This window comes from Bombus flavifrons, chromosome 14 (genome assembly GCF_040668555.2).
Source record: "Bombus flavifrons isolate JBK064 chromosome 14, iyBomFlav1_principal, whole genome shotgun sequence".
Lineage (NCBI taxonomy): Eukaryota > Metazoa > Arthropoda > Insecta > Hymenoptera > Apidae > Bombus > Bombus flavifrons.
Genome location: NC_138455.1, coordinates 381,635 through 503,530, shown reverse-complemented (window position 1 = coordinate 503,530; position 121,896 = coordinate 381,635). Strand labels below are relative to the sequence as shown.

Below are 121,896 nucleotides of genomic sequence, written 5' to 3'. Positions count from 1 at the left end.
ATCAGAATGTGATTTGAGAGATTATTTCGAGGAATATGTATTTGAGTACGAAGTATCAAATAAGATAGCTTAACAATGAAGTAATTTTAAGAATAACAGTTTGCTTATTAAAATAATGTAACATGTAATAACATTTACCGTTATTATTACTACATTTACTATTATTATTTAATAACTTCCAAACAATTTTACTGATATAATGACCCATGATTTTGCTATATTGGGCTTTCGCGAGCGTATTTCAAACGTGGTCCAACGCCTTCTCGAAGTGGTCTGCCTTTCCTACCTTTTACACCCTCCGTTTCATTCTCGCCAACGTGACGGTCCTCCCTCTCTTGTGACCGCGTGTTACTCTTCGTCACTCCTGCGCTCCAGCGCTCCAGCGAGCTTGCGCGCCTCATCCTGTACAGAAGAGGCCTCCTCGACGAAGGAGGACCACCGTCAGGATTCCGATCAGTTTACCGGCATCCCTCAGTCCGTACGTACGCGTCTGGTACCAGAGATCCGTGTGCCGTCGATCACGTGCATCCACACAAGACGCCGACTCTCGCCGACTCTCACCGAGGCGACCGTGCAACCGTGAAAGCAAATAGGAAGTGAGAGAGAGAGAGGGAAAGTCCTTGGTTAGTTTTCACACAGGATTCAGAATGTTGGAGAAGTTTCCACATCCGAGGAATATCGACTCGCGATCCTCTGGGAGACCTTGAGAAGCTTCTTCGAGGATAACGGTGCAGGTTTGAGATAAATTCATTTAGTCGGATCAGTCTGGTCCCCTTTATTTCACGCGTGAAATCTAGAAAGGGGCCGTCATTTTCGCATATTGAAAGAAGATCTCCGCGTGTTCATCGTATGTACATACGTGCAAACGCAGTTCACTTTGTGACGAGTTGTTGACAACGAGGACGGGACAAATTTTCTAGGTTCGTTCAGGGGAATGTTTTTATATTGGAGGTAACTCTAAGATTCTGTGAATCGATGCATAACGATGGAGATCGATGGAGCTGAAGATTTACGTAAGTTTCATCGAACCTCACACGGAACTCCGTCTCCATGTTGATAACTCGATTGCGGTGGTGTTAATGGAAGGCTGATCGGGAATGAGGAAACCATCCAACGTTTCACCGTAAGTAAATTAACGCGTACAGGGAAAGGAAGAGATAGATAGATACATAGAAATAGAGAGAGAGAGAGAGAGAGAGAGACAGATAGACAGACAGACAGGCAGACAGAGAGGGAGGGGGAGAGAGACAAGCAGACAGAGAAATGCCCTTTCCGATCCGGTTTAAACATGAAGAAAAGAATTTCTTATTTCTTTATTTCGAAATAAAAATTAGTTTGTGGTAGTCATTGGTCATTCATGTTCTAGCTGGAAACACGTGATCTTCGTTTCCATATTCACGGTTATTCCTCGATCATTCCGTTTAACCTTTCAATGTAGTCAGCTTCTCGTGTCATTCGTTCCATCATGCGGTTCAAACGATTTAAGTCGGATACACTAAACACGAGTCATGTGTTCGTGAATCGTAAATGATAATTCAAAGTATCTTCGAACAACTGATGTTTATGAAATCCCGTATTCTTCAAAGCATCTCTAGTTTTCTTGCACTGTTGCGTAAGGAAGACGTCCTTGTTCCAAAACAACTCGGATACGGATAGATTTTAAACAGACTTTTGTCAAAAATTGTCAAGTAATATTAGACGGTGGATTCCAATGGATTCCTGTGGACGGTGTGTTTTGAATAGATATAGAATATAGAATATACTCGGTGTATTTTGAATATAGAATTTTATCTCGGAGTAGATCTATTAACCCGAGGAAAAATGTAAATAGGTTTTACTAACATTATTTACAAGCTATTTATTTTGGTTTAAAATATTTTGCAATATCTCACAAAAATAATTAAAACTACATATGTATATGTATAAGAAGATAGTAAATACCGGTTGTAGCCACTAATTTGCTGTTTTTATTAGTTTTTGCAAATCGATTCGAGTATTCAGATACGTAAGAGTAATAGGATACGTAAAATTAATTGTACTCGCCGAAGTTACTTTACTTTTTACGAAGCAAGAAAAATGAAAAAGGAGAAAAGGAAAGAAAAAAAGTTTCACTAGACGACACTAATGACTACACGGATGATATCCATGTTTTAAACGGATCTAACAGCATTGATGTATCTAGATGCATTTTACGACAATTTATAATTGGAAAAACACAGGAACAAGTCAATGAATTACAGTGCAACGAAACTCGAATTTCCATCAAGAGGCCTCTCTTCCTGATTTCTCTCTACAGACTAGTTGTTTCTATCCCCACACTACCTGGAAACTTTTAAACAAACCCATTCTTTTCGGCCAACAAAACGCGCCTGCTCGCAAGACCCTGGAAATCCGTGGGGTCGTTTCGTTAATCTATAAAGGAGCGATCGCGTTAACGTTAATGAAAGCTGGGCCGCGCGTCCGTGTGAAATTCATTTAATTAAAATCGCCGATTCGACGCGATACTCGACGGCTGGTGTAACGAAGTAGACTCGTGTTTCGGCTAAGAGAAGTTCTCTGGATTCTCTAAATTTTCCAAGCGGACTCGACAGATTTTCTCATTCTGTTGGATACCGGGCACGCATCTGTCGTCCCTGTTAGTTTCAACTGAAACGAAAAAAAGAAACGAGAAGCCAAAATCGCTTCCTCCTCCAAAAAAGAGAATCGTAAAAAACAAAAAAAGAAAGAGGAAGAAAAAAGGTTGTGGAAAAATTATTGACCTCTTGTCTCTTTCTTTTAGAAGTGTGTATCGAAATGCGAGGAAACACTGGTCGTTGAGTCCTTAGTCCTTAGGCACAGAAATAAATGGCGAAAATGCCGCGAGGAATAATTGGATTGGTGCTTCTGCTCGGTATCTTCGTTATCTTTTTTAATTGAGACACATTGTACACGGAGGCACGCGCTCGCCAGACGGGTCTGTATTTGCATGCTTGCCCAGGAAATATACGTACTAGACAGTAGACTACACAACGAAGCAAAGAGGATGGTTGGTATTGTTGTATCGGGGCCGGTTGTCGGTTCTTTGCGAAAATTAAAATTCCACGGGTAACGTAGCTGCCGCATCTTTCGAGGCCTCTCGATCGTCTCTGTAATTTACGATAATTGAGCAATTAGTAGGAGCCCTCTAATCACGGGGGATCGCGTGAAACAATACGGGAATTGATTTACACTGTACACGCCTCCATCAGATTTTCATGCGCTCATTTTCCTTCAAATTTTCTTGCCCTCGAGTCCATATGTGCGTTTATTCGTGTAATCCATGTGTGCAAGAGAGAAGATACGCCAGACACAAAGACATAGAGTAAAATTTTGCAGTTCCTCGTTCCCCGCATTTCGTATTTATGCTTCGACGATTCTGAAATGTAATTCACGACACGGTGCTGTGGGTTTGTGGCTCTATGTTAACGATGGGTTCTGAATGCATTACTTTCGCAAGTTTATTCGCTTTTCGGATGCGTTTCTTCGTGTTTTCGACAGTTTCGTTGTTGAGAACGTACTTGACAGCACAGACAAATTTGTAAATATCAACGATCCAATCGTTTGTTTTTTATGGACCTAATTAACCATGCATCGATAAAGTTATAATGTGTAGTAAATATACAGTGAAATGTGGTAAATACAATATAACAATGCGTTTATAACGTTACGTTGCTGTATATACAACTTACAAGGTACCCCGTCTTTAATGCATATGTATAATTGGCGATACGTAATAACTGTCATTCCTACTTAAATGAAGCAGAATAGGATTATGTTTGTTCCTAAATTCAGTTCCTTTCAGTTTTCTTTCACGAGAAAAGCGAGATTTCTTTAACGCGAGTTACGTTATATTCGAAACAGAAGAGAAAGGAATGCATTTTAATATCGAAATCAAGTTTACTGTTATATAACAATTTGTGGTTTTGCTAAAAAGGGTGATTAAAAGTTCGAATATATCCATTTGGAATTGAATAACTCTATTCTCCCATCGCCAAATTATTTTTAAATATGTACAGAATCGAGGTATTTATTATAGGTGTTGTATAGTACGTATAATTAGCAAATTGAAGCTAATTAGAAAATCGATATATGTATTTGTTATATGTTCAACAGATGGCGTATTTACGTTATTGTCATTCTAATATGAATGTAAACGATTAAATAATCTAGCACTCACTAGAATTACTGTCCGTTGTACGTAACACTTCCTACCTGCTTCTTACAATTAGTATCCATACTTGGTTATTTATTGCTCGATACTTTACTTGACTCAATTAATTCTTTCCTTTCTTATCGTCTTAACAAAATTGAATAAACTATAACAAAATTGAATAAATATAATGGTTGTCCTTAACCGTATCTACGTTTCTAATCGTTCGACTAATCTTTAATTACATTAACGAAATCGCAAGATTGAGAACAATGCATCCACTTCGTTTTAATGAAACGATGACAGGTAATTCGTACAATCTATTATACAATTACCTATACTATACCAAAGACCGATCAAATTAAACAATCAAATTACACAAGCTATGTTTCAATACTCTCAATGGAAAATTTTATTTGTTTATATTTGTTCGATGCAAACTGTAATAAAAACAATTCTTGTTCCCAGAGAAATGGATCGCAAATGCTCGATCATTTCCCCTCGAACCGTTAATTCCGTTATTTGTTAAGAACGTCGCGTTGCACCGTTTCTTTTTTTTTATCCATTCGTTCATCCATTCGTTCATCCATTCGTTCATCCATTCGTTCATCCACTTGTTCATTCATTCGTTCATCCATTCGTCCATCCATTCGTTCATCTATTCCTTCATCCATCCGACTGCTCTGCAAGAAACAACAACCACCGCAAAAGGCCGAGAGCGCCATATTCGCGAGGAAAGGAATTATGTTGCTTCTCCTGTTTCTACGTTCTTTGTGAATCGCTAGATCCGTTGTTCATCGATGTACAAATTCGCCTTATAAATTTTACGGCTGTTTCGTGCTCTCGGATCCCGTCCAGGCGTATTCGCGAATTTCAAATACGGTTCACAAGTTTTTCCGACGTATCCAGCATAAATCAAACACGATTCACTTCTTCCCAAGTGTTTTTTTCGCGACTGAGAATAATTGCCGAGGCTGTACGTTCAAACGTTTAGCAGAATTTGGAACTCTTTCGTTTATGGCCGATATCGTAGCAAGGAATTTATTTATAACATATAACAACAGGACGCGTAGAACATTGTGGGCCGGGGTCGTTGAAAAGTTTCGTTAAAGTTCCTCGAATACGAAAGCTTTCTTTCACCGGGATAAAGTTATAATAGGAGAAAAGGAAGAAACAGCGATCTTTGGCCGAAATTACTCGTCCTTGTAGGCTCGTTTAATTTTAATAGAACGAAATATAAAGATTCTAATATGAAATTGTCATTTCAAAGGATTACGACCAATAAATTGGGAAACTTGAATGTAGGAGAAGCAGCAAGAAACAAAGACGAATCATTATTACATCAGAAGCATAGAAAGCCGAAAAGTAACTCAACTTGAAAACTTCCTTATCCCAAGACTAGTGGAACACATGAATCCCTCTAACCAACGCATTGCAACGTCCAGAGGAACACCATCGAAACAGGGGGATCGAAAGAAAAGCAGCAACTAGCTACGATTTCACGTTTCTGCACACGTTCACCAAGTTTTCTCGACAAATTTCTGAAGCGAAACCGGTCGATTATTCGCAAGGACAACGTGCTTACTAGAACCCACTATACTAGGCAACGAAGAAAGAAAGAAAGACCAGCAAGACGGGATAGCAAATAAAAAACTTTCTCCGCAGCAAAATTTCGCGATTCGTTGAACTCTCAGGAAATTCACGCCCGGTTGCAATACAAACTGTGAAAAAAAGACTTTCCTTCTACATCTATTCGGTTCACTTGTAATGAGCAGTTAATTCTTTTTTCTCTAGGCTACGTGCATGACCCACTGTTTCGAACTAACAAGTTAAATTGCGTTGTGGTTTATGGTTTTTCCGCTCGTGGAACGAGTACCGATAATACCAGTCAAAGACCAATATGTATTCTTCCTTTAGATTTAAATAGTCCATCTTAATTTGTACGTGTGTAATACCAATTATAACAATGAAAGTTGTATTAGAATATTAATTTTACGTTCTTCCGTGTAGGGGACTATTTACTTTCCACCTAATTTAGTCCATTACATTTAGCGTTGCACCAATTGCAAATAATAATTTTGTAAGAATAATATATTCCATTTTGTTGTTTTGTAACGCGCTCGTACTTTCACTGGTCTACAGGTATACGCGTTGCTGTTCTTTCTATTTCTGATCATGGATGGGAAAAATCGTGACGATGTTTTGCCTTTGATGTTCTCGTCGATCCTTTATTCGATTCGATAGTTATTTGCATAAATATCTCGAGTCTGGATGAAGCAGCGCAGCATGGCGGATGCTTGAATATCATTGTCAAGTTTTGATGATATGGAAATAATATTTTATTATTGTATAAAGAAGAACGTGAAAAAAAGTTTTCCTCGCTTCTCATCTTAATTGATTTAATGATAAGTTGTGAATCAGCGATTAAATCGCGAAACCGAGTAGTTTGTTAAATTTTAACGAACAGCAGGTGTTGCTGGATATTTAATTTGATGTTACAGCAATTGTCAAGAGTGTCGGGGATACCAAGATCATTATTTTGCAAGTGTTTTCAATTTTTTAAACTACACGAAATTTCTTATTGCTGTTACAATTAATCTTTGATCGGTATGGGTGGTTCGTATATCACTTTTCGTGATAATTTGGCTTGAACCGAGTTGCTTAATTCCAGAACATTTGTTATTACTTTCAATTTTTATTCCGTGCTTTATGTGACAAAGAGTACCACCGTTCAGAGAAATCACCTACGTTTATTCATACAGGTATGTCTACTTTTAATACAAAAATCTAAATTGATTTATACTTTTTATTGATATTATACTTTTTATTTGATAATTTTATTGATCGAAATACTTATAAGCTATTAGCGTCTTTATTTTCCCACACACGAATCATTCACAACTGGTATTATAATAATGTAAAAAATCTCGATTTTCCAAACTTTCCTCTTAATTCAGCGTATATTTTGCACAACAAATATAATCTGATGCAGTATCTCGCTGCATCCGATATGTTGGCAAAAGCCAGCACTTAATTGTACTGTTCTGAAAATTAGCTGTTCTTGGTCACTACTACACACTTATGGAGCGTACAAAGAGAACGGGAGGGAGGGAGAAGAAAAAAGTTCTATCATGTTTCAAATAAATAGCTGAAACAGATTATCGAGTTGACGTACTCCCAAAGAGGACCGGGATGAAACCGCGTGTTCACGTCCAAGAAACTCGATTCCTTTAAGCTCGTTATTCGTGCCCGTTGCTATTCTCATTGCAGGGCTACGATTTATCTCAGCGCCCGTTTACCCACTATTTTGCGGACACACGAGAAGCAACGTTCAGAAAGAATAACAGAAACAAGAAGGAGCATTTACCTTTCTTTTTGTAATTCCCCAAAATGCCCTCCCGTGTAATAATTATTTAGCAACCTTGTTTTTCGGGGCCGTGGGTAAGAAACATCATTTCGTTACTGTTAAGTCCGTTGGACAAATATATGGGCCGAATCATCACTATGTAATACCGTAAACGATTTCTTTATTACTAAAATTGTCTGGAGAGATTTGCCGGAAATACGATATGTATATATCTGTGAAACACAGATTTCTCCCAATTCTTCAAACTTTTTACTTCATCTTTTAATATTTTAGAAATAATTATATATACGAATTATATATGAATTACATATATAATAATTTATATTAATAACAAGATAATAGACATAAACAGAATATTAAGATAAAGATAAATATAAATATATACATATATATATGTATATATATATATATATATATATATATATATATATACATATATATATATGTATATATATATCGGGTTCACGTCAAGCATTGGGTTAGGGGCGTGAAACGAATCTTCATTTGGATTAGACATTATTATTATGCAATAGAGGAGATATTTACTAGTGCAAATATGATTATTACAGAATTTGACAAGTAGTTGTGATAATTAGATACTCGAGAAGCTAATGACAATGATCCTAAGTTCAATAACGAATCCGCGGTCAACGGGATAGCGAATTTACTTTCTATCAAAGTCTAAGTTCGACTCTACGTTACAACGTGGAGTAATCACTGCTCGCAAAAACGTTACTTGAATCGTTGATGAACTCCTACGAGAGAGTGTCTCTCCGTCACGGTGACGCTGTAGAGGAAAACTATGATGGGTGTGTCCAAGCGCATGAGATCATCGGATTCGTCGAGGATAGCCTTCGCTCGGAAAGTGAGGGAAATTGACGTTGCTGTTAATTGGACAATTTCCATATTGGTGGTTAGAAAAGGATGCTAGCCGCCCTTGAGGGAAAGTTGCTAGCGGGAAGCGTCGTTCGTGTAAAAATTAAGTTTCCCCTATCTTCCCGTAGTTGGGACAAACACTGTTTGTCTGTTTAAAGGACCTTAGTTAACTAAATCTTAAGATTTATAACGGGCCCTCAGGCTAACTGCACATGTACTGTGGAGATGCATCGATATCTGGTAATCATTTTACCCGGAGAATAGGGTCTGCGTATGGTCAGCCACGGGACAGAAACCGTTGGAATGTTTACTGTCAAGTGCCGCTACAACTATTTCTTTTTATGAAGAGCTATACTATTATCCCATATCTTTGTTAGACAAAGCGTTCATCCCTTGACCGCAGCTACGTTCGGCGACTGGTTATCGCCTCGAGCCCAAGCTCATTATCACAAATCTCGAACAATTATAATCGAGTTAAGTTATACAGGCTAAAATATTGGGGAGTTGTCTGAAGAATTTCAAAGGACACCAGAGCCTCCCCTTTGGAGCTTTGGAAAAAACCCTTAAAATTATAATCTAGATTCTTTAGTCAATCCGATTGCATTTGTTCAATATTTGTAATAGTGAGCTTAAGCTCAAGGCGACAACCAGTTGCCGAACGTAGCCGCGGTCAAGGGGATAAACGTTTTATCTAACAAAGATATGGGGTAATAGTATAGCACTCCTTTAAAAGAAATAGTTGTAGCGGCACTTGACAGTAAACATTCCAACGGCTTCTGACCCGTGGCTCGCCACACGCAGACCCTATTTTTCGGGCAAGACGATCACCATGTGAACGCATCTCCACGGTACATGTTCAGCTAGCCCGAGGACCCGTTATAAATCTTAAGATTCAGCTAACTAAAGTCCTTCAAACAGACAAACAGTCTTTGTTCCAACTACGGGAAGATAGGGGAACTTTATTTTTTTCTCACGAACGACTCTTCCCGCTAGCAACTTTCCCTCAAGGGCGGCTAGTATCCTTCTCTAACCACCAACATGGAAATTGACCAATTAACAGCAACGTCAATTTCCCTCACTTTCCGAACGAAGGCTTCTCTCTACGAATCTGGTGATCTCATGCCCTTAGACACACCCCATTATAGTTTTCCTCTGCACCATCACCGTGCCGGAGAGACACTCTCTTTCTCGTGCACTTTCAGCAACTAGTTACGTAGCGTTTTGATCAATGAATTTCTCACGCTCTAACATCGAGTCCAACTTATTCTTTGACGAAATAATAAATTCGTTATCCCGTTGACCGCGGAATCGTTATCGAATCCATCCTTGTAGCATCCATACTTGTGTTAATAAACTGTACCTTTGTTATACCACAATGATGACTAATTTCAATGAAGATTCATCAAACACCCACAACCCTACCCACAGCGCCAACCCGACATATATATAATAATAAAAAAAAGATTAAGATGTAATTGATATGCTTAGTTAAAATTAAATGCCCCCCTCCCTCAAAACAAGAAGGCAAGAAATTCTAAATTGTTCAAACATACAAACGAGAATCTCTTTGTTTCTTTTTTTTCCAAAGCCCTACATAACGTAAATCCTTTAGCTAAACTACACTGAAATATCGTGTATAGGGACATTGGCTGTTAAGAAACGAAAAAATTTCGAGATTCATTCATTACACTTCGGTTGTTACCATCACACTTGTGCCACATATATTTCTGTGAGATATGAAGCGTGGAGACCAGTCGTAACCGTTTCGGACAGTGAAAACATTTTTCTAGCGTATTAAAGGCCAGGAATGCAGTGAACACTAAGGAATTCCAACTTCGTTTCCGAGTTTACTGTTTATCGACGAAAAAACAAAAAATAAAATAGAGGAAGGTAGGGGGAAGGAGGGAGGGGAACAGAAGGGGACGAAGGTAGCAAGAGAAAGTTCCACGAGCGCAATTTTGATTCATGTTTATTATATACATAAAAACGTTAATAACGTTGGAACCGCGAGAATGGAATAACGGGAAATGAATAACGATAGCGAATCGGTATCTTTCGATATTCATTTATCAGGAAAAAACGCTTTCCGGAGTTGCGGCACTTTCAGCTTTTGCAAAAGCTTCTTGCCTCTTTTCCACCTTTCTTTTTCTTTTTCCTACTTTTCCACCGGCCGAAAAGAAGAAAGACGAAATGTTTTATGAACGGGATTCGTTTAATCGTGTGCACACTAATTTCTTCGGCGAATTATGCCTGCGGCATGCGAGAAACTCGATTACCTTATCGTGAGTCATAATTATACTGCTTAGAAAGTTCATTGAAACATAGTTAAGGTTCTGATTGCAAAACAGGAAATTACGTAAATAAAAGAGAACGATACAAGATCGGGGCGAATCGTAATTCAAAACAAGTCATTACGAAATTATTTGTTATAGATAAATAAGTAAATTCAGAAATAAATTTTTAGTTATAATAAAATAACATTCGTTTCCATTTTTGCTTCCCTTCCCTTCCCATCTCTTGTTATTCTTTTTTTTTCGTCACGACTTTTTGTACATTTTTATTCTTTTTAGGAAATTAAACTAAACTTGAAAAATTATTTTTTTCTTAAATGTATACTTCTGATAGACAAATTTATCTTTCAATGCAAGGTGTTCTGTTACCTTCAAAAAATTAGTTCCGAGAACTCGGGGAAGAATTTTTGTAATTATGCAGAGCGCAAGTTCTCTCCTGGGAAAGTTCAGAATAATTTTTCAGCTTGCCAACGTTCAAGGAAACCAAGTGATTTTCAATGTGAAGTTTATTCAATTACAAAACGTTCTTTAAAATTTAAGGGGTTTGGTACATTGCATTACTTTTTAACTATACAAAAAATCTTCCTAAATCTTGGTAAACCATTAAAAATTGTATTTTCTTCGCTACTATTCCTATATTAAAAATGCGAAAGAAATCTTCCGTTTGTTTGACAGAGTAATTAATATCATTTAACAAAATACCTAAATTCATATTTTAGAATCATATTTACAGAGACTTCGACATAAACATAATCCTTCAAATCGGACTACATATTTCAATAATATTATTACCCATTTATTATGTATTTATTTTGAGATACGTTCAACGACACGATATACATGCGTATGAAGTGTACGTTTGAATAATAATTCATTAAATGTCATGTGTCAAGTTTGGTTGATATAAAAATTCGCACGTGATGTTAAAAGTTAAATCGAAATTGAAGCAATGTTAATCACACTGAAGAATCACAGAAAGCATTTCTAAGATGTCATCGAAAACGAAATTAGATTGATGTCAGAAACCGACACTACTTTTACCAGAATTGATACTATAAATATTGCGTTGGACAGTGGCCAGGATTTATGGCTATTGCAATGACCCTTAATACTTATAAGTAGTTTGGCTGCACAGTCCTCATAACTCTTACCAGAAGCAAACGTTGCTAATTTTCTTGCTCGTCTACCGCTGCTTAGATTGTCTTATGCCACCAACCTACTCTCATTTCCGTAAAAACGTAAATTATACCGACGGAAGGTGAGATCATCGTTTTCATTCTTATCTGCCGTGCCACTCGCCCTCGACTTTAGGGGTTGATTCATGCGTGTTAGTAGCAATTGCGCTTAAGCGATCCTTCGTCTGTTCGCTTTAACGTGGTTCATCCTTAACCGTTTCGGTAACTCAACCACCAAATACAAATTTAAATTATCACTAGTCTCTATGACAGCTACATTCGTTCACTTCCGAAATCGATCGTGCCAAACTTCTTTAAACCAACAGACAACTTAAAAAATTTAGATGAAGCATTGCGCAGAGAGAACAACTGTTGAATTCTATCTGTTCGATTTCCGTCATTGGCAGTTTAACCTTTCCAAATTTATCCGAATTTGTAGATTCATTATCGAATAGATTAAAATATATCGATACTGACAATTTTAAAACTTCCTTTCCACAACTTCGCATTTTTAACATTTCACAAAACAAATCGTTCAGTGACTTTTGAAATATGTACGAAATTTAAACGATGGAAAGAAGTTCAAATTAAAAAGGAGTTCAAATTACAAATGTACCTTCTGAATTAAAATTAGAGCTATTATATAATCTACAAGAACTTTTCAAAAAAGATAATTGTCTAATTTATTTCGCGTAATGAGCCGTTAATAAGGCGTGTCTTCTAAGTTAATAGTGAATATAACCACTTAGCAAGGAATATGCGTTGTTTGCAGAAGGTGTGTTAGAATTTCGTGATGTCGAGTTTGGAGTATTAATTCTCGACCGTGTGCGTTACACTTGGAAATAAATGTTACGGGCAACCAAATTGTTTAGAACCAAGTTAAAAATATTTAAAATTCAGCAAAAAAGAAGGGTGGACGGTGGAGATTTTGATGAAAGCGAGAAGAGAAGAAAATTGCAAACACTCGGTCGTACACAAGAAAAACTGAATTTTTTATGTTATATTAAAAGAAAGAAATAAGTAATGACTTTATCGATTATTAAAAACTTACTAATAATTTGATACTTAGAGAAAATGTGATATTATTTGTATGTAACATTTTTACGATAAAAGTTGCAGATATAGACGAAAATAAAATGTCGATCAACAATAAGGTTTTCATTCAATTTTCATTCCAAATTTTCAGCGCAACCAACATCCCAAAAAATGCAATAGCAAGGCGCTATTTGAGTTTTTAGTTTCCATATCAGTGGCCACAAAATCGACATTCGTTTACCACGATTTCTGCGGTTATATATTGTAATTTCGGACGCATTTTAATCTCGTTAATTGCACCGATAATGTCGTAATCAGAGGATCGTAATTAATAACGACTATAAAACGAGACTTATCAAACGCGATCAATTTTTCTCCCTTTCCTAACAGTGAAATAATATAGATTCGATACACGAGCAAATACCCGATATTAGTTGTTAATTTTCCAACGATACTGCTACAAAAGACGGTACGTAACAGCATTTGATATCGATATATTGCTATGATCGACGTCATTCGTGATATAATTTGTGGTATTTCCGTTATTCGCTTGAACACGTGTACCACCGAGTAAATTATATATAATGCACGGATTCGTGAAATTATTTCCATGATTTTCCTATTCGTTAGACATACTTGCCTTCCTTTTTCCCATTTTTCTAAATAACATTTTTGGCGGCACGTCGCGTTTTAGTATCTAAACATTTGAATTTTTATACGTATATTTAGACCAACCGTTTGAATAACAAAATTTTCGTGGAGAATTTTCTGTATGCGATTTGTAATCACGATGTAAACTGAGCGTCGTCTCAACTATAACTAACATCAAAAAATGGGAAATCAAGTTTATAACTGAAATTTTTTGTGTTTTATAAATCGTTAGAAAATTTAGTGAAAATTTTCCTTGTAATCGTGGGTGGTCTCGAGCGATTAGATATGTACTCTCGTTGAAATTTCGACACAATTGTACAAAACGTAATATTTCGTCGCTGATAAATTTGCCAGGTGGAGATAACAAAGACAGTATGAAGGTTGAACCACTTATGTTTACATTTATGGCCGTTCTGTGAGACACATTGGCAAGCTACAGTTCATTTTCCTCACCGTATTTTTCTTAGGCGATGCTTTCGTTCCTTTTACCGAATTTTCCATCAACCTTTATTCTTACCTTTATTTTCAATCTTTTGCTATTGATTTTTGCGAATGTAATAAGTAACTTCAACTTTTCTTGTATTTCACGTTCAATTTTTGATAATAATAAAACTCAAATGTAAAAAGTAGACGACAACGAATAACCGAAACAAATACTTTTATCAATTTGCTAACTATACCATTATAAATATGGAATACTATGGAAGAGATACAAATTAATTTTTCATATGCAATTTCAATCGAGGCGATTGAAGCCGTTTTCTATTCGCATAAGTGATTATTGTAACTTTATTCTTAATTAAAGTCACGAGAAATGATAAATAATAGGAATAATTTATAAAAATAAAATATTCTTAATCGAATGCCGATTGAAGAATAGATTTGCATGAATTTGCTTAATCCAGAATCGGATTCATTTTGACCCAAGTCTCTTTCATTAAATCGCGATTGATGAAGATACAACATAAATAAATAATTTTGCTTGCATTAATCGAATATTTGGAAAACTTTTATGACTTTTAATGGAAGATATCGATATAATCTGATTTCCAAACTAAATTTATTAAAGCGTTGCATACGTAATGCGATTTGAGCAATGCAGAGCAAAGTAATAAATGTAAGATAATTGATTGCCATATTTCTGCTAAGTTCATAATATGTAATATGTATTCATAATATGTAAGTTCTCCTCGTCAAAGTAAACACATAACTTGTGGGATGATTTAACAGATCATTCTAAAGAACCACTGTATTTTCGATCAGTCGCGGAGAGACGCGATCGCGAGGAAGCGCGTCAACGGGAGTCGTAAATTCCCGTTACGATTATAATAATCGACGCCACGAACAGATCAATCCCCTTATTTCTTTTGGGATAATAGGGGTGGTTGGTGTGGTATAACATTGTGTTGCGACACACAAATTACTAACGACCAGTCAGGCACAACTGATCGGTTGTGCCAATGTTATTAGCGCCCAAGGTGGAGGATTATAATAAATGTAAAGAGCGAGGTTTATTTCACCTTATTTATTCCACTCAATACTCTGATTACAACTGATTTTAAGTTACTGAGTTCCACTTAATACTCTGACTATAACTGCTTTTAAGTTACTGAGTTATCCTGTTAAATATAATGTTACTGACTGAATACTGTTGGGTGTTGACTCTTAGAATACTGGTGCAAGAGTCAGTTTTGGGGCTGTTGCTGTCGTAGAGGAAGGTTCGTAGTGGGTGTGTCTCAAGTCTGTTCCTAACTGATCATTGGGTAAAGACGTATGTTTGAGAATGGGCTGACTGCCTTCATAATGGTTCGCGCGCGGGTGACCTTACATTTGGGGAAAACCTGCGTGTCCGGTCTTCCTGAGATGTAAAAACTCATATAAAAATAAAGATAATAAAGATGATAAAAATAAAGAACTTTCGTATTTTATGGGTCTTTTCCGTGGGGTCCTAAAGTACCTTGACTGTACAATAGGCCCATTGTTTATGATGGGTCCGCACTAAGGTAGCGTAGACCCTTGACGGTCGTCCTGCCCGAGGATCGCATCTGGTTCACATAAACCGTCGCGGCAATTATCAGGCGGCCACTACAAATCTCGAACACATTGCGATTAACAAGTTATAATATTTATATTTCCAATAACTTAGTACAAAAAAGAGTTACGCCGTTGCGTAAGGTGTGTAAGTGTCGTAGACGAATGTTTGACGGGTGAAGACCCGATAGAGAGACGCTGACTGTTCTCAGGTTAGAGAATCAGTGTAGATATGCTGACTGATCTATAGGCGCAATCGAGTCCGAGGAGGTATGTTGACTGTCCTGTCATTGTAGAACAAGTCCTGAGCAGTTGAATGTAGTAATGTAGTAGAAGCAGTCCGAGATGTTGACTGATCAGTAGGTGACTTGGCAGTGAATTCCGGTGACAATGTTGTTGCTAAATAAAACTCTTGTTCGGTGATGATCGCCCCACCACTGGTCGCTTGCGGAAGGAATCCTGGGAAACATGAGAAAACCCAGATTTCCCCTATTTTTACCTGATCGAGCAATAACCATAAGGAACTTCTTGGGTCGAAGCTGTTTTATGCCAATTGATGGACTTTACGGCAATTCAGGAAGCCTCGTTTTATGGCCGTTCCTTAGGCTTATTGTGACCCGCTTAATTATATATATACAGCTTATGGACGCCTCGATCGTAGAGAGTCACCGGACGTAACAATCATTTTTCCCTTCATTATCATGTTTCTAGTTTACATTAACAAATTTTAAGAGTCTCCACTGTTCCACCAAAAGAAATTCCACTAATGGGTATAAATTACATGTTTGCATACAGTGTGCAGCGTGGTGAAACGATAAGGAATTTTTCCAAGATTTATGGGAAACGGTACATACACATATGTATAAAAGCTGCGATTTATACCTCTGAACTTAGACGCAAAGAAAACGCGTAGAAAACCACGTGCTTGCGAAGGAATAGTCGACACTGACCTGTCGTCATGGTAAATAAGACCCTTAACGTTGAAAGCCATTTTGTCAATATGCATTTATCCAATTTAAATGCTACACGGATACGTTCGTTCTGCAGGAATTATTCTTTTTTTTATTTTTTATTTTTATTTTATTGTAATATCGGAAATAAAATATTATTATTGATGATGATTTATTTACAATAAATGGATTGTACAGATGTTGATTAAACAGAAGAACGATGGTTGTTTAACGTGAACCAATCACAGTAACGTACTAGAATCTAGACAACTCAATAGTTAATTTGCAACTCTCGTCACAACTGATCCAAGGCTCCCTCTCTCACGCGGACCACATTCTCACGACAACGCTAGAAACACTCTATCTCGACAACGCAACTCGCACTCTCTGACTTCTCGATTCACACTCTCTGGCTTCTCCACTGACACTGCCTGTTCTAGTATCCCTTTGTCTTTTCTTAGGCCCACCCACGCACGTGTTCCGCAAACACTCGTGGCCAGGGTCACATAGGCCTTTTCTACGAAACTATCCGATTGAAGGACCGAATGATCGATGCAAAATTCAACAACAAGCTCGTACTTCTACACAAGTTTTAGTTACCTAAATACATTTCCACCTTTCCCTCCGGAAAACTTGATTCCCTACAATTTGCCCTGACATTTGGGCGAATTCGAAATAGAGTTCACTGTTAGAGCAGAAGAAGTGTAAAAGTAAGTAAGAGGAAGAGGAAGAAGGATAAAAAAAGATCTTACGGCATCGGAACGCTTTCTTCCATTTTTACGATTGCCGGAAACGCAGCGCGCGAAAGGACGTGACTGTCAGTACATAGTTTCAAGGCGTGCGTGTTACAAAGAGCTCCAACCGAGAACCCGAACAAAACCTCAGTGGATAAGGATCTAGAGAACTGTCAAATTTTCTTCGCCAAACCTCCTGTGGAGATGCTCTTGAAATAATATAAGCCAGAATTTTCCTGTCTGTATGGCGAATGATTTAACTTTCGACCTGTTTCGTACGAGTTTTGTCAAAGAAACTAACATCAAAGAAACTCATCAACGCACTATTGATGTACGAAAAAAGAATTCAAAAATTATTTTTGTTACAAAACCATTGAGTAAAATTCTTTATGCATGTCGTGCACATCGAAATTTCCTCGATAACAAATATAAAGTGGAACTGTAATCGTAGTATAACCCGGCAGAGGGTGATCCTACGTGAAAAAATAAGAAAATAATTTGGTATAACATTTTTTCATTTGACGCATCATTTTTGAAAAAATCGATTTTGAATGTTTAACAACTATGCTAAATATTGCTAATTCTGGATTAAATAAGGGCAAATAATCGATAGAAGCTTAAACTATATTTAAAAATAAGGCAAAAATGTAGAATGCAATTTTTTCATAAAGTGCGCCATTTTCGTAGAAAATAAACTTGAAAATTTATCATGTGCAGACGCGTACACGCAAGATCAGCGTTTTTTCTTTTTTTTTATTTATTTATTTAGATTTTACAATTTGTCCAGTAAGACATTTGGTAAAATATTATAGCTTAGTAGTATAATAATACGAGATCAGCGTGTATAATAATTTCGTGCTGGTTGTTTACTCATACCTACTCGGTACTTAGCCAAGTTAAAGCATACTTAACAAATTTTCAATCTTGATTTTCTCGGAAACGAAATGTCATAAAAAAATTTTATCCCATATTTTCGATTTATTTTTTCTCATAGAATCACGCCTTGCCGGTTGTACTACGATTACTGTCCCATCCTGTTTGTGCGATAAACGCAAGAAGAATACGTTAAATCATTATTAGCGCAATTTAAGTAATTGGTGGGACTGTCAACGACAAATGAAAGTTTTCGATGCGAAGACTTTCTTTACTCCAATTTAGCTGTTCGAGTGACTTCCTTAAGCAGACAATCTTCTTCCGCGGAAAAGTTCTATTTAGCAAAAGATTAGTCGGAACTTCGAAGAATTTTCTCTAACCCTTTTCTTCATTCCACGATTAAATATCTTAACTCTTTCTCTATTCGGTATCCCTCTTCTATGAACCATATATTTAGATAGTACTTCAAACACAAAAATTAACGTATTAGTAATAATCAATTTGAGGTCTATCCAGAATAACTTCCCACGCGTTAGAAGCAAAGTTATAACGCTATCCCAAAGCGAAAAGATGACTCGACTAAATCCACGTAGTGAAATATTAAGTGGGTTGCTTTTAAAACAGACGCAAGTTGATTGTAGCAAGCTCGGCTGTCATAAAAGATAAAAACCAAGTCACATGGCCTCATACTTCTGGCCAATAGCGTAGTATACGAGGAGGCGAATAACTACGATGTCGGAGAGGAATTCTTCTTCAAATATTTACAGCGAAATGTGGACGTATCCTAACTTGGATCGACTTCGACATTAGGAGAATATACAGGCTGACGTGGAAAAGAGGAATAGCGAGAGTTTAATAAAGATCAAGCCCATAATTTACCGCGTCTGACTTTGGGAAAATTGCAAATGGAAAACACTGACCTGATTATGAAGGATTAAATATCGAATCACACTGCGAATGCGATCTAACGTTCAAAAAAATTCGAGTATTTTCGAACATGATCCTCCGTCACTAGGTTTTAGTCCGTATTTTTCTTTATTTCCAGATTTTCACAATTTTGATACTGAACATTTTTCTTTTCATTTTCGTGCTTTATGCATATCGAAATATATGCACAAAGGATCAACTTTCTTCCCTATTTTTGGAATAATTGAAGAATAAGAATATCATGAACAGAATCCTACACAGGATCATATACCAAATGTTTAAATTAAATGGAAAAATTCTACGAATAATAAACATAATGTTCTTACTGTACGTCAATTTTTTCTATAGGTGTTAGTAAGTTTCATAGTATATTTAATTGTAATCATTTTATTGCAAATACATGAGATTGAACAACGTTTTTACAAAGCACACCGTTTTGCAGAAATTCCTTAGAAATGTTTTTGCTAAATGTCATCCTAGCAACAGTGCAAACTTAACGTTGCGAACATTTATCATAAAATACGACCTCATTGCTGAGTTGGAATTCAAAGATAAGTATGTATATAGAAAGCTACGTATATAGCCTCATATGAGGATCCACGAAAAGAGGCAATACAATGTTCTACTTTAGGCACGTTTTCATCATTTAGCAAATTTTCATCATTTTAGAGAAGGGTGGTTTCATTTTAGGGTGGAACAGAACAATGAAGAGAATGCTGTCCTACAGAATTTAAACGTTAATCGACTCAGCTTTAATTAATATGTATCCATTAATTTTTTTACTATATAAAAGTGGGTAATTTTTTATTCTTTCTCTATACTTCCTCTTCCGTGTATGCTCTGGTCGAGGTAATGCATCGAAAACAATATAGCTGTTCTTTTTTTGATTTTCTGAAGGAGGAATCACATTATTCGTCTTGTCGTTCAAAAAATTCCCAAGAATTACAAAGTGGAAGGATAATCTAGATGAAGGAATAAATTCTCTTCCTATGAATCTCGATAAGTGAATCTCACGTAGCGCCCTCGCTCTTAAATTACTTGATTCTTACTAAGTACATACGAACACTTGATAATTCGATTCTATTCGCATCAACATCGGGATTGATTGCATTCCCGCATATTCTGACGAATGCGATAATTGCTCTGAAGCAATGCACACTTGAATCCAATACTAGCCGACCTTGCTGTGTCACAGAAATTCAACGCGCAACAACGGCACTTTGCGTTGTCCATCCTATGTTTTCTACGAATCGATTAAAAGAAGAAACAAAAAATGTAGCATATTCCTAGACGAATTACAATTGAAAAAGATTGTTGTTATATTAAAACGCGGATACGCTGGATCGGTTGCGCACATCGCAAATTAATGAAAAAGTTCATGTGGCGCTAATGTCAAATTTTTTAATTTGGAGATAATTTTTTGTTTGTTTTCAAGGATAGACGAACGAAAATTTTGATTACACAAATGCGAACAAATCGCGGACGAACGAATATTGTCTGTTCTTTATGCACTTGAGAGAGTCAACTTCACAGATCTAGAGAACTTTTAAGGAGGAGTATATCTACATCTGACATGTCAGAATATATTATATGTTATAGATATATCGTCCGGTACATCTCTCGGTCTGTCCTGTGATTTATTTTACGGCGACGATCTGGCGATAACCCCTTCTCTTGTCTCATCTATAATTTCCAAAAGTCAGCAGAGTTAACATAGCGCGGCAACGCATTACACCGCCTGTGTACGGGATTTACGGAAATTCGGGAATGGACACCTCTTGTTCCGGCGACTTCCCTGTTATTGTGACAGACGGGCGCACGCCTACATGCCAGCTATCACCTCGCGCTAACCCCTTTAACGGAATGTTATCCTTATAAGAGACTCCAGACGTTTGTTGTGCTTGCGATACCTCGCGAAAACGTGTTCTGTTCTCTTTGATTATAAATGTGGAGAATATCGTATCCTAAAAATTATTCACATGAAAAATAATATACATGTAGAAATAAAATTTGACAGATGTCCCAACTAACCATAGAGATAATATCAGGACGTACTCTTCTTAGGATTAAACTCGCCTTCCGCACGCAGAATCGACCTTTTCCCTCCTCACGATGATTATTTTAGATTTCAATAAGGTTTGGATGGAACGATAAACTTGCGATTCGACACGTTCGCGTTGGTAAGAGTAGGAATAGATGGAAGTTTGGAGATGTGAAACTCGATCTGAAACCGAAACTGGTCTCGGAGGACGGTGTATAAGGTTCGGTACGTCTGCCTGATTTAATCTTACTCACAGGGGCTGACTAATAGAGCGAACTACGATCGACGAATTAGTCCATTCAAACGTCTTTCACGTGAATTACTTAACTCTCTGCGATCATAATGTATCGTAATGTTATTTTATTTACTGAAATAATTTTATATTCATTTGAGTGAAATTCAAGAGATTGAAGGTTAATGAATCGAGATAACAAAGGCACCATTATATTTTAAAGAGCGAAGGGTAACAAATAAAATTACGATGAATTTTCGTTCTTTTTGACTACTATGAGTCAAGATGTACGTAAATAAAACTGTAAATTCAATGTAACGTATACCGGAAGAATTTCTGTTTGAAACGTTTCATGCGTGTAAAAATCTACGATTTGAACACAGATCTATCGCGAAAGAGAATAGCTTTCAAAGATTGAAAAGACAATAAAACGTTGTACACGAGTCTTTTATTGTATGGCTATTGTCGTCTAATATGTTTGTTATTTTAAGAAATAAATGAAAATACGATATATTCTATGTCAATCGTAAGCTTCCTTTGTAGTTTTTAATCGGAAAATTTTGTTTTTTATTATATTCAATTATTACTGTAATCAGTTAAACGTTAGTCGTTTCAGAGCGACAGATTTATCATAATATTCCGGGAAATAAAATTTTTACTTATTAGCACTGAAAAACTACAATGATCTTTTCTCAAACATTTGCGAATATGCATTCGGTCGTTCTTTAAAAAGCAAATATTTCTAAGTAAAGAAATTTACGATTCGAACGAGTACGCAAAAAGGTCGCGCGTTTTATCTTTTGAAGTTTTCAACGATCAATTTGATGAAACGTTGTATAATGCTATATTTCAATGGCAAAGAAAACAGTAATAATAAAAAGAAAAAAGCGAGGAAAGAATCCCTAATGAAAATTCACTTTCATTAATTACCGCAGCAAGCTCCCTACTGTGCCTCGAGGAGGGTTTCTTCCTTGTTTAAGGAAAACAAAAAGAAACGTGTTTTACCCTACAGGTTAAAAATAAAAAGAAAAAATTCTACAAAGATCCCGTTTACTCCAGAGTCAAAGGATAAACACGTATTACTTCCAGGTCCATTGCGGTTTGTAATGTAATGTAATGATCAAATGTTTCATGGAAAAACTGTTTTCTGAGTTTCAAGTTTGTTGCGTGTGTACCTGCACTGTAAGGAGAACCATGCCGGAATTGCCCTTGTTGCTTCGAATGCGTTCTCAAGAGACTTAAATTTTAAACAAACTACAAGGTCTCGAGTTCCATTTGACCGATCTGTATAGACACTTGAACTGAGAAATTGTTGCGGTTGGACGAATTTCAAGAAATGACGTTCCATCCACGTGTCGTATGATTACTCTTCCTCTTCTGGATTATCGTGTTTGCGTTTCTTTTTACGCGTACTGATCATCTATCGATCTTTGATGTTGTACTTGTGAAAGGTAAAGAAATCTAGCAATTTTTCTAATAACTTTCTCGTACCTATTTCTTTTACTACCCAAGTATTACAATTTTGGACAAACAAAGTAAGTTACTTTAAGCGCCCTTTTTATTACTTTCACTGCTTGATCCTTAAGGACATAATGATTTTTTACTTATATCGTATTTGAACAAAATATTCGTCATCTTATAGAAGAGAGGCATGTCTCTAATTCCTCGAATTAACTTGGAACTTGAATTACAAACTATGAAGAAAGAAAACACATATGAAAAGATAAATTTTCCAAGACTGCCGAGAAAGAAAGGACATTTACCATTTCTTGAGTTCTGCCCGAGCAGCCGAGCTGAGAGGGCGTGAAGCAGCGGTGGTACAGTGCGTCATAAAAGTGCGGAAAGTGACTAAAATAAATACACGAACGGCTACGCCCATAGCTAAATGTTGGAAACCTGCGTTTTCCATTAAGAAGACTATAAAGAAAAACAAAATGTAAGTTATATCAATAAAGATAATTAATAAAGACGAACAATATTATATAAACAAAACAACAGACACAACAAAGCCAAGTCAACAAATAAATCAAGATCAGGACTGCTCAGATACAACTGAAGTGGAAATGGAAACGAACAAAGAAACAACACAACAGGATGGAAGCTGGAAGGTGGCTAGTTATAATAAGAAAAGAAAAATAATAGGTAATCTAGAATCAGAAAAGCAGCAATGGCTGCAAGAATTACCATTAAGAAACTCCTTCAGCTCGCTAACGGAAGAAATAGACGATGACCCAACAAGCAAAACCACAACTCAACCAACACACATTACAAAACCACCACCAATCTTTGTTGAGGCGCAAATAATAGACCCGCTTATTGATAGATTAAAAATATAGCTGGGAAGGATAATTACACAATAAAACAAATAAAACTGGAACAGGTAAAAATCCAAACAAACTCCCCAGAAAGCTATAGGAAAGTGATAAATGAACTAAAGGAGAAAAATGCTATATACCACACGTACCAGCTCAAAACGGAAAGGAGCTACAAAGTAGTGATAAAAGGATTACATCCTAAAAACAACATAGAAAAATTAAGTGAGGAACTAAAAAAAATAGGACATAAAACAAGAACAATCAATAATACGACCAGGTATGACACCAAACAACCACTACCATTATTCCTAATTGAACTAGAACCGGGAACCAACAATAAAGCAATATATGAAGTCAAAACAATCCTAAACACAATAATAACAGTAGAACCACGCTACAAAAAAGAAATACCTCAATGCATGCGGTGCCAACAATACGGACACACAAAAAACTATTGTAATAGAAGCCCGGTATGTGTTAAATGTGCAAAAAACCATTTAACAATACCACTGCCCATACACAGGAAAAATTGAGGAAGTTAGATGTTACAATTGTAACGGAAACCACCCAGCCAGCTATAAAGGATGTGAAATCAGGAAACAACTACAACGTAAACTGTATCCACCACTTCGCAATAGATCAGTTGATAACTACCAACAACAACAAAATACAACGGAAAACAAAGCAACATTGAAAGCTCAAAATGAAATAAAATCTATAATCAGAAACACAGACATACAAGTAAACCGAAGCTACGCGCAAGTAACACAAAATATCAGACAAGAAACGCCCATTAACAATCAGAGTCAAAGCAACAACACCGAAGACGCTACAGAAATCAAAGAACTACTAAAACAATCAATTAAAAATACTGATATACTTACAAAAATGATAATCGAACAAAACGCAACCCTCAGACAGCAAACGGAACAAATAACACTTATGCTACAACTACTCACAAACATGCTGAGCAAAAAATAAGAAATAAAAATGGACAGGCTTAAAATAACAGCCGGGAACTCTAACGGCCTACAACAAAGGGCCCTAGAAACCAAAACATACCTGTACAGTAACAACATAGATATACTACTCGTATCAGAAACGCACTTCACTACAAAAAGCTATTTAAAAATTCCGTACTACACCATTTATGACTCCAAGCATCCCTCAGGAAAAGCACACGGAGGGACCGCAGTAATAATAAAAAGCGACATTAAACATCATCTACACAGCCAAGTCAGTAAGGAACATATACAAGCAACCACCGTTACAGTACAAACTAGTAGCAACCACTTTCAGTTGTCAGCAGTATACGTACCGCCGAGAAACAAAATTACACCTCAAAAGTGGGAAGAGTACTTTCAACAATTAGGTGACAAGTTTATCGCAGCGGGAGACTACAATGCAAAGCACACAATATGGGGATCAAGAATCACTACACCTCGAGGTAGAACCTTGGAAAAATACATTAGAAACAATAATCTCAATATATTATCCACAGGAAGACCGACATACTGGCCGACAGACCTGAGCAAAACACCTGACCTACTTGATTTTGCAGTTACAAAGGGACTAAACGCAAATAAACTAAATATAGCACCCAGCCTCGAGCTTAGCTCCGACCATACACCCATAATAATTACATATAGAAAAAAACCAAAACTTCAAAACAATTCAGAGACACTGAGCAATAAAATAACCAATTGGCAAAGATTTAAAGAAATAATTGAGAGCAAAATCAACTGCAACATCCCATTGAAAACACCTGAACACATCGAACAAGCAGTAACAACACTTACAGAAACTATTCAGGAAGCAGCATGGGCAACCACCATACCTGAATCAACAAATAGACAAACAAAAGTCATTCCGCCAGACATCCTCGAAAAAATCAGAGAAAAAAAAAAGCGAAAGCAAAATGGCAAATAATAGAACAAAAGAAAACAAAAACACCTAAACAAACTTGCAAAAGAAATAAAAAACAAAATAAAAGAACACAACAACAACGAGTTCACAAAATTCATAAAGTCACTATCCGCACACGAGAACACCAACTACTCCCTATGGAAAACAATAAAAAGTATAAAGAAGCCAATAAAACTAGTCCCAGCAATCAGAAAAGCAGATAACACATGGGCAAGAAGCAATGAAGAATAAGCGGAAGAATTTGCCAACCACCTAAGCAACACATTCACACCCCAATAATAATATCAATAACAGCAACCTCAATTGTCATACCGACGAAGATGCAGTAACCACTAGTACCTCAACCGACAAACACTACATCATACCTAAAACAACAGCACAAGAAATTAGAAACATAATCGAAAAAACAAAAAAACAATAAAGCACCAGGAATCGACATAATCAATGGTAAAATCCTAAAAAACCTACCTCCAAAAGCGGTACGACTAATCACAATAATTTACAATGCAATATTAAGAATCCAATACTATCCTAAACTATGGAAATTAGCACAGATCAAAATGCTACCTAAGCCAGGCAAAGACCCACACCAAACAGCATCATACAGACCAATTTCACTACTTCCTGTACTATACAAAATACTAGAAAAAATAATTTACGCCCGCTTAAAATAACAGATAAGGATAAACTGATACCATATCACCAATTTGGATTCAGAAACAAACACTCTACGATAGAGCAAATGCGCAGACTCACTAACGAAGTAATAACAGCACTAGAAAGCAAAGAATACTGTACAGCACTCTTTATGGACATAGAGAAGGCATTCGATAAAATAAACCACGAAAGCCTTCTACAAACAATCAGGAAACAATTCCCGGAAAAAATATACCATTTATTAAAATCGTACTTAAGCAGCAGAACCTTTATAGTAAAAATTAAAGATTTATGCTCTGAAGTTAAATATATCAAGGCAGGGATTCCGCAAGGAAGCGTCCTAGGACCAATGCTATACACATTATACACGGCCAACATACCAACAACTACCAATAGCAAAATATTGACATTTGCGGATGACACAGCTGTACTAGTTAGGCACACGAACCCTGTAACAGCAGTCACATTACTACAAGAACATATCACAAAAATAGAAAAGTGGCTTCAAGATAAACAAATTAAAGCAAACCCCGATAAATACAACCACATTACATTTACACTGCGAAAACAGATACCACCAAACATTATACTAAACGGCACGCAAATGACACAAACAAGGCAAGTCAAATATCTAGGACTCCACCTAGATACACGATTTACATGGAAACAACATATTAAATCAATAATATACAAAATACAGACAGCAAGGAGACAAATACAATGGTTAACAAATCGAAAATCCAAACTAAGCATAGAAAACAAATTAAAAATATACAAAACAATTATAAAACCAGTCTGGACGTACGGAATACCACTATGGGGAACAGCAGCAATGAGCCATATAAACAAAATAGAGATAATCCAAGCTAAAATCCTCAGAACAATAGTAAACGCACTATGGTACGTCAGAAACGAAGATATACGGAAAGACCTTGGAATACCAACGGTCAAAGAGGAGATTAGCAGATACGCAAGAAGGTACAGAGAAAGAGTAGCAACGCACCCGAATCGGCTGGCAGCGGAAACGATTAACACATCAAACATAGAAAAAAGACTGAAAAGGGAACACCCAACAGATCTCACAAAGAACACAACCTAACAAACATGAAGATGGTACCCCGTTGGGGGTAACCACCCACATGCTATATTATTACAACACCAAGATATAACATTTTACCAAATGTCCTACTGGAAAAATTGTAAAATTGAAATAAATAAATAGAAGAAAAAAAAATTTACCATTTCTGTTTTCGCTGCACGCGAAACCGACATCAAATTCGTTACTCAATCGCTCAACCCCTACGTCTCAATACCGGGATATAAATTCTACATCGAGCCTGCTGTCACAAGGGGGTCACCAACACCTGGCCAAGAGTTTTCCAAAACTCCCGGAAAATCATAAAATTACAAGCTGCAAGGTGTCAGGGAAGGGGTGGCTTTTACCGTCTAACGGTGTTGGTTTTCCAACCAAAGGCCGGGAAGCAAAGAAGGGAGGGCGATAAGAAAGAAAGAAAGAAAGAAAGAAAGAAAGAAAGAAAGAAAGGGAGAGAGAGCCAAAAAGGAGAGAATTGACAGATGGAAGAGACAGACAAGTTCTGGAAAAGTTTTCAGCATCGGACACGACTTCCTTCAGTTCCTTCGGAAACGAGCCTCTGTTCCATTATGAAAAGGCGATCTCTACCGCATTTGTTTTCGCGTTTCTCCCTTCTTTCTACCCTTTATGCATCAACCTCGTTTCTCTTTTCACCGTTATTTGCTCGTGAAATTTGTAAACCGAGCACCATGGTACTGCCAGTTTTTCTAATTTCGGGATACATTAATCAATCGATCACTAACCACGGAATTCAACCCTCGGTTTGACCATTAGTCAACAAACGTCAGAGACAACTAGAGCCTGAACCTCCATGACGACTTTCTCCTTGACGACTTGTTTTTCCCAATGTAGAACATCGTCCTATGGCGAATCTTGGAAAAAAAGCAACGCGGTCTCTCCGCTTTACGATCCTTTTTCTATCGCGCTGCAGGTTTGATGGCGGAGTTTAAGCGACATGTGGGCTGTTTCGTTGTAGACTCGTGGTTTCAAACTGCTTTACATTCTATTAGGATGTCCTAAAAATTTTTTTCATCTTATAAGGAAATAATAGATGCACGATATTTTTTGTTTCATATTATTTTATTGAATTATATACAATCTATTTTTTTCCCAATAGAACAAAAAATGTTGTGCATCTATTATTTCTTTATAAAATGAAAGAAACTTTTGGGACAATGTAATATATGCTTGCCATTTGTTTCCTTCGTTTGATTCGTCCGAGAGTAGCTACCACTTTGCAAATAGGAAGGTAAGAAAAATCTCCTCTTACTGACGGTTCGATAATTCTATTATCGATAGGAGAACGAAAAAGTTATGTTTATCTTCATCGTCAGATAGGATGGTTTCATTTATCCTTACTTCATGTAACAGTTATGTAACACAAAAACGTCACAAATTAAAATAAAAAATTAACAAGTTTCAGTAGTATTCGTATTCGACACATGCCTAGAATCTAGAAATATAGTATTTATCAATTAGTAATACATTCAATGAAATTTGAATTATTTTCGATTGGTTAAAAAGGAGGTATTACATTTGTGATCAAAAAACTTCGATTTTAGTATTCCGTGAATAAAATAACTATTGTAAGGAATATTGTTTAATCTACCTAATTCGATATCTTGGTCAATGTAAAAGTTGAAAGCGAAAAGAAAACTGTAGGTGTACGTATGAATTGACTATGAATCATAAGAAAGTGAACATTTTGTATTCCTCTATTACGCTTGGCAGCGCATCAAATATTTACATATTTATTAAAAATGGAAATGGGAGAAATTAGTTTCTTTGTTGTACACTTTGCACAACTGTACAACTCTGTATTTATGCATGAGATACTGCTGCTAGTAACAAAATTAACGTTAAGCCGTGCAATTTACAACATTCGGTAGTTTTTAGGTAAACAATAACCTTTGTTTTACACGTAATTACAAAAATTCTTTAAAAATCCTAAACTAATATTACAACGTTATGTCAAAATATTTTACACATGCAACCCCTGTCTAACCATACACGCCACGTATTGGAATAAATGAAATCGAATTAAATTAAAAAGAAGTAAGACTGCGAATTCTATTCTATTCTATTCTATTCTATTATATATATATTATTATATATTATATTATATATGTCGGGTTTACATTGGAATTAGGATTAGGGGTGTGAAACGAATCGTCGTTTGGTTTACGCATTGTCGATAAGCAATAGAGAAGACATTGACTAGTGCAGATACGATTATTATAGAATTGGACAAGCAACCGTGGCAATTAGACACTCGAGAAACTAATGATAATGATCAATAACGAATCCGCGGTCGACGGGGTGATGGATGAACGTGCCCGCAAAATCTAAGTCAGACTCTTTGTTAAAACGGGGAATATCCACCGAGCGTACAGACGCTAAGTAAGTCGCTAATACGATCTCGCGAGAGAATGACTTTTCGTCGCGATGATGCTGCAGAGGAAAACTATGATGGGGTGTGTCTAAGGACACGAGATCATCGGATTCGTTGAGGATTGTCTTCATTCAGAAAGTAAGGGAAATTAACGTTGCTGCTAATTGGTCAATCTCCATATCGGTGGTTAGAAAAGATGCTAGCCGCCCTCGAGGGAAAGTTGCTAGTGGGAGACGCCGTTCGTTGAAAGAAATAGATCTCCCCTATCTTCCCGTAGTTGGGACAAAGACTGTTTATCTGTTTGAAGGACTTTAGGTAACTAGATCTTAGTGTTTATAACGGCCCTTGGGCTAGCTGATTACGTACTGTGGAGACACATCGACATCTGGCAATCATCTTACTCGAAGAATAGGGACTGCGTGTGGCCACGGGACAGAGACCGTTGGAATGTTTACTGTCGCGTGTAGATATTTCTTTTAAGGAGAGCTATAGAATTACTTCATACCTTTGTTAAGCAAAGCGTTCATCCCGTGACCGCGGCTACGTTCGGCGACTGGCTATCGCCTCGAGCCCAAGCTCATTATCACAAATCTCGAACAAATACAATCGGATCGAAAGACGACACTTGTTTAATTACGCCTATGATAGAATCTAGATTACGGTGTTAAGGGATTTCTCCCGACATATATATGTCGGAGATGAGAGGACACCGGGGCCTCCCCCCTGAAACTTCGGAAAACCCATAAAAGATTGTAATTAAGGTTTGCAATTGTAATTAAACAATTTGCCGTCATTCTGCCCAATTGTATTTGTGCGAGATTTGTGACAATGAGCTTGGGCTCAAGGCGACGATCAGTCACCGAACGTAGCCGCAGTCACGGGATGAACGCTTTGTCTAACAAAGGCATGGAGTAACTCTATAGCTCTCCTTAAAAAGGAAATAGTTGCAACACTCGACAGTAAACTTTCAAACGGTTTCTATCCCGTAGCTCGTCATATGTAGACCCTATTCTTCGAGTAAGATGATTGCCAGATGTCGATGCATCTCCGCAGTACATGTTCAGCTGGCCTGAGGGCCCGTTATAAATCTTAAGATTTAGCTAACTAAAGTCCTTTAAACAGACAAACAGTCTTTGTCCCAACTACGAGAAGATAGAGGAGACCTATTGTCCAACGGACGGCGTCTCCCACCAGTAACTTTCCCTCGAGGGCGGCTAGCATCCTTTCTAACCATCGATATGAAGATTAACCAATTAGCAGCAACGCCAATTTCCCTCACCTTCTGAACGAAGGCTATCCTCGACGAATCCGATGACCTCGTGTCCTTAGACACACCCCAATATAGTTTTTCCTCTGTGGCATCATCGGGACGGAAACTCATTCTTCTTTGCGATCTCATCGACGAAAAGAGTAACCCCTTACGACCAGGGAATATTGCGCGTCCGACTTAGATTTCGTGAGCACGTACATCTATCATCCAGTTGACCGCGGATTCGTTATTGAACCTAGGATCATTGTCATTAGTTTCTCGAGTGTCTAATTACCACGGTTACTTGTCCAATCCTGTAATAATCGTATTTGCACTAGTCAATGTCTTCTCTATCGCATAACGACACTGTGTAATCCAAACGAAGATTCGTTTCACGCCCCTAACCCTAAATCATAATGTAAACCCGACATATATATTATTATATGTCGGAGATGAAAGAACATCGGAATTTCCCGTCTGGAATGTTAGCAAAAACCCCAATACCCTAGTCCAGACTTTTACTATAGCTACACTTAAGTAATAAAAATAAGAAATAGTTTTAATGTTCCAATTTGGCTTTATGACGATGGGTTCGGGCTCGAAGTGACATAGCAGGTCACTGGACGTAGCCACGGTCACAGGAGGGACGTATACCTGACAGAGGTATGGAATGATTATATGGCTTTCCTTAAAAATAAAGATTGACCCGAGAGGTGGGGACAGGAATATATAAGGGCAGTTTCATTTGGATTACGAGTTAGTTAGTTAGTTGTTGGGGGAATTGCTGATTGAGTTATCGAGAGAGTTATCCGAATCGTGTATTACGTTGGCACTCGTCATCCCGTGGACCGTGGATTCGTTATCGAACATGAATTCGTCGTCACCATCATCTCGACCATCCTATCGCCGCTATTACTCATAGCCTCTTGTAGTGTCCACATTTGTACCAATAAACATTAGCTACATCCGCGATGGTAAAGTGAGTAAAGGTTCATCGAACGCCTCCAAAATTCCAACCTTAATCCGACATATATATTATATTATATTATATTATACTATATTATACTATATATATATATACTATATATATATACTATATATATACTTATATTATATTATATTATATTATATTATACTATATTATACTATATTATATTATATTATATTCCATAAATTATGGAAGATTAAAGAAAATATATAGAAACGCCAAGTTTTTCCAAAGTGTTTGTCGATAAACCTAAGGTTTCGATTATTTCTCGGAGATATAAAGTACAAAAAATATATAAAGCTAAACGAAACAAATAATGCTGGGCATAATTCAACTGTTCAGAACCAGGATGAACCCTGTCACATTTCGAAATTGAATAAAAGCTTTGCACACCAGTATTGTTTTGTTTGGTTTAAGAGTAACCCGTAACTGTAACTTGAACGAAAGATACCATAAAAGCAGCGTTGATTCAACGGTGATTCATTTTTCACGGAGATAATTTAATTAAGCCAAGAAGAATATTCGTTGCATCGAGTCGAGATCGACAGACATTACACGTCGTACTGTGCTGCGTCGTATCGCTCGAATCGTATGCGTCCGGTTAGAATCCAAATCGAAATCGAGAACAAGACCGATATCGAGACTGAAAACGAAACGAAACAAATGTACGTCGGCCGGAAATTTATTCCACGCAACAAGCGAGCATTAATTTTCCACCGGTACACAAACGGACTTGAGTTTCTCTTGAAACATTTTCAAAGTTGGTCGGATTGTTCGCTGCGAGCATCCTCCTTTTCTCTCCGTCATCGCATAATGGCCAATTCCACTTCCTTTTTTTATTTTTTCTTTTTTAACCCTCCGCCGTATTCAGCACGACAATTCAGATGTCGAGGATGATGACAAGGACAACCGACGGAGGATCCGTAATCGTAATTTGTTTGCAAGTGCCTTTTACTGAGCCGCTTAACGTCATAGACGAAAGAAAGAGACGGGAGGAAGAGCGGGGCTAACAAAATCGAGAGAAAAGGAAAGGAAAATCAGCGAATGGTAGACGAACAGACAGACCGCACAAGGAAACGCATATATACATTGATAGCCAGGGAAGTTCTCTATCAAAGTTTTTGTTCGTAATGAGAAAAGGAATCTGTGATATTGTCACTGGTGACCCATGGCAAGACCAACTCACATCTCCTTTAACATGCTTCCTTTTTCAAACTTGAATTCCACCGATCACGCTCTGTTCTCGAACGAGATCGAGTCACGGAGATTAAAAACCATTAACCTCGTATATTCGAGTGGTATTCGAACAATAATCGCATTCGAACACAATCCGGCCAACTTGGCCAATTAAAAATTTCCTGTAAAGCAAAGCAGAACAGAGCTTTTGATTACGCCAGTCATACGGTAAATGAATACTACTGTATGACCGATTTAATGGCGGATATTAAAGGAGTCTGGTGCAACAATGGTTGGTCGTAATAGTGGCGCGTATTCGAAATGGGCACCGGTGCAGCACACCAACAGTTGCAAACTTTTTGATAAAATTTCACTCGAAAACGTAGCTGAGATTGTGCTCCAAATGAAAATACATATCGCGGAACTCATTAGTTGAAGATTGTTCGTTAAACAGTCAATGTATAAACTAATGAAATATTATACCAATGAAATGTGTCGATATTCTTCACTTTCTTTGCCATTAAGATATAAATAGGATAATTAATAGCAAAAAAAGTGAAATAGGTTCAAACATTCTTTTCATTTATTTATTTATGGTTTATTTTCTACTTACCTATATTTTACATTATTTTATTGTACTATTATTCTTAATTATTTTTCTCTTATTATTATTATTCTTAATGATGCAATTTATTCAGAAATATTAGAAATTAGGGTTTCCAATGATTTCTATTCTAAATGACAAGTTTATTGATAGATGGATCTATTTACAATGGATTAAGCAAGAAGCAATGGTTATTTAAGATGAACTAAATACAGTAATGTGGTATAACTAAGACAACTAAATAGATAATTCACAACTCACAACTAATAATTTACAACTCATAAAAACTTGGTAACTCAACTCTCGACTCCTCACAACTCGACACTTAGGTAACAACTGCCGATTAATTCGTCTTTCTCCCTTAAACATCCCTTTGTCTTTTCTCATACCCCCACCATGTACGTGTTCCATAACCGTCCACGATCATGGTCACGTACGCCTTCTTCGGTTAACTATTCGACTGAAAAACCGACGATACTTTGATGAGTTGCTTGGCCCATTGAAGTTTCCCGACCCTTTCGGCCTGTCGGCACTTAGGCTTTCTCGCAACATTGTTTATAGCTCACCCGATATTTCTTAGACAATTTGTCCACGATACTACAATATCGACATATATATATATGTCGATCTTAATGCAGATTAAATAAAATATGTATATTAGTAATTAAATAAAAAAAAATATATATAGAGGGAGAGGGAGGGGCGAGGAAAGAAGTAAAATACATTGTTTTCATGTTTTTATTTTTTTTTTTCGAGAGCTTATTCAAGAAAATATTGCTGCTTTTCTAGAACTGTCAATTGATTATTATTCCTTTGTTATTAATAACGAAGTATCTTATTTAGAAAACGGAATATATTTAAAACATCATTTTTCTATTGTAACATACTTCCTGATACATATGTATTTATAAATATTGTGATTGTACTTTAATCTGTTTGAGAGAGTTATATGTACGTACTGTGAATATTCGTTATCAAATTCTGAAACGTTTTCTAGTAATAATCTATGTCGCGTTTTACAAACATCCGAGAATGTTTGCAACAAATAAAAATTCCTTAGTAAACATAAATCTCCATGGACATCCTAGAGAGAACAGTACGGAAAAGGAACGTTTATTTTTGCATCGAAACATCTTTTAACGCATCTAAAAATGAGAAAAATTGTTAACGAATATTTAACGACCTAATTAACGATTAAATTAATATTAAGAGTTCGCCATTAAAATATAACAAAGTGTAAAAGTTATTTCAAGTTCTTGTCTAAATATAACAAAATCTATATGATCTATAACAAATTTAAAGATTTATTGAAAACCAAAGTTGAATTATTTTCCAAGCCTTTCTTTTCTAGTCGCATTGCATGTCGAATATGTATTATGAATTATTTATTTAGTCTATGTTTATAATATGTTAATTATTTATATATTAAATAGTTATTACCCATGGTTAAAAAAAGGACAATAGAAATACATATATACGTCTGTCTTGATTGTCATAAATCAAATGTTGTCAAATGTGCGTGAAAAACCGTCGAATATATTTACTATCAATTATCGACTATAAGTCCTCATTCCTTTCAAGTTATTTCTGCGATTAGTCGATGATATGTACAAAGAAAACTAGAGCTTTAACATACATAAACAAAACTAGGATAAGTTACGTATGTTCAAATAAAGTAATAAATCATCATATTCTGTCTGAAAAACATATGATACAGGATACCGATAACCTCAACTGTCAAATAGGCAATCAATGGAAACAATTATTCGTTTGTAAATAACGTCTAATAAATTAATAACTTCTAATTACTAACGAACTTAGTAGTAGTGTATGAAAAGTAATGGAATAACGATGAAAGTGCTATGTAGTTCAAATGGCACACTTGAAATGAGGTGACATATATTTTGATACGACATTTTTTGAGTGATGCTCTGCGCGAGAATTTCGTTTTGCCGATTTCTAATTGGCTGTTATTTCGACCAATCGCGGGGAGACGCAATCGCGAGGAGAGACGTCAACGGGAGTCGTAAATTCCCGTTACGATTATACTAATCGACACCACGAGTTGATCGATCCCCTGATTTCCGTTAAGATAATAGGGGTGATTAAGTTTATATAACACTGTGATTCACAGAATTATAAAATATATATTTCCAACACTTAGACTACACTGTTGAGTAGATACAAATCGTCGATAACCACTTGTCGCACGAATATGAGATAGATATGACTAATAGAGCAAGGTTCGTACAATCGAATTTCGTATGTTAGTGGACGTAGCACTAGAGGATACTTGATAGACACTAGATTTTGATGCTAGACTTCGACGTTGTAGTATGTAGGAGAAGTAAGTTGATTTGACCTAGCGATGTTGACGAAATAAGTTGACTTGACTCTCCCAGAGTCGTAGGAGAAGTGATGAGTAGGAAGCCTCCGACCAACGTGGTTCGTGAGTGACCTCTCTAAAAACCAGATGTGCGTCGAAAATATTTTTAGCCTCAAAAATCTTTCAGGACGACGGATTGAATGAAGATACATGTACACAATGAAAGAGAAAGTTATGGTTGGTCCTCAGGTTTATTGAGGGTCGAAATGACGTTACGCAGGCCATCGGCTGCCCGGTCGCGAGAGCTGCAGCGCAGATGTTTTAGGCGACGTAACATTGGCTGAGCCACTTATACTGAAATTCATGCAAGAAATTGAAATGCTTACGTCGCGCTGTACAAATTTTTCCAATGGATTAATTACACACACTTCTGATTACATACACATAAAAACCTTTTGCAATTTTGTATTTTCTGTTTGAAAAAAGTGTACATATGAGAATACGCAATTTTCTAGGAAAGTTGAAATTGATTTTTTTGGAGAACGGTAGCAGGCTAAGGAACAGAGGATAAAAAATTGCAATTGTATTGTATTCTAAGTTTTGAAGGATTCTTCAATATTTTAGAAATTCATTTTTTATCTAAATCAGAGATACTATTGCAATATGAAGTGAAATTGAAGAGTAGAAAGTGAAAAGAATTGTGAATATAAACAGCGATAATGTTTAACAATCGAATTTGAGTGTTCGATGTAGCAAAGGAAATGTTATTACTTTACTAAATCTTTCAATTGTAAAAGGCGTGATAAAACTTGTCCTTTTTGTTTTGAGCGATTGATATTTTAGAATATACAACATACCAGCCTAAACCTAACATGCTAGATTTATTTTGTATTATATGTTTAACAAAGAAAGGATCTGAAAAATAGATTGTAAAATCACCAACGTAATTTAATCCATCGTTACTTTTTATTTGAATAATATAGCAAAACTATGGAGTTACTTAGTACATAATGAGATAATTTTATAGAATTTTTTTATTTTGGTAAAATTCTTTGAAGAAAACGACACGTCATCGCGTTTCACTCGAACTCAATAATGAGTAACATCACTGGTAAATAAAGTGCAAAACTGTGAGAACGAACTTCCCTTATCGCGTGGAAACATGCTAACTAAAAGTAATTAATTAACCTCTTTTTGTTCCGTGGGTCAATCCCGAGCAAAGTCGACTTGTTTGTTCAGCGAAAGTATGGCTAGATCACGATTAATCTCATTACTCATGGGTCACTAAACTTTTTGTCAAGTAATTGGGTTACTTTTAAGCGTTACACCATGTTGAATATTTACGAAATTCATGGGAAATTATTTATTCGCGCGATATAAAATTTGTTACGAAATATATATCTTGTTCTCTACTTGTCTCTTTCATTTCTTGAAATAAAGTGATGTCAAATTTTTCATAACAATGATAGAAAGAACAAACTATATAACTTTTATCGCGTTCACTGCAGCACGGGACATAGAGGCGCCATGACGTATCGTACCTTGCTTGCTTCTGTACAACTTGTTTTTCATTGAATCTTTGCTACGTATGAAACTGATATTTTCGTCATTCTTCTACTATTTTTACCGCAATAAACATTAATTGAGTCTTTATAAGATAAAACAACATAACATAGCAAAAAATCGTACGGGATTTATTGATCCCGTACTATCAAGAATGTAGATATACATACATATAACAATTCGTCATACGGGGCTTTTCTCACTTCTAGTGGTATCATAAGAGGAGAGCGATACCTATGCTTATTCGACGTACGACGTACCAAACCCGTACGACCTTGCGGTAACTGTACAGCCTCAAAACACAAAACATCCACAAATCAATGTCAATTAAGAAAATGTATACGAGGTCACGTTAACCCCGTACAGTCATATAGGGAAGTCCCCGAAAAAGTCGTCGCCAGTGTATTGTATTATAAGATGAAATTTAACATTAATTAATAACCCTTATAATATATTTCACAATACATAATTTATATTATTTTTTCTTACGTATTCTAAATTGAACTAGAATATTTTTTAAATTAAATCAATCGAAGAAACATGTACATACATCTCAAAAGATACTCAGAATTACAATTGCACTAGATTAAAATTATTTGCACACTCTATTCACTCTATAAAAGCATTTATTTTTCTACATTCTTCTCTTCCAACACTTTCTCAAATATTAATGCACCGAACACAACCTTTTTCAAAATATTCGTCGTAATCTTTCATTCGTCAATGAAACAGAGAGTTTGGGTTTTCTTTTTTAATAAAACCGTTTCGATCATAACATGGTATTAGTTTTCAAATAAGGCAAAGACTATCCAATATCAATTAATGTCCACCCAACTGGAGTGACAGAGGGTTTTTTCCTTTTCTCTTTACCACGTTTCATTCGTTTCGACGTATTATAATACCATTGAAAAGTCGGGAACTGCGTTATGATACGTTGCCAACTAGGATTACTTTATTTTAATGAAAAATATCGACAGAAGGAAATCTAGTGAAAATAAAATGTTGAGGAAGTGGCTTTGAATCTCGAGTAATTCGGAGAATCTGTAATTATTAATTGAGGGAAGCGTCTTAATTGCTTAATCAATTTTTTTCACTTTCTGTTATTAAACACCATGGTAATATATCACGTTAAGTCTCGAAAGAACTTTATTGAGTTTTTGATAGAGAAATTTATTTTAGGATTTAGAACGACGCTCCAGAATAAATATATTTGTCCCACACTTTCTTGATATTGGCAGATCAGTGAAAAATTAACGAGAGTTGAGTTAAAATTACAACATTCCGCGTGCTTTTCTTCCATTCATTCTTTTCCTGTACCTAACATTAAGTGGTATTATTATTATGATTGGTATTATTATTGTTTTATTTAAGAGTAACAATGATTCATAAATCAAGATGTATCGTAGATGCAAAGATGTAGTATGTATGCATAGAGTCTATACTCTATGTCTATACATACATATATGTGGATATACATAGGTACGTTAATACAGCAAATATGTTAGTATAGCCAGTTAAGCGGTAATGGGGATAGTGCCTCCAACAGTACCGAAGGGTACCGAAAGTCAGTAACAATAAACAGTTTGAAGTGCGAATATATCATGTCTTATTACATCTTTGGACCAACGCTACAATAGTGATCTGTATTTATCATCGCAGAGTAAATGAGACACTTTTATCACTACTTCGTATCATTTCGAAAGATTTCATTTTTTTCGTAGTTATTTTCTCACTATCGTATCGCCCAGAAATAATAAATTATTAATTTCATTTATAATTCTATTTTTATAGTGAAGGATATATATTTAAACGATATTATAGCAATATTATACCTGCTATGACAGTTAGTATATAGCATAATTTATTTTTCTCAGAAATGATAAGACGCATTAAAATCTGGGAAATCTAGGAAGAAATCTATACACATAAATGAAAACATTGCTATATCCAAGAGATTGGCAATTCCAGGGGCATGTCCTCTTTGGTTAAAGGTTAAAATATTCATAAAAAATAATATAAAACTGATATTGCGTACGAAGTCAACTTCCCCTACTGGAAAAAGTGTAATCACAAAGACAGAATATAAATTCCGTTTTAATCACGAGCCAAATTAAAATTCCACGGGGTAAATCACTTTTCACGTGTTTTATGGGAAAGGAGAAAAAAAAATATATGGGACGCGTCACATTTAGGCGAAACTTCGGTATATGTATGTATATGTAGGTACAATCTCTGGGTGGAAGCAGGATGAATTTCCCTTCTACGCGGCTGATTGTTCGTGCGGTTTGATGTACGAGCGAACTTTATTTGAAAATTTCCTTAAATTAACGGATCGGTGGAACACGCTTAAAGAGGTCGGCTTGCCGGCAAGCTCATTCTAAATTCGTCAGGAATGAAATTTCAAACGTAGATTAGCTTCTTGCGCGACTCTCTGTTTCCGTTTTAAAGAGACATGGAAAGTTACGGAAATTAAGAATAGACTGATGCAGGTCGTTTTAACAAACAGTATTTGGACAGTCTTGAGGATACAATGTTACTTCGGATCACGCGAACTCTGTCCTTGTAATTTCGTAATTCGCAACTATGAAGGAGCACATACTTCTACAAAAGCGATACAACACAACACGACACGCGAGCTTTGTTAATATTATTTCGACGTATCATTTATTTACCGATGTGAGAAGACAAGAAACATCGAACAGACAATACTAATACGATGAAACGTTTTTACCATGCTTTTTATTTTCGTTGAATGAAACTTCTACAAATGTAAGTAAATGTGAGGTTATACTGATTATAATAATATCTTGCTTTAATTTAATGATATTAACTTAATTGTTTCGCTTGTTAAATAAAATATATCGTGTTTAGTTTTAATTTAATCAGAAAAATATCACAAGTACATTAATAAAAGGTTAATTAAAAGAAAGCCAAAACTAAAGAAGTTTCATCATTCTAATCATAATATTGTCTTATCGATATTTGAATTCGGATCAGGTTATACTGCCGCGTACTAAAGGAAACTCTGATGGAGACTTTTGACTTTTATTGCATGTATTTAAATACCTAGTAATCTTAAATAACTGGTAAATACCTAATATTCAGTACGCGTAACGCAACGTACTGTAGTAACGTCCGAGAGTGTTGCGGTGCAGTGTGACATGGCTCGTGCGTATCGGAATGTTGATGCGCAGTGTTAAAGAAGAAGTAGTTGAGGCACGGAAGGGTCTGAGGTATAAAAGTGTTGTTCGTGGTAATTGTAGCTGCTGGCTGTAGATGTCCGCTGCTGGGGTACTGATGTTTTTCTTTTAATTTAAGAATCGTGGAAGAAAAATGAGACTTGATTTGAACCCGGGTCCCAAACGTTCGTAACCTAAGGCGCTAACCACTGTGCTGCCGTCGTCGGACACTAGTTAGTGTCGAGTGGTGGTAGTCGCTGTTGAGTGCTGCCACAGGTCATATAAGTAGGCTCGATATTCGCTAGGCAGAACTGTCTGAAAATTGAGTTATGAAGAATCAACATGGAGGGCAGCAAAGTTCTCGTTGTCGTGAAACAGACAGAGATGAGTAGAGCATCTCTGTTTCTATCTAAGATATTCAATTTTCGGACTTTTCCTATCCTTTCGATATATTAGTGCTGATGCGTGTTTATGTGATCGCATGTTTATACATATTCTACTATGCTATTTCGTGAGCCATACGTACCTTTTCTGATACATGCCATGTAAGATGCAAGATATAACAAAAAGATGACGAGTAATGAATTTACACGATGATAAGTGGCATTTAGAGTTTCACCTCACCGATTTCAATGATTTTCAAACATGTCCGGGACATTATTCTCAGCAATTTCGCTTACATATAATCACCGGCTTTAATTTCCAAGATATTGATAAAAATAATTTTTACCTTGATATGAGTTAGACTAATGCGTCTGTTCGACGGATGCCAGTCTCGGGGTGAATTCCCCGCTTCGTGGAAGGAGGGGCGGATGGTCCTGCTGCCGAAGCCGAGGCGCTCCCCGGACTAGCCTTCTGCCTACCGGCCGGTGTGCCTTTTGAACGAAGTTGGCAAGCTACTGGAGAGAGTGGTGGCGGCCCGCCTGGAGTCACATTTGTCCCGGAGTGTTCCCGGACTGTACGACGGCCAGTTCGGCTTCCGGAGAGGGCGGTCTACGATCAACGCTGTCGCCCGTGTCCGCACCCTTGTCGAGGGGGCCGAGTGACGTGATTACATGGAGTTGGTCGTGTCGCTGGACGTGGTAAACGCCTTCAGCAGCATCCCCTGGGACAGGATATGCCGGGTGCATCGGACGTCGATGCCTCTGAACTCGGCAATGGCGTGCTACGCCGACGACACGTTGGTGCTGGTCTGGGGCACGGCATGGGGTAGAACCGTCTGCTTGGCGAAGCTAGCGGTGGCCTGCGTGTTCGCTGAGATCAAGGGATTGGGACTGAGGGTGTCCTCCGAGAAGTCCGAGGCAATGAGGTTTTGCCGCAGGGCCGATCACGGGACGCCTCCAGAGGGTTATCGCCTGAGGTTGAAGGGGGCTAAGATTGCGGTCGGAACCAGCATGAAGTATCTGGGTCCGACCCTCGACAGCCACTGGACCTTCGGCGCTCACTTCGAGCGCCTGGCACCGTCTGTCGAGGCGAGGGCGAACGCCTTAGGACGTTTGCTGCCTCGGCTAGGCGGGCCCGACGTCGGAGTGCGGCAGCTGTACGCCGGCGTGGTACGGTCGAGGCTCCTCTACGGAGCTCCGATCTGGGCGGAGGATCTGATGACCAACCGTCTCCTAGCGGTCAGGAGGCTGCACGGGACGGTGGCTATCAGGGTAGTGAGGGGCTTCCGCACCATTTCGGCGGCAGCAGCGGCGGTGCTCGCCGGGTTTCCCCCGTTCGAATTGCAGGCCCTGAGGTGCCGTGAGATTTAACTCCACACTCGGGGTCTGTCGGGAGTGGTCGTCCCGGTGGGCGCCGACGTTAGGGTTCGGGCTCGGCAGGCTTTGCTCGACAGATGGCGCGCTAGCCTCGACACGAGAACGGGTGCGCCGGGGCTAAGGGTCCTCGAGGCCGTCCTTCCAAACTGGGACGTTTGGTTGGACGGCCGCGGGCCTCTCCTGACCTACAGGGTGACGCAGGTGCTCACCGGACACGGTTGCTTCGGTGAGTATCTGCACCGAATCGGGAAAGAGGCGACCGCGCGTTGCCACCACTGCGATGTGAGATGGATTCGGCGCAGTATTCCAATACTGCTCGGCGTGGGCGCGGCCGCGCCGCGGCCTCATCGTGGAAATAGAATGGGACCTCTCGCCGCCGACGATCCTCGAGGCATTGTTGGTAAGCGAGAGAAGGAGGAGGGCCGTGACCTCCTTCTGTGAGCAGGTTATGCTTCCGAAAGAAGCCGCGGAGAGGGTGAGGGTGCGGTACTCCCACCCCGAGAGGATCGACCGGTGAGGGCGCGGCAGAGGCCGTGGGCGCGGCAGAGGCCGTGGGCGCGCTACGATGAGGCGCGCTAGGTCCGCCGCGCCCCCCAGTGGGGTTCAAACTTTGGCGCTGGCAGCTCAGCGCCTCGGGGCCGCAAAGCAGTCCGGTGGGGGAACCGGTCTGCCTGGCACGGCTGCTCGGCGACGAGGCGCTGTGTGACGTGGCCGTACATCGCTTCATTAGCGGACGTATTGTGCAGCGGGGGGGGGGGTCGTTCACACCGGTTCCCGTGCCCCTCTCGATCGCAGCCGGGACGGTCACCGTGGAGGTTTTAGTCGGTTGGAGTCCGGCACTACCACGTCGCTTTTCCCCAGAAGCGGCCTGGTGTCCGTGCGGATTTCCTCCACGTTAATAAAAAGAAAAAAAGCTTTATATACAAATATGGTGATATTATATGTATGTTTCGTGGCTCTTACATAGTTAAAGTGATAACGAGTATGAATACATCGCGGTATAAACACATTTATAATATCATCACGTCCATACTGATGTCGAGTTATCGTTAGAATTTAGGGCGCGTAACAGTTCTTCATTTGAATTAGCTATCGTTTTGTACGACAGAGATTATATTTGCAGATACAAAAATGACTTTTATAAAGTTTAACGATTAACCGTGGTGTTTGGACATACAAGTTGCAATTTATAATGTTCTTGGGTTCGATAACGAATTTCCAAGGCGATCGCACGAATAACAGACTGATGAAAATTTTTCACGCTTTACAATTGCGTTCGTTTGTTAAATACTCGTTAGAAGCATCGAGAAAGTTCCAATCGCCGTTGCTAGGCAGTTTCTCCCTGGAGTTGATTATCGATACAACGTGTGTTCCATTATATTGGCACCTCCTAGATAAAATCACACGTGGCTAGGCCCGTTCTTGAGGCCGTATGCCACAACCTCATTTCTAGGGAGAACTATTCAACCACTCCATACCTCCATCAGGGAAAACGTCCATTCCGTGACTGTGGGTACGTTCGGCGACCAGTTGTGTCGCCTCGAGCCCAATTTCACTATCACAAACCTCGAACAATTACAATCAGATTGAATGACAACAATTGCTTGATTACGGCTATGATAGAATCTAGACTCTAGAAGTATTAGAGAATTTTCCCAAAATTTCAAAGGAAAGGCTTCGATTTCCTTTCATCTCCGACATATACATATACCCCCTTTTTTTTTATGTTTACGTGGAGGAAATCCGCACGGACGCCAGGCCGCTTCTGGGGACAGTGTCGTGGTAGTGTCGGACTCCAACCGACTAAAACCTCCACGATGACCGTCCAGGTTGTGATCGAGAGAGGCCCGGGAACTGGTGTGCGCGACCGCCCCCCCCCCCGCTCAATACCACCGCTGATGGAGCGGCGTGTGGCCATGTCACACAGCGCCTCGTCGCCGGAGCCGCCGTGCCAGGCAGCCCGGTTCCCCTACCGGATTGCTTGGCGGCCCCGAAGCGCTGAGCCGCCAGCGTCCAAGCCCGAACCCTAACCGGGGGGCGCAGCGGACCCAACGCGCTTCGCCAACGCCACACGGAGTTCCCAGGCGATCACCCATCCAAGTACTAACCGCGCCCGGCGCTGCTTAATATACAGAAACCTAACCCATGCTTAACTCATATTGTTACGTCTGGCGACACTCTACCTAGACCAGGCCACACACTGCGTCCTGGATGGCAACCATATGTCCGCACATCCTCACTGCGTGCCCTCAATACTCTTAAGCACCTACCATAAGTATCCCGATATGGCTCTCTTGAGCAAAAGGACAATATGTCCCTCCTAACATTCGAGACGAAAACATCAAAAAGCGCAAGCTAGAAATAGCTAAAACTAACGCAATCACTAGCCAAAACGAACAGACAACAAGCGGTGTAACCACCTTTAATAGATACTCAATATTAGAATCCACTAATGACTCCATGGACACAGCAGAAACACCAACAAACCAAAACACGCGCAAAAATCCCCCTCCCCCACCTATCTTCATTGACGACGTCATCGACATTCAAACAATAATAAAGTCCATTGAGAGAGAAATTAAGAAAGAAGACTACAAACTTAGAATAAGCAATAACCAAGTCAAAATTTTGCCGACCAACCCAGAATCATACAGGAAACTAACCAAGCTATTAAAAACCGTTAACGCAAACTTTCACACCTATCAACAAGCAAGAAAGACCTTTTCGAGTGGTACTACGCAACATTCACCACTCAACCAACTTGGACGAACTGAAGTCCGAACTCCTAAATTTTGGCCACGAAGTAACAAATATAAGCAACATTAGACATAGAATTTCAAAAAACCCGCTATCCCTATTCTTCATCGACTTAAAACAAAAACTAAATAACAAACAAATCTATAACATAACTCGACTAATGAGCTCGGTAGTAAAAATCGAACCTCCTTTAATAAAGAAAGAGATAGTGCAATGTAAACAGTGCCAAAGGTACGGTCACACGCAGAAATACTGCAACTGTAATTTCCGCTGCTTTAAATGTGCAGGTATACACCCTACTGAGCAGTGCACGAAATCTCCAGAAACCCCTGCGAAGTGCATCCTCTGTCAAGGAGACCACCCTACGAACTATAAAGGTTGCTCTGCCTACAAAACCCTGTACACAAATAAGTACCCTAAACCCAGAGCAAAAGAGATAACCAATCAAATATCCAGTCCTCCTAAATTCACTACTACTTCAATCTCTTATGCCCAAGCAGTACAAGGAAACCAAAATAATCCGAATAGCCACAGGGACCATTCTCAAAATAGTGTCCCCAATTCACAAAACACGGACAACTTCGCCAGACTCGAAAAACTAATCGAAAAACAATCAGAACAAATTAATAACTTACTATCACTATTAACACTCATCATGAATAAATTAATACGCTCCGACGCAAAATAAAAGCAAGATGCATAGCTCTTTGGAATGCCAACGGTCTAGCTCAACACAAATTTGAACTAGAACTCTTCCTTAAACAGCAGCAAATCGACGTAATGCTCGTATCTGAAAACCACTTCACCGACAAAAGCTATCTGAAAATAAATGGTTATAACTTCTACCATACCCAACATCCCTGTGGAAAGGCCCACGGCGGCACCGGAATCATAATCAAATCCAGCATTAAGCACTACGAACTTCCATCATTCCAGAAAGACTACCTCCAAGCAACAAACGTAGCAATAGAAGACTGCCATGGTACACTCACCACTTCAGCAGTATACTGCCCTCCCAGACACTCCATCGCCAAAGAAGATTTTGATAACTTCATTGATACTCTGGGCAATAGATTCATAGCTGGAGGAGACTATAACGCCAAACATACCCCATGGGGCAGCAGACTGGTCACAGTAAGAGGCAAAAATCTCTTAAACAGCATAATAACCAACAATCTCAGTTGCCTCACCACATACGAACCCACATACTGGTCCACTGACACTAACAAAATACCCGACCTACTTGACTTGTTCATAACTAAAAATATCTCGCCAATATACGTCCAAATCAACTCCTCGGCTGATCTCTCTTCTGATCATTCGCCCGTGATAGCAACTGTCAGTTCAACAATTATAGAGAATACACCTAATGGCTTTATTCATAACCAACTCATCAACTGACAACTCTTTAGAGAAGTCTTTAATCACTCAACTTCAGCCTTAATTTCATTAAAAACTAATGAAGATATCGAAGCAGCCACGGAATACTTAAACACGAACGTAATAAATGCTATCCGCTCCTCCACACCTACTAAGACTTCTATCAGCAAACATGAATATCCCCATTACATATTAAAAAAAAATAGCAGAAAGACGTAGACTAAGAAGAGTATGACAGACCCATAGAACACCGAATGGCAAACGCAAACTAAACAACGCAACTAGAAAGCTAACCAAAATCATCAAAAATTATAAAAACGACTGCTCTCATAAATATCTTACCAATTTGTCCCCCACAACTGACTCCAACAATTCACTATGGAAGGCCTCCAGGAAACTCACGCGCCCCCCGCAAATAATTCCTCCAATTCGCCGTCCACAAGGTGGATGGGCGCGTAGCCCTATAGAAAAAGCTAACCTGTTTGCCAAATACTTGTCTAAAGTATTTAAACCCCATTCCTCCAAAGCTGCCGCGGACATTACTGAATACCTGCACTCTCCCTTCCAAATGTTTCCTCCTACTGAACCCTTCACTTCTGCAGAGATTATAGAATCAATCAGTCGCCTAAATCGCAAGAAAGCAGCAGGGCACGACCTAATAGGCAATAAAGCAATCAAGGAACTTCCCATTAAAGGGATTGCACTCATCACATCGATTTTAACGCAATTCTTCACCTTGAATACTTTCCTAGGGCCTGGAAAACCTCACTGATTACTCTCATCCCTAAACCCGGAAAACCGATATATGAAACTAGCCCCTATCGCTCAATTAGTCTTCTACCTACCTTGTCTAAACTATTCGAGAAAATGCTAACGAATCGACTCCTTCCACTCCTAGAGGATTTGAAAACACTCCCAGATCATCAATTCGGCTTTCGGAAACAACATTCAACAGTAGAGCAAATCCATCGCATAACACATTATCAGCCAAACCCTTGAAAAGAAAAAATATTGCTCAACAGTATTCCTAGACATTCAACAGGCATTCGACAAAGTATGGCATGAAGAGTGCCCTCGGACCTCTGCTGTTCTCCATCTACACTGCTGATTTACCTATATCAACAGAGATAACAATAGCAACATTTGCTGACGACACAGCGCTATTAGCTTCTCACGCAGACTCGGTAATTGCTTCATCCACTCTCTAGCGATGTCTCGACTGTATGGAAAAGTGGTTTCATAAATGGGGCTTCAAAATTAATGAAAAAAAAAATCCTCACATGTAACCTTCACGCTCCGAAAACAAACCTGCCCCCAGGTCACTATTAACAATACAATAATTCCTAGCAAGGACACAGTCAGATACCTGGGCATGACCCTGGACAGGAGACTAACCTGGAAAACCACATCACAGACAAAACGAAGCAACTAAAGGAAAACTAAAAAAATTCTATTGGCTCACGGGCCGACGCTCCAAAATAACGCACAGAATAAAATTACCCTCTATAAGACCGTAATAAAACCTGCCGGGACATACGGAATCCAACTATGGGGAACAGCAAGTAATTCCAACATTGAAATACTTCAACGCTTCCAATCGAAAACGCTAAGATCCATTATAAATGCACCCTCGTATGTCACCAACGAACTAATACATCGCGATCTCAAGATACCAACAGTCAAAGAGGAAATAGCAAAATATCGCGACAGATATAGTAAAAGAGTCAACAAACATCGAAACCACCCAATTACTGGACTACTTGATACGTCGGATCAAATCCACAGGCTGAAGAGACACTACCCGCTAGACCTAAACGCTAGATTCAATTAGTTATCTAAATTAATTATATCTACTTATTTATAATATATACCTATAAAATATACTTATCTATAATTAGTATTAACTTATTATAGATAATTAGCCATGTTACTGCGCCACGCCAGAAAAAATTACTGAAAATTCTCAATGCGAGAATTGATTGTAAATTTTAATAAATAAAATAAAAAAAATAACTAAATCGTTTTCTAAAGGTTTATTGTTTACTACAGGAAAGTTAGTTTCTCACGTATGATGCTTCCCACTAGCAACTCTCTCTCGGGGGCGGTTAGCATTCTTCCTCACTAACCAACCTAAAAAATTAACCAATTGACAGCGAAAGTCTTTCTCTCATTCTCCCAATGAAACATTGCCCTTAACAAATCAGCTCTTTCTTTTAGATTAGATCCACCCACAGCAAGCTTCCTCCGCAGTATCATCTTCCCAGAAATTCAGTCTTTGTGCACTTTTTGAATCGTCATCATCTAAGCGTACGTCGCGTACTACACATTGTAACTTTGGATATCAATCGAAACTTAATTATATCTCGCTAGTCATGAAGTTGTTTGAATAAATATTAATTTATACCTGTTAAATCAGTGTAACCTCATTTGAACAACCCCTATTGTCGTAACAGAAATAAGGGGATCAATCAGTTCGTGGCGTCGATTATTTAATCGTAACGGGAATTTATGACTCTCATTGACGTGCTATGTCGCGATCGCGTCTCTCCGCGAACGGTCGAAACACATATCAAGGTAAAAATGAATACATAACGAAACATGAGGCTAGCCCATACTTTTTCTTTAAATAAGGGAAATCTTCAAAAGTTTCTCGGGGAAGAAGTCTGTAATTTCGACCAATCGCGGGGAGACGCAATCGCGAGAAGAGACGTCAACGGGAGTCGTAAATTCCCGTTACGATTATACTAATCGACACCACGAGTTGATCGATCCCCTGATTTCCGTTAAGATAATAGGGGTGATTAAGTTTATACAACACTGTGATTCACAGAATTATAAAAATATATATTTCCAACACTTAAAATACACTGTTGAGTAGATATAAATCGTCGATAACAACTTGTCGCACGAAGATGAGATAGATATGAATAGTAGAGCAAGGTTCGTACAGTCGAATTTCGTATGTTAGTGGACGTAGCACTCGAGGATACTTAATAGACGTGAGATTTTGATGCTAGACTTCGACGTTGTAGTATGTAGAAGAAGTTGACTTGACTTAGCGGTGTTGACCAAATAAGTTGACTTGACCCTCCTGATGTAGCAGGAGAAGTCTGCGACTTGACCCTCCTAGAGTCGTAGGAGAAGTCTTCGACTTGACCCTCCTAGAGTCGTAGGAGAAGTGATGAGTAGGAAGCCTCCGACCAACGTGGTTCGTGAGTGACCTTGTGCATGGGAAAACCCAGCCTGTTCTATTAGATAGATGTTCGGTTTTTCCTAATGGGTGCGTACCCGCTTTCTCCGTGTTTTTAATTGCGCCTAATAAACCCAAGGACCTCTCTAAAAACCAGATGCGCGTCGAAAATATTTTTAGCCTTAAGAATTCTTTCAGGACAGCGGATTGAATGAAGATACATGTGTACACAATGAAAGAGAAAAGTTATGGTTGGTCCTTAGGTTTATTGAGGGTCGAAATGACGTTACGCAGGCCATCGGCTGCCCGGTCGCGAGAGCTGCAGCGCCGATGTTTTAGGCGACGTAACAAAGTCGCTATTTCCATTTACTGCGTATCTATAAATATCAAACAAATTTATTTGTCAATTTTTCGTGAATCTGGGATACTCGAAAGTAGTTATCGTCAGCTGTTCATCTGAATGTACACACAGTGATCTATATTTTGCGATCGATATGTAATCGATTTGTCCTTAAAAGGTTTCGTCATTCCCTAAATAAACTGATGAAGAGTATAATAGTTTATCATTATATTCCCTATAAAGTAATCTCTTTCGTTCTTTCAATTCGGTTTAAAGTTTCTTATAGTTTCGATTTTACTCGGTTCAGTCGAACTATATTACGATTACCACGAGAAAAAAGACATCTCTTTTATTTCTATCGAGCTCTTTTCACCCCGTCTCGTAGGTGGAGGAAGAGAAACGAATTGGTATCAAATCGAAGCAGATTGCGGGTTTTCTACCAATACTTCGCATTTAATCAGACACTGATAAAACCAAATATTAGATTATCCCAAAAGTTTCTTTCATTTCGTAAGGAAATAATAGACGCACAACATTTTTTGTTTTATATTATTTTATTGAATTATGTATGATCCATTTTCTTCTATTGGAATTGGAACAAAAAATGTTGTGCATCTATTATTTCCTTATAAAACAGAAAAACTTTTGGGACAACCTAATACATGCGTTTAAATGCTACAACGAGATATTTAGCGATTTCTGTTCTATGTAGATAGTTTTCGAAAGATGACAATCATTTTTGGCGATCGGCAAATTACATTTAGTTTTGTGTTGTGTTTGTTTCTTTCGATCATTTATTTAACGTATTTTCGACAAATTGATAATGAAATATTCAAATCGTTTTAACAAAAAATGAAAGTTTTTAATTTATATTATAATAATAATGAAACCAGACGGAAATTTTAATACGTAAAGTTAAAAGCTCTGCTCGTTAATAAGGGCAGAAACAATTAATTGCTGCTGTTTAATTATTTCAGATGTTGTGTTACTAACTTTCTCATGCGTTTAATTAACTTTTTCTATTGTTCTAGCTGGATCGATGACTGTGACAAAATGGTGGATCGGCAAAAAGCACTTCTAATGGTGTTAATAGCTCTCTTAATTTATCCAAATGACATTTTTGGTAAGTCTCTCGCAAAAAAAGATTTAATGAAACATTTTTATTTCACAGTACATTTGAACATGCTTAACGTTATAAATATTTCAAATAATTCAATTAGTTGGCGCATTTTTTGACAAATATTAAAAATTAAGTGTACGATATTTGTCAAAATACTACTTGAAATTTTATCAATGGTCCGGTATAAACACTCGGACGACGGCCACGGCAGTTATCTTATATGAAATAATCATATTTCTATCGACAAATATGAAATATAAATATTTCAAATAATACCAAGTAATTCGAGTAATAGCCAACAAATAATGCAGAAACAATAATCAATGTCATTTTAATATATAGAGGACTTGTGTAGAGGATGTTTGATCATGAGATTTATTAGATGAGGTTGCTCGTTGTTGAACCCGTCGAATATATTTAAAATAAATTAATATACAGATAATATTCGCTGAGACGCTCATACAGTGTATAAGTCGCAAAATAAGATCGCTGATAAATACTCGATAGATACTCGATACATCGTAGATACTCGTAGACTCTGATTAATAACTGATAGATAACTGGTTGATAACTGATTCGCAGGACTAACGGATAACTCTTTTCGGTTGCGTCCGTTTATTTATACTGGTCGGGGGAGACTCGGAAAATTCAAATTCGTCTTTGTTCGACGGTTAACGGTTGCGGTTCGACGGTTGCGGTTCGACGGTTGCACGTAGCGGCGACATTGCTTTGTCCGAAGTTTATTATTACATTACGTGTATCCTAACGATATTGATACTTCGAGGCAAAACAACAACATGATTTGAATTGTTCTCTAGCTCATGTGCCACTACAAATAGGTCTAATAGGTTTAATAGGAAATTTTGACACCGATACCTTGATTAATTTAAAACATACCTAAAATATTTTTTGAAAGGACGAGCGTTATTTTCATCTATTTCTTATCGGTCTTGCTAATATCTACAAATAAAACCTACAAATTGATAATATTTCAAATTGCAATCTCAACTTGGTCAAAATTTGTTGGTAGACAGTCACAATATCTCAGAGCTCTTAAGCCGAAATTAAACAAAATGACAGGTGTACCGCCGCGTAATCAATCTTCTTTATATATATAACAAATTATATAACAAATACAGTTAGATTTAAGTGGAAACAATTAAAGTAATTATTGCATAATATCACAAGTTCTTTTCATTCGTTCAAATAATATGATACGATACAATACGACTTCCACGCGATCAATTTTTTCTCATATATTTTTCGAAAAAGAGAAATAATATTGTCTCTACTCACAATATTCAGCAACTAGCTTTCGAGAGCGTCAATTATCGTGAAAAGTTGTTTCCATGAGGATTTGAAAAACCGTCCGAACACAACGAATGCCGAGAGTTATGATGCATCACGAACCGCACGACCAATTTTGCAACTAAGCCGTTCACTTCACGACCACCTGTAAATACAATACCGGAACTAACCCGCTTTTGAAACGTACGCTGTCACCGACGATATACGCTGATATTGGCCCTACGACCTTTCCTCCCGATGAAATATTACCTTTTACGAATCCAGTCAGCTATACCGTTCTCTTTACACAGACAAACCGGATGAATCGTCAACTTCTCGAAAATACTTGTATCAACCGCGCGAAAAAGACACAGAGACCACTCTCATTGCAGATTCACACGCAGTTTACGATGCGTCTTTTTCTTCTTCCTCTTCTCCTTTTCTTCTTTTCTTCTACGCGTCTCGCGACTTTTCTTCAGAAAGTTTTCAGTATTTTCATGTGCATCTATATGGTGATTTTTAGCGAAAATTTTTAGGTAAAATAAATTTCTCTATATCTTTGGAGTGAATGCAAAAAGAGAATCTAATATATTTACAATAGTGTTATAGGAGCTATGTGCTTCATAGTTGGAGAGATTCGTATTATTTATTCGTACCAATGTTTTATATCTTTTTCGGTATGAAATTAATCGACTGCTTTTTCTACAAATCTCTTACGCTCCTAATGTCAAGTAAAATTCATGATAGAAGTGACCGTTGATAACTTAAAATTAACTAAAAAAGGAAAAAGAAGAAAATCCTTCAAAGGTAGAGTCGAATGAAATCTCAAAAAAATGGAAATTGGACTTGTAAAAATATATCTATCGTTCGGTTTCAATATTTTCGAAAGAAATATAATGAAACTAAAACACAAGAATCTATCGACAAATATTAAATAGAATGCAATGGGCCGTTTCTAACAAAGGAATTCGGAGAGATGTACCTGTAATGCCAGATGATATTTAATTACAAACATCGTTCAATATTTGCCTGCTTTAACCTCCATCAAAACTGAATTCATCCAATGGAAAGACTCTCACATTTCTATATATTTTACATGTATAATGCAATAATGAATAATAAACTCGAGGTACTCACATATTATACCCATCTTATGCATTGTGCAATAAAAGAGATAAAAATATGTTATCGATATATCGTAATGAACTCAATTATCAACATCCTATTATTCTCTTTGAATATGTATAATTACTAGTTATTGCTTACAAGTAATCTAGCTATTTAAGCATTTATTGTATACGCATCAGCAGCAGTTTATACGAATATATTTCTCAAGTTCGCATTTTAATATTGAACCCATGTGCGGCTAAGATTGTTTGTTTTCGAATACAAATTGAATTAACAAAGTCATATGCATACAAGCAAAAAAGTCATAGCAAATACAAGCTAAAATCGAAGATATCATGTAGATCGAATAGCTAATCCGTTTTAGATTATGCTTTACCACTGATACTCCACTTCGCTGACTGTTGATCCGTCCTAGTTCTCTACTATTGTAGAATGACGTTCGTTGCATGTCCTTTTCTGCTAGCAACTCACCGCGAAAGTAAGTTAATAGTTGGACCGCTCCCCTTTCACGCGTTCAGGAATCTTTTCGAAAAGATCCTTGCTAATTCGTCCCGGACGAATCGTTCGTTCCTTTTTTTTCACGACTTCCTGATAAATACGCAAAAATGAAGGACAACTGGCTTTTCAATTTCTCATTTAGCTATTTACAGAGTTCCATTAAGCAGAATTGCTATGAAAGCGAGTAATACAAGCGCGCGTCGTGTACTCTTCAATCCAATACGTTTCTCTGAACAAATTGTGACTTTACTCCAACTTTTCCTTCGTTTCATTATCCGTTAATTCTTCTGTAAAAGTAAATGAATATGGAGCGATCGTAGTAACCTTTGCACAGGCTACCAAAGCCTCGTACGATCGGCGAAACTCCACCGTGCTCCGCGCTTTACTTTCCATACTTTACTTTCCGCGAAATTAATTATATTATCCTCGAGGCTCTGACAACGGCTGATTCCGATTGAAACTTCATTGGAAATCATCGCGTTTGGGAGCCATTTACGAATGATCGTCGTTATGTTGCCGTCGAGCTTACTCTCAATCGATACGTGTATCGATACGTGCTTTGATGTTGATTATATTTATCAAAAATATAGGAAAACTTAATATCCATTGTCAGAAACAGTATGAACCTTCCAAAGATTGTCATTTAAGAAGGAGCACGTAATAAGGGAATTACAGCAGAGAAGCTTATATTCCTGTAATTCGAGACGCACATAGATTTGAATTATTTGACCATTGACAGATTTGACCATTTCACATGTTGCGTTTCCATTTCTTAAGTAATTTACAAACATGTATCATAGTTGTATTTAAGATGTTCTGGAGAATGCATAACGCTTTCAAAATCGCAATTACATCGAATAGTCGGCGACGTCGGAATTCGTTCCAAACAAGCATTGGATCTTTATTGTAAGCGCGAAACTAACACTTCGCGATCACGGTTATTTCGAGTACATATGTAATTCCATTCTCACAGAAGTATCCACTCCGCAATAAGTGCAGATAGCATTTCTCCGAAGAAAGAGAAAGAGGATGAGAAAGAAAGATACGGTGAAAGCGTGCAGCTCGATGATCCGCAATGACATCGCTTTCTCGATTCGAGTATCGATTCTTATCGATTAACCGAGGACAGCAAATTCGCATTAATACTACAATAGAAATATTATCATGATTTTGTAGATTTTTTAATACTTTTCTTAGTAGAAATGCCTGCTCTGTCGCGTGATGTGATTATATTTTCCCCTAGACCTTTTGTTTTTGAAACAAATTGAAAAATGTAAGGAGAAAACAACGCGTTTTAGATGTTCCTTTCACTTTGATCATTATTTCAAAATATTGAAATGCTTGTAATGTAATAACAATCCATATCATTTTATTTGGAAGAGTCCAAAGAATTGTCATGTAAAGAAAAAATGCTAGAAAATGCAAGAAAAACGCGAAACATCTTTACAGTCGAATATTTGAAATTTAAAAAAATTGATTTTTTGAAAACTGTACGTACCTGCTTGCTTGCAGATTCGTATTTAGCTCATACAAATCTACAAGAATCACCTACTGAAAGTTACAAAGTTAGATATGCATTGAACAGTGTTTTTTAACCGCACGTGTATTTCAAACTTGATTTTCTCGAATAAAATACAATGTTATTTTCTTTCTACTTAATTTTTTATGTAACATTACCCTTTGCTCGGTTGTATCACTCGTCCGGCCTCACCCTACATACACATATACATGTATTGTATGTATGTATATACATGTAAAAGAAATAATTCCTCAATAAAATTATCATTGCTCGGGTAATTTTATAGAATCAAAATTCTTTTGTAAATTAGATACAAATATTCAAATATACATTCAAAAGAATATATAAAGAAAGGTTTGAGTAAATCATATACAGGATCCGATCCAATATCATGGTAAAGCGGACGCGACATGATCCCTTATGGAAAAATAAAATAATAATATACAATATAATTTTTTCATTTTCCACTTAGTTTTCGATAAAATTGACTTTGATAATTTATCAAATATGTTTGAACATAGCTAATTATTGACTGGTTGAGTTAACCATTAATAGGGTGTCATTCTCGATGCAAAAATAAGTAAGAAATGTAAAATAAAATTTTTTCGTTTAAGAATTTATTTTGAAGAAAATAGAATTTGAATATATTTAATTAAGAATTGGTTTAGTGCATGCGTGTAATAAATTTTCAAATCTGTTCTTCTTAAAAAAACAAAGCGTCCTGTGAAAAGCTTTATTCTACATTTTCGACTTATTTTCACATATAGAATGATTTCTTGTCGATTATTTAATACTATCTAATTAGCCATGTTTAAGTATAAATTTTCAAACTCGCTTTTTTTCGAAAACTAAGCTGAGATAGAGCAAATTTTGTTCTGCATCTTTTTCTTATTTTTCCACAAGAAATCACGCGATCCACGCTGTTACATGTTATTCAACTGGAATCTGTATAAAATGATTTTCGGGTGGGAAAAGATTTATCACAAATAATAATTCCGGCTTAGCGAAGGGTGGTAAAATTGTGAAAAGGTCAACGCGAAGGGTTCAGCGTTTTCGTCTTATCGAATATCGAGCGCTAATGGTCGATAGTGAAAGGGACAAATAAGGTTCTGAAGGAACGTGCGAGGTGCTGAAAGCAGGCTTCCGGCCAATTGGGAACTTGTGCTTATCGGCTGCTTAACGAATTGCGAAACGAAAAGAGAGGGGCTATTCAACTTAAGAATAAGCAGTTAAACTCAAGACCAAATTAAGTTGAATCAGTTCTGGCTGTCATTTATGGACTTGCTCAAGTGTCGTTTTGTCAGCTGAAATGAAGAAATTTTTTATGGTTTAAAACGCAATCGAGAAAAGGTAAAAACAGAAAGAAGAGTGAAGAAATATTTCACTCGTGACTTACCTCTTCCTTCTCTCTTACTCTCTATAATACAATATAACGATATAATATCATAATAAAATTATGGTGACTTATGTTTTTTATTCAACCTCCGATAGCCTATTGCATACCCTACCTACGTATATAATTCTGCATTTTTGTTGTATGCAGATATGGATTTTGCTATTAGAACTTTTGAAATTTAGTATACGACTGTATTAGATATACAGACAAATTTTCATTTTAATTCTGTAACTGTTTAGATGGTGTTTAAGTTAATATAAGCAGAAAAGAGCCATAATTTTTGCACCACTTGCACTCTATTTACATTTCATAACACATTTCTTTTAAACATAACCCGCGTATTCAATTTTTTTTTTTTTTATCTTTATATCAAAATAAGTCTCATCTATAGTGAAATACACGGAGACATTCTATAATTACCGTATAGCACGTATAAAAAAGGGTGTTCCACCGCAGAAATTTGAACTAGAAAAATATTTTTTTCTTCGCATTTTCTTTAAGGAATATCATTTCAAAAGTGTAAAACTCTTATGTCAAAAGCTCCAAAAGTAACAGTGCGATAGTTACTTGTAGCTAATCGAAACTTTCGAATTTATCGATCAAGTTGAAAAAAGAAAAAAGGTTTTCAAACATTCTTTTATAAAAAAGGTTCCCAAAAACTTTCGATTTTCGCAAGTTTCTTCTATCTGTTCATAAACATTCGCGTTAAAGGTATTGCAAACTTTTTCTCCAGTGTTAACATCAATATTTACAATTTGTGCAATCGAATGTTCCTAGCGTTAGCATGAGTGTTAACGTGACAGGATCGACTTGAAATCGAACTCATGCTCGTGTCCCATCTTATTGTCTCTTTCAATCGGTATCTTGTTACAATGGCCAAGGAAAGCAAATAAAATTGCGCAAAATAAGAAAAAGGAAAGGAAAAAATAACAAAATGAGTTGGATGGGAATAAAAAAGAAGATATGCCATAAAATACACAGAAAAAATTCGTAAATTAAGAGAAAACAAGTTAGTTATGGATCTGTGCGAGTGCGGAAGGAATTGTAAAAGGAAAAAATGTCGATTAAAAAAAAAGAAGCTGAGCGAATGGGAAATGACTAGATGGATTGGAAAGAGGCTAGATGGACAAACAAGACAAAAAGTGAAAAATCAATTCATTAGAAAGACGACAGAACTTTTGCTCGAAGATATTAAAGAAACTAAAATATAGAAAAGTAAGAAAGATGGACAAGTTGTAGAACGACGGAGAAACTGTTACGAAGAAAAACCAAGAAATTACAGAATTCGAAAGAATTGAAACGTCCAAAAGTGAAAATATAAAAGTGCGAAATTCAAAATGCGGAAATATATAGAAATAACAGTTACTGAGATGGTTAAAGTGGAGGAAAAATGTTCCTTAATTCAGCAAATACCAAGTGGGTATAGGAAAGCATGCAAAGCTACTAAAGTAAAGAAGGTAATTTCTCAACATTTTCACAAATCGATTTTGCTAACATTCTTCTACCTAAATGTGAATAACCGTTTATTCACCGTGCTCATAAAAATAGTTTTTCAGACAATTGCTCTACATGTGATGTTATGAAAGCTATGAAAGTTAATTAGAATCTTTCTTTCAAACATTATGACTATGCCAATTCGCTCTCATAGAAATATTTCAGAAAATTCGCGAAAGTTTCATAGTTTAAATTTATTTAAAGGTCGCAATATTCTTAAATAATCTAGTTTGTAGTCTCGTGGAATTTTTTGTCACGTTTCTTCACTAGGCTAGCGACAGTATAAGCATAAGAATTCAAAGCGTTCACGCCGCTTTATAAAAATATTTAACTTAGAATTCTTAAGATAATTTAATCTCTGAGCATTAATTCGATACATAAATCTACGCATACAAAAAAATCGTTTAAATATAATGAAGTTCGTCTGCAATATCGTCGTAACGTTATAATGTAATTTCTATCTTTTTGTATTTTTCACTTTGTCAAACTGTTGATTTCCGAATATCAACGAAACCTGTATGTTCGATGAACGTTTAACGAATAAATAAAAATATAAATAAAGTTGGTGCGAGCGTTTGGCAACTCGTTTCTATCATTTTTTAATCTATTCTAACGTGTATTTATTTCAAGGAGTTAAAAAATTACAGATCGATGACTCGCGTGAATTTCTATGTACATACGTAACATACCAAAAGGAATCGTGTATTTGCAAAACGCTCTTAAACTATTTTCGGACAACTATACATGGAAGATGAATGAAATGTCGCTTAATTTAATTCTATAGAAATAATTTCAATTTTATTTTTCAAGAGCCTTGAATTTCGATCGAGAATACATAACACGCGAGCATTAAAAAAAATCGACGTATTGCGTTTTCATTGCATCGACTTCGCATCAGAACCTGTTCAATTTTACATTCAGCACGGTGCACATATTTGGTTCTATACTCAACAAACTTCTTTCATCGTAAAAGACACAGCCAAAAAATTCTACCAAATGTCCAAATCGGACAAATTGTGAATGTAAACAACTAAATAAAAAAAAGAAAAGAAAAGACACCACCAAACTTCCGGAATAAATAACTCACGTGAAATCCTTCCACTGCTTTAATTAAAGTCATTCTTTTGGATAAGAAAAAGGAAGGAAAAAGCCGGAGGAGAAGATAAAGAAAAAGGTCTATCATTAAAGTAGGCGTCGACGAGATAAGTTAGTTCGGTAAAAATTTCAAATACTGGCATTAGCGAGTCTCTAAGCGTTTACTTAATCGTGTATATCACTTAAGCTTAAGCGGGTGCACAGTGTACAGTGTACAGTGTACATGTAGAGGAAGCAATAAAAACTGCAGGTTGCTATAATGCCGTATTCCGTTCGCCTTTATCGTCGCGATATTGCGTATCACGGATTTATGTTTTCCTCTATAACGTATTCCTTTAATATTGTTTACGTTCGTTGCACCGTGATCTACTTTTCAGTTGAAGATAATAACGGATGCGGGGAAAACTTTTACTGCACCTTGCGTATTTTCTGAGGCGAGGGACAACGAGCGAAGAAGGATAAGTCTGGAAGGCGGAACAGAAACAAAGGAAACAAACGAGACGATTTCAACCTCGATTAGAAACATAAGATCGCTCGAAAAGAGAACGATCAGGATGTTAACGACAAATAGACCGATAATGATAAATAAAAGGCTTATGGTCGAATCCTCCTTGAGAATTTTTCTTGTCTCTTGGGTCGTACGAACACGAAATTATCGTAAAAATAGGCGAAATAGGTGAAAAATACCGTGAAAATCTTGCTATATATTTCGAAAATATTCACATTCACAAATGTCGTATAAATTTTTCTCACCTGTTCTTAAGAAACCGTACTTTTCACGGACAGGTATAAACGAGTAGTTCTTATTTAATCAAAAGGAGGAACAATGCTTCGGTTGCTGTCATAAATTTCTCGTGTCCAATGGATTTATTCAGTATATAGTCGAGCAACAGGCAACTATCTTCCAGCACCAAAACTTTTCACGAACAGCTTATTATCGAACTTTCCGAGGTAGCTTATTACCTATATTAAATATCGTAAAATTCTTAACTTCCGCGGAATGTTCGCGTCAGCGTCGGATTAGTATCTTGGACATAACGTGCACTTCCTGTTTCATAATAAGCCACTTTATTAATCGTAGCACGACAAAACTTTTCTCTCGCATTTACTATGTCCTCTTTCCTTTTTTAACAAATTTGTTCCTTTTTCAATAAATTTTTCTCGGTCTTCCTTTAATAATAATCAATCAATAATCCAATAATAATAATCAATCGGGGCGTAAAAAATGTACCTAAAGAATAATCACTTAATGGAGTAACTAATTTATTACACATACCTATAAGTATGGAAAGTCAAAGTCAGAACACGAGATACACTACCGTTCAAAAGTATCTACATAGACACTTGGTTATGTTTCACGAAATGTAATTCATGAGAACAATAATATTATGAAAAGACATTTATACTATAAAGTTATTATCCTCTTTACGCCAGTCATATTCTGTAAGTAAAACGATTAGAAACATATCGTGGGAGATGTTTCATATTCTCGATATACTTGACATAGAATCATGTAAAATTGAGCGGACCTCGTCGGAAATAACGCTTTATGAATAATTTAAGAAGCCATCCAATCGAGCAGCGGTATTAAGAAAGAGCAGGACTTATTTTAATGCTTCGTCGTCCTGATATTTCAGTATCGGTATCCGATAAAAATTCAAAATCGATAAACTAACTCGTCCGAGTCGACGAATTACAACACTTCTGGTATTTCAAATCCTGCCTAAATGTGTCAACCTTGCTAGTCAATCGTCTTCTTCGCATTGGTCTTAGTTCGATCATGTCAAACATAAGTTATTTACGATATCGCGCAAAAGCAACTCGATTAAGTTTTATTCGATTAGGATCAGCAATCAAAAAATGTATTTTTTCGAAATATATTTTTAACACTTTAAGGATCGAACGTCCTTATCTTAAAACAACAAGTTTTCTATAAAAAGATACTAGTAAATACACATTTCGAAAATAAGTGTACTATGTAATATGAGATTAAACTTTTAATACTCGCGTTTTTAAATTAAGGAACCGAAGTACTTTCAAACTAAATTACTGTAGTGCTAAAACTGACATATTCGTTCAAATAACGGCTTCAAATACTTTGTTTTTGCAATTATTTAAACATGTAAATGTTGTCGATGCAAAACTATAATCATCTACACGCAATATATCACAGTATCTACGCGCTAATAGGTACACACGAAAGGTAATCCCTTCATTCCAATTATTTTTTCAGGTATATGTCACTTTTTGAAAAATTGTGTTATCTTACAGCTAATATATTTTTTCGCTTTTCGAGTAGGAAATCCACCGTTAGTGAGTGACTCTTGAAAATGGCTGGCACTCTGGTTCTCGGAGAAATGTAAAAAGCCAGGCCATTTTCTTGTAACTTCTCGAAACCGGGACAGAACAAAGAATGTAAGCGAATCAAGGGTCATTCGAGAATTAAATACCGACCTTAAATTACAATAATGCGAAAGTTTCCCGTTATAGACTCGATACAAGAATTTTATTTTTCCTCGGCTCGGTGCTGAGTAGACGTTTATTCCTTGCTTTCATTTCCACGTAATGCCGCCACCATCAATTTACTTTGCTCCCGGCCACTCGACAGACTGCTTGTCCCACGGCGATTGTCACTTCTACTTATAATACTTTCCGATCCTATTACCGTTGTTATGAGACAAATAGGTCAAGCTTGTCTCCTTCAAGACCCCACGGCTTGACTTTGAGCTTATCTTTGTTCCAGAATTCCTCTTTCTGCCCCTTTTGTCCTGCAGTTTACCTCACGAGTGCTACCTTACCCCCTTTAATTCAAAAGTGTCATGCCTCTTATTTCATTATTCCGTGACTTCTCAGTTCGGCTCTTTTACTTAAACTTTCCATTCTTCCCTTCCTTCTTTCCGTATTTTCCTTTTTGCCATCCCTTTCCTTTCATTTTCTTTACGTTTCTTCTGTTTCTTTCCTTTTCTGTCGGTTACTGTCGCTTGACATTTTTTCCGTTCCTTCCTCTGTACTTTTGACATGGCGCGGAAAAGAGGTTTAAAAGTCTCGAGCACGAACAGCATCCAGCTAATTATTGTAATTTCATGCTTTTGGGATACGATCTCCCGCTGACCGCGGCGGCTTCTAATTGGACTTGCACTCTGTTCGTCGACAGCAGCTTTGAATAGGAATTTTGCGCGACAGCGACAGCGAACCGAAGATTTATTTTGCCGCTTTTTCATTCAAAGACGTGATTCTAATAATTGTTATGAGAACGGTGGCGAGACGACATTTTCTCACCGGGTTATGTCATGTCGCGTCGTATCGTTCGTGAAAGAGATCGAGAAAGAGTAGTTTCTAACACGTCGCGGGTGACAGTGTAAAGGAAAGAACGAAACTAGTATTCTTATTTATACGATTTTTCGACTTCACAGAATTTTGATCTTTACAGTGGTTCTGTATTCTGAAATTTCTCCGAGTGCATTAACGATTTATTTACTACACACACATACAAAAAAAAAAGGAAAGCTGTTTGATAAAAAAGAGCGATCCCGTAAGGAATCTGATTTTTGTGAATTTTCATTGAATATTTCTTATTTATTGAATATTTAATAGAATATTTCGATTTATTTCTTGGATATCGATAGGAAAGGTTAGCATTGTTGAGGATCGAGGCGGGAAAACAGAGGAAGCAATACGTTCCCTAGATATACTAGATGAAAAGAAATGACAAGCAGTTACAAGTTACAATCAAATTGCATCCAACAGACTAGGAAAAAGTCAGTATTTTTTTCGGAATTCGTTCATCTTGAAACAACCTTAACAAATAATGAAACTTCTTTGTACTCAGACCTGATAGTTATATGTATGTATGTCTGTATGCAGAACGATTTTAAGGTTTTTCACGTGGAAAACAGGTTGTTTTCGAAAGAATAAATTAATAAAATTGGAAAATTTTATATCTGTTTCTGCTGAAAATCACGATACCAAATAGTACATTTAATAGACTGAGTTTATCCAACAATAAGTGGAAAATTTGAATAAACGGCGATACGCTAATTTTTACCAAATATGTATGTATGTATTTATGAAATTATATTTTTCCCACATAAATAACTTAAAAGAAATTACTTTTAAATTCAGTTTAGGTAGTTAGGGCTATTAAAAGAAATAAAGTTATTGTACTATAATAAATATCGTAAATATCGTAATTTGTATTGTTACGTAAGTCGTAAATGACTTAAATGTCCGTATCATTGTAAAATATATTAAATTGATGTCGTGTTGTGTTTTATCGCCTGTACTCCATCATTTCTGATGTATGTATTTAAAAATTTATATGTTTGGAAGAGGAAACTTTGTTAAACACCGAATGTACTACTACACATCAACGAAGCAAATAGTAACTGATACGAAATGTAAAAACATTTCATTAAGTCTAGATCAAATATTCCATTTGGCAATCTAGTAGCTTTACAAGTTTCGAGTTGACAAATTTTGCAACTGATACTGGAAAATTACTAGTAAATTTTAAATAAGGAAGGAACTTTGTTACGATCGAAGCGACAATTAAAATCCCGTAAATATCTGGATGCTTTAAAAATTGTATTTCATATCAACGTTGAGTTTGAGTAACTTTCATATTTAGTTATTAATTAGAATCACGGGATCGATTTTTCCAGGTCTCCAGGACTATGAAATATTCCGTTTACTGGACAAAACTAATCTCGCTTCCTGCTCTCCGCTTCGGTCAGACTTTACCAACTGTGCCTAGCTTAGTAAATGAACGTCATGTTATGTTTTTTTCTTTAAATTACAGTGAGCAAGATATGCAAATCTAAAATGTTTCTCACATGCATTATATCTGTTTCAGGCGGCGCTTTTCCACCCGAATTCGCTGATACTATACAAAATGTAACAGTATCGTTGGGAAGGGACGCAACTTTTACGTGTCTGGTCAATCATTTGGGGGGCTACAGGGTAAGTTTCCCTTAGTGAAAATTCATCAAACCGCAGACATACAAAATTCTTCTGACGAAGAATTTTCGTGTGGGACACACGATACTAACCACATTTTTGAATGAATACATTTAACTTTCTTTTCTCGTCTACCTTACTATAATTTTATTTATCGTGTAAAGGTTTTAGGTAAGATTCATTGCGAATCGCAATCTTGGAATTGTGATTTATTCAGATCTTTTCACGTTTCAGGATCGGACACAAAATCGTAGTAGCTCTTGAAGTAAAGGGATGAATTGGAACTTAATTTCTTTTATACAATTTTCTTTTTAAACTTTTCCTTATATCTGCTACATGGATTTATGAACGAAACACTGTGTAACTTTGTTTTAAGGAGATTTTCATATGATCATAAATATAATAATAGTAGAAATATTTAAAAATGTCCTCTATCTTGTATGGCGCATCTAATGAAAATTCAATCAATAGTAAATGCACATTAATAAATAGCTCATTAAACCCATGACTAGCAAATATACCATGTAATTCAGAATCTTTTCTGTACAAATCGTGGTTTGGAATCTATTTCTCTGAACCGAATACATACGTACAGAAAGAAAAATCGATCATGGTAAATTTTAGATCACATTCTTTTGTCCAAGTAAGGAATCTTTGTCACGAAAACCAATTTCTCAAACAACTCATATGTCACTAAATTCACAAGCACTCTTTTTGATTCGATGTCCGTCCTGCCGCCACATCCTTATGTTTGAACACAAAAATAGAGCCATTTCCCCTGTCGTATTGGATTTCATATCCACAACAACGAAGACAATTTCGTTACGCATCGTCGTGTGTACATTACTATCTACCCCTCCCTCATGAAGAGGAATATTATGACGGAAGGAATAACGGATTGAAAAATCTCAATTTTGCGCTTTAACGAGTTCAGCTGGAACGGTGTAAATTTAACTATATCGTTATCCATATAACATAGATAACGACGCCAGATTATTCTTTGCACGCATTACCATTTTGCTTTAAGTAGGACTTAAATCGTAAATATAAGAACGCAGCTGGTATATCTGTTAGGAACACTAGCTAAACTAGCTAAACTAGTTAAAGTGGTAGCTCTCTTGCTATAATCAATTAATCACTTGCTCCGAATCGTCGAAGCTTGTTTGACACCGAATACAACTACATATCCTAGTTGTAAATGAATTTAAATTTAACGACTCAGACGCATCAAGTTGATTAGAGTTCAGCTAATTTATCGACGTGCCAACGCCCATGCCGCGCTGAGTGCATTCGTTCCCGTCAGATCACAAAAGTTAAGCAGCGCCAGCCACGGATAGTACTTGGATAGGTAATCGCCTGGAAACTCCGTGTGGCGTTGGCGAAGCGCGCTGGGTCCGCCGCGCCCTCCGGTGGGGTTCGGGCTTGGACGCTGGCGGCTCAGCGCCTCAGGGCCACCAAGCAGTCCGGTAGGGGAACCGGACTGCCTGGCACGGCGGCTCCGGTGTAACGTCAATGCACATCAGAAACCAGCCCACACACCGCGGACAGGATGGCACCCAGATGTCTGCACATCCTTGGCGCGTACCCTCAATAGTCTTAAGTACTCACTAGGGGTCTTGGAATTTTCATAGTTAAGGTCCTTCGGACCAAGCGAGTATCTCTTGTCTTAGATTTCCTTTTACGTTTATTGTTTACCACGTGTTAACATGGAAAGTTGGTTTTCCTCACATCTGGTATGTTCCGTTAGCAACTTTTTCACGAGGGCGGCTAAAACCCTTCCTGGTCCACCAACCGTCTTATTATCCAATCGGGGACGGTGTCTACTGCCCTCACTTCCTTAACCAAAATTGTCATGAACAAATCCGATAGTCCCGTGTCCTTAGACACACCCACCCCTAGCTTTCCTCAGACACAGTATCGTCAGTAAAACTTCACTTATTCTGTATCCTTAGAATAGTCAACATATCTTTACCTGTCTCTACCCGTATAACAGTCACGTACTTAATGTATCGGTGTAACTAAGTTTTACATAACGTAGTTGGAATGAATTGTGATTTATGTTGATTCAGTGTGTATTCCAGTTTGATTAAAACAAAATTAATAGTTGTGTTACGACTCAACTATTTTTATTTTATCACCCAACCCTCAAATTTACATGATACCGGCGACGAGGCACGGTGTTACATGGCCACACACCGCTCCATTAGCTGTGATATTCAGCGCGGGGGAGGGGGGCGATGTGTCGCTCGCACCGGTTCCCGGGCCTCTCTCGATCGCAGCCAGGACGGTCATCGTGGAGGTTTTAGTCGGTTGGAGTCCGACACTACCACGCCGCTTTCCCCAGAAGCGGCCTGGCGTCCGTGCGGATTTCCTCCACGTACATATAAAAAAAAGCTAATTTATCGACGTTGCGAATATGATTCAAGTATAGGGCTGTATTCTAATCGAACGTCGCACAACGACGAGTCTGAATGACTGTCTTACTATCGGTTACGTAACAATACGGCAGTGCCCATATACGCCAATCGCACGACGATATAAAGAAGAACGGCGATGTAGATAGGAAGGGGTAACAAGTTGGTCGTACGACAATATGATATAAAAAAGGACAATATGTCGGTCATACGACAATTCGACGGGGAAAAGGCTAACCTAAAAAAAAGAAAGAGTCGTAAGCCGAATCATCAGCGACCGGTTTATTACGAAAATAAATATGGACCAGATTCTAGGCACCTGAAAGGGTCGTACAGCAAAATTATACAGTAAGATCGTTTTTGCCTTTGTATCAGTGAGACAACACTAATGCAATGACATCTTTTTTGTCTTAAATTTGTTGTTAATAAAAATTTCATTAACACATTGGTCAGATTTTTCTGCTGAATATAAAACTAAATACGATGTTGTTATAAAATTCGACAATGCGACAGTATCCAACCTCTATATTTATATAAAATTTTATAACATCGTGTTTTTAATCAGAAACATTTCATCAATATGTTAATGAAATTTTGATTAACAACAAATTTAAAATAAAAGAGTTACGTCGTTGATTAGTGTTGTTCCGCCCACATGATGGCGAAAGCGACCCTCTGGAGTACCCGAAATCTGGTCAATGTTTACAGCTTGTTATGAGCTTGTTGTCAGGTTCGAATGTTGTGCGTGAGGTGCAACAAAAAATAAAATGGTTCGATTTCCGTCGATCAATTGTACAACAACGCTGCTACTAATGTCTATACACAATATTAATACATACATGATACAGTATATGATGTTATATACTAATTAGGTCCAACTACTTTAAAAATTTGCTATCATTTTTACTAGTACTTTTATAGGATTAAAAAATTTGATACTATGAAAACGGAATATAAAAAATGATAATAAGACGCTCTATCGAACGGTGCAAATAAGTTTTGTAGCCATTGCAGATCTTTTTTGTACTTCACAAATCAATAAAGTATGATTTCTATTCTATTACGAAAGTGTGCATTGCGATACGAAAGAGAATCAAATTTCAAACAGTTCGAGCAACTCGAAATGCTGTTGCATCGTATGCGTTGTCAGTTTGGACGCAGTCATAGAGCATGTTATGTATATCTGTTCGATGTAGAGTTAGTCGGTCGATCGGTTTTGTCGTTGTACGACATTCAATTAGAACATGGGATAAGCCTTTAACTTTTTCCACGAAAGAAATAAGAAAGATAGAACAACGTGGAAGGAACTATAAAAGGATTAATACAAAATTTCTGTTCGCTATTATTAAATTTATTATTGCTCAGTTTTTCCAACGGTATCTTTAATATTTTCTACGTTATCAGCATTTAAGCTAGCGGTTTTCGAAGAAATTAGAATCAGGTGAATAAATTGATGTTTGTTTGTTTGAAACAAACATCAGCCTATAAGTATCCGATTACACGTATGGAAAATCGCACGGTTTATCGTAATGAGGGCCGTCCATGCAACGCCTGTTTTAATTTCGACGAATCAGAAAAATGGATAGGTGGATTATTATCTACTATTACTATTGCAAAGGGACGACGTTGAAAATTCAAAGGGTAGCGTTCACAGAAGATGAGGGGGAGGAGTGTCTAGCAACAAGCCTGTTCCCTCTCGTTAAGAACGCTTTGGCACAGCTATAAAGAGATAAATAATCTGGTTACGAGCGTCTAATGACATTATGCGAGAGTAAAGTGGTAACGAGCAACTGCTGCTAATTTTTCATTTAAGGCTTAATGTTCAGCCATAGTAAGTCTGACGGTACGGATGAAGCGTGCATTCGCAATTTTTGCTAGATTATTTCGTAACTCAATACCTTCTAACCGACGAATTTTAGGCCAGCCAATTAAACTGATTGCATCATGTTCTGAAAATTCCATTAGAATTGTTCAAGTTACAGATTCATACTTACAGCGATAGAAATAAAACTAATATTAATAAAGCTATTACTAATATTAATAAAGAGATAATATTAATAAAGAGATATTATTAGAGAGATTAGAGAGAACAGAGGACAAAGGCTCAACTCTTATGAAATTAATTTATTACTTAACGATTTGTAGCACTGAATAGTTTATGTAGCTCCTTTTCGTTACTAGCCGTTTAAATTTCTGCATCAGATACGAGTGATTTTACAGAAATGGAAATTATTTGACAGTGGTTGTGTCCACATACTTACTCACCAAATTTATGAATTGTAACAAGCTTCAGATTTGGCGGAGGATGTGTCACTATTGCCATAAAAGTGACTACACATTTAAATAATTATATGTGATTCTATCAGAACTTTTTTAAACACTACCTATAGGGTCTGAGAAGGTATCTGAGGTAAAAATCTCATTTAATCAACTGTATTTAAGACTTTATACTTGAAGATAAACAAATGTTTTCTCACATATTTTATCACAAAGAATTAGTTTAAAGATAATTAGTTTTATCAAGGATTATTTGCGAAATTTGAATATCCAATATCATACATTACTAGTACCTAGCAATCACCTAGATTATAAACGAACTAATTATCAGTCTTGATAATTGTTAGTTAAACTTGATAGTGAAAAGAAATAATTAAATTTAAAAAAAAATCAATACTTATTAATCATAAACGAAGTAGTTATAAATCTTGACTATTGTCTGCTAAACTTCAAAACAAAAATCATTGCATTTTTAAAACTAATGAATATTTATTACTTGTATAAATAAATTACTGATCAATCTTATGTTCTGTATTGTAAACTAAAATAAAGAAATTATACACTTCAATTGGTAACAATTAGGACTAAATTATAACTTAACTTAAACACTGCATGACATTTGCCATGCATGTACCAATTGACCAATTAACAGAAACGTCAATTTCCCTCACTTCCTGAATGAAGGCATCTCTCCACGAATCCGATGATTTCGTGCCGTTAGACACACCCCATCATAGTTTTCCTCGACAGCGTCACCGTGACGGAGAGTCACTCTCTCTCGTGTACGAGCTCTTGGACGAGTTAACTTTTTTTTTTTTTTTTTTTTCATTAACGTGGAGGAAATCCGCACGGACACCAGGTCGCTTCTGGGGAAAAGCGGCGTGGTAGTACCGGACTCCAACCGACTAAAACCTCCACGATGACCGTCCCGGCTGCGATCGAGAGGGGCCCGGGAACCGGTGTAAGCGATGCACCACTCACCGCGCTCAATACGTCACCTAATGGAGCGATGTGCGGCCACGTAACACCGCGCCTCGTCGCCGGGGCCGCCGTGCCAGGCAGTCCGGTTCCCCAACCGGGCTGCTTTGCGGCCCCGGGGCGCTGAGCTGCCAGCGCCTAAGTTTGCACCCCACCGGGGGACGCGGCGGACCTAGTGCGTCTCACCGACGCGCGTCCATGACCTCTGCCGCGCCCTCGTCGGTCAGTCCTCTCAGGGTGAGAGTACCGCACCCTCACCCTCTCCGCAGCCTCTTTTCGAAGCATGACTTGTTCACAGAAGGAGGTCACGGCCCTCCTCCTTCTCTCGCTTACCAACAAAATGCCTCGAGGATCGCCGGCGGCAAAAGATCCCAACTGATTTCCACGATGAGGTCGTGGCACGGCCGCGCCCACGCCGGACAGTATTCCAGCGTGTGCTGCGCCGAATTCACGCTCGCATCGCAGTGGTGGCAGCGCGCGGTCGCCTCCTTCCCGATTCGGTGCAGATACTCACCGAAGCAACCGTGTCCGGTGAGCACCTGCGTCACCCTGTAGGTCAGGGGAGGCCCACCGCCGTCCAACCAAACGTCCCAGTTTGGAAGGACGGCCCCGAAGACCCTTATCCCCGGCGCACCCGTTCTCGTGTCGAGGCTAGCGCGCCATCTGTCGAGCAAAGCTCGCCGAGCCCGAACCCTGACGTCGGCGCCCACCGGGCCCGCCCCGTCCGACAGACCCCGAGTGTGGAGTTAAATCTCACGGCACCTCAGGGCCTGCAATTCGAACGGGGGAAACCCGGCGAGCACCGCCGCTGCCGCCGCCGAAATGGTGCGGAAGCCCCTCACTACCCTGATGGCCACCGTCCTGTGCAACCTCCTGACCGCTAGGAGACTGCGACGGTTGGTCATCAGATCCTCCGCCCAGATCGGAGCTCCGTAGAGGAGCCTCGACCGTACCACGCCGGCGTACAGCTGCCGCACTCCGACGTTGGGCCCGCCTAGCCGAGGCAGCAAACGTCCTAAGGCGTTCGCCCTCGCCTCGACAGACGGTGCCAGGCGCTCGAAGTGAGCGCCGAAGGTCCAGTGGCTGTCGAGGGTCGGACCCAGATACTTCATGCTGGTTCCGACCGCAATCTTAGCCCCCTTCAACCTCAGGCGATAACCCTCTGGAGGCGTCCCGTGATCGGCCCTGCGGCAAAACCTCATTGCCTCGGACTTCTCGGAGGACACCCTCAGTCCCAATCCCTTGATCTCAGCGAACACGCAGGCCACCGCTAGCTTCGCCAGCTCCGCCAGGCGGTCGGTTCTACCCCATGCCGTGCCCCAGACCAGCACCAATGCCGCCATGAAGTCCTCGTCGCGGCGGGTCTCCGCGGAAATTTTCTTCTCCTTCCCGGTGGGCCGATGGGCCCGCGCGCACCCGACGAACGGTGGCCGATCGCGGCGCCAATCGCCACCTCCATCAAGATGTAGAGATGGTCCGAGAGGGTCTCCTCCGGGGAGACCTCCCAACCGGAAACGCGGTGGGATGCGGCGGGGTTTGCCCATGTGAGGTCCACTATGGACTCGCCCCGCCACGCCACGCACGTGCTGGACGATCCCCGGTTCATAAGCCGGAGATCGAGTGCGGCCGCCCAATCCTGTACATCGCGCCCCCTTCTGTTGGTCCGGCGGGAGCCCCACGCCGTTAAGTGGGCGTTGAAGTCCCCGAGGACCAATGACTGGTAGGCGCCCAAACGTCTCGTGCAAGCCGCGAGTCCGTCCAGAAAGGAGGCGTATTCTGTCCGGCTGGTGCTGGGCGACACCTAGACGGCCACCACGGCCAGGTCGCCCCATTTCACGGCCACGAAGCCCCCGCTCAATTACCGAGCAGGAAGGGCTTCCCGCAATCCCAGTCTAGAATATGGCGACCGAACCGATCAGATCCCCAGCGCCTCGTCTCGCGTCGGGAATGCTGTACGGCTCGGCCACTGCCGCCAGAGCAATCCGCCGCTCCGTCAGGCTCTGAAACATTAAGTCCTGAACGCGGCGGGAGCGGTTAAGATTGCACTGCAGGAGCTGTTGTCCTCCTCTTCTTCCGCTCACGTCGGGGAAGGCTCCGTCTCCATAGCCTCCTCCGGGCCGGTCCCCTCGCAGTCGTTGTGTCCGATTTCTCCATCCTCTCTTCTGTCCTTCGTGGGGTCAGTTGACAGCGGTATTGTTTCCTTCCTCGTCAGCATATCCCCACCGTCGCCTGGAACGCTCCCTGTTTCCTGCGCGGCCCTCCTCTTACGGGCAGGCGGTTTGCATGCCGGTGATCCCATACGGTGCGACGTGGGCAGTCTCAGGTCCGCGCACACCGGACACGTGGGTACTCGCGCCGAGCAGTCCCTGGCGCGATGTCCTTCCGCCCCGCACCGGTAGCAGCGCTCCGACCGGTCGGCCGTCATTGTGCAGTCCCGGCGCACGTGACCCGACTCCATGCACCTGAATGCATTCTCCTAGCCGCTGTCAGCGGGCAGCGTAGCCATTCCAACCCGAGGCCCCGAGGAGCGGAGCATATAACTCCCACGTTGACCTCGTCTGCGTGGCAGCCCCCGACCTCAGCAACGGCGGCTGCCACCTCCTCCGCGGTGACTGAATCCCCCTGTCTGGTCACTCTTAGTTCGGCCGTCCTTCGCGGCACGGTTACCTTGGCGGGCAAATCCTTCAGCGTGGCCGTCATCCGCTCGGCCAGTCGCGATGCTTTGCTCCCAGCGTCCTGGCCTGGTATTTCGAACAGCAGCGCCCCTGTGATCGCCCTCCTCGGTCTTAACTCCGTGATGTCGAGTTCGGAGAGCTTGACTTCTCTCTTCACCACCGACATCGCATCCCTGTACGTGAAGCCCGAGCCGTCCCTCACGGTGAGCGATACCGCGGCACACCGTGGGGGTCGGGGAAGGCCCGGCACTTTCTCGCTGTGCGCGTCCCGCCCGCTAGCGTTGCGTTTCTTTCCTGCCCCGATAGCTCCGAGTCCATTGCCGCTGCCTGCTGCTCGCATGGATTCCCTTCCCGTGCGAGGGCGCACCGGAGGCCGAGCGGCCGCCTCCGCGAAAGTCCTTGCCCTCGTTCCGCCGCTTCCGGTCGTTGTCCAGGGCGACAAGGCCTTTATTCGCAATGTCGACGACGGAAGAAACGACGATACCCGTCCCTTGGTTCTTCTGTCCTCGGTCGGCGCATGGACCGTTGGAAGAGTTTGCACCGTGGGTTTCCTGTTCTTTCGCCTCGCTCTCCCTCTTCTTCCCCCTACCACAGTGGTGAATCCTGCCTCGTCGGCCGACGACTCCACGGTCGACCGCGAGGTGTCTCTCGCCGACCGCAATCGTGCTTGTACGATTCCTGCGGCGACTCCAGCATCCGTAGCCGGGGGAATTGCCCCCCCCCCTGGCCTTTGGACGAGTTAACTAACGCCTTGCTATCTGTGATTACTCCACGCTTAGTATCAATTCCAACTTAGACTTTGACGAAGAAATAAACCTACTAACTCGTTGACCGCGGGTTCGTTATCGAGTCTTAGACCTGTGTCACAAGTGCCTAACCATCGTGATTCTTCGCTAACCCTGTAATATCTTTATTTGTGTCAATAAACGTCACTTCAGCTGTGTAAGAAGATGGACAGTTCCAGTGAAGGTTCATTACATACCCCAAACACTTACTATGATTGCGACTCAGACCCGTATTACGGCCACGATACGACATATATATAAGAAGGGAAAATTAGTAAAAAACTTAAGATTCTGAGTAAATTGAGTAAATCTAGTTTTAGAATAAATTTTGTAGTTGTGACATAGTGAGGGATTGAGAATTTTATGTATAAAAAGTAATTTTTGAATATCAATAAATTAAATTGTTAGTTCTTTATAATTTGCTTATGAAGTTACAGCTCTTATCTTCCTCTGCCATGCAAATATAATACAACCTAACGTTTTTGAAAGTGTTAAAAAGTCGGAGCCGCAAAAAACTCCCACTTCTGTAGATTCACTAGTAAACCACAGGTATTGTAGAAATAAATTTTAATTACATCTTTCTAGCAGCGAGAGCTACACTCCGAAAACAATTTCGAACACCATTACGACATCCCTCAAGCACATTCGGTAACCCCTTTTCTGTTAATACAAGCGTTTCTCGAGATCCCCCATAGCATGTCTCTGCGACTTACCGAGATTTGGAATATTCTAAGGAAAATGCAAATATCGCTCCGAAGTTTGGCCAAGGAGATAGAAGACGCGTACGCGCCGCCTATACGTGTCTCTCCGGTCGTGGCGTAGGTATCTGGCTTGTTTGTATTCCGTATTCGACCTATCTATAGGGAAATTGCGGTGTTCTCGACCGTCGAAATCCATGAACACGTCTGTGCCCTCTGATCGTCCTCGTTTGCTCGGTGTGCCACCGTCTCATTAACCCTTTCGATCTGACCGGTGAGAGGACTTACACTTGACTAATAGGTTCAACCTGCGTGGTTCTAGTAAATTGGTCGCTAAACTGAATTAAAGCCAACTTCAAAAAGCCAACACTTTGCCGCAACTGTACGTCACAAGTAACCGTCGTTTTATCGCGTCTGAAACGTCGCTTTACGGATGTTTTTTCCAATTAGAAGCTATGTAACGATATAATAAATTGATTTGTATGACGCAGCTTTTTCTTTAAGCTGTACGTTTGTTTGTGAACAAAGTTATGGTTAAAGAATAGGACAGTAAATCGAATTTAGAAGAATAATTGATTTTCTTCGTGATTTATACGAAAAATAGCGCGAAACGATTTTTCCTAAATTTCATTGAATCCATCTTATCGAAAGTTTAAAATACTGCAATACCGCATATTGAGGCTTTCAAATTAATTGGTTGCGTTGAATTTCTCGTAATAAATAAATATTTCCGCAGGTTGGGTGGCTGAAAGTGGATACTAAGGCGATCCAGGCGATCCACGATCACGTAATAACTCACAATAACAGGGTCTCGGTATCTCATAGCGATCATACCACATGGAATCTCCACATAAAGAACGTGCAAAAGGAAGACGAGGGGCTCTACATGTGTCAGATTAACACAGATCCGATGAAAAGTCAGGTAATTTCTTCGAAATTATTCTAATAGTGAAACTGTATAATAGTAATAGAAAACCCAACTAAATTACACCATAATAATTATACTAATTATACTCGAGTATAAAGTACTCGATTAGAGGATGAACTAAAAACAGATAAAAATGAAAGATTATAAAAATAGTTAATTAAGAACATCGAATTTCAAAGATTTTCTTTAATATTTAACCTTTCCTCAAGACTGAAAACCGATGCAAGAAACGGAGTATTTATTTAAATGCAGATGATTGTTAAGCGCATTTAGTTGGTTGCTATTTTGAGCGTTTCTAGTTATCAAACGGTCAGAGTCAGAGCTTTTTACACACAGTTTAACCGGTAGGACGTATCGTGGCACTTTAAACGAGAAACTTGGTGAAATAACTAATTGGAAACGGTATCACCTACACTATTTAGATCTGTAAAGTTCTAGGATGCATGTCAGTTGTGGGGCACATCAATCCCAATTAGGTGTTCGCCTCTGTACCCTTTCTCGATACGATGTTCTACACGATTCTTTTCACGTGACTGATGGAATTTGCACATTTTAATTTGTCGATACGCGATTCATGTATGAACAAGTTAAATAAATGGTCTTCGCGGAGTGGTTACTCGATCCATCGAACAAAGTAAATTGTTGAAAAAGTTTATTCATATTTATAAAAATAACAAGGAAAAGACACGGTAAATTTTGTTTTTCGGAGAGAAATCTCTCATTTCCATAAATGTATAATATATCTGAGGTGTATATGTTGTCCGTGATACTTGCAGCTGCTGGCTGTAGACGTCGCTGCTGGGGTACTGCTGTCTTTCTTCCATTTTTGATGCGTAGAAGAAAAATCGGACTCCGGTCGAAGGGATTTGAACCCGAGTCGTGAACGTTCGTAACCTAAGGCGCTAACCACTGCTTTTTTTTTTTTAATAACGTTTATTTACAACCAAGATACATATTAATACATTTGGGTATTCACAATAAACTATGAATTTGATAATATGTGTTAGGCAAAAGTACCGATACGCGACGGTACGACATAGCCATACTATATTATGTGTCGGCGCTTTACATTTTTTGTGTTAAAATCTAATCTTTGGATTTAAGCCACTGGGGAGCGGAGGTTTTATGTAATTTTGTTTTTGGTTGATTTTTCTGTCCTGAAAACTTGGTCGCAAAACAGGATGCTTCGGTAGTCTACTTTTTGGGTGCTGTATAACTTTGGAGAGGGGCGGGATGATAGGGAGGGGGAGGGGGATGTTAAATAGATTATTTAAAACAAAAAAAAAAAATTTACAATATATACAATACGGGGGCAGAATTGAGTTCTGTCGGTTTAACGATTTTCTATATTATTTTATTATGGATTCAGTATCCACCAATATTTTTTTTGTGTTTTTTCTGTGTTTGTCTTTAGTGTTTTTCGGAGGGAGGGCCATGTTGTATCTCCACCTAGTGTCTGCGGTTTGTCCGCTTAAGTTTTCTTTGTAGAGTATAGTTTTGGTCCCTATTTTTCTTTTTATGTGATAAATTATTGGAATGTTATTTTGGTCTAGGAGGTAGTTTTTTTCGTCTAGGTATAGGAAAGCTTCTGGAGGGATATAGCCTGTTGCCAGAGTGTTTTTGTAATATGCGTCATTTGGGAATAAGCAACTGAAGATTAAGCTATTTTCTTGTATCTTTGACGCTTGCGCGAAGTGGTTTCTTATTAATTTTAAGATGTGACAGTCTATGCGGTGAATGTTGGCTAGGTCGTAGATTATTTTGTTTTTGACATATTTTTTGAATCCGCTGTGTTCGGATCTGTAAGTGCTGAAGCAAGCTCTGATGTATTTTCTTTCGAATCTGCGAATTCTTTCCATTTGGGCGGCTGATATGTTGTACCAGATTGGGCAGCCGTAGGTTATGATCGGTCTGATTAGAGTGCTTGGTAGCACAGGATTTTTACTTGACTGTTGAGATGTTTGGAGTAGAATAATCTTTTTGTTCTCCAGAATGCTTTGCTGTCTTTGGAGAGTTTGATTACGATGTGCTGCTTATAGTTTAATTTTTCGTCTATGTTTATGCCTAGGTATTTTAAGCAGTTTTTGTGTGGTATGAGCTCCCCTTCGTTTACTTTTTCCCTTAGCTGAAATTTTCTACAGTGTTCCCTTTCTATTGGACCGATTTTGCTTGACTTGGGTCTAAACAGTATGATATCGCATTTGCTTGTGTTGGTTTTTAATTTCCATGTGTTGTAATAATCGTTAATTTTCTCAAAAAGTTCTTACAGTTCCGTTTTTATTGTTTCGGTTTTGCGGCCTGTTACGTAGATGATTAGGTCATCTGCGAAGGCTATGGAGCGTTTATGGGTGGATGTATTAGTGGACTTACTAAACCTCTTTAATCTCAAGTCACTATTGTAAATACTGAAAAGTAACGGGGAATTTACTGTACCTTGTTGCAGACCGTTTTTTATGGAGAATTCTTTGCTTGATGTGTGTGAACCTTCAGTCATTACGAATGTTCTGCTTGTGATCATGTCCCAAGCTATTTTGATTAGATATTTGGGAAAGTTTTTCTTGATTAATTTGTATATGAGACCTGGGATCCAGACTGTATCGAAAGCTTTTTCGAGGTCTATTAAGCAGGCGGTTACTCGTTGTTTTGCGTTTAGCGTCCAGCAGATGTCCGACGTAAGTTTGTTTATTGCGTGAATTGTGGAGTGTTTATATCGGAAGCCAAATTGATTTTCTGGGATTATGTCATTTTTTGAGCAGAAGGAGGTGAGGGGGTTGTTTATGATTATTTCAATTATTTTGCTTATGTTGGGGAGAAGACTTATGGGTCGTAGGTTTGCGAGTGATGAGCCGTCTTTATCTTTTTTTGTTATAGCTATCAATTTGGCTTTTTTCCATTTTGGGGGGAAATATGTGTTGTTTAGTGCACTGTTGAAGAGTACTGTGTAGTACCATTTTACTTTGTTCGGTAGGTGCTTGAGTGAAATGCTTGGGATGCCGTCGAAGCCGGAGGATTTTTTGTTGTTTAGTTTGGAGAAGATTTTGTTCAGTTGATTGTAGTTTGTGAAGTAGTTTATTTCTGGTTTCGGTTGTTTGGCATTGTCTGCGGTGTTTTCGTTTGAGAATGTGCAGACTGTTTTGTTTAGCGTTATGTCTTGTTCCATTTCATTTTTGAGTTTGATTGTTTCGGCGATGATAATTCTGTTTAGATGTTCTCGGCCCAGGTGTTCGTTTTGTGTGTGTGTTTTGGAAAAGTGGGTGCCGATAATGTCTAGTTTTTCTGTTGTTTTAGCTATTATGAAGTTACCGTCGGTGTCTTTGATGGTGTTGTGTGTCGTTATACCTGCTTCTTGGATGAGGGAGGCTTTTTCTGGGGGCAATTTGAGAGGTGGAATGGGGTTTTGTCCTTTTGGCCTGAAGATTTGATTTATTTGTGGGAACATGCTGGCTGTGTCGTTTTTGGAGATGTTTTTTATTTTGTTTGTCCAGTAATGGTTTATGGAGCTTGCGAATTCTTGTTTCAGATGTGCTTTTATTTTGTATAGAAGGTACTTTAGGAATTCTAATTCTTCTCTTTTGTTGTAAGAATAGTTGTATTTTATATTGTTTATTTTGGAGAGTATATAGCTTTTGTCTCGTTGTAGTTCTTTTATTTTATTGTTGATATAGGGCTCGCATGAATTTTTTTGTTTTATGATTGGCAAGGATTTTTGGAGAGCGATTTGTTTTTTCTTTATTTTTATTTTATTCGTTAAAATTTACAATCAATTCTCGCATTGAGAATTTTCAGTAATTTTTCTGGCGTGGCGCAGTGACATGGCAAATTATTAATAATAGTTAATACTTATTATAGATAAGTATAATTCATAAGTACTTGTTATAAGTAGGTAAATATTACTTAATAGATAAATAAATATTATTTAGTATAAATATCTAATTAAATCTAGTGTTTAGGTCTAGCGGGTAGTGTCTCTTCAGCCTGCGGATCTGGTCCGTCGTATCAAGTAGTTTCGTGATTATTTTGCTATTTCCTCTTTGACTGTGGGTATCATGAGGTCGCGATGTATTGTTTCGTTGGTAACATACCAAGGTACATCTATTAGGGATCTTCGCGATTTCGATTGGAAGCGTTGAAGTATTTCAATGTTATGTTAAGTAGAGTTACTTGCTGTTCCCCATAGTTGGATTCCGTAGGTCCAGACAGGTTTTATTACGGTCTTGTAGAGGGAAATTTTATTCTGTATGTTTAGTTTGGAGCGTCTGCCCGTGAGCCAATAGAATTTTTTTAGTTTGTTCTTCAGTTGCTTCGTTTCGTCTGTGATGTGGTTTTGCCATGTTAGTCTCCTGTCCAGGGTCATGCCCAGGTATCTGACTGAGTTCTTGCTAGGAATTGTTGTATTGTTGATGGTGACCTGGGGCAGGTTTGTTTTCGGAGCGTGAAGGTTACATGTGAGGATTTTTTTTCATTAATTTTGAAGCCCCATTTATGAAACCACTTTTCCATAGAGTCGAGACATCGCTGGAGATTGGATGAGGCAATTACCGGGTCTGCGTGAGAAGCTAATAGCGCTGTGTCGTCAGCAAATGTTGCTATTGTTATCTCAGTTGACATAGGTAAATCGGCCGTGTAGATGGAGAACAGCAAGGGTCCAAGGACACTACCTTGGGGTATGCCAGATTCTATTGGGAATGTTGAGGAAGTGGCGTCTAAGCATTTGACCATGAATTGTCTATTGGTTAGGTAGGACTTTAGGATGGAGTAGTAGATGTGTGGTAGGATTTTTTTTGAGTTTGTATAGCAGCCCTTCATGCCATACTTTGTCGAATGCCTGCTGAATGTCTAGGAATACCGCTGAGCAATATTTTTTCTTTTCAAGCGTTTGGCTTATCATATGGGTTATTCGATGGATTTGCTCTACTGTTGAATGTTGTTCCCGAAAGCCGAATTGATGATCTGGGAGTGTTTTCAGATCATCTAGGAGTGGAAGGAGTCGATTCGTTAGCATCTTCTCGAATAGTTTAGACAGGGCGGTAAAAGACTGATTTCGCGATAGGAGCTAGTTTCATATATCGGTTTTCCGGGTTTAGGGATGAGGGTAATCATTGAGATTTTCCAGGCCTTAGGAAAGTATTCTAGGCGAAGAATAGCGTTAAAAATCGAGGTGATGAGTGCAATCCCTTTAATGGGAAGTTCCTTGATTGCTTTATTGCCTATTAGGTCGTGCCCTGCTGCTTTCTTGGGATTTAGGCGACTGATTGATTCTATAATCTCTGCAGAAGTGAAGGGTTCAGTAGGAGGAGACATTTGGAAGGGAGAGTGCAGGTATTCAGTAATGTCCGCGGCAGCTTTGGAGGAATGGGGTTTAAATACTTTAGACAAGTATTTGGCAAACAGGTTAGCTTTTTCTATAGGGCTACGCGCCCATCCACCTTGTGGACGGCGAATTGGAGGAATTATTTGCGGGGGGCGCGTGAGTTTCCTGGAGGCCTTCCATAGTGAGTAGTTGGAATCAGCTCCACAGCTGATGCCCCCCACGGGACAGATTGGCGAGATACTTCTGAAAACAGTCGTTTTTATAATTTTTTATGACTTTGATTAACTTTCTAGTTGCGTTGTTTAGTTTGCGTTTGTCATCCGGTGTTCTATGGGTCTGCCATACTCTTCTTAGTCTACGTTTTTCTGCTATTTTTTTTAGTATATAATGGGGATATTCGTGTTTACTGGTGGAAGTCTTAGTAGGTGTGGAGGAGCGCATAGCGTTTATTATGCTCATTTTTAAGTAATTCGTGGTTGCTTCGATATCTTCATTAGTTTTTAGTGCAGTTAGGGCTGAAGTTGAGTGGTTAAAGACTTCTCTAAAGAGCTGTCAGTTGGTGAGTTGGTTATGAATAAAGCCATTAGGTGTATTCTCGATAATTGTTGTACTGACTGTTGCTATCACGGGGGAATGATCAGAAGAGAGATCAGCCGAGGAGTTGATTTGGACGTATCTTGGCGAGATACTTTTAGTTACGAAGAAGTCAAATAGGTCGGGTATTTTGTTAGTGCCAGTGGACCAGTATGCGGGTTCGTATGTGGTGAGGTAACTGAGATTGTTGGTTATTATGCTGTTTAAGAGATTTTTGCCTCTTACTGTGACCAGTCTGCTGCCTCATTGGGTATGTTTGGCGTTATAGTCTTCTCCAGCTGTGAATCTATTGCCCAGGGTGCCAAGGAAGTTATCAAAGTCTTCTTTTGCGATGGAGTGTCTGGGAGGGCAGTATGCTGCTGAAGTGGTGATTGTTCCCTTCTATTGCTACGTTTGTTGCTTGGAGGTAGTCTTCCTGAAATGATGGAAGTTCGTAGTGCTTAATGCTGGATTTGATTATGATTCCGGTGCCGCCGTGGGCCTTTCCACTGGGATGTTGGGTATGGTATAAATTATAATCATATATTTTTAGGTAGTTTTTGTCGGTGAAGTGGGTTTCAGATACGAGCATTATGTCGATTTGCTGCTGTTTAAGGAAGAGTTCTAGCTCAAATTTGTGTTGAGCTAGACCGTTGACATTCCAGAGAGCTATGCGTCTTGTTTTTATTTTGCGTCGGGGCGTATTAGTTTATCCATGACGAGTGTTAATAGTGATAGCAAATTATTTATTTGCTCCGATTGTTTTTCTGTTAGCTTTTCAAGTCTAGAGACTATGTCTGTGTTTTGTGAATTGGGGCACTATTTTGAGAATTTTCCCTGTGACTATTCGGGTTATTTTGGATTCCTTGTACTGCTTGGGCATAGGAGGTTGAAGTATTGGTGAATTTGGGAGGACTGGGTATTTGATTGGTTAAAGAGCTTGAAGTTGTAGTGAATTTAGGAGGACTGGGTATTTGGTTGGTTATCTTTTTGCTCTTTGGGTACTTATTTGTGTACAGGGTTTTGTAGGCTGGGCAGCCTTTGTAGTTAGGAGGATGGTAACCTTGGGGTTTCCGGTGATTTAGCGCACTGGTCAGCGGGTTGTGTACCTGCACATTTAACACAGCAGAAGGTATGGTTGCAGTATTTCTGCGTGTGACCGTACCTTTGGCACCTTTTACACTGCACTATCTCTTTTTTAACAAGCGGTGGTTCGAATTTTACTATAGAATTCATTAACCGGCTGATTTGGTATATTTCCTTGTTATTCGACTTTTGTTTTAAGTCGATAAAGAATAGGGATAACGGGTCTTTCGAGATTCTATGCCTTATGTTACTGACGTTGATTACTTCGTGGCCGTGTTTTAATAGTTCAAATTTGAGTTCATCCACGTCCGCTGAGTGGTGGATGTTGCGTAGAACCACTCGGAAAGGTCTTTCTTGTTTGAGCTGATAAATATGAAAGTTGGCGTTCATGGTCTTGAGCAGTTTGGTGAGCCTTCTGTATGCGTCAGGATTTGTCGGCAGGATTTTCACTTGATTATTTTTGATTTTAAGGTTATAGTCCTCTTTGGAGATATCTCTCTCTATGGACTTAATCATCGTTTGTATGTCGATGACATCGTCTACAAATAGTGGTGGGGGAGGGGAATTTCTTTGGGTGTGTTGGTTTGTTGGCGGATCAACGATTTCCATGGAGTCGTTTGCGGTTTCCAATATGGCGTACCTGTTGTAGGTGTTGATTGTTGGCTGTTCAAACTGGGTGGCGTTTATGTTTGTTTTTGGTGCTTCTAATTTCCTTTTCTTTGGGTTTTAACACCATTGGTACAGGGGGATCTGTTACACTTTTGCCACAGAGGAGGTAGCGCGGAGCAATTATGACTTTGCTCAGGAGAGCCTGGTCGTGATTCCTGGGCCATCATCGAGCTAGTTAATTCTGATTGAATAACTAGTCGAGAGGCTATGGGGCTAGTATTCGAGCAGAGGTTCGAAGTGTGGGATTTTTCCTCTAAAGGGTAGGAAACACTTGGCTGTGTTCGCTTTCGACGAATGGGCGACACGTGTTGTTTTACGAACTTCTCGGAGCACTAGACACACGTCTGCACGTTTCGGCACTCAACAGCGAACTGGAGAGCGATTTGTGTATGTTTTTCTATTTCGTCTATGAATGAGTCGATTTGACTTTTTGTTATTTTGGCGTTGTTGTAGATATTTAGGTCGCAATTCTGTTCGAGTATGTTTTGGAATTTTTACCAGTCTGCCTTTTTGTAATTGTACCTGTGTGCCTCGGTCTGTGTTTCGGGTGTTAGGAGGTCCGATGTATCCTTTTTTATGTGAAATACTAAGGCGTTATGGTCACTGTCATAGGCTAAGGTTTTAAAGGTGTTATTTGGACGTAGGTTTTAAAATTTTAGTCGCGCATCTGCTAAGCATATGTCCAGGTATGAGCCTCCTTTTTGGGTAAGAGGGTAGCTCGGAGCTGTATAAGTTTGTTTTGAATTGAATGCTTTTATTGTCTAGCCAGTTTCTAATGAAGTTGCCTCTCGTGTTGTTTATTTCGTTTTTCCAGCTTGTATGTTTTGCGTTAAGGTCACCTGTTAGTATATAGTAGTTTTTCCGGTTTGTTGAGCTGTAAGAGTTCGAAAAGTTTATTGAATTCGTCGCTAAATTCTTTCCGGTTTCCGTAGGTTGCGTAGGCTGCAGTGATAAATAAGTTTTCCTTATTGCTTATTTTTATTTTTATGATCGTTGTTTCTAGGATTTTGAAACTTGTTATTTTGTCATTTAGAATTGTTTTGTATTTTATATGGTTTTTTATGAGGATTGCTGTTCATCCTCCTTGGCTGGCGTTCGGTCTGTGTTGTCTTATCATGGAGTAGTTTTTGAAGTGTACTTTGTGTCTTTTATTTAGTTTTGTTTCTGAGATCAGTACGATGTTAGCATACTGTATCTTTTTTGGTTTGAAATTAGAGAGTTGGCATTTATAGTTTTAAGTTTAGTTTATATGTTTTTTGCTGTACTTGTTGGTTTAGTGGATTTTGGTTATTTGTGATGTATACTATTGAAAGTGTTGAAGATGTCGTCGATCCTTGGAGTTGGAGTATGCTTTTTTTAAAGTCTTCAATAATGTTTGTCATGTTTAGTTGGGGGGTGTTATCGGTTGTAATTGGGCTTTGGCCTAAGCGCGGATCTAAGTTTGTTATTTGTAGTGTGTTTCGATTATTTGATTTATTTTTGTTTGCTGTTTCACTACGTCAGAGAACTTTAGTTCTGGGACGTATTTACGGCAATTCGTTTTGTCTTTGCTTCTTTGCCTTTTTTGATTTTTCCAGCTAGATTTTTGCGTAGTTTTACGAGTTTGGGGCACCCCTTGTATGACGCGGGGTGTCCGTAGTTTTTGCAGTTTACGCAGAATATTTTGTCCTTAGTGACTGCGTCTTCTTTTTTTATTTTGCAGCCGCCTGGGCCATGGGGCTCTGTGCATTTTACACAGCGATAGTTTAGGTTGCAGTTTTGTGCAGTGTGACCTAGTCGCTGGCATTTATGGCATTGAGTTATATCATCATTTCTTTTTATTATTTTTTCCCATTTTATCTTAAAATAGTTAAAATGGTTAATTTTTAATAGATTGCTTATATTGCTATGGGCGGGGGGGGGGGATAATTGTATTATATAAATTGGGAGTAATATATTGTTCTCCCTTGATCTTTTTGTCGTAAACCGTGAGAGTTTCGTGAATTGGACGTCGTCTATTTGCAAGGATTGTAGGTCTGTGAGTATTTCTGTTTCAGTGTAACTATTGTCTAAGTCTTTTAGCAAGTATTGTGTTTAGCAAGTGTGGTGTTTTTCTGTTTTGGGTGTATAGGTACAGAAGTTTATGTTTGCTGCAAGGAGTGTTTCTTTAGCTTTGTGAAAATCGGGTATGTTTCGGAGGTAGAGCGCATGTTTACCTGTGTGTATTCTTTTAATGTGGAATTGTTTAATGTCTGATACTTTCTCTATGAGTGTCTTTTGGGTCTTGTATTGTTATGATGATGGGCGGCGGTTTGATTTCCCTTGTAGTGGTAGAGGCGTTCGTACGCTCCTCTGCGGTGTGTCTGGTGGGGTGTCCGTCCGGTGCCCGGCCCCCCGTGGCGATGATGGTGGCGCTGGGCCTCCAGGGTTGTTCGATGAGGCCTGTCGCCCCTCCGGTGATGAATGCTTTAGCGATGTGGTGGGACTGTGTTTACCCATTTTGCCTCGTAACGTATCGTTTTTTTTTTATTTGCTCTAACGTTGAGCTCGGCGTTGAGTAGTTTGATGGTCCCTGAGGTTGAGGTTCTGGTTCTAATTGAAGTATACCGAATCTATTTTTTGTTACAATCGCTGGAGGTGAGGTTGCTCTTATGGGCCTCATGATTTTGAATCCTGCAGTCTTTTCTTCTTGCGTAGAGTGAAATTCCTCGTCCGTGTTTGCTAGTCTTTTCGTTCCGGCAACCAGATTTGGTTGTGGGTTGAGTTTCCGCGTCTTTTGCGCGGAAAGTCTTAAGCTATTGTTGATTTCTGCGACTGCTTTTTGCGCGTTAATTTTTCTTTTTGTTGTTTTTTTTGTTAAGTCTAAGGCGGGCGCTAACCACTGCGCTGCTGTCGTCCGACAGAAGTTAGTGTCGAGTGGCGGTATTTGTTGTCGAGTGCCGCCACATATCGTACTGCTACACTATTTATTAATTGTCATTGCTCTTATTACTATTACTTTAGGAAATCTTTAAATGGCAGAAATGGGATATGATCGAATTTCTTTAACGGAATTCGTATCCGTGTAATTCTGATTACCTAGCATTACTGCGTGGTAAAGTAATATTAGTTCAATATTTATCTAATCAGTCGTACAATAATACAAACTATCGAATTAAGCGAACAATGTCATATTTGTGGCAGGTCCTAATGATTTTTATGATTGGTGTCGTGATAGACACAAATAGCAGTTGCTATACTACATAACTGAAATATGGAAATTTAGTACGGATAGCGGGGGCGGCTGTATTAGTTATCTACGATGTTACAATCTCTGCAAGTATCGGAGGTATTTCTCTAGAAGCTGCAGGAGCATGGCATACCAGGAAACTTAACAAGCTGTCTCAGCTAGTTCAGGAATGTCAGCTCTCGCTTATGAACACCTTGGAAGTAACACTTAGGCTTCAATCATTTTCTTCGTAACGAAGGGTAAACTTTATTAGATACTACTTAACGACATGTATTTCTGTTACTATTAATGAAAAATTTGCTATAAACCTCTTATCAGAATTTTTTTTTAAGAAAGTAAAACATGTCGATTGATTTTTTCTCATACTTAATCTTGATACATTCTTTTTCTAATAATTTGAACAAGGCATGGGCTATTTTACAATTCGGAAAATCGTGGAACTTGTCTCGAAGTTAAACCTTATCGATGATCTGCGACACATAAGCTTCTGATCTAAATGCGCGCGTAAAATTTGTATTTTTATCTATTCCACAAACTTGGTCCCTTTTAGAAGCGCGCAAGACAAATAACCTTGCATAAAATTGACGAGCAGCGGGACGACCCATTTCCTTTCCGCGCAAAAAATTTCAATGCAGCCGTGAACATAGAATTCACGGTGAAATAAAATTTGACTCCTAAAAAAAAAAGGGTACAATGTATTCGTAATTCCAATAAAGCTGTCAAAATAATGCCTTCCAAAAAAAAAACTTTTAACTCTCTTCATAACTTTTAACGATCTTTCTTATATTTTCCAAATTCTATCATGCCTTAGATTAAACATTCTACGAAACTGACCAAGATTATTATTTATGATTATAATGCCAATGTACATTGCAATTAACACTTTAAATATAATGTATCGATATTTTATAATGATGAAATTTCTATAAATATTAAGTCAAGTTTACTGTAAAATTAGATGTAACTTCCAATAGAATTGCTTCACTTTTAAATACGGTTGAGAAATATTTATTTCAAGGAACCCACCCTGTGTTTGTTAAGACTATAACGTATTTTTTTAACCAGCACTAGTTTTATTAATACAGATGTTTCCGTGATAAAATTTTCCAGTTCCTTTATAAATACATACTCCAAGTTCTCCAATTCCCCCTTAACCTCTTATCGTTACTACGAAACTTTCTTTTATATGCTATTTTTCCTGTTGAAAAAGCTTGTAAAAATAAAATCTGCTGGATTATCCTTCTTCGATAGCGATGACTACTTTCGTGTTTACTAGACGTGATAAAGCTAACTTTGCCATGAATATAATTAAACTATATATTAATCATGACTACGCATATCATTATTTATTGTTTTATTTCATAAACGTGTATTCATTTATTACGTCACTTTTTTTATATTTCAGTTATATTAGATTCAAGAAAAATGCAATGCTTTCCAAACCGCAGGCACGAGAAAAGTAGAGTGCTTAAAGGACAAATTTTTCTCCAACGGACAAACGTCACTTTTCGTTCCATCGACTTCTCACTAGACAGCTATACCTTCTAGTATTAAAGCATGGCTGTACTAACATACACACTACTGTGCAAAGTACGACTTTTTTCTATTCCCTACCTTTTCAACCATCTGGCCTGGGCACAGTGTGATATTGCGCGAGATAGGGTCGAGTTTCTCTTTTCAGATCTAATTTTCCGACATTTCAGATTGAATCCAGGCTTCCATGCCTGTCCTTCTTTCTTTCTTCCTTCTTCTCTTACTTCCCTCCTTCCTTCTCTCCTTCCCTCCCTTCTTCCTTCTCTTCTTCCTTTCCTTCTTCCTTCCCTCCTTCCTTCCTTCCTAGAGAGAGAGAGAGAGAGAGAGAGAGAGAAAGAGAGAGAGAGAGAGAGAGAAGGAGCAGTAATCGTTGCCAACTTAAAGATCCACTTCTTCGCTTTGAGTGTTACAAGATCTCTAAGTACTAAACGCGAGGAATACTGTCGAAAATGTCCGTTGGTGGGAAACAGCTTGAATACAGATTTCATCTATCCCTTTCGTTGCAATGATTTTAGACCGGTTTCAAATTCCTCTTTCTCTCTCTGTCTCTATTTCTATCTCTATCTTTTCCTCCATCCTTTCCTCCCATTCTATACACTTTGGTCGAGTGGGAAAATTCGATGTCACTTTTCCGTAGGAAATGGGCGAATTTCTATAAGCAGTTTAGTTTCGGCTAACCATATTTTCCTGTTTGTTTTCGTGCGATTTGAACAGTGGTTCCTTTCGGATATGCTTGTCGTGCCGATTGTGCGGGAAACACAATGCACCTCGGAATGAAATATGTTTATGGGAGAGGCGGTGAAAGGGAATTTCATCTGGTTGCTTTGCGTAGTACATTTAATGGAGGACAGTCTCTTTAATTATTAATATTCACGGAGTTGGCTCAAAATGAATGGTTTCAAGCAATTGACTCGGCTTTAGCTATAGTACCATTTTTCAATAACCGTCCCTAGGTAACGAAAAAAATTTCATCGGGACCTCCCATCTTTCCCAGGCTTGTCAGCACTTTTACTGTTTTTTACCTGTAGTACATCGAGATTTTCTCCAGGGTTTTTACCCGATACTACAGTAATATCAATTCGATCGTGTGTAAAAAATAATTTTTTATATGTTATCAGACCACACATGTGCGATTTTTTTATGATGTTTTTTTGAAATAATATTCAAAACTTTCTTTTTCCCCCCGTTTCTTTCCTTTCTCCTTTGTACTATTATCGTCGAGACGAGCTCAACAAACTGCGCAATTTTATTGTTTCTGTGATCGACAAATAGTCGACCACGGAAGTCAGTTGTAGGTATTAGCCATATGTTCTAAAAGAAATTGTCATATTGAGACTTGGGCAATTGCGTTATCGCATATAATATTTCGAAACACGTAAAGATAATATAATAATCGGAAATTTCTAAATAGTCTGATGTTACGTAATTACCCCTTTATTAATCATGATTGATTAACAGACTAGCGAAACCGTTTTGGAAAACAACTACGTCAGAGAGGTGCTAACATTTCACCGAATAAATCACACTGTGGGCAAGAGCTAGAGAGCTAAACTTACTAACTCCTCGCTTTTTATCTACTATATATACACATATACAAGCTACCAAAATCTGTAAATCAGATGATTCGGAATAGTATCCTGTACGCAATCACGAGGTGCTGTTAGTTCTTTTAACATGTTAACCGCCACGACACCCGTATTCGGGTGTCAGCAAAGTTTCTGGTCAGGCCACGTGTCGCTTATTTGACTACTTGCGAAGGATCGTCGTAGGTATTTGAAAAAATATTCCATAATAATAAATTGTTAATTAATAATTAATTGTAATAAGAGTTGAATTGTTATAAAATAAAAATACGAAAATGGTTTATTAAAAAAATTATTTAGAATGTAAAACTTTAAAGCATTTTATACATAGTTGAGGTTGGTCGGGACAATTTGGACAATAAGTTGTTGTTTTCTTCAAATTCTTTTGTGCCTTTGTTCGGTCCATTCGACGTCTTTTATTCGCATAACATAGTTTGCATGCGCGTCTAACGCTTCTTCCGGAATCATTTTTCCGAACGGCGATATTATGCTGACTCCGTCGAAGACAAAGATTTTTTGTATTTTCAGACAACCTTAATAACTTTGCAACTAATAATTGTCTAAATATTCTAATATTTATATTTTTTCTTGTTGCAATTTTGTAAACCGTCAGAACGTTTACAACAGAAATTCCCAGAAACAATTGAATGCCAAGTTTTCTGTACCATTTGATTCCTTTTCTAATTGTGGTGACATAAGAAACCATTTGGTCAGAATAATCTGTACCTCACTTTCCTTCATTATATTCAACAACAGCTAGTGGTTTTAATGTTGCGAACAAATGAAACGAAAGATCATTCTTGAGAAGACCAGTTGAGCGATTGGCATTACTAAAATATCGATGGGAGCATCTAGCAGAGAACGCTTGGTACTGCTGTATGTGTGGCCTGGCGGAGATTTCTTTGAAAACACGCGTGGCAGTTAACGTGTTAAGCAAAATGGTTTCCATTAAGCATACTTTCTTCTAATTCCCTCTACCTCTGTGAATGTCCTGCTTCTTCGTTGCTCGTTTGTTTTTATAATTCTGCTTGTATGAATAGCAAAATATGGTCTGTGGTGAAATGTATGTAATTAGTGTAAAGTTACTACGCGATATTTTTCAAGTGTGCGCTTTATGCTTGCAACAGAATAAAAGGATAAAAAACTTAAGAAGGCGTGCTTTAAATTTTGTCAAGAATCGCAAGAAAGTATGCGAAGAGATATTTTTATTTTATAATATAACATAATATTATAAGAAAACGTGAATCTTTTTACGGTCGGAGCGGACGCCTGGATTTCATTACCCTCGATTCTAGGAAGAGATAGCGAAGACTTGAGGGTACTGTAAATTACGTTCTTTGGCTTACTGCGTCGTGGACTAGCGGGTCCCAATGGTTTTGCAATTATGGTGCCTATAGTCCGCCTAAGGAGACGAAAGAATAGAGAAAAACGAAATGCGATTGCTGCCGCTATCTGTAGTTAACATCGCTATCGATGACTGCAGCTATTGACTATCGACTGCTGGCACTCAATTGACAAAACTAGAAGAATATTTAAATGAATGGGAAGAGGTAACACAGAATATATCTCAGGGTATACAATCAAGTTTTATGAAAAAACTAGTTAAATAGAACATCCACTCGTTAGGTTCAGCTAAACAAAACAAAAAAGGAAAAAGTCTACTTATTCACATCATATATACATTTATAGAAATGAGGAATTATGCGATTTAGAATTCAATAAGATTGTACAAATGTTCGGTAGACTGGAGTATGACCTATTTGCGACAATCATAAACGCAAAATGCAAGAAAATTTTCTCTTTGTTACTAGAACCAAGGGTTAGTGCAGTTGACGTTTTCATAATAAAATGGAATAAAATAAAACTTCTGTGCATTTCCGTTATTCGCATTGATTCTGGAGATTCTAATAAAAATTAAGAACAACAAGGCCGAGGCTATCTTAGTTGTACTGGATTAGACTGGTCAACTATGATATCCCGTATTCAAACGACTATATGCGAGCGAACGTTGGACCCGAGCCCCAATCTTCTGCTGTCTCTATGTAGAGGACAAAGCAGCACCCGAGAAGGGATCACCTGCAGGTGATTGTAGGAAGAGTATCAGGGAGGCATTCCTACTGAAAGGACAACCGCAGAAAACGCTAGCTATCTTATTAGAATCGCTGGCATCATCGACGATGAGAGGATATCATAAACATCTATAAGTCAATATAATATGACGGACTTCTGCGAAAAGAATAATGTAAACACCATAAGCTCGATTCGAGAAACTGCTCAAATTTCTGATGGTACTCTTCGAAATTGACATATCCTACGGAACCTTAAACGTATACAGATCGATGGTACCACTCACTCCTAGCGACAAAGTAGAAGAAAATCGCATGGTGCTGATTCTTAAGAAGCGCCTGCAGTCAATCAATTCTGAGTATGCCCTGACATGGGGCGCAGCTCAGATATTAGAATATTTAAAGACGTTATATTCATTAGAAAAATCAATCAATAAAGAACTTCATGGGGAAATATGCTGCGATGCTGTTAACACTGGCTACGGCATATATAGCGAATATATATACATTAATTAATATAAAAATCGAGAATATAAAGAAAACGGCGAAAAAAGTGTAAAAAGAGGTCCCTGATATAATAAACTCCTCGGATCCAAATCGGTATCAATCCGTATTGATACTCTCGAGGTTCGTACAGTCTATAGAATTATGCGTGTAACATCGGCAATCCTTGAATATCTAGAGAGAACAAGAAAAGTTAGAGGTGAGATCATAAATCTGTTTATTTCGATAAAAGAGATCTATTAAAAAAATAACAACCTTCAGTCACTATCGTAGACCAAAGGAACACTATACAGAAGCGGGATAAAAATATCAATATTTTCGAACAATTCCACAAGACACATGGTAACTTCAAAAGCGTTTGCCGAAGCTGCGTGTGTTACAGGGATAAAAAAGTATATAATTTCTGTTCGAGATGTAAATTCACTGTTAAATCTTCTTTTACTTTTGTCGTTTGTGGAGAATGAGACAAACTGAACGGTATATCAAATATTTTTGATAATAACATTTAAAATATAAAATCCAGATACTATGAAGTAAAAAACTGCCGTTTCTGAACAACTAAATGTGTAATCTCAAGAACGAAGCGCGATACATAACTAAACGATCAAACGGACTTATCCGAAGTGAAGTTCGATTGTAATTATATAAAGAGCCTTGTTCGAAGAGATTAAATCCTATCCTAAAAAATGATTTACTAAGAATTTTCTCTCTTGCTTTCAACTCCAAAAATGGCAATTTTAGGCTTATTCTGAAAGAATGACGAATGTGAGTGGGAGACGCGTGTAGGATAGCGATTTTTTCACTCTGAACGTTGCGACACCTTTATTATAATCGACAAGAATTGGAGTCGAATTGAACGAATAGCTGAAACAGAATCCGAATTGAGATAAAATTATAACATCGGAAATAATTTTAATAGAACGGATGAGTTGCTCGAATGTATTCGAATAATTGAAATACAAATTGAACTTTGAATTCTCCAAATGGCTCAATTCTACATTACACTTGTCAAACTTAATTACTCTGATTAAATTTACATATACTTGATGGGATTGAATTCTTAATTAATTGAATTCTTTAATGCGCACTTGGTAACACCAATCTTATTGTTGAGATATAATCTCTGACGTATTTGATCGATATTCACAAGAGAAAGACACAAAATAACAACAGCGAAGCATTTTCCAAGGGAATCGGTAATTCCTGATAGGAATTAATAGCCTCGTTGAACTGCGGATTATCATAAAGATGAACGATCCTTTAAAGCCGATTATAAGGCTGGCTCGAATTTGAAGCCGCTAAACGAATTGATCGATTAGGCGTTATTTCGATTAACATGTATATTTATCAACATCCTTGATAGAGTCCTATCCGACTAGACGATAATTAATTCGTGGAATGAAGCCAAGTTTCATAATTCACTCGTGACACCTGCAAGTTTACGCGCTTGGGCACGCGTGTCTGCCTGTCACTGAACTGTCACGTGGCAGGGATAAAGGATAAGGGTACCACGGAGAAACAGAGAGAACGAGAAGGGCACACACCTCTGCCCGCCTGTCTCGCCTTAATGACGTATTCGTTGAGACTGTTTTAGCAGTTCAGTGACTTGCGAGACAACTCGGTTATAACGATTGAAGTTTCATCGTAGCGTAGATTACATCCTCGTAATTCCACACACACCTTGCGGTAGGACGTAAGAGCAGATGCCTCCATCTTCTGTCGACTGTTGGATAGCTTCCTTAAATCGTGAGTGGAGTGGAAAGATATTAGAGTGAAACCAAGTCCTTCGACTATACCTATGACGGGACGCGATACGACGCGACACGATGACCCGTCGTTTGATGCACCATCATTTCGTAAAATCCAGACGCAGATTGAACTTGCACGTTCTATATCCCTTTCTCTACGACTTCCTGAAAGGAATTATAACAGTACGCTAAATAATGTAGTAGCTTGCTCGTTGATAGATACTCGGCTAGTAAGACTTCGCGCTTACCACGATTTTCCGTGTATGGTGCTACTTCAATAATGTCGATTATTTGAAACGATGACTTGCGTCAATAACCAGCATCGTTTCAGACTAGAACCTGCACTGCTTGTAAAGGTACTTATATAGGTACTTATATAGGACGTTGTCCTACTTACCGAATGTCGTCAGTTCTTATATAGGATCGAAGAGAGTTTACCTTCAATTAAATATCGTTGAAGGTTTTTAAATACTGGAGATTTCAAGAAAATGAGCATTCCAAAATCTATTTCAATAATCGGCATTTATCGTGAAGAAGCTCAGAGAAGCTTACCTTCTTCCCACTGACCAGCTTAGGAGTCATTCGCAAAAATTTTAGTAAAACATTCTCGAACGAATCTTTCCGCAATCAATCAGTGAGCGTCAGATGTAATAAATCTTCTAATGCAAGAAAGTGACGAATACATAGTTGGAAGAAACCAGTAAAAGACGCTCGTCCCACGTAAAACACCTGCAAGAGAGAGCGGACAAATAAAAGTTGCTGAGTTTTCGAACCTGGCGTAGTCAGAAGCGAAATCATGCGGAAAATGAGTAACGAACGAGCAGTAGTTTCGCTGTGCAAATAGAAAAACTAGGTGAATCTATCCGGAACTTTGTATTCTCTTTTCGTCGCCGTCTCTTTGTCGCACCCATTTGCGTACGTGCAGTTCACGTTTAACCAGCACGCGATCGGTGCGAGATATGTGAAAATTCAAGCGAGGATTGTTAACTAGCGCAACAATGTTGGGTAGCATCCGCGACTTACGTATTATATCGGCCAGTGGTGTATCGTTAATTAACGAAAAATCATGGCACTCATTGACAACATTGTCGGCGGCACCGTTGGGGTTCGTACGCCCCTTCTAGCTCCGCTTTGCAACCCTATGATATGTTGCTCAAGCTTCTACTACAGCAGAGGTTAAGGGAAGCGAAATACAGCCAGGATTTAGGAGCTACGTTATTCAGTTCCGCTCGCGAATACGGCAATGCCCATGGATATAATTTAGAGATTCTGTAAGAAAGGACTTGATGCATCGTGCAACCGTTAAGCGTATCATTAACACTAAATTTCGGCTGGTTCCGGTGCGTGTCGGAAAATATATGTAGCGCGGAGCAAGTTTTGGCATGCTCGTTGAAATAGCGTTATTCGGAGGAGTCAGAGGTAAGGCGCAGCAGCCCCCCGATAAAATTGTACGCTCGGTTTCCACCCTAATTCTATGTACTCACATCAGGAAATTTATCTGAGTGCGTTCAAATTCTTTTTTTCTAGAAGTTTACTATCTTGGGAGTTTGATCGGGATAACAGAGAAATTGCCAAACTCCTATAATTCCAACGAAAATCCTGTTCTAAATAAAGAATGTTTCGTTAGGAAGAAATTTTCGTTTGCGATTTTCCATTTTTTTTTTTTTTTCAACGCGTATAATATTTTTCTCCATCCACTCGTGGATTAATTAATCGACATATAAAATATGCGGCAATTATATCGACTAGACACGGTATTTATAACGAAAATTCATCGTTATATTTTCAGCTTTAGCGCTTTTACTCCGAAACGGTAGCGTATTATTATCAATGAAACGTGTTTTCATTAGTTATAACACGATGCTTGTTTATGGATTACTAACGCGACGGATATTGAATGAAATGAAATATTTCCGATGAAATTTTCACAATAGGTCAAAATTAATAATCGTTGTCTTTTTTAGAGAGAACGTTTCTTCGGGCTATTAATCCCCCTATTAGTAAAATAAATAAACGAATGAAGTTAACTGATAAAAGATAATGTTATATTTTTTCAGACAGGCATGTTGTCGGTCGTCGTGCCACCGGACTTTATTCCGGAAGAGACATCGAGCGATGTCATGATACGCGAAGGAGGACAGGTAAATTGACACTTAATCAATGCTCTCATCATACTATTTATTGTTAGTCAAGAAATACAATGTACCTACGTTTAACTCGCACTTTATCGTAACAGTTCGTAAAGATACCAATCTATTATAATTGAAGGGTATATGTATTCAGTTTAAAATTCGGTTAGGGTTAAGTTTCATCGACTTTTCATCATAGAAGTTACTTCTCGGTTACACCGTAGTATACTTGGATATTATCGTTTCTATACGAAAGAAGGAAAGAGAAATCCTATTACTAGGAGATCTCACTAACCTGTTGCGTGTTTACGTATCATAGGAGTGCGTATTTTCGAAACATACATTTAGTATACATAACGTGTACGGATTTCTCTTTTTCCAGTTTTGTTATCAAAACTGATGCTGTGATGCAGGAAATATGTATTACTTCTCTCTGAATATCATTGATAAAATGCTTTCCACAAGTTCCGCTCACTGTATTTCTTATATCGATACATACATAGTGTTTCAACGTATACGTAAATTACAAAGTTAAAATTCTGTACGCATAGTCCTAACGTATCATGTATATATCGCGTTAGTATCTAATCTCTGTGAAATTCGGCACCTAAAGCTAGTTCGCCTACTACATTTCACGAGAACACAATTAAAAAATCACGATGAAATGACGTAATATATATCCTCTTTTACGAGAATTCATGTAACGAGAGCAAAGGAGAATTTGTATTTAGCTCTTGCCTGTTTTGCGATAAAATCACTCGCCTAATTAGCGCAGAACGGATAGCTAAGATTTATCAAACTTTCCATATATTGTAACTTGTAACTTTGATAACCATCGTATACGCTAATGTATAGTGCATGAAATAGTTGAATTGAGATAACTGCTTTTTCCTTGTGGAAACGATGATTATTATTAGCAGATGTTCATGCAAACTCGTGTTTTTATAAATATGCCTAATCAAAGAAATGAAATCTGCATGAATTTTTGAATAATCATTGTTTAATATTTTACGAATAAGTTTCAGTGTTCGTTTAAAAAATAAATAAAAATTTACAAACCAAAGTCCATAAAGAAAATCACAAGTTGGGAAAATAACTTTGAATCTCGGGATAGAGATCGTGGTAAGAAAAAACGATAGATTCATGAAAATAGACATCGACCTCGTATTTTGCTGTCGTAGGAAATATGTACATAGTTTTACGACGAATTTAGGGTCAAGCTTATACAAAATAAAAACTTCAATTGAAATCCGTGGCAATATTTGTATGGGATCGAACATTGACCGAATAGAAGGTACTCTTTCATCCAAATGATAAGTATTGTTATTAATGGAACGTACCTAGCGCGGTTTCCACGGTTGTGATGGTCCTCGTGTTTATGAAATTCTCGTTGCGTGTCGAGATTCTCTGTTCCGCGACACGATACGTTTCCTACTTTATCTGAATTTCAATGCGACCTGGGGCTAAAACTTTGAAACTGGCTTCCTGTATCATCCCACATTTAGCATATCACAACCTACCTGTGTCCTTAATTTAAAGCTGATAAAGACATTTGCGAAGACGATCCTACAAACACGAGATGAGATTGAGAAAACGATTCAAGTCTGTTCGCAATACTTTCTCTACTGAAAAGGAAAAATTCCTCCCTAGCCTCGAACAACTCCAAATAACTATCGAATCGAGTTGTCGAACGAATGTATTTTAACGTTAACAGGGCAAGCTCATCCTGGAAATGAACAAAATACTAAGCTGATTCTATTTTCAGATACGTTCTTCAGATCAATCGAATTTCATTGATTTTCTAGCCGTGCACATGTTACATGATTTCGCTTTTGTTTTTCACTTTGAAACCTTGACTAAACCGAACGTTTGCTATTATTTAATGCGAAATTGATTACAATTTGATCAGCGGGACTCGATATTCTTTAAGCCAATAGAGGAAACTTTACCTCGTTCCATTCGACGACAAAATTCTATTCGAAGAGAATCTCGATTATTCCAACTGTACCTCGTTTATAAGTTCACCGAAATCTCTTTCATCCTTGTTATTCCTCTATTTTTCCATTTAGTAATAAAAATAAATTAACGCTATTACATAATAACGATCTTATCTAATTAATTCAAATTCTCATCAAATTAATTCCTAAATGTTTATGCGTGTCGCACGTTGAAATAACGTGAAATATCATTTTTCACAATGCGCAATCACTTACCGTATTGAGAAATGTTAATGAAAGATTGAAAAGAGACAATTTTCAACATCGAATTAAGCATCAGTTAAATTCTAATACTAAAGAAGAAATCTGATAAATTAAATCACCCAATCATATAAATATCTCTATACTAAAAACTTTATTTATTCATGTTCTTCAACAATTGGCGTCCTGCTGTATTTTCAAGCGTCTTCCATCGCCTTACACGATTTGAAAACACGTGGAGGACGAATATATTCATACATGGAGCGTAAAATAGTATATTTGTCACTCTTCATACACTACGGCGGACAGTCCGAGTGCTCAGGTGGCATGTTCGCGCGTCTCTCGAGTCCTTTCTTCAACTGTGTTTTCTCACTGCATAACACACACACAAATACACACATACGCACATACGTGCATGGTTCAATGCTATGAATTATCTTCATCCAAGCATCTAGCGCTACTGATTGTCTTCGACTCCATATGTTCTTTAGCATAGATTTTTGCTGTAGGCCTTAAACATATAATAATATAAACTAACTCTTTGAATTCGAAAGTGATATTCGCAAATATGAAACAGCGGTCGTGAATTTGGTGCAAAAAGTTGAGAGTAGCGCGTGGATATCGATCAATTTTCATCGAATAAATGTTCATCGAGTACATGTATACCAAATTAAATTCCGATACTTATGTTACGAATGTAATATTTCAATTTAATATATCGAAGCTCAAAACTTTGCCGATATTTCACTGGTAATTATTGGTAACAATACGTAATACAATTTATGTTATGTGATTTAGTTATCAGACAATTGTAAGATTGAGAAAATCACACAATTTTAAATGTTGGAGCACTTTTTTTATGTCTGACAATTTTTAATTTATGTATAATGTCATGAAGAGATTTCTGTAACGATCGTACCTAATGGTTTTATATTTATTTTCAGCCATATAGATAATATATATGTATTTCCTCATTTGTGTTATGTTTCACCATTGAAATATTTATTGACTTAGTGATTATTGAAAATGATAGATTGCGAGAAGTGGTATGTATATTCTTGTTAGTATTGTTTGCTACGTACAATAGGAAATATTGGTTCCTAAGATGGTTGGACAATTTAATTTGCCCGCATGACATATTTTCACTACAAAATGTCATGACAGCGAACTAGCGAAACAATGTACATTATTAATACAAGCCACTTATGGTTTTCTTTAAACCCCGCTTATCTCAAACAATTTAAAAATCTTTACGTCTATCCGATTGAATAAACAATCATTAAATTGTGAAACGTAGCGATAAAATTTATCATTCGATAATGAACAATATTCGAGAATAAAGTATGAATTTCTATTAACTGTTGTCTCGAACTTAGAATGAATTTGTAAAGAAGCGAGAAGAAAGCTCAACGATCATTAACATTTATGCCATACAGTTTTACATAAAAGTTTTGTAAATTTTCATTTCATAGTATAATGGCATAGTAACATAATATCGGATCATGAAAATTTCGAAGTCAACGGGCTCCGTTGTCATTGAAAATTTAGTTTTTACAACTAGATTACCACCTCCTTTTTATTATAAATTTTAGAATTTTCACTTTACAAATTACAAGATACGCTATGCATTTATCTATGTGAATTTTTGTAGAGTAAAATTTTGAATGAAAATGAGAATTGAAGGAATCCGCGCAGGGAAAGAACTAATCTTCCGCTAATTTTATGAGAATAGTGATTGTAAAGCATATCGCAATTTTAACCATTTCTGTTCATTGGATTCTTAGCTAATTTATCGAATGATTGATTTACTTTGCGCGAGCAATTTTTCGACAAGTGGTATAATTTTAAGCAAATAAAATGGTTCTTGCTCAGATAGCTAATTTTTCCAAACATATTTATACGTGACTCCGCAGCTGGCAATAACGAACTCGATTCTCTTTATAATTTTGGTTTCATAACACGTACAGGTGAAGTTAACGTGCCGTGCAAGAGGCGTGCCTACACCCAGCATATCGTGGCGTAGAGAAGACGGGAAGAACATTATAATTCGGAAGCCATTTGCAGGAAGCGCCTTGAACCAAAAGTCTCATGGTAAGATTTAATATATATGACGCTCCAACCATTTTGCCGATATAACGCGGAATATACAATTATGTTTTCCTCGAACCCAGTCGCTGGATTCACTTGGTATTTTAATTTCCTTATTTCACCGCGAACCGTTACGCCACGACGGATTCGCCCCAAACTGTCTGCAGGAGACGTAACTTTCTAGAAATTGTTAAGTAACAGTTTGTGCAACACCCTAAGGAATCAATAGAAGTCTTGGTTTTAATGGGTCACGTTAACGGTTCACCTGCGGAATTGATTTATCTTGAAACATAAACACGTTCGCGAATAATTTCGAGATATGCATGTCGTCAATTTACTACAAGCGTGATACTGATAGAAGAAGTTAATTTTTTAACATCTAAATATTTATTTTTCTGAAATATTTTTGGCTTTGCTTCTTTTTTCTACTTTATATTTCTATGTATAATCCATGCTCTGACGAATTCAACTGCCGTAGTTACTAATTGTAAGGACAATCAAGATCATGACTCACATTAATATTCGGATACCATGGTATTTCGGATATCATTGTTGTGTATATAACTATGAAACATCTGCGTCAAAACTAAACATCAAACGAGGAAGAAAGAAAAATGATTTCTTTCCAATACTTAGTCCGTTTTTTAACAATATCATCGGCTATTCGTACAACTGTATAACGCTCTTGAAATATTGCGTAATGATACGGTTGGATCGTCGTGACAATCGATAAAACGAAACCGTTAGACACCCCGTGGCGTTACTTCACGTCGCGTCACGTCGACGAAAAGGATCGGCCGATAGCGTTCATAAAATCGCAGGACACTTGATGGTGTATAGAGATGTCGCATCGCATCGCATCGTATCGGTCGGAGTTACTCCTCCTTGTCTCTCTACGCTCTGCGTTGATGCTTCGACCTAAACGACGTATTTAGTATTCACTTCAGCATGGTGTTACTAATAGCAGGCGAATTACAGCGCCCTGTCGAGGATGCCACGGCAATGTATGCGAATGAAACCCTTGCGACGCGACATGTGCTAAGTGCAGTAGCCCTAGCTGCGCGCAAACGGGAAAGCTTATTGTTGGCCTACAATGCCGATAATTATTGGATATCATGGGGGAAACGTTGTCAATCTAACTACGAGGTCTGTAACTTCATCCATTGTAAGACGTTACTTCGATTTCGTGTATATGTCTATCAATAAACAGTAAAATAACGAGATATGATTCCAAATAAATTGATTACTAAACTGTGGATGTTAATACATTTATAGGAAATTTAAACGTCCAAAAATCAACGGTTTGCATATAATATGAAAACATTTCGTTTCTTGATCTTAATTTGAATATGGAATTTCATTTTATCGTGACTGTGGGATATGCACTTTTGTGTAAAGATGTGTAAAGATGAACTTTAACTTTTTAGCAATCCTTCACGATCTATCACACATTTTATAACCTTCGCCATATTGTAGGTATAATTCTGTACTAGAAGTTGGCAGCTATTTCCATCTCAAGTCTCCATCTCTGTTGACGAGAAATATACAACGATTCTGAGAAACGTAAAATCTCGGTTATTTGAACATTGAAATATGATATATGCTATGAAATCTGAATTATAAAACATTGTACAATATTTATGCATAAAATAAGATTTATAAAAATATCTAATATTGTCGTTCTTAAAGTTGCAGTAATAGCAATATCTTTCAGTATATCTTAGCTTTACCTTTTTACCTTATTATCTAAAAGAATTAATTATTTGTTATGACGATCCTCCTCGCATTTCTGATTTTTGGATTATAATATACATTAAAGGTTATCTATATTTTCTATGACAGTAATTATTATTAAAAGCTCCAAGTTTCTTAAGTTGTCTACCTTGTATTTCCATCTTTAACTAATCATTCAATTTTAGTTTTTAATTTGTTCAAGAAACGGTGTTTTCCTGATAAATCGCGGATCTTATATTTTTGTAATTACCGATGTTATACCACGTAACATAACCTCGCCGAGAGTTTAAGCGAAACTCGATGATTTATGATTTACTAACTCATTAATTAGCGATTTCCGTTGGGACGGCTAGCAAGCAGTTCGGCGGTTTTACGGAAGTTACCCTTTCAGTTACAGTTTTCTCTGTGAGAATTATATGTAACTTATTTAGTGAGTTGCTTATCCACATTTTTGTTAAAGAAGATAAAAAGATAGTATTTGGTTTGGATATAAATTTGGATGTGAAATACATATGTATTAATCGTCGTATTATATATCAATTGTAGAGAAATTTTTTAGTTGTTACGAGTTATAAAAGAACATGTAAAATGGTGAATTCGAATTCTCGCTACAAAAAACACTTTTATTGTCGCGAAGAAATTTAATTGTCATGGCTAAATAGGGCCACCATCTTAAACGATAAGGGGTAACATAGTTTCCTTAATTAATCCTCACGGACAACAACTTGAACAAAGAACAAAAACGACAGCCTCGAGCACATTCGTAAATTTTAGTAATGAAAATTTCCGTTTAACGACTGTAGATCTTAATAACATTGTTAACAGAGATTTCTATCCATCTCTAGATAGAATCTTATGATCATTAATGAAACTACAGGAACGCACGATGTATGTTTGCTCGCAGCAAACAACTCTATTATTTTCTGCTCCTATACATTATAGTTAAATGAGATGATTTTTGTGAAGCAACACACTCTTACATCTCAAAATTATAAGAAAGTCGATATTTCCACGTGTTTAAGACACGGCAATATATATTAAGAATAGCATATAAGGATAGTGCGTTTCAGTGCATATTTTCGTTCGATATTTAGTTCGATATTTTTACGTGTTTAGGACACAGCAATATTCTCGCTGCATCAGAAAAAGAATAGGTGTAACCTATTTATTACAGCAATACAACGCTTAAAAGTAATACCTAAAGGGGTATTTTGGTCAGTTTTCCTTATCAGTTTAAATATACTTTAAAAATAATTGGACGTGATGTTTATTTTATATTATTTTATTTTTATATTATTTTATTTATTTATATTATTATTTATATTATTTTGATTTTATATTATTTATTTCAACTATCGCATATTTAATCTTATTTCAAATTGGAGAGTAAGTTTTAATTTTCAATGTCAAAATTTTTTCATTACCAATTTTTTTAAAATTTATTTTAAAACTAAAAATAACCTCGCTCAAAACTATTTGATGAACTGTAAAAACTAAAGTACAAACTATTAAGTCATAACACATTGTCAAGTATATATTTAAAAAAATTTTGTATGTTTTTTAAACTTTCATCTCCACGTGAAAAATGACTCTATTCATAAATTGTTAATGCAATGGTAAAGAGTTTTCTTTTTCTTATCGCTTCACCTCTGTCACAAAGACTATGAAAATTCAAGCTAAACTTCCCTCGGTAACTCGATCAGTGTAGTTTAGAAATTATTAAGCAACGTCCTTATATTATTTCATAATACAAAATCATTTAATTGCGTAAAATTAAACGGAAATTCCAATTGTATATATCAAAAACGATAGATATTAAATACATATGTATAATAATAAAAGAAATCATACATGAAGTACCGCATATTCTTCACCGTTATATATTGTACACGTACAATACATAACAATAAAGCGTGACTTCATTTTTTTTTTATTTTCTGTTGCACTTTAAATTTTCTCCAAATGAATATCGTAATCTAGTTTTTATTCAACACACATTTGTAAGACTTATACTTTTGTAAGTAGATCTTGTAAGCTGTATTAAAAATAAGAACGCAATCTTTTACGAAAAATAAAGAAAACATCTATTTTATTTGTGTACATGTATATTTAATTGTGTTGAGATATGTGTAATTTTCTGTGCTGGACTGGGTTAAATGCGTAGTAGAGATACTTGTATGGGAGTGTCGGTGTGTGGAGGTATGTGTGTGTGCGACGTCCCGAAAAACAGATGACCGGAAACTAGTCAGTCGGTTAAGAGTCGGTTAAGAGTCGGGTATGGAAGAAAGTGCTGAGACGCGTGCAAGTATGTATCGATGAATATATAAGGAATCGTCCATGAAATAAATATATTATTATTTTAATATGAATCGTTAGTGTAAATTTAGTGTTCCTATAACATTATTTCGGCTTCAAATATCCACAATTCTCAACATGGTAGCAGAGCGTGGTTGCCGAGATTCAATGTTAAGAAACCACGTGTAACCGGGAGTGAATGTATAAAAGTCGATTTAGAAAAAATAAAAATTGGAAATAAGTTCTAAGAAATAGAAGGGCTATTGGCAGAACAAATAAAAGGAATCTGGACAGTAAAGAGAACTATTTTTGAAAAAGAAAAAAGGGTGAAAATAAAAAACGAATCAAGATGCCAGGAGACGATGAAATTAAGATACAAATATTCGATGGACGTGATTACAAAATGTGGAAGAAAAGAATATTAATGTATTTAAAGTGTAAAAAATGTTATAAACCGGCTACACGAGAGAAAATGGACACGGATGCGCAAGATAAGTGGGATGAAAAGAATCAATGGGCGATGAACTACATCTATGGTAGTATAACGAATGAGCAATTAGAATTTGTTGGTGATCAGGATAATGCTTTAAAAATAATGAAAAAATTCGATGAGATGTATATGAAGGAATCAACAGCATTGCAAATTTGTATAAGAAATAGACTAGACATGATGAGGCTGAAAGACTTTGAAGAATCAAATTCATTTTTCATGGAATTTGAGAAAACGATAAATGAATTAAAGAGTGCTGGTGCAAACGTAAGTGAACGCGAAAAACTCGACTACATGCCGAAAACACTACCAGAATCATTGAGCTATATTGGTGACTTAATCGACTTAGTGAAAGAAAGTGATCGAACATGTGAATTTTTAAAAAATAAAATTACAATGTGGGAAACGCGTAACAAGAGAGAAAGTGATAGGACAAGGTCAAATGCATGCACAGCTGAAAAAAGGGACATAAAGTGCTATAGCTATGGCTGTGGAAAGTACGGCCACGTGGTAAGAAACGTGCGGCGTATCAGCCGCAGCAAAATAGGAGTCGCGGCGGACGAGGTTTTGGCCAAAGAGGACGAGGATATGGTCAACGAGGATTTGGTCAACGAGGACGAAGCAGAGGCTGGCAACAACGCTACAACGGGGCAAGTCAACACGACACAAATTATTCACACAACGAGGGCTACGACGACCATGAAATTGGATCTTTTCTAACGAGAGTAGAGCACCAAAATAGTAAGAATGAAATTACGGTATATACTAGCGATACGCGAAAAATAGATTGGATATTGGATAGTGGAAGTTCAGATCATATTGTAAATGACGACTCTTATTTTGTTGAATACGAAAATTTAAAAAACCCGATAAAACCCGATAATGTAAAGTTAAGAGACGGTAAAATTCTAAAAGGAACAAAACTCGGAAAAATTTTAACTTACTTTAAAGTAAACAAAAGGAGGGTTAAAATTATTATGTCTAATGTATTTTATGTGAAAGAAATGGATAATAACTTGATTAGCTATGCGAGAGTAACGAATGAAAATAAGATAGTCTCAGCAGGAAATATTTCAAAGATATATAACAAATACAGAAAGTTGATAGGGATCGCATTCAAAGATCATGGTTTATATAAAATAAGTAGTTACATTGAAAGGCAAGAATCTCACGCTAAAAATGTAGGAAAAATGACAAATAAGGAAAAATTTCACAGGATCTTAGGGCATGTAAACTTTAATTATTTAGATACAATGTGCAAGAAAAAATTAGTTGAGGGAATGCCAGAAAATTTTGAGCAAGTACAATTAAAATGTGGTACATGTATCCAAAATAAAATGCAAAATTTACCCTTCCAAAATAACCGTAGTAGAGCACGCGAGATTTTAGAATTAGTACACACCGATTTAAGTGACCTCATAAAAATACCGGGTTTGATGGATCCAAATATTTTTTAACATTTATAGACGATTACAGTAAGTGCGCGTTGATTTATACTTTGAAATCAAAAGATGAAGTTTACAATTGTTTCCTTGATTATATAAACAAAGTTGAAAATCTTACTGGTAAGAAGATAAAGAGATTAAGATGCGATAATGGAAAAGAATATATGAACAAAAACATATACAATCTAACTAGGGAAAAGGGAATTGTCGTAGAACCATGCCCAGCTTATGTTCACGAATTAAATGGAACAGCTGAGCGCTACAATAGAACAATCATGAATTCCGCTAGATGCTTATTACATGATTCAAAGCTGAATATTAAATATTGGTCGGAAATAGTTAGAACCGCGGCGCACTTAAAAAATAGAACCATTACAAACACATATGAAAATAAAACACCATTTGAAATATTTTTTAAAAGGAAACCGAATATAAATAATTTAAGATTGTACGGAAGTAGAGTTTTCGTAAGAATACCTGAAATTAAAAGAAATTCAAAATGGGACAAAAAAGCAGACACTGGGATACTTGTAGGTTATGAAAACAATGGATATAGGATCCTAGTCAATAATAAAATTATAATTGCAAGACACGTAGAATTTATAGGTGAAGATGATAATTTAGTAGGATTTCAAGGAGAAGATGGACCAGACAATGAAACAGAAAAGGATGTTGACGAATATTCGGATTCAAACGAAATACATGGAAATGAAATAAATGACAAAAAGGTCGAGCAGGTTGCAATAAAAGAAGAGAGAAATTTAAGTAACGAATCAGAAAGAAAACTTGAGGTCACAGAAAATAATTTGAGAAGGTCAGGACGGGAAAGAAAGAAACCTCAAAAAGTGTAAGTGTAAGTGTAGTTAGCGTAGACAGTCCTCAAACCTATGAAGAAGCTTCAAGTGGAGATGACAGCGTTTCATGGAAAGAAGCAAATGGATGTAGAAACAGCTTTCCTAAACGGAACTATAAAATCGGAAGTATTTGTAAAACAACCTATAGGTTACGACGATAAGTGGGAAAGTATGTAAATTATCAAAAGCATTATATGGATTGCGTGAAAGTTCAAGAGCTTGGTATGAGTGTTTCGACGAGTATATGAAAAATTTTAGATTATTTTTAAGAATGGTTTGATTGACTCATAAAAGGAAATGAATATGCAGCACAAAAAATTAAGGAGGTGTGTTGAGATATGTGTAATTTTCTGTGCTGGACTGGGTTAAATGTGAGTGTGGCGTGTGGAGGTATGTGTGTGTGCGGCGTCCCGAAAAACAGATAACTGGAAACTAGTCAGTTGGTTAAGAGTCGGTTAAGAGTATGGAAGAAAGTGCTGAGACGCGTGCAAGTATGTATCAATGAATATATAAGGAATCGTCCATGAAATAAATATATTACTATTTTAATATGAATCGTTAGTGTAAATTTAGTGTTCCTATAACATTATTTCGGTTTCAAAGATCCACAATTCTCAACAAATTGTATCGAAAATTTAATTGTAGAAAATTTCGTAATATTGGATTAACAAAATGTTTATCGCTTTTTATTTGGTTTAGTGACTTCAGTAAACGAGTACCACGGCGAAGAGCTAAAATTGACAAAGATCTCGAGAAACGAAATGGGAGTTTATCTCTGTATCGCCATCAACGGTGTGCCACCGGCGGTCAGCAAACGTATTTCTATCAACGTTCATTGTGAGTAATAGTGATTATCCTGGCCGATAATTTACCAATTTCTTTTGAAACGGTCGAAGAGAAATACACTAGCGTTCTACGTCTACAAATCCTATTTGAGATTCTGTTTCACAGTTTCGCCGGTAATTCATGTACCTAATCAACTGGTAGGTGCACCTCTGGGTACGGATGTTATCCTGGAATGTTTTGTCGAGGCTTCGCCCAAGTCGATTAATTATTGGGTCAAGGATAACGGTAATATCTCTCTGTTGGCTATTTCGCTTTGTAATTTGATGTGACTTTGCAAAAGCCTCGCCACGCAGGATAGTTTCATTTTCCGAGTTGCGTGTAAATTTCGTCGTCTCTTTTCTTCACCTTTCCTATCGCTTTCATCGCTTTTCAAAGGTACCCTTCTCGCTTATGTTCTGCAACAATACTAACGCATACGCTGTTACGGACGAACAATTATAAGCGGAATTCACTGTAGTGGTACCAGTAGTTCTTTGCGAATATTTGGGAAACTAGGGTCCAGCGGCGCAGCGGTGACATGCAAGGGGAAACTTGATTTCTACAATATATCCAAAAATTATCCATATCAGTGAGGTTATGGCCTTTGACATAAATAATCACCTACAATAATTTTAAGCACGGAAGTATAACAACTTTGATTTGTTCCGACTACATTTCATTACATACAAGCTAATGAATCGTTACGAAAAGGGTGTCTCTCATTGGAATATCAATAGAGAAGTGTTATACTAGTAATTTTGTGCTTTAAAGGTCACCATTTCGGTGAACTTTTCGAAAAGCTATTTTTTTCGATTGCGATGATTCTGAAGTACGTCGCAAAGTTCAACATTTTGAACAACCTTTTTATGCGGAAAAATATTCCACTGCTCGGCATTAGTTTTCAAGCTGCATTGATTTGGCAATCCGGATGCCGTAAGGTGGCTGGCCAGCATTGTTTATATCAATATCAATAAGGAGATTCGCAGAGTCGACCAGTCGCTTCACAGCACGGTCGTCCGGATTAATATTAATATCAATACTAACCCAACTCATCTTGAAAACTAAGGCCGAGCAGCGGGATATTTTTCCGTGTATCTCGGAAACTAAGGCCGATCGCTGGTTTTATGTACAGAAAAACGTTGTCCAGAATGTTAAGCTTTACAACTTATTTTAATGTCATCGAAATCGGGCTTTCCGATAAGTTCACAAAACTAGACATTTTTTTAAATTTACTACGGTTTCTACACAAAATAACTACTGTTATTTCTTTAGCAATAATCTAACAAATGAGGATCTTTTAATGAGAGTCCATCACCGTGCATATAATGAAATGTAGTAAATAAAACAATATAGGAATGCGTGACGGTGAGTGATAAAGAGCAGTACTGTGTCGCGGTACGAGACTTCTTTCTAGTAATGATAATAGGTACATATTCTTTTTCTGCATATTTATTATTTTTAAAATCCAATCGATTTATTCGTCTTGTATTTTAGTATTTGCATCAAGTTTAATTAATCATTTAGCGTAATACCAAAATATTTTATCGCGCAATGGTAATATCTATGCGATACATTCTAATATTCTTTATACTTGTTGAATTTTGTAAAATTATCTATCTGTCACAACAAATTAATGTGAAACGATGAAACTGTAGAAAAGAAGATATGTTGTAGAAATCAATTATACCTCCGTAACAGCGTCGTATTAATATTACTTGCCGCAAGCCTTGCGGCGAACGGGTATAAGTACCCAATTGAAACCTAGCACTTATCTTTTATTGTAACATATATGCAGTACATAAACATGAGAGTTGAGTAAGCTTGGGAAAGCTCCGTGCACATTTGCATATGCGAGATCAAGAAATGTCTGTTTCAATTAAAAATAGATATCATCAATGTATCGGGTTTAGGTTTGCATATATAGACAAATAAGTATAAGTGTTACGTTTCGACCAGATCATTCTATTCGACCGCTAATATCTAATATACAGACATATACACTGTCACGGACGCACAATAATAGGCAGAATTCACTGTAGTGGTATCGATAATTTTTTGCGATTATCCCGGAAACTATAAACGACTGACAGTTATATAAAGAGGAAAAAGTTGTTCAAAATGTTGAGTTGTACAACATATTCAAAAATCGTCGGAATTAGGCGGAGCTCTTCTACAGTTTCATTTCGTGGAGCAAAACAGAATTAATATTTAACAAAGCCTCGTAATGTGCAGTTGGATTCTTTACTTGTCAATGAATGTAAACGCTACATAGCTTTCATCTATGTATTTTACATCGATATATTTTATATAACATAGAACTCGGTATTCCATACCGATCGGTTTACATGCCCTGGCGACGCATTTCAAATAGATACGCGACTTCTAAGAAGCTAAAAGGTACTTTATGTTAAAAACGAAAGACGGAATCAGAAATATGTTCGCAGTTGAAAATTACTTTTCTACAGGAGAGTATCTTCGTTAGTTAAAATTAAGAGTATTAACTCGCACGATTCAAATAAAGCGGCCAGTAACATTTTATGATCTTCTTCTAGAACGTAGAAAGAAACAGAGAACGAACGCGCTTTCTCTTTCCTTAAAAGTTTTAATATTTTCATGCGGAGTTGACAAAAAGTTACAGACAAACGCGAGAGTGAATTACACCCGATCGTTCGCAAATATATTCTCCGAGCATTTGTAGCTCTGGTAGCAACTCTTACGGAGCAGTTCGTTCTAATTCGTATTCGTATGTAATTTTTACCCAACACAGAAAATCCAACGTACCCTTTTTCTCTATCCTATTTATGCATATATATATACACACATATGTGTGTCGGAGACTAAGAAGTGATTTTCGCATATTTTTATATGTCGTTACGTATTCTTTCCGTTTGTTTGTAATATTCTCAGGCTACGCCATATACTACGCCATATGTACTTAAACAGATATACATACTACCTAAGTACGCATCTTATAGCCATGGATAGAATACGTGGTACTTACTTAATTTATTAGTACTAATAGTACCAACGACTTCTTTCCATTTCTCGGATTCGTATTAATCCAGTAATTATTATTGTTTTTCAATTCCAAATTTGTAGAGTTCTGTTCGCAAGTTCGCAGTGATTTTTCAAGTGAAAATATTTCTTACAGTATCTTTGTTATCATTTCTTATATGGAGTCCAATTGTGATGTCATTGTAAAAGTAGACAAAGTGATTTTAGTAAGTTCGGTATAGCTTTTATCATGAATTAGAACAGACCGTTAAAAATTCATATGGATTATCACTGGTATTCTTGCAGTCTTTTCTGATAATGATCTATATAGCAAAGCAAATTAATCGTCACAATCAATTTCAGTGTAGACGGCATAGAACGATAAAGATCAAACAATAATTCGGGGAATGCATAAGTAGACAAACTATAGTGCATGATATCGCTTTGGTTGCGCGTGACAACAATCTCTGTTACGAAGGATTGCAAGAATTATCCTATTCTTATTGTCGTATTGTCGTATTGTCGTATTTTATTGTTAAATATAGATTCATTGCCTTATTGTATATAAGCATAATATATATATATATATAATGAGTGAAAATCTGCAGGTTTCTGTCAATATTCATACAATATGATCACGATACGTTTGTTATGAGTAAATATATGTATATTCTGAATAAAAACAATATAAAATTTGTCTGCATAGCGATGATAATATCGAGTCAACAACATGACGTGCAGATGATCGAAAAATCAAAATTCGAGATCCGGATGGTGTTAACAATTCGCAATTTACAAAAAGACAACGTGGGAACTTACAAGTGTGTAGCCAAAAATTCTCTTGGTGACGTCGAGAGCAGTATTCGATTGTATGGTAAGTATGACCTGGAATTACATATCTACTTCCTATCAATTTTATAAATAGCTATAGTCACATTAAAATTGTTTACTCATAGTTTTCTTAAGATTAACATTCTGTTTTCATCAGAAAAAAAGATTTTTAACAAAATATTCATATTTCATTTATATGTCTCGTGTTATTCTCTTATCGTTTTCTTTTTAGTCGTTGTTTTTTTGCTTCTTTTACATTTGCTTTTATTTACTTGTATTTCATTGAACTATCGGTCTCAAATTTTTAACCTAATAAAATAAATGAATAAAAACGCGCTAATGTGCAGAAATGCCTTTTTTTTAATTATAGCGCTTGTCGTGACTCGATCCTTTTTTGCGTGACTTTCGTATACTCTTTGGCGATAGTTCTATCTCCGATAGATCATGAAATGTAGCTACTGTATTACACACATATTAAGAAAAATTAAAATTAAATATAAGAAAAATTTAAAAGAAACGCCGAATCGAAAATTAACGACACGACGACGGTAATTGTGGTCGTCGGACTGATACCAAGTAACGAGAAAAAATGAATGATTAGCTGCATTCAAATAGCGTCGCACTTAACAAGACCAGCTGAAAGAATCGTTAAGTATCAAGCAAAGTAGGGCTTAGTCGGTTGATAGTTGGAACTCAATATCGGAAATTTGTCTCCGTTCTGATGTTATTTCACGGCTGATAACAGCAGCCTAGGCGACGGGTTAACGAATCTTTGCGGAATATACAAGTGGAAATTGTTCTTGCTGAGTTGCATATTAGATAAAAGACTGATCACGGTGTGATGGAAATAAGAAAGTGTTTGGCACGTTTCAAACACGCTCGCGTTTGCAGGCATCCTCACTTTGTCACGGAATCCTTCAGAGGATTTACCCCCTGGCAGCATTCGGATTCTTTCGGTCAATCCTTACCTTTTCGCATACGATCCTGAGGATTTCCCAATCGGGTCAGAGTCAGACTCAGGGGAATCACGAGCAGCCCGTGCACTTTGGTTCACTTCGGTCACACGCTCGTGTCCTCCGTAAATCGTCACGAGAGGCTCTCGCGTTTTAGGAATCAATGTTGTTCCCTGACGCAGGGATTTACCTACTACTTTACTTATCACACAGCGTACTGCAGTGTGCACATTCTTCTTTCTCGTGAGAGCATCGTCGATTATTCACTGCCACCATTTTTAATGCGCCAAAAATATTTTCTCTCCTCTCTCTTCCTATTCTAACGGAAAGTATCAACTGTCAAAATCATTACCAACTTTTTGTGCATAACAAGATAATTTTGCGAGAAATCTTTCATGTAAACTAATTCCTTACCTTGTGAAAGATACTAGCGATTTTACCATACAGGCTGCAAAAAGGAAGGTAAACGAGGAAACTATGATGTATGTCACGAAAAATATGACTAGAACTTTGATTAGTCAAAGTTTGTTATGAATTTCATCTAGTCGAAATGTTTTCTGCTTCTTGCCAGCCCTTCCCAAAATTTTGGTTTTCTCTGTAATTAATCAACTACAAAAATATTTTGTTTATCCACGATCACACTTTACATCGACCTTGTTCTTAATTTTCTCATGAAAATTATTGATTTCTCATTAAAATTTTTTTTATCGATGAAATAGGTATCTCTAAATAACAACAATTCGATGTATTTTTATCATCACGTACAAAATTTCCGATGGAAAGATAAGAACCAAGTTCAATACCTAATTCTTCAGTTATCGATCACGTCAAAGGAAAAATTTGCTGTAAGCTTTCTACGTACATCAAGTATTAGGAATATTAATAATAAAAATATCAAAGCCCTGTTATTGACTGTCGTAAATAACAATATTTATTATTAATTATAATTATATTATAATTATAATTATATTATCAAAAAAATATTTGAGTGATTTTTTTTGTATTGAGTTTTGTATGAGTATGGAAGAAAAGGCATGATAAGTATTGAAAGCATAAATTTATCATTCGAGGAAAGTTAAATCTTATTCCATCTATTCCTTCTAGACAATTTTTCAGTGCATAAATTATTTTTAAAAATGTACCAGAATTTTTCATTCTAAGAATTGTAAGCTCTTACATTTGATAAAATTTAAAGGAAATTAGAACAAATTTTTCCTTTCAACATTATCTTCTAAAAAAGTAACTAAAATGAAATGCCTTTTCTGGTATTTATTTCAGAAATTTCAGGGCCTACAAAAACTCAAACAGTTGCTCGGCCATCTTTTTACGACGAAGAGGATGAGACTGTCTATGGTTCGGCAGAAATCGAGAAAATGGAGAACAAACCTCTATCCGTAGACAATACGATCAGTGGACACGTAGGATATCCATCGGTTGCAACTCCAGTGCCGACCGTAAGAATCGGTAAGAAGAGGCCAACAATCAGCGCCAATTCTAACGCGAATCATCGTCGACGAGCCTCTGATCTCCTCATCATTCTAATGCTGATCATTGCTTGTGAGAGATGTCAGTGAATAAACAGGCAGATAAAGGTTTGGAAAATCTGCTGTTATTAGATATGGATATATTGATATCGTAATAATGTAAGAAAGGATTGATGTACGATGCGCTTTATTTTACATTAATTTTATGCAGGCCAAGCACGTATTTACTTTCCTCAGTGACTTATTCTTACATTGTAATTTTAATGATAAGAGAGCAAAGATGAATTGATTTTGGCGAATCGGTGAAACGATGGAAGGATTTGGATTAAAATGAGATTGTACGCATTGCAACGTATAGGAACAGGATTTTGAAATTGGGAGATTGTGAATGAAAAACCTTTCAAGACATTAAACGAATTTATATTAAGATTGTATCTTCGAAAGAAATGTCCTATAAAGAAAAAGAGATATCAGTAGTAGCGTAAGTTTTATTCATCGAACAATTAATAATTTTGAATTTAATGCTCAAATTATAAAAAAAATGTAGGTGAACTTATAGAATCGTTTTGTCCTCTCCGATTTTTACGATTTTTTAATATGTTGTAAAGTTCAATATTTTGAAAATTTTTCCCTATACGTATAACCATCGGTCTCGTTTAGTTTCCGAAATATTTATATTTATATTTATGTTTATAGTTTCTGTTGAGAATTGTGGATCTTTGAAGTCGAAATAATGTTATAGGAACACTAAATTTACACTAACGATTCATATTAAAATAGTAATATATTTATTTCATGGACGATTCCTTGTATATTCATCGATACATACTTGCACGCGTCTCAGCACTTTCTTCCATACTCGACTTTTAACCGACTCTTAACCGACTGACTAGTTTCCAGTCATCTGTTTTTTTGGGGACGCCGCGCACACACCTCCACACACCGACACTCACATACAAGCATCTCTACTACGCATTTGACCCAGACCAGCACAGAAAATTATACATATCTCAACAGTTTCCTAGCAAAAATCTGTAGATACTACTACGATGTATTTCTGCCTATAGTTATGCGTCCGTGGCAGCGTATCTTCTGTTTATATATGAAAGTCGGGCGAGCTTAAAGACCTTGTGCACAACTGCATATGTGAGGCTGCAAGAAGTGTCTATAATAATTCACTTAAAAATGAATATTATCAATTTATTGGGTTTAGGTTTTAATCTGGTTTAGTTTTTTTTAATCTGGTCATTGGGAGATGGCCGACAACGCTTGCGTGAAATAATAACAAATTAATTATAATAGTAATAGGCGAGTGAATAATTGATACTATTTTATGAAATCAAACAATCATTATTAGTTCACGCGAACCTAGACGTAATACATTGACGATATTCACTTTTAATTGAGTTATAAGTTATAACAAAACATTTCTTGCAGCGTCGCATATGCATGTTGTACACGAGGCCTTTAACCTTGCTAATCCTCGTTCATAAACAGAAGATAAGCGGACGGTGGCCGGCAACTTATGCGTCGTTGCGATAGACACACTATTATAGGTAGAAATACATTGTAGTGGTACCTGCAGTTGTTTGCGAATGACTCGTAAACTACCTATGTCAGATCGACGGTTATATGTATAGGAAAAAGATGTTTAAAATGTCGATTCCTCTAAGATATTAGAAAATCATCAAAATCGGGTATGACGGAACACCTATAAATTCATCAAAATGTGCATATACATATATAATGTGCTTTATGTCCCATGACATTTCTGTCATGAGGTTCATACTGTATAGTATCTCCTTTTACAGTAGACGTGTTTCGTGGGGGTAGCAGATAATTCTAGTAGCCACTTATTTGTTTGAAAACATCTTTTGTAATTAGTTTTAAGAGCAATTTAATAGTTTTATGGTGGTATTAGAAAATCCTAAAGACTTAGGGATATGAAACCACCATTAGACGTTTTATTTTAATTGATAACTGATAAATTATTTCTTAAATATGTCCATAATTGGACTATGTTCTAATATTTCTGTAATCAATAGTCACTTCTATCTAAGTAAACTTTAATATAAAATGATACGTTTCGTATCCTAAGATTGAAAGGGGTAGTTTCCTTTAGTTTATTCCTTTTTTGCAATTAAATACCAGGTATGTAAATATGAAACCGGAATTTTTGTATAGAAAATACACGTTTATTGTATGAAAATGATTAAAAATATTTTAATCGAAGTATTGCCCATCGCTAGCTGTACATTTTTCCCACCTGTCTGGCAATTGGTGGATGCCACGCCAAAAAAACTGTCGCTCTTTTGAGGCAAACCAGTCATCGAGCCATTTTCGTACATTTTCATAAGAAGTGAAGTGCTGGTCAGAAAGTGCGTGTCCCATCGATGCAAATAAATAGTAATCGGACGGAGCCAAGTCTGGTGAGTAAGCCGCGTGCGAAAGTATTTTCCAACTGAACGCTTCAATCGTTTCCTTGACCGGTTTTGCTGTATGTGATGGGTGCATTATCATGAAGCAAAATTACTTTGTGTTGCCTTTTTTGATATTCTGGTCGTTTTTCACGCAAAGCTTGATTCAAATCGATCATTTGTTGTCGGTAGCGCTCAGTATTAACGGTTTCGCCAGGTTTGAACAGCTGGGTGGTCTTTTTCGGTGGTCTTCCACGTTCTTCGTTCCTCACGTCAAAATTGCCACTTCTGAATTCTAAGCTTCGACAAGCATTCGATGCGATTCTGCAGCAGTTTTCTTCAAATGGTAACAGAAAATCAATGCGGTCCGCAAATCCTAGTTTCCAGGCACAAAATTTGACATATTCAACGCTATTACAAACTATGCTGTTGTATGAAACTTGTATTGTTCTGAGTCGAAAATGTTTGTAAGATGTCAACAAAGACTTCTGGTATCAATGACGCAGTTTAGTGATATACATTATCAGCTAGGGCCACCTATAGGCAAATTCCGGTTTCATAGTTACAGACCTGATATTCTATTCATTCAAATTCAAACAAATAAGTCTAAGTATCCCAAAGTGCTGCGAAATGAAGACTGTTATTCAAAAAATGACGCTTTGATACGTGCAGATGTGTGAAATCCGTGATTTACATTTTGGAGAAAAATCTAAAAAATTTTCTTGTTTTTGGTACCTGAAAATTTTTGAAAATATATCTCCTATAAAGAAAGATTCGTGAAATTGAGAAAAGATATTTCCCATTATAAAATGGTATATCGCTTAACTTTTACGTGACTAGTAGTCTACGGACGGACCACGGAACTTGTATTTTTACGTGAGTGGTGTAATGTGTTCTGTACTATAAACATGGCTTGCATTCTGCTTTTTAAGATCGTCGTCGTTCGAACGTTTCTTAACGCGAGTAAAGAATGAAATTAAAGTAGCTACACCCTAAATTGTAGACAGTCCGAGATAAATGCAAATGTGGACAATCTAACTCGAGCATATAAGTATGTTTCACATATGTATGTATGTATTACATAGGTAAGTAACAGAGAAAAGGAGACACGTGATTTGCGAGCGTATAATGAAACGAGATGTTAAAGCTTTACTTTGAGTGAAAACAAACCGGTTAAAATATTTATATTAACAAGATCATTCATACAGATATATGCGAATATATTGTTTGTATCGATTTGATTATTCGTATCGATATGTATTCTGTTTTGTTTACTCGTTGAGAAAAAAGTGAGACATTAAGTCTTTTATAAGGTCTGCCATAGGGAATACTACACATAAATACACGATACGATTGCATCGCGAATGTTCAATAAAACTATTGGATATATAAAAGTTATATCCTCGTTTCATACCTACACGAAAAATTTCATAAAAATTTATTTTTCTGGAATATTTTTAGTTCGTAGAATTTGATATTTTTAATAGGTAAAAATTTCTTTCCTACAAATCCTTGTTCCCTTATCAAATTAATTCACAAAAGTCGTGTAAAAGTTTAGTTTTCTAACTAATTAGTTTTTTAGAAATTCATCTGATTTAAATTCGATACACTTTGTGAAAATCTTGATACTCTAACAACTTTAATCGCGAGTAATTTAAAGATTCATCGTGATCGCCATTATCAATCTTTGTCATTCTACGCTTGATTAAATTTATACAATAATAATGACTAATCTATAAGCTCTGAAAAGACACGATCCTGTTAATTTTGAAGATGATAATAAGCTAGCAAAGTAGAAAAGGTTTGAAACGACGATGTAAGAATAAGAAATTTAAGAGGAAACAAAGTAAGGAAGGGTAGAAGAAGATAAAATCTACAATCCTGGCAACATATAGACACGCATACACATATGATACACATAGGTTATATTCGCAAACAAACTGTCAGGTGTGTACTTCTTATGTCAGTTTCAACGGCAATAAATTCGCGTTATATGCATGTATATATGCTTGTACACGTATCTATGTATCATACACACGCAAGCTCGCACGTGTACATGTGTATGCATATTGACACGTCAGGGTAACTAACTTATCTGTATATGTAAGTAGATCTCGTAAGCAGCAAGTATTAATAGGGTGTATCCCGTTTTTAATCACTGTCGGCGGTAGCTTCTTATGCGTTGAGTAGGCCAAGCCGGATGCTTTAACGGACGGATTCCTTCGGTCGGACCAAGTGATTTTAGGCATCGCGTATATACGTGTATCTATATGTACACACACTCGCTCACGAACGACAGATCGAACCTTGATTAAATACGTGCGATCTGTTGATTTACCTACATCTTTTCGGAATATGATACACTGGATAATGACATTATTTTAGGTAGTGCAGCATTTATGTAAATAGTTACGATTAGGTAGTGTTGTACATTTGTCTTCCCACGTAATCGCCTTTGGTAAAAACCAAAACATTTACTTTTTCGTAACTAATTGATTTTTCTATCAATACTTACAATAATCTTTTATTTTCTTTTTTTTTATTTTTCGAATTAAAGTCGAGCTCTTCCATCTGCCATAAACTTTGTAAATGTATTAATCGCGAGTCAATAGAACCAGTTTGGAACCAGTTCACTGTTTAATCGTATCGCAAACTTTCATATCGAAAAGATGAATGAAAAGGTATGAGTATGTACAAGTTAAAATGAAAATTTTCATTTGCGCTGCCTCGATTCGTTTGGAAACGAAGGTTTTCTGAACTTTGTTATCTAAAATATAACGTAGATCCATTTACAAAATAATACCTTTGGAACAATAATTTCTCTCCTTCTAACAATGCATATATGCTTTCGCATATTGCTAATAAAAAAGTTTGCAGACGACAACTTATCAGTAATCCTTTTTTATATTCATACAGATCGCACGATCGCTCATCGAGGATCCCGTTTGTTTGTTCATTCCTTCTAAACTCTAGATGAAGAGACATAGGGAGTGTGTTGTGTTTTCTGTAAATGTGCGAATCCTGCTTTTTCTGATGGATTTTAGTTAAATGGAAACAGGCGGCAACGGTAAATGAGCGTGAAAAAGAAAGATATTCGTGATATTTTTGTATATATTTTCGACCGTTGATAGCGTTTTCTTTTGTGTTTCCTCTCGTTAATTGTTATTTATCGACGCGGAAAGTTCGGTTTAATCCCTTCGTATCAGCAGGAAGAAGAATGAGAGTAGGAAGGAAGAGAACATGTACAGCTAGCTGAAAATCGTGTAATCGGGGATTAAAGCGTGACAAGTTTAATGTCTGATTGTGACTTCGCGTCATCGGACGCTTCTGACACGACAGTTACTAAATAGATGAATGTCCTCCAGATTTTTTGGTTCTCGAACCTCGAGAACGATTAAATTAGCGACTGCTGCTAGCATTTCTTCGTCGAAAAGCTGCGTAGGTACTTCTTTACTGTGCTATTTCTATCGCTAGAGTGATTTATTTTTTTAGAACGTTTAAGCGTTTCTTTCTTTTAAAGGTAACGTCTTGAAGATTTAAAGAAGTTCCTAAGCCCTCAAATCAAATGGTTCATGGCTAACATCGAAACGTTACCAGGGATTAGAAGTAGGCTAAGAACACTTTTGCACAACAATTTGAACATGATTGAAAAGATGCAATGATACACGCTTTGCTTCCTAATATTATAATATGCATATGTACTTGCATGATATCGCGCTAAAAAAATTTTCCTTTTTTACCATTTAACAGCTAGGATGATAACTATGGGGTGAGACTGAGAAACTCAGAAATTATTGGTACGTTAATTGACTCTTTTTTCGTGTTACAAGTATTATATGTCATACATTGTTTGATTTCTTTGTGTTATTTTATAAAAAGTGATAATTTATCGTTTGTTTATTTGTTGTTGTTGTAGTTATAAATGTCATTTCTAAGAAGAATGCTATATTAAATTATAAATAAATATATTACTAAACTGTTACTTCTTGAAGTTGAAGATAGATAAAATGAATTGCCGTGTAAAGGAGAAAATGATAGTACGCAAAAAGGATTTCACAATCAGTATCATGATATCGTTAGAGACGATTTCAACTTACTGAGCTACCAAATGAGACTAAAAATTTACATGATAATCCCTTTTAATTCCTTAAACACTATTTTTTCGTAATTTACTTATTATTCTGTTTTGTTGACTTCTGTTGTTTATAAATCATTTAATAATTGATTTGTTTTATAATTTATATCGTTGCAATATCGCGTTTTGGAAAAGTAATGACACGATTCGTAAAATTGGATTGTTCTCGTTAACACGCACCATATTTATTGGATTTATGACTGATACAACTCGAAAGTAAGCTAAATATTTTAATATTTGCTTTGTTTTCAATGTTAATCAAACATATTTTTCATTACTCCTTGTTCATTGTTCTTCCGTAACAATGGTATAATATCACGCATGTAAATTTTACAATTGAATGATTCAAAACAAAATGATTCAAAATTGTTAACCGGTACTGTATTTCCGAAAAATCCACCTAGGTATATCTTCTAAATATTATCATTTCTGAACTATTCTATGTTAACGTAACATCAATGGGAAGTTCCTTATCCTATGTTCTTCTGCACGATACATTTCCCTGCAGGCTGTCTAAGAATTCCCCAAGTTTATGAGTTCAGCCATCAAGAAAGCTAACGTGGCGCGGCGTGTCGACTAAAAGGAAGAGAAAGAATTCGGTCATCGCAGGGAATTATATGGGCGGAATCCGGCTTTAAGGACTACGCGAGGAAGATCTTAGTTCCTTCATAAATAAACACAACTGTCCGAACAGCTGGTGCGGACGTAATTCATCGCGAATTAATTTAAGGGCCGGCCCCTTCTTCTTTACCCCGGTTTTCGCGCCGCTATTCCTTATGCCTTTCCTTCTCCTCCGCCACTGGTACTTTCATTAAAGGTCTGCCTGCACCATTTGGTGGCTCACTTTATGCTGATTTTATTTCCTTTCTTTCGAGAACTCGAGATCCACGGTAATTGTGCGGTATTATTGCCCCGCGCCGGCATAATGGCCTTGTGAAATATGGCCCATCGAACGAGCCTGTACACCATTGCACGTCGTCAACAGGATATCACAGCCCGCTGAAAATCATTGACGTTGATCCCAGTAGTCCTAGAGGATTCTATCTTCTCGATTACTTTCGTTCGATTAACAATTTATTTTCTTTCGCCTGTGTCCAGGGATGTTCGTGGTTATCCTAGTGCAAACCTTTTCTTTCCAAAGCGGGTTTCGTAGATTTTCAGACAGGTAGGTCGATGGTCTTTAAAGTTCTATAAAATTTGCCTCAAGTCGTTATCTACTCACTTAGCAAATACTGAAGACGGCGCACGG

The 121,896-nt window shown here is 37.5% G+C and overlaps 1 protein-coding gene and 1 pseudogene across 1 annotated transcript; both read left to right on the top strand.

Annotated features, from left to right (window-relative positions):
* Positions 1-477: 477 nt before the first annotated feature.
* Positions 478-114,556, top strand: LOC138186593 (lachesin). Its single transcript, XM_069126615.1, has 10 exons — positions 478-1,123; positions 51,278-51,369; positions 64,636-64,742; positions 75,303-75,488; positions 95,833-95,916; positions 100,070-100,193; positions 107,708-107,845; positions 107,960-108,079; positions 111,534-111,701; positions 113,890-114,556. Exons 1-10 carry the CDS (start codon positions 1,098-1,100, stop codon positions 114,183-114,185), a joined length of 1,341 nt encoding a protein of 446 aa, XP_068982716.1. The 5' UTR covers positions 478-1,097; the 3' UTR covers positions 114,186-114,556.
* Positions 66,002-66,120, top strand: LOC138187376 (uncharacterized; annotated as a pseudogene).
* Positions 114,557-121,896: the final 7,340 nt, after the last annotated feature.

Coding starts and splice junctions, on each gene's coding strand:
- LOC138186593 (XM_069126615.1), top strand. CDS start 1,098: ATGAGGAAACCATCCAACGTTTCACC. Junction 75,489..95,832: donor CAGATCCGATGAAAAGTCAG/GTAATTTCTTCG, acceptor ATATTTTTTCAG/ACAGGCATGTTGTCGGTCGT. Junction 100,194..107,707: donor CTTGAACCAAAAGTCTCATG/GTAAGATTTAAT, acceptor TATTTGGTTTAG/TGACTTCAGTAAACGAGTAC.